At 46.3% G+C, this 138,682-nt stretch overlaps 4 protein-coding genes, 1 long non-coding RNA gene and 2 other non-coding genes across 10 annotated transcripts in view; 4 read left to right on the forward strand and 3 right to left on the reverse strand.

The window, feature by feature from the left end:
• Positions 1-14,013: 14,013 nt before the first annotated feature.
• Positions 14,014-36,959, reverse strand: SNRNP40 (small nuclear ribonucleoprotein U5 subunit 40). The gene is made up of 10 exons (XM_070404579.1): positions 36,747-36,959; positions 34,053-34,182; positions 32,475-32,568; positions 31,118-31,283; positions 25,100-25,222; positions 22,200-22,320; positions 20,078-20,160; positions 19,015-19,076; positions 15,376-15,479; positions 14,014-14,488 (listed from the first exon to the last, which is right to left on the reverse strand). Exons 1-10 carry the CDS (start codon positions 36,888-36,890, stop codon positions 14,439-14,441), a joined length of 1,077 nt encoding a protein of 358 aa, XP_070260680.1. The 5' UTR covers positions 36,891-36,959; the 3' UTR covers positions 14,014-14,438.
• Positions 34,842-34,970, reverse strand: LOC139004769 (small nucleolar RNA SNORA11). The gene has a single exon (XR_011470585.1). It is a non-coding gene; the product is annotated as a small nucleolar RNA SNORA11 (small nucleolar RNA).
• A 179-nt stretch (positions 36,960-37,138) lies between the features above and the next one.
• ZCCHC17 (zinc finger CCHC-type containing 17) lies at positions 37,139-89,901 on the forward strand. 4 transcript variants are annotated; one of them, XM_070404582.1, is made up of 8 exons: positions 37,139-37,209; positions 42,872-42,992; positions 50,579-50,636; positions 62,303-62,403; positions 63,701-63,792; positions 68,157-68,257; positions 70,062-70,204; positions 89,009-89,901. In XM_070404582.1, the coding sequence occupies exons 2-8, from the start codon at positions 42,927-42,929 to the stop codon at positions 89,168-89,170; spliced, it is 723 nt and encodes a 240-aa protein (XP_070260683.1). In that variant the 5' UTR covers positions 37,139-37,209; positions 42,872-42,926; the 3' UTR covers positions 89,171-89,901. The 4 variants fall into 4 exon arrangements, with proteins under 4 accessions (XP_070260683.1, XP_070260685.1, XP_070260681.1 ...); XM_070404580.1 differs by lacking the exon at positions 37,139-37,209 and adding an exon at positions 42,594-42,675; XM_070404584.1 differs by lacking the exons at positions 42,872-42,992; positions 50,579-50,636 and having other exon boundaries at positions 37,163-37,209.
• Positions 89,902-90,590: 689 nt separating this feature from the next.
• FABP3 (fatty acid binding protein 3) lies at positions 90,591-97,638 on the reverse strand. Its single transcript, XM_070404585.1, has 4 exons — positions 97,489-97,638; positions 94,371-94,543; positions 92,241-92,342; positions 90,591-90,876 (listed from the first exon to the last, which is right to left on the reverse strand). The coding sequence occupies exons 1-4, from the start codon at positions 97,559-97,561 to the stop codon at positions 90,823-90,825; spliced, it is 402 nt and encodes a 133-aa protein (XP_070260686.1). The 5' UTR covers positions 97,562-97,638; the 3' UTR covers positions 90,591-90,822.
• On the forward strand, positions 94,372-99,675 carry LOC139003102 (uncharacterized). The gene is made up of 2 exons (XR_011470213.1): positions 94,372-98,111; positions 99,254-99,675. It is a non-coding gene; the product is annotated as an uncharacterized lncRNA (long non-coding RNA).
• A 12,190-nt stretch (positions 99,676-111,865) lies between these two features.
• Positions 111,866-111,938, forward strand: TRNAV-CAC (transfer RNA valine (anticodon CAC)). The gene has a single exon. It is a non-coding gene; the product is annotated as a tRNA-Val (tRNA).
• Positions 111,939-124,287: 12,349 nt separating this feature from the next.
• Positions 124,288-138,682, forward strand: part of SERINC2 (serine incorporator 2) — an 18,971-nt gene continuing 4,576 nt past the window's right edge. The window contains exons 1-7 of the mRNA XM_070404586.1: positions 124,288-124,420; positions 133,173-133,334; positions 134,333-134,523; positions 134,946-135,025; positions 135,496-135,633; positions 136,590-136,759; positions 138,396-138,486. Coding sequence (XP_070260687.1) covers positions 124,382-124,420; positions 133,173-133,334; positions 134,333-134,523; positions 134,946-135,025; positions 135,496-135,633; positions 136,590-136,759; positions 138,396-138,486 — 871 coding nt within the window. The 5' untranslated portion in view covers positions 124,288-124,381. The remainder of the gene's footprint in view (positions 124,421-133,172; positions 133,335-134,332; positions 134,524-134,945; positions 135,026-135,495; positions 135,634-136,589; positions 136,760-138,395; positions 138,487-138,682) is intronic.

The following is a 138,682-nucleotide window of genomic DNA, read 5'->3' on the forward strand; positions in this document are numbered from 1 at the left end:
GCGCCCGGCGCGCCTCCTGCCCCGGGGCGGCCGGCGGGGAGCGCGGAGCGGGGAGCGCAGACACCGAGCGCGGCGCGGCGCGGAGCAGCACTGCCCAGCTGGGGCAGCCGCCCGGGCGCTCGGCGGCCACGGCTTCCCGGCCCCACCACGTGGCTCCGCCGTTGCCGCCGCCGCCACCGAGAGGGAGGGAGGGAGGAAGGAGAGAGGTGGGGCGGGGCGGCCGCGGGAGGCGAGAGGAGGTGGGAAGGGGTAGGGCAGTGGAGAGTTGGGGGAGAGAGGCGGGGAGTGAAGTGGGAAAAGCGCAGGCTTGGGGGCTGACAGCCCTGGGTCAAACCCGGACTTCAGGGCTTGCTCACTCTGTGTGACCTTGGGCAAATCACATCACCTCCCTGGGTCTCAGTTTTCTTAAACAAAGTAGGAATAATAATGTCGCTTCAGTGTTGCCATGAAGAGGAAATGTATTTATGTGAACAAAGCACTTAGCCCTGTGCCTGACCTCCCGAGGGCGCTGGACACCCCTCTGTCCAGCCTGTTTTTAGGGTCTTGGGGTTCAAACTTTGGCCCTCCATTTCCCACTCCAGTTCCCAGATCTGCTCCTCATCCCAGCTTTCCTCCTGAAGGCCTGGTCACATTTTCTTCCTTCCCTTTTCTTCTACTGGCATTTATTGAGCCCTGACTGCATACACATCCCCGGGAGCCCTGGGGTCCAGAAACTAGCCCTGCTGTTCCAGAACCCACTGATGGAGCATCCCAGTCAGGCTCCCAGGGGCAGGTGTGCCTAGGGGGCAGTGGGGAAGGGAATGGGAAAGGGCTTGCCCTAGAAGACTGCCTTCTCCTAGACGCCCCCCAAAAGCTCTCAACTCTGAAACACATCCCAAATCCATTGAACCATCCCTGCCCCACAGCTAAGTTTGTTTGTTTTTTAAATCCTCACCTGAGGATATATATATATTTTTTAATTTTAGAGATAGAGGGAAAGAGAGACATCAATCAGTTGCCTATTTATGCACCCCAATCCTGCAACCTAGGTATGTCTCCTGACCAGGAATCGAACCCACAACCTTTTGGAGTATGGAAGGCCAGGGCCACACCTAACTTCTCATAGTCATCTTGATGATTAGCATCACTCAGGTGGGAATCCCTCATCCTCCCTCCAGGCTTCTCTATCCCTTCTGGCCTGTGCACTGTACCTTCCAGCTAGTATCTATGAAATACCTACTATGTGCCAGGCTCTCCACTGGGGAGAAGGCGGTGCGCCAGCCTCTGCACTCACTGAGAGAACAGTTTAGTGAGGAAATGTCATTAAAACAAGAAGCCCTGGCAGAACGTTCCTTGTTCTTGCCCTTCCTCTCCACTCTCACCAGCCCTCTTGACTCAGAAGGCGGTATGATATAGATTAAGACCATGGTTTGGACCCGAACAGCCTGGGCTCCAGGCCCAGCACTGCCACTTGTAAGCTGCTTACACAGTGAGCACTCAAATGCGTGCTGATCTACTCCTAGGACTGGCTACACGGTTTGTGGGGTCCAGTGCAAAATGCAAATGTAAGGCTCCTTGTTAAAGAATTAAGAATGATGACACAGCAGAGCATGAAACCAAGCCCAGGTAGGGCCTTGCATGTCGAAAGCCAGTCCTCTTCTCCCTGGACTATTAAAACGGTCTCTTCACTGGTCTCCCTCCTCCACTCATTCCTTCTCGTTGCCACCTGGTATTTTAAAGTACACAGGATACTCGTAGAATTGCAACAACATGTGTTGAGGTTTTCACTTGGTGTAACAAGCTGAGATAATAGTGGGAACTTTTCTCAGCCCTGCTCCGGGGAGTAACAGCTGGGTCCCGCCAGGTTCCATGACTAGACAGCCTTCCCGGAGTCTGTGAAGTCCCTGAAACAATATGCAAAGCCTCACATGAGCAGATGTGCTTTTTTTCTGGGAACAGGGTCCACAGCTTTCATCAGATTCCCCAAAGAGTTCATTTCCCACAAAAGAATAACAAATCAGCCCACGAAGGATCAGCCCAGATGTAACAGTTCTCTTCCAGACCCCAGTCTCTGCCAGTTGCTTCTGTGACGCTATCAATGCAACTCAATAATAATAACAATAATAGCTGCCATGTATTGGGTCCTCTCTCTAAGCCAGGCACTGGACATAGATTATCTCATTTAATCCTTATAGACTCCACTGGGGCTGTGACCAGCCCTTGCAAAGTTTTTGGCTCTATCCTGCCTGTGACACCTGTTCCAAGGCCTGGCTGACTCCCTCTTTTTTAAAAAAAAATATATATATTTTATTGATTTTTTACAAAGAGGAAGGGAGAGGGATAGAGAGCCAGAAACATCGATGAGAGAGAAACATCGATCAGCTGCCTCCTGCACACTCCCCACTGGGGATGTGCCCGCAACCAAGGTACATGCCCTTGAACCTGGGACCTTTCAGTCCAAAGGCCAATGCTCTATCCACTGAGCCAAACCAGTTAGGGCATCACTCTTTTTTTTTTTTATGTTTTATTTTTATTGATTTCAGAGAGGAAGGGAGAGAGGTAGAAACATCAATGATGAGAGAGAATCATTGATCCGCTGCCTCCTGCACAGCCCCTACTGGGGACAGAGCCCACAACCTGGGCATGTGCCCTGACCGGAAATCGAACCGTGACCTCCTGGTTCATAGGTCAATACTCAACCGCTGAGCCGAATCAGCCAGGCTAGCTGACTCACTCTTAAGCCTGTCCTGTGGGAACAGGGATGGCCTGACTGAGCTCAGCAGAACTAGCCTCACCCTCTGGGTCATTCCCACCTCTTACAAGTCTTATCCGGATGAACCACGCACATACCATGCTATCTCTCACTTCCGGGCTTTGCATTATGTTCTTTCTGTCCAGACTGCATCTCCCATCCAAATTCTTGCCTGAAGAATTTATATTTAAATTTCAAATCTCAACTTCCTCCTGGAGGCCTCCCTTAACCCTGTGATCTGGGGGAAGGGCTCTTCCTTTGAGCTCACAGGTAGTCTGTGATACCTTTATTACAGCTTTTACTGAGATTTTCTGTACTTGCCTGATTTTGTTTCATTCCCCCAATAGACTGTGAGCTGTACGAGGCCAGTGACTGTGTTATAAATTACCTCTATATCCCATAGGCCTCTGATGATATCAGCAGTCAGCAAATATGTGGAGAACGGACGGTCTTCCCAGCCTCAGGCCCTAGTGTAACTTGTGCCCTCTTTACCACCGGAGAGTCCAGAGTTCTAAGGGGGAGGGTGATCTCATTATAGGAACAAATGGAATTGTCTTAGGCAAGAAGTTGGAGGGGGTTCAGAGCTGGGGATGACGTCAGGAGGGGCTTGGAGTAGTCGACACAGAGGATGACTAACCCCTCAACTAGGGAAAGTTTGTGGGGAAAATGAAGAATTTAGTCATACAGGAAGAGGCCCAGTAGGAGCTGCTGAAGCGCTGAGATTCCTGGGGAGGTAAAAGTGCCTCCCTTGGCTTAAACCAGGGCGAGGCAGTGGTTGAATCTCAGTTCCTCCGGGGGTTAAAACGCTGAAAGCTTCTGAGAAAGTTCCCTCATCAGATAGCCAAAATGTCAAACCTGTATCTCCTTCGTCCAGGTGAGAGGACTGAACGCGCTCAATAAGTACAGTTTCTGGGGGTGTTTTCTGCTACCAACGAATTCTCCACCACCAGCTGGTTGTCCAACAATTTAATTCAGTTCTGGCACTAACTGCCTGGAGTTAGCGTAGGGCCGCAGCGTCAGGGTTCAGTGCCACAGACTGCCTCCTCTTCCCATGCTGGTCTCCGGCCACCCCTACTTCTGATCAGCCAGCCAGAAACCGGGGGTTCCCACCACCACCTCCTCAGCTTCCATAATTTGCTTGTACACAGTTCGCAGAACTCAGGAAGTTAGTTTACTTACCTTCACTGTTTATTATAAACACTACAAATGGGCCAGCTGGCGTGGCTCAGTGGCTGAGCGTGGATCTATGAACCAGGAGGTCACCTTCAATTCCTGGTCAGGCCATATGCCCTGGTTGCAGGCTCCATCCCTAGTGTGGGGCGTGCAGGAGACAGCTGATCAACGATCTCTCTCAGCATTAATGTTTCTCTCTCCCTCTCCCTTCCTCTCTGAAATCAATAATAATAATAATTATTATTATTATTATAATTGTAATAATTATTATATATATATATATATTTAAAGCTACAAATTAGCGGCCAGATGAAGAGGTACATAGGGCAATGTCTGGGAGGGTCCTGGGTGCTTCTGTCCCTGTGGAGTTGGGACGCGCCACCCTCCTAGAGGGCTCACCAACCCAGAAGCAGCTCTGGCTCTCACTGTTCAGGTGTTTTCATAGAGCTCAGTCTCCAGGCTGACAGTTTCCACTCTCCAATCACTTGGTCTTCCTGGTGATCAGCAGCATCCTGAGTCTATCCTGGGGGTCCCCTCACGGCAACCCTTTGAGGAAGGGATTATCAAAAGGGACTCCCGAGGGACAAGAGGCACTCCTATCACTGAGGACACACCAAGAGTTTTAGGAACTCTGGGCCAGGAATGGAGATACAGACCAAATATCTTTTTGTATTATATCACACATATTCTGGTTTCTCCCCGGATGGCATAAATCCTTTGCCTTTTGTATTATATCACAAACACCTATTAAGCATTCTGTGCCAGGCACTGTTCTGAGCAATTTCAACGCATTAATTCATTAAACCTCACAGCAGCCCTTTGAGGAAGATATTATCCTCACCCCCATTTTCTAGATGAGGAAACTGAGGCTCGGAGAGGTTAGCTCACTTGTCCACGGTCACACCACAAGGAAGTGGCAGGATCAGGATTTGAACCTAGGCAAAAGGATAGTTCTTTACAACTCCTATTCCATTCTTTACAGATTTCAAACTTGTCTTTCTTAGCATCAGACCCCTTTCTTCAAAAGAAATAATAATTTCTAAAACTGAAAAGAGTAGAATGAGCCCTAGCCAGTTTTGCTCAGTGGATAGAGCACTGGCCTGCGGACTGAAGGGTCCCGGGTTCGATTCCGGTCAAGGACACATGCCTGGGTTTCCCCAGTGGGGGCGTGCAGGAGGCAGCCAATCAATGATTCCCTCTCATCATTGATGTTTCTATCTCTCTCTTCCTCCCCCTTCCTCTCTGAAATCAAAAAGCAAACAAAAAACACAAACCCCCCTCCCCCCAAAAAAAGAAATTAGTAGAATGCTCAGGTTGTGTGGGGAGGGACTCGCACCCTGCTCAGTCTGCACTCACCTGTGAAGGCCCCCAAGTCGGCACCGCAATCCAAGGTCTCTGGGGAAAAAGTGGAAAAACCACTGGCTTCCATGATCTCCAACCCCCCTGTTTTGAAGAGAGGAGAGACAAAGAGAGGGCAAGCAGAGGGCAGAGAGGATCGGTGGGTTCTGTAAAGTCACACAGCACGTTCAGGGCAGAGCTGGATCCCAAGTTCTCCAGGTGAGTTCCAGGACTGTGCCTGGCACTGAGCTAGGAGCTTTGCAAGCAAAGATGAATCGAATAAGCTCCCCTGAGAATCCTTGGGATAAAGGCCTGGGGGCTAGCGCACTGGCCACCAGCGTGACATTGTCCACTGCTTCTATTCTTAAACACAGCAGTTTCACGCATTTGCCTTTCCACTCACCCCTGGTGGCATCAGAGTTTGTGACGCTTGAGTCTGTGGGAGAGGAAGAATAGATAGACAGTTACAAGCAATGCAGAGAATGGCATAGCTTCTATGAGGTACAGAACCAGAATGGTTAGCTTTGCTTGGGAATAGGTAGTGATGGAAAACTTTAGGGAAAAGGTGATGCCTCATATACAGGTTGCCAGACAGAAAAACAAGTGCAGACACAAAAAATACCTAACCGCAAGGTGCATTTCAGGCACTGGGACCCCTTAATTTAACTTCTGTACATACTTTTTCCTTCCTATTGCCTCCTTGTCGCCAACGCCCCTCTTCAATCAACTTTCTTTAAAATCTCAGTTCCAGAGCAAATCTTAAAAGAAAAAACAAATCTCTGTTAAGAACGGATGGTGGAGAAATAAAGGAAGACAGAACAGGGTGTATATGAATGGGCAGGGTCCAGACCAGAACAGCTTTTTTTAAATTTTTAATTAATTTTTTTTTATTGATTCCAGAGAGGAAGGGAGAGGGAGAGAGAGAGACGGAAACATCAATGATGAGAGAAAATCATTGATCGGCCGCCTTCTGCCCACCCCACACTGGGATCGAGCCCACAACCCAGACATGTGCCTCGACCGGGAGTCGAACTGTGACCTCCTGGTTCATAGGTCAATGCTTAACCACTGAGCCACACCAGCCGGGCAGATTAGAACAGCATTGATGGCAGTAAAGCTTGTAGAACGTTGACTCCCCTTCTCTGGGCTTGTGGGGTCCAGAATCCCTAGCACAGAACTTTCTGACACCAAGACAAATCTCCCTTTGCACTAGTTCTTGGCTTTCAAATAAAGTCTGCCCCCAGGCCAGCTGAGCTGGGGACATTGAGAGATGGCAAGCGGTCCTCTCCAATTGGCCCCACACTCCGCTGGGCCTTTATTAGGCAGCGCCGGGCGGGCGTGGCCAAGGGCCAGCTGGGGATAGGAAGGCAGCTCAGGCCCTGTCCCTCCAGCAGGTTCCAAATGCCCCCACAGGATTCTCAGCTCCCTGCTGGCTCCCCACCCCTTATCATTTCCCCTAAGTCCTTACCCAGGCGTCCTCTCACAGCCAAACAATTCATCGAATCCTAAAATTACCATCTTAGAGTCTGGAAAAGACCACAGAGGTCCTCTAATTGCGTGGCTCCCAAATGTTAGTGTACAGACCTGCATCTGCATCAGGGCCCCACACCAGCCAGACTCCAGCAAAATCTCTAGAGGTGGGACCTGATTATGGGGATTTAAAAAAATATGCTCCTCAGGGATTCTGATGAGCAGCTCCAGCCCTCATTCAATACAGCTCAAGCATTCCTGTCAGTGGGCACCCAGCTCTGCCTGCACACCAGCGCGGAGGAACGCGGGGCCGTTCTGAGTGGACGGCGCCGATTCAGTGGCTTTCTCTGCTGAGTGTAAATCTGCCTTCTTACACTTTGTCTCGGCTCTGCACTTTGAGGCCTCCCAGAACGAGTGTTTTCTTTTCCAATGTAGCCTTTTGATGTTTGAAGACCGTGATCTCATTGACCGTCCCTAGTTCCCACAACTGTTCCCCACAATGACCTTCTCAGCGCGAACCCGGAACCAAAGTGTCCTCAGGTGAGGTCCTCCGACCACAACCAAGAAACTCTGCTGGCTCCCTTTCTATAAGACAAAACCCACGGCTGCCAATTTGGCTTTCAAGACACTTTGTACTCAGGCTCCTTTTAACTTTTCAAGGTTCCTGCTCACCTGTCGCTTCCAACATGCTATCACCACTGCATGCTGTGTCAGTTTTGAATACACCAGATTTGATCTGTGCTCATCCATGTTTCTCATCCATGTTTTTTCCACTCTGAGACTGTACTTGTCCCCCTCTCAGTTCCCTCCCTTCTCCCCAATATCCGATCTTCCTGTGGGATTCACTTTAAGTGTCATTTCCTTAGTAAAGTTTTCTCTAATTGCTCCTTAGGCACTGCCTCCTACTTTGTAGGGATCTCTGACAGTTTGTATTAGATTGCATTTGAGTTGCTTATTTATTTGTTACTAAAACATGTACATGACAAGACACAAAGCACAAATAAATGTGGCAACATTTTTCTGGAGTGTCATTCTACTTGGTGCCCCGTGATTTAAAACATTTATTAATGTAAAACAAGCACAACTATTTTTATGAAGCAGCACATGAAACCACATATATTTAAATAGTCCATTTCACTGGGAAAAAAAGGTAGGGGGGACTACTTCAGATTAAGAGACACTGGAGAGATAGAATAGCCAAATGCATGACTTGGTTGATTCCAGATGGAAAGCTACGAGGACATTTTTGATACTGAGGACATTTTAATATGATCGTTAGATGGTACAATGGAATCACTGTTAATTTTATAGGTGTGGTAATGGTATTGTGGTTATAAAAGAGAATTTCCTTAGGAGATACCTGCTGGAGTATTTAGGAATATTTGGGAATAAAGAATTATGTCACCATCTTACCTGCAACGGTCATTAAAAATGATGTATATGTATGCATGTGAGACAAGAGATTGTTGAATCCAGGCGAACGTACAGATGCTCAACCTTTGATGGGGTGATAGCCCGTTGTAAGTGGAAAATATCCTAAGTAAAAAATGCATTTAATAACGACACTGTGGAACATCAGTTGTTTACCTTCGTAATCTCTCGGCTATCTGGGAGCTGCGGCTCGCTGCCGCTGCCCAGCATCACAAGACAGTATCCTTCTGCATATCGCTAGCCCAGGAAAAGATCAAAATTCCAAATCTGAAGCATAGTTGCTATTGAATGCGTATTGCTTTTGTACCCTTGTAATGTGGAAAACGTTAGTTGAACCATTATATGTCAGGGACTGTCTGTAAATATTTCTCTCTTTTCCGTGTCCAGCACGGCTAGAGAGCAGTCCGGTTCCTGAGTAAGGGCTGCTGGGGATTGAGAAAATGAAAGGAAGAGACAGACACAGAGATGGAAGGAAAAAGCTGGGGCCGGGTGGGACCACTGTCCTCTGATGGAGGGACAGGGACCCAGAGCCAATACAGTGTTTATATTTTATACAGCAAAAACCAGGAAGTTTTACTAAAGGTCAAGACAAAAGAGATTATATGCATTCTTGGGTGGGCCCGAGTTGTATTCATTCCTGGTGCTTGGCTGGATCTAGGTAATGAAACCCACTCCCTGGCACCTGGGCTGAAGGTCAAGCTGACAACACTCCTGCCTCTGGTAAGGCGTGTTTCCAGGATGGGGCTCTGCCAACGCCACTGGATTCAGCTGACCATAATTAAAGAAATGCTCATGTGCCTTCCCAGGCGCTCTCTACAACTGTACAGTTACGTTTGGAAATTTTCAAAATAAAAAGTTGGGGGGGGGGTAAATCATACATTTTACAAATTCATGCTGCAATTTCAAAAATTAATTTCAGGAGTCCCTCTTTCTGCTCCAGTTCATTCTCTCTGGCCAGTAAAAACACTTCATGGAGAAGCTTGAGAAGCCCAAATTTTTGTTTTTCTCCCACCATTCTGCCCCAAAGAGGGGAGGACTGTCATTTCTGTATTCTCAGAGCCAGGTATGGCCTGCCACAGAGGGACGTTGAATAAATGCTCCCTAAATAGGCAAAACCACTAACCTTGGGAAACTGTATGTATGCTCAGGCTCCCCTTCTATAAAAGAGGTTGGACTGGACGACCTAAGGTCTTTCCCAGCCCTAGCACCTTGGATGCTATACTCAGGGCATTGAAGGCAGGTCAGCGGCCTTTTCTACACAAAACCCCACAGTCTCACCAGGCAGAGATGATCACAGTGAATTCGCCTCTGCTCTCTGGTCAAGCTCCTATGTTTCAGCTGAGCCATGGGCTTTGGGAGAAGTGTTCTTAAAATCCACAGGACATGTGATAGAGCAGTGTTTTCCCTGAGAGCCAGAGGGTGGCAGGGGAAGTCAACTGAGCTTTATACTGCCCTCTTGGCTATAGTCATAACATTGGCTAACACCAGTGTCCTCAACCTTGATTGCACATTGCAATCCCTTAAGGAAGCTTTAAAATATACTGATTTTCACCCTAGGGACTCTGATTTAATGGGCCTGGGGAATGATCTAAGCATCTGGATTTTAAAAGGCTACATAGGTGATTCTATGTGCATTCTAAGGCCAACATCATGATGATGGGGTAAGAGCTCTAGTTGGATTTACTTCCTGGCTTTGCTATTTCCAAGTTGGTTGGGGTGTTACTTCTCTTTGAACCTGTTGACTCGTATGTGACAATCAAGTGAGATAATGCATAAAACATGGAGCCAGAAAGAACAGCTAAATAGTTAAGGACAACTATTTATTTTTTTAAAAATATATTTTATTGATTTTTTACAGAGAGGAAGGGAGAGAGATAGATAGTTAGAAACATCAATGGGAGAGAAACATCGATCAGCTGCCTCCTGCACATCTCCCACTGGGGATGTGCCCGCAACCCAGGTACACGCCCTTGACCGGAATTGAACCCGGGACCCCTCAATCCGCAGGCCGACGCTCTATCCACTGAGCCAAACCGGTCTCGGCAGGACAACTATTTAAAAAAATATGTATTTTTATTGATTTCAGAGAGGAAGAGAGAGGGAGAGAGAGATAGAAACATCAATGATGAGAGAGAATCATTGACTGGCTGCCTCTTGCACGCCCCCACTGGGGCTCAAGCTCACAACTTGGGCATGTGCCCTGACTGGGAATCGAACAGTGACCTCCTGGTTCATAGGTCATTACTCAATCCCTGACCCATGCTGGCTGGGCCAGGACAATTATTAATGAGTAAACATGAAAAGCCTCTGTGGCTCTCCTAGGAAAGATGAAAATTTTTTGAGTTTGAAGAGCAATGGTTCTCAAACTTGCATCAAAATCACCTGGAGGACTTGTTAAAAGGTGGCTGAATACTTCCTTTCCCCAAAGTTTCTGATTCAACAGGTCTCAGGTGGGCCTCTAAAATTTGCATTTCTATCAAGTTCCCAGGTGATGCTGCTGCTGTTGTTCCAGAGACTACACCTTGAGAATCACTGTTCTTGAACAGGGTTTCTCCATAGCACCACTGCGACATTTTGGAGCACCCAATTCTTTGAGCACTTTTGGCCTCTACCCATAGATGTGCATAGCATCGCTCCAGTGGTGACAATCAAACATGTCTCCAGGTACTAACAAATGTCCCTTGGAAGGCAAAATTGCCCAGTTAAGATCTACTGCTCTAGAGGACACAAGTTAAAGAAGAGTCTAAGAATCTAGGTGGGTTTCAGAGGCAGGTGAGAAAAAGGAGTTGAAGCCTAGAAGAAAGGAGTAGCGTTGGGACAGCTCAGGGATTCATGCAGAGGGTGGGCGCCCACTCAGAGCTTTTTTGGAGAGAGATCATTATGGGTCTGGGGTACGGAGACAGTTGACCAAATTTGGCTTCATTTGGTCCCACAGGAAGAGGCTGTAAGCCTGGCCCCTCCCTCTGTCCTGGGACACAGCTGTCAAGCCCTAAAATCCCTTGGAAGGCGCAATCCTGTCCTAACTCAGTTGGCCTGACAGCTTTTCCCTCAGGCTTAACTGCCTGCAGCCCCCAATTGCCCAGAGCTCTCACACCTCAGGTTCCCAGCCACACACCTTGAGATTATTAACAAGCAGCAGACTCTAGTCTATCTGTGAGAACAAATAACTTTGCAGGTTCACTCTGACAAGAGCCCTGACCTGTCCAAATCCACCTCCCTGACAATTCAGTCTACAAAACTCAACCACCCAGTGGGGGGGTGGGGGTGGGTGGGGGGAATCTGGCTCTTTTAAGTGCCAACAGTATTAAGTGTTAGAGGCTGTGGAAGTCATAAAGGGAAATTAACTGAAAACCAGAGATGCCATTACTCATTCGGGAGCAATCTCTCTCTCCCAAAGTGAGAATACAATTTGCACTCTCTGGGGATGTTTTATACTCAAATCTTTATTCCCCAGGCGAGGGCCTCTATTTCCTTCAAATTCTAAGTGGTGCAGCTCTTTCCTACTCATAGCCTCTACCCAGCCTTTGAAGGCATTTGGCAGGAGTGAAGAGGCTAAGGTTAGAGGAAAGCCCTTGCAGTCTGCAGGGCCCTCGTTCTACCCAATCACTGCCAACTTCTCAAGGGATTATTAGGCTTTTAAAAGTGCAATGTCAAGGTTGAAGCCTTAGTTTACCCCAAGCCAAGAAAGATGGGTGAGCGGAGGGCACTGGACTAATTATGAGGCATGTGGACTTTAAAAAGGGATTAGGGGTAACCTGTGACAGGGGGAGGTGTGAAGAGCAGCTTGCAAAACATCTTCAGCCAAACCTCTCCTGGTTAAAGGCATAACCATATATATAATTATTGCTCAGGCCTGAAATGAGTCACCATTCCCTTTGAAGATCCCACTATAATTTGTACACTAAAGGCTCTAAACCAGTGGTTCTCAACCTTCTGGCCCTTTAAATACAGTTCCTCATGTTGCGACCCAACCATAAAATTATTTTCATTGCTATTTCATAACTGTAATGTTGCTACTGTTATGAATCGTAATGTAAATATCTGATATGCAGGATGGTCTTAGGCGACCCCTGTGAAAGGGTCGTTCGACCGCCAAAGGGGTCTTGACCCACAAATTGAGAACCACTGCTAAGCAGTCCTGCAGTTAAAAAAAAGTTTCATTTTATTTAACCCAGGTTTTTTCAAATGTACTTGAGCCTGGAATCTTTATGCCCAATGTTTCTAACGTACCTGGGAAACAGTGTTCTGTGGAATATACTTTAGGAAACCTCAACCTATAGGATCAGGTTCATGAAGTACAAGCTCTCCAGGATTTGGTTATTACCTGCTGTTCCCCACCTATAACAACAGTGAAGTTCAATGCATATGTTCTTGGTCCACCTGGCAAAAGCCCCACTCATTTTTTAAATCCCAATCTAAGCATAATCACATAATGTGTTAAACTTCCTTAACTCTCCCAGGTACAGTAAGTTGCTGTTTCCAGTGGTCTTTATTAAAATTTCATTCACTGTATTAAAAGAAATTGACTTGATAGCTTTGCCATCCTGCTAGTTCCTTCATTAATGAGTTAAATATTGGACGTGTGCTCACTTAAAACCATCCCCTCTCTCTTTTAAGATACACAGATGATTCAGGTTTGTGAACTAAAGTATAAAACCGAACATGTTAGAATAGGTTGGAGGCGTGAAGACCTGTGTGCGATACGAGATTCAGAAAAGATAAACTTCACTTTCCCATGTTAGATGGAATCCATGAGTGCTGGTTTGGGTGCTTGGCAATCATAAATGATCTAGGAAGGCAGTAACCTGTCTTGGGGGTAGGAGACAACTACTAGCATTTCTTTAAAAAATATATATATATTTTTACTGATTTCAGAGAGGAAAGGAGATAGAGAGATAGAAACATTAATGAGAGAATCATTGATCAGCTGCCTCCTGCATGCTCTACATTGGAGATCTAGCCTGCAACCTGGGCATGTGCCCTGACTGGGAATCGAATTGTGACATCAACCACTGAGCTACACCAACCGGGTCTAGCATTTTTATGTTATTGTTGTTAATCCTCACCCGAGGATAATTTTTCCACTGATTTTTAGGGAGAGTAGAAGAGAGGGAAAGACAGAGAGAAACATAGATGTGAGAGAAACACATCAACTTGTTGCCTCCTGCACCAGCCCTGACCAGGCCGGGGAGGAGCCTGCAATAAAGGTCCATGTCCTTGACCGGAATTGAACCCGGGACCGTTTTATCCACAGGCCAACATTCTAGCCACTAAGTCAAACCAGCTAAGGCCAGACCTAGCATTTCTTTCTTTTTTTTAAAAAAATATATCTTTATTGATTTCAGAAGGGAAGGGAGAGGGAGAGATAGAAACGTCAATCATGGTTGCCTCCTGCACGTCCCCGACTGGGGATCAAGCTCACAACCCAGGCATGTGCCCTTGACCGGAATCGAACCTGGGACCCTTCAGTTCCCAGGCTGACGCTCTATCCACTCAGCCAAACCAGCTAGGGCCGGACCTAGCATTTCTTAATACCACTCTCAATTTAGGGAAAAGAGACAATAGGTAGAATCATAAGTCTCAATGTCATGACCCAGTTACACTAAAACTTTCTCATATTCCTTCGAATTGAGTTTGATGCTATGTTCCTAATAGGAGAGCAGTACTTGTTACTGATATTCTGTCATTTACATGGGAATGAGTATGGTAAACCAAAAAACACATAAAAGGGGGAAAAGTCCAAAACATCCCAGTAAACAGCTTCCTGGAAGTTTAACTGGAATGTCACCTGTCCATATCATGTCCTGCTCAGATTTACTGCTCAGGTCAAGTATCAAAGAAAAGACAGCAATAAATTCAATCTACATGGCTCTTGTAAAAAGGCATCTATTTGGCTTTTAATACAAAATGACTCAGAGAAACACAAATAAAATATACAAGCCAATAATTAAAATAAACCCCCAATAAGCAAATTTCAGTCACATTCCCTGTCTTCAATCTGGATGAGAAAACAGGAAGCTACAAACCAACCAATGTCTGCCCTTTTGAAGAAATAAAAAGTAAAGAAGAAAAAAACAAACAGTCCCTGAAATGTGGCAGGTGGTTTTTAGAGGCCTCTGTAAGCTTTCTTTAATCATCCATCCTGGTGAAATGAGATGCATGTGGTTGTTGGAATACGGCCACCTCCTACTGGTTTCTAGATCTTCATCTGAAGGGAGGATGCTGGCTTGGGCACCACTTGATGCCACGATGCAGTCTGAGGTCAAGCAGCCCTGGAGTCTTCCATTTCTGATCTTCACTGGATCTCCCCCATATACAGTCTCTTGTCACTGGATGCTGAGAGAACTGAGGTAAAAGAATAGAGAATAACTGGAAATAACGAAGGCTCAAGGAGACTTGGTGCTCAAGGGCTCTTATTTCAAGAGCCAATTTTGGTATAAAAGAGCAATTGGATTTAGCTTAAACCCCCCTCCTCCTAAACACCATTCACAGGAAACTGCAGCCTGCTTTTCAATCCACATCCTCTCGAAATCACGAGGGTGGACTGTGCTATGGGAAATACATTACCAGGCTCTAAATCTCGATGTCTCTTGTCAGTAAAACCCTAAGAAAAAGACTTCCTCAGTCATTCTAGAACAGAAAAATCAATGTTGGTGCTTCCATTTTGTAAATGAGCTTAGCCCTAGAGAAAGTTACATTTCCTCCTTAAATTAAAGGCCTATTATTTACAAAATGATTGGCTAGCCAATAAAATGTGGGTTAAGTTATAAAGTGAAACATTGCTCTTACCCTCACCACTTAAAACAGTGGTGACTATTATTGATACCCATAAAGAATGTTTGCATGGACATTCACAGAAAACAGACATCCAACTTTGCCTCTGTACAGTGGGGCCTTGACTTACGAGTTTAATTCGTTCCGTGACGGAGCTCGTAACTCAAATTACTCGTATGTCAAATCTTAAAGTGAATGAGTGAGACACGTGATGCTGGGCTGATGTTGTGGCGTTCACTGTGATGTTCGCTGTGCCAACTAGCGGTGGAGTATCTGAAGCTGGCTCATAACCCGAATTTTAGCTCGCAACTCAAAGCAAAAAATCGGCCGAGAGATGGCTCGTATTTTGAAAAACTCGTTAGTCGGGACACTCGTAAGTCAAGGCCCCACTGTATTCTCAGGGCTCCTTTTGGGAGATTCCCATAGTTTCCTTTTCCCCAGAGTCAGGACAGACTTACTGATGGGCTCGTCAGGGTGGAAAGCCACTTCATTGATGGAGCCAGCGTGGCCCGGAAGCTTATACAAAATCCTCCTGCTTGTTGTATCCCACACATACACAAACCTGCAAGGCATCACAAAGAACAAAGCTAAGGCCTTTCAGGGCTGAGGGTAGGTTGGCTTTTTAAGGAAAATGGAAGCAACTATTTATTTATTAACCCATGTTTATTGAATTGTATTCTGACTTTTAGAAACTAAGAATACAGATTTTGAATTAGGCATGGACCTGTCCTTGAGCAACTGAGTGGAGAAATAGGAAGAGCCAAAAATATAGATAGGCCTTGTGTGGGCCTGAGTGGTATTCATTCCTGGTGCTTGGCTGGATTTAGGTAACGAAACCCACCCCCTGGCACCTGGGCTGAAGGTCAAGCTGACAACACTCCTGCCTCTGGCAAGGCGTGTTTCCAGGATGTGGCTCTGCCAACGCCACTGGATTCAGCTGACAATAATTAAAGAAATGCTCATGTGCCTTCCCAGGCGCTCTCTACATATAGGCCTTACTGGTATTTTTAAACATAAGAAATCTTCCTCAAAAAGCACCCATATAATTAGGCTATCATTAACATCACATGCATCCAGAAATGCCTTCAAGGTAACCCAATTCATGGTAGGTTGGAGCCTAGGTTGTAGAGGCACCTGAACTTCTAGTATTCACATCACATAGTCAGAGAAGGATAGGAAATTTGTGCTGCATAAACATAACCCAAAATACACTTGACCCAAATCTTGCACTGAATTCATGAGCAGAAAGAATACTAGTATGGGAAGGGGCCAACAGAAATCAGCTAGTCTGACCTCATTTAACAGATAAGAAAACTATGGTACAGTGACTTTTCCAAGCTGACACCGTCATCAGTGTCAAAACTAAAATCAGCACTCTTAATATATTCCAGTACTCTCCTTTTGCTTAAACCCCTCAAACACCTTGTCTCCCCACACCCCCCAATAAAGAAGTTCCTTTGACCCTCAACCTTGCTTGGATCATTTTAAGCTGAAGGTAAATGAAGAGATATTATCTTCATATTACCATGCAAAAAGAACCTGTTGGTACATTTAAAGGGCTCATGGTTTTCAAACAGGTTATACAAAGTTACACATTTGTCTTGTTCGGTCAACACTTAAAGGGAACACTCACCGGTACTTGATTATAAAATGCCTAGTTCTGATGTGACAGTAAACACTTTTAGTCTAAAATGCAAATAAACAGGAAGAGCTTCGGAATGATACTGTTTAGTTCTCAAGAGCTAGGCTCCACAGGAACTAAACAAAAGTTCCAAGCAAGATGGAAGAGAAGCAGGAACCCTCTCTGTCTACAGACTCCTTGGCTCTGATGCTCATGCTCTCCCTACTGTCTTTTTTCCTGCCAAGCACAAGTCACTGTCCTCACTAATCCAGCGGAGGACGAGGTGCCATGGTGAAAAAGTACGTGAGCTCTGGAGTCAGAAAGACCTGGGTTCAATTCTCAGTGCAACTATTTAATAGCTAAGTAATTTTAGAGAATTTATTTATTTAACTTCTCTGGCCCTTTAAATACAGTTCCTCATGGTGTGACCCAACCATAAAATTATTTTCGTTGCTACTTCATAACTGTAATGTTGCTACTGTTATGAATTGTCATGTAAATATCTGATATGCAGGATGTCTTAGGCGACCCCTGTGAAAGGGTTGTTCGACCACCAAAGGGGTCGCGACCCACAGGTTAAGAACTGCTGCCTTAGTTGTATGGAGATAATATTGGTCTCACATAATATTGGTTGAGAGAATAAGATAATGTATGCAAAATGCCTGGCACACAAAATGAATGATAGCTATTGCTATGACAAACACAATCGTTATCAATTATCAACATACAATCATATGAAATCAAGAGGTTAAATAAATCGCTCATAGTGGAAAGACTGGCCAGTCTTCCCGTAGTCTGTGATGGGAATTTTGAAGGGTTTCAAGTCTGAGCATGAGGAGGGAGGTGATTTGTAAGTAGAGAGGGGAAATTTGCCAAATCTAGGCCAAGCTGAAAAGCAGTTTTCTGAGGAAAGTTACATTTCCCAGGTACTTATAGGCCAGCAGAACCCCAGATCTCCAAAGGTTTACTTCAAGGCCTCACTCCCCATGGCTGCCAATTAGATGCTAAATTTAGAGGGGTTCCATGTCCTCTCATTGCTTTGGCATGGCAATGTTCGGCAGGAACCAGGCTCTTTATGTAACAGAGCTGCTTGCTGACTTCGGACTAATTGGCGAGGAGGCCTGTGAAATCCGGCCAACCCCAGCAGGTAGACAAACAGACTTTCCCCAGACCAGAGCCACGCTTCCACATGGAAGGTTTAAAGGAACAGTGGGGAGAGAGGACACTGAAAGTCAGGGCCAATGAATGTCAGAAACAAACCGATCAGAAGAAAAGCTTAGGCAAATATCATTTAAAAGCTTAAGTACAGAGGAAAGATCCAAAATCTCTGCTAAAAATAATGTAAAAATACTTAGAATGGTTCTTCCTCTGTCAGAATGCAAGATACATCTCATGTTGTAGATCTGTTTAAGATCTTTAGCAACCTGACAACTGAAAACCTCTTAGATTCTCTCTTTAAGGCAGTTCTCTAAACCACCAGGAGCCCTTCCCTCCCCAGAAAATAGCTGAATACTTGTTTGTTCATTTTTCCTGGCATTAAACTTGCCAGAAAAAAAAGAAGCAAACTCTGGAATCTTCAGGTATGTTCACAGATATAAAGGTGTAGGACAGACCAAAATGAGGTTTCTCTATGGCTGCGTTCGGGCCACAAACAGAAGACACTGGACATGTTGAAGACCCAATCTAGCCCAGGAAAGGCTTCGTGTTTATAGGATGGTGCCTGTTTCAGTAGGGTGGCAGGAAAATCCCTAAAGGGGAGAAAGATGGGAGCTAAACCCAGAGACTATCACCAGAGGGCTTCCCACATCTGTGGCCCAACAGCCTGGGCCCCTGGACATCCCGATTCAACCTCTGACTCCTTCCCAAGTATAGGTCACCATATGCAGGGTAAAATTTGACTGCCAACCTTAGGCTAGGAATTCATTCATATAATATTACTAATGCTTAGAATAGGTCAAACACTGCCCTGGGTTCAGAGATGACTAAGATTCATTCTCTGACCTCTAGGAGCAAATAATGTACTGGGGTGCCCTACTTACTATAAGATGCAATAAATGCTACTAAAGGTTAGGTGTATAAAGTATGGCAACAGCACAAAACAAAGAGGAATTTGTTATGCCCAAGAGGTAAGGGAGAGAGAGGACCAAGACAAGTTTATAGGCATAACAGAGAGAGGTGATTACATGTATTAAACATGTAAAGATACCAGCATCATTGTTTTCTTCTTTTTTATGTTTTTTATTGATTTTAGAGAGAGAGGAAGGGAGAGGGAGAGAAAGAAACATGGATAAGAGAGAAACATCAACATGGATTGGCTGCCTCCTGCACACCCCACACTGGGGATTGATCCTACAACCTAGGCATGTGCCCAAACCAGGAATCAGCCACCTCTTGGTGCACGGGTTGACACTCAACCACTGAGCCACACCAGCTGGGCAGCTCTATCATTCTTTGCCACATGCCCAGTAATCCTTACCTGTCGGCGGAGCCAGCTGCTATCTTGCTTCCATCAGGTGACCAAGAACATCTCAGAAGATTCTACAATAATGAATAAGCAGGAATCCAATGAATATAGTAATGTACCAAACCCCTCTTTGTTAGACTACAGAATCACTGAGAGACTTTAAAATTTCTTGAGTTTTAATTATTCTCCCCAGAAAGATGATCAGCAATTATTTTATACTCTGTGGCCCAAGACAGCATACTGGCATCATTTCATACCATATAAAAACCAACTTTAGAAAATGCTTAATTTATAGTAAATCAGAATGAACCTGGCAACAAAATTTTGTTCTACCTACAAATGGAGGCTCCTTTTGCTCCATTTACCTTGATCCTCATTAAAAACTTTATCTTGAAGGAAAAGAAAACCAAATCCAACAAAAAAATAAAATTCCATTCACAAAGTCAAACACTCTTAACGGGATCTCAAAAGAAAATCATTAGTCTCTATTATCAAATTATTTTGGGGAAAAGCTGCTTTCAAGAGCTGACCTGGACTTTGCGAGTTTAGAAAACATTTCTGTCTCTCAGAACTTGGGCCACAGTGCTTACTGCAGATAGAGATGTATTCTTAGGGCTCTAACAGCTGGTCACTGGGAAGTGACAGAGGTTGTCTGGGAAATAGCCATGGGAGCCTGGATCCCATTTGGAACACTAACCTAAGAGGGTTAAAGTTACCAAGGAATTAAAAGGATAGGAGTGTCTTGTTGAAGTTGGAAATCCTAAATTGGAGGGTTGGCGCCATCACCACTTATCTATGTGATTGCCTTCTACCCTATCCTTCTACTACTTGTATTTCCAGCAAGGACAGTTTCGATAGAGAACAGTGTTACTGGAATGCAGCCTCTTAGTAGAGCTACTGATCTCTAGCCTCAGCACCATCTCTCTTTTAAAATTTAAATTGAGATAAAACTGACATAACATTGTATTAGGTGTATAACATATTGATTTGATATATGTAGATACTACACCTTAGCGCAATCGTAAATGTTTCTTTGAATCAAAAGGACAGAACTCCTTTGCTATGCAGAACTCACCTTTTCAAAGTTGTGCACATTTCCTTGAAATATCTTGACACATCTCTCTTTGGGAGCAAATGGCCGGACATCCCAGACCCGCACTATAAATTCAAATAAACCAAGCAAAACAGTTGTCAGCCAAGTCTGAATCTATAAACCATTAAAATCTATAGTTACAAAGAAAAAAATATACTCAGGCCCCTCTTCATTCAGTGTCAAAAGTTATTTTTGCATTTTGCTTAAAAGCTGTTTTCGTATGAAAATAAAAGATAAAATAAAACACTTATCAGCCAGAGGCCCCCTGAGCACCCAGCTGAAATCGACAGACGCTATTTCCTGGGGGGAGGAGGTTAACATGGAACAATGCTACCTGGTAAGGCTCTTTCCTTTTGCTAAGAGGAATAAAATACATTCAAGTCCCATTAACTGGGCCTATGGGCACAGAGGAAAGCTGAGGGGGCAGGAAGGAGAAATGTCAAACACACTGCTGGGGATTTGCAACAGAGAATAGTTGGGTGTGACACTGATTCCAACAGAACATTTTGCAAATGATTCCTCTGCCAACCCAAAGAGTCACATTTAGCAAAGCTTTGATATGACAATCTAACCATCATTGACTACTGTGACATTCAATCTATAAAAATCAAACTCAGGACTAACCTTTTATAAATTTGCTCAGAGGGGCACCTGGCAGTCTAAACTTGAACAAGGTCAAATATATATATTAAAAGAGCACTGTACCAAGAATCAGAAAGTGAACTTTGATTCTAATTTTAGCTATACCATATATATGGGTGGTATCAGATAAATAGCAAGGTACTTTGTGTTTTGGTCTCTTCTGTAAAAAGGTATTAGCAAGAGTATTTTAAAGATCAAATATGATGATATATGTGAAAGGGCTCTAAAAGATTGGAGGCAATAAACAAAAATGAAGAATTTGTAATTTTATTATATAGCCATAACAAGAAATTCCTCTTAATTTAATAACCATTTAGGGAATCTCATCTTTCCTTACTGTAAACAATGCTAGATTCAGTCAATGGTAAATCCATTGAAACCAGAATATATGTATAAATACCCACAGTGAGCAGTGTGAAAAAAATAATCCTTCAAGTCAGAGAGGCATAAAAAGGCAAAGCTATGCATAAAAGTGTGTTACAGAGCTGACAATACAGTCAGAAGGTAAAGAATGTTCATGCACTCAACAAATATTTATTGAGCACACATTGAGTGCTAGGCACTGTTTTCATTACAAAATGTCAGTGAAAACACCACCTCCCAACAAGCCTATGAACTTGTGTACCAAAGGGGTATTTCCAAAAATATTAAGCATATAACCCAACAAGTCATCCTCCTTTTCTGCTACCCCATCCTCCGACCCAACAACTCAAAAACAAGCAAAGACAAGAGTGTGCGTAAACTCAGAATGTTGAGATGTTTTCATGAGGGTCTCTTGTCACAACAATGCTTTGGAGTGGGGAAGGAAGACAACGGCAGAAGGAGCACAACTGAGGTTCAATAGGTCTTTCGATCATCCGAGTTGGTGCTCTCTGAAAATGCCTGAGAACTCTCATCTTTTTCAAAAAACAAATCAAAAGTTTCTTGTATCTTGCTTGAACCCATATAGCCTTGGGTTCACAGCACACCACAGCTAAAATGGGCCTTAGAAGTAAAGTCCAGTCCTCTTCTTTATCAGTGTAGAAACTGATGCTGAGAGGAGAAGTGTTATGTGCAAAGTTGCTCAGGGATTAGGTGGCAGATTTGGGACTAGAATCCTTTTTCTATTATGTGTTCTCCTAATTGCTCTGGTGAAAGTCTGTGAGCCATCCTGACACTATCCTTGGATCCTTATTTATCCTAGCACACATTTAAAAAAAAATGTTTTTATTGATTTCAGAGAGGAAGAGAGAGGGAGAGATAAAAACATCAATGATGAGAGACAATCATGGATTGGCTGCCTCCTGCATGCCCCACACTGGGAATGGAGCCGCAACCCAGGCATGTGCCCTGACTGGGAACTGAACCTGGTTCATAGTTGACGCTCAACCACTGAACCACGCCAGCTGGGCCCAGCACACATTTCTAACACCCGGTGCCCACTTTCTGTAGGCATTTGAAATGCTTTCCTTTCCAAAGTTACCTGTATTGTCCATTGCATTGGACAGAAGGTAAGAGCCCTCAGAACTTAAACTCAGGCCAGTCACTGAATCTGCATGGCCTCTCATGGTGTAGGTCAGCTTGTTTTGACGCAGGTCCCAGACCTACAAAACAAAAAGGTGCTCTCAAAAATCAAGTTGAGAAATTGGTATTCCTTCTTAAACTGGCTCTAGAGCAAGAATTACTTTATCACAAAATATAGGATTTCTATCAAAGAGAAAAAACTCCTCTTCTTAAAAAGGGAGTCAAGCTACTATATTTGACTAGATAGATACAAACAAATAAATGTCAAATATTAATATAAACTAATAATCTATGAACCAGGAGGTCATGGTTCAATTCCCAGTCAGGGCACATGCCTGGATTGTGGGCTCAATCCCCAGTGTAGGGCATGCAGGAGGCAGCCGATCAATGATTCTCTCTCTTCATCAATGTTTCTATCCTGCCCTCTCCTTTCCTCTCTGAAATCAATAAAAACGTATTTTTAAAAATGCTTAAACTATGATTCTTAGCAATTAAAAATAAACTATATAAAAACAAGTAACCATGTTATATAAAAAAGACATTATGATTGCATATAAAATGTACAAAATAAGGTAGTAGGCAAAGATACAGAGACTTAAAATTTTTCATTTAATTTCATATATTACATATATGCACACACATATACATGATAGAAAAGCATATTTATTAAAAGAATAAATTGTGTAGGAAATATAAGAGAAACATTTCAGTTGGAAGAAACTTAATGTCAAACAGAAAAAAATATATGTTTATGGCTCATCAACACATTCCGGTCAAGGGCATGTACCTCGGATGCAGGTTTGATCCCTAGACTGGCCTTGGTGCATGCAGAAGGCAACCAATGGATGTGTCTCTCTCACATAGATGTTTCTCTCTGTCTTTCGACCTCCCTTCCACTATCTCTAAAAATCAATGGAAAAATATCCCCAGGTGAGGATTAAGAAAAACAAAACAACATAAAACAAAAAATGCTTAGCATATATATGCCTAGCATACAGAAGGCCCTCAGTAACTGGTAGGTATCATCAAGCTACTCCTAAAAATAACTCTGAAGACCAAATGTAAAAATGTGAGCTATTAAGCAAATATAAAGAATACAAAACAATATTTATATTTACATAGACTGTAATGATGTGAAAATATCTAAAAGAAAATAGAAATGGTCTGGAATGTCATACACGAAAAGAATTGTTGGTATTGTACAAAATTTCCTCTAAAATTGATTTAATATTGCCATGTAGTTTTTCTAAGTTAAAAAAAAATTCTGCTGTCCCTTTTAGCAGCTAAGGCATGTGCCTCATCTAGAAATGTCAAATATTAAGATAAACTAGAAATGAGTTTGGTGTTGTCAAAGCAATACACAAGGCAGACAACTCCACTTCCCCATCAATAGTTCATTCATGTGTGGAATCCAACATACTTTATATTCAATCATTTTTTTGTCAAGATGTGTGTTGGTTCAATAATCAAGAAAACTTAAAATGGCTGACACTTTTTTATTCAAGCTACTGTTCCTCTTCTTCAGAGAAGGCACTGCAGAAATCTTTAGCTTTATAACAACCAAGAGAGAATGCAATTCACCATTTCTCACAGCACTTGAGTGCTATTTCCAGACTTTCCCCCTTAGGGCCTGCACATGGTATTTGTGCAGGCCTAAATGTATTGGGATTTGCCACAGAAAGAGTGAGTAGGGCACTAATTTAAGACTTTAGAGAGAGAAGGGAGAGGTGGAGAGAGAGAGAGAGAGAGAGAGAGAGAGAGAGAAAGATAGAAACATCAATGATGAGAAAGAATCACTGATCAGCTGTCTCCTGCACACTCCCTACTGTTGGGGATCAAGCCCACAACCTGGGCATGTGCCCTGATTAGGATCCAAACTGTGACCTCCTGGTTCATGGGTCGACACTCAACCACTGAGCCACACCAACTGGGCTTAAGCAAAATATGTTGCATCTCATTAGTGGAAGGTAATTGATTAAGAAAAAAAAAAAAGACACAATCTCTGCTCCCAAACACTTGGGCAAGGTATGAAAGAAGAGATACAGTGGGGCCTTGACTTACGAGTGTCCCGACTAACGAGTTTTTCGAGATACGAGCTGTCTCTCGGCCGATTTTTTGCTTTAAGCTGCGAGCTAAAATTCGGGTTACGAGCCAGCTTCAGATACCCCACCGCTAGTTGGCGCAGCGAACGTCACAGTGAACGCCACATCAGCCCAGCATCTCGTGTCTCACTCGTTCACTTTAAGATTTGACATACGAGTAATTTGAGTTACGAGCTCCGTCACGGAACGAATTAAACTCGTAAGTCAAGGCCCCACTGTACTTTTTTTACTTCAACAAAGTAGAAGAGTATTCCTAGGCAAAAATAATGTGTGAAAACAGACAATTAAATGAATTAATAACATAAAGCACTAAGAGCAATGCCTGACACAAAGTAAGCACTACCAAAGTGTTAGATCAGCGGTTCTCAACCTGTGGGTCGCGACCCCATTGGTGGTCGAACGACCCTTTCACAGGGGTCGCCTAAGACCATCCTGCATATCAGATGTTTACATTACGATTCATAACAGTAGCAACATTACAGTTATGAAATAGCAATGAAAATAATTTTATGGTTGGGTCGCAACATGAGGAACTGTATTTAAAGGGCCAGAAGGTTGAGAACCACTGTGTTAGATGCATTTATAGGAGCAACCCTTGACTTAGGAATTCAATGAAGATAGGACAGAAAAAAAGATCTAAATTCATAAGTTCCTTCTCATTGTTATTAGGTGCAAGCTACCACAATCTCAGAAGTTTGAAAAGATTCTCCTCTGTAAAGATAGTGAAAGGGAAATGTAACATAAACACCAAACATACCTTGATATCATTGTCTATTCCACCCGAAATAATCTGATCGCTTGTGTCATTGAAGGTCACAGCTAACACCTGGTAGGTATTCTGAAATGTCTGGATGGCTGCTTTCTTCCGGATGTCCCAAAGCTGAAGCAGAACAGAAGAGTCTATAATAACAGCACTTTAAGAAGTAATTGCATAATACACCCTTTAGCCCAAGGACTTTGTAGAGGTGAATCCATCTCTATTAGGGGCCTGTTCAGAAACTTCTTTGGGTATCCTAGGAACACGGTGAGAAGTGACCACAATTTTGCCAGTGTATCTGAAGGTTTGTAAAACAAATCACTTTGGTTATATTTTCAGAATCCTTTGTTAAAATTTAAATAAACATAGTTAATCAATATGCCCTTGGAGTGGAAATCCTATACCTGCTTAGTTCATATATCCTTAGCACAGCAAGGATATTAACTAGACCAGTGTGTTTAAATGGTAGATCTTATCTTATTAGTAGGCTGCAACTCACATTAAAAAATATGTACATAGACAGAGGAAGTTACATCAGCAAAAACTGCAGAGTAGGGAATTCTAAAAGACTGTCCCTCCACAAAAGCAGAGAATTACCTAGCAAAAAAACTAGCAGAATCAACTTTATCAGAATTCTAGAAACTAATCAAAAATTTATAGCAACCAGGCAAACATTTAATGAAGGAAAAATAAACCCTGTGTCTTAGGAAGAGTTTTGTAGTGTTTTAACTTACCCTGGTTCCATCCCCTAACTCAACAATACCTCTGAAGACAACAGCCCATATTCCCAGTATAGGTTCCCAGGATAGAAAGGAACAAAATGGACCTTATTCCTTATTCTTAAAGAACGTGGTTGTTTTCACCTGTCTGGTGGCACCCTGAAGGATGAGCTCAAAGGCTTTTCCTTTATTTTGCCTAACCTGGAACTCTCCCAAGGCAGAGGTATTTTTCCAAAACATTTACAGGCAAATAATGCACTAGCCTCTGCTTGCTGAAGCAAGGACTAACAGTTTGGGCAAACAAAAGAGAGCCAAACAGCTGGAGACTGAAAGTGGGAGAATGAGACAACTTGGAACACAGGAGAGGCTTTGAAAAGCTGTAACACATTCCCGGGACTCTAAAGGTCATGTGCATGCCCATGGCTGCGAACACGCTCAGAAAATAACTGCGAAGGCCTCACACTCTCACCTGTAGGCTCTGTACAAGCAGGAAATGAAGGCTAATGCAGAGTTGGAACTGCCTGGCTGAGAGGTGAAGGCAGGCCCCTTCACATATACACAACCCATCTGCAAAGACTAGGAGAGTCTCCCCTCTCTGCCTTTCTCCCCCCGCCCCCATTAAGGAAATCTTTGCCCAACCATTGGCAAACTACTAAATTAATGAAATAAGAGACTTCAGTGGCTATAAGCAAATTTATAAAATTACACCAGAAAATTCACTAAATAAATAATAGCTACAACAAGCAGCAACAACAATCCCTGAGGAGAATCTAATTTCCCGAATTGCCATCCTATCTAATAATAGACAAACATGGTAATTGACCATACCTTCACTATGTCTCCCACTGGCTAATCAGTGCGATATGCAAATTAACCACCAACAAAGATGGCGGCTAATTTGCATACCGCAGGCAGGGCGGGACAGCGCCATCCTGCCTGCCCTGCTGCCATCCGGGCCTGCTATCTGCAACCCGGGGAGCGGGCCTAAGCCAGCAGCAGGTGGTTATCTCCTGAGGGGTCCCAGACTGTGAGAGGGCACAAGTGGGGCTGAGGGACACACCCTCAATCCCCCCGCCAGTGCACAAATTTTTGTGCACCGGGCCTCTAGTCTCTATTATAAAAACCCATGGTCATGATGCCATCAGCCATCACAACCAAACACCAAAAGGCACCTGCTGAATGTCATATGATTTCTTCATGGGAACAAGTAAGTGTTGCTCTGTTCAATTCTTATCTTCCAACGAAGGTCAATTTAAGTGCTCCTGAGAAGGAAAGGTTAGGGCAGGAAACTATTCTTATCTCTGTCCACAACTGTCTTAAAGGTGGACGGGGCTGCATGCGTGGGTGGGTGGGGACTTGACACTGGGTCCTGCGTGATTTCGTGCAGTGGGCCTCTAGTATTACAATATTCAAATGTCTAGTTTTCAACAAAAAAGTTATGAGGCAAAGAAGCAGCAAAAAGTATAGCCCATACAGACGAAAGAAATTAATAGTTTCTTCACAAGTGGCCCTGGGACAACTGGATAATCAGTTCAAGTTAGACCCTTACCTCACACATGTCAAATTTAACTTGACATAAATCAAAGACTTAAATGTAAAAGCTAAAACTATAGCCCTAGCCGGCTTGGCTCAGTGGATAAAGCGTCAGCCTGCGGACTGAAGGGTCCCAAGTTCGATTCTGGCCAAGGGCACATGCCTTGATCCCCAGTAGGGGGTGTGTAGGAGGCAGCCGATCAATGATTCTCTCTCATCATTGATGTTTCTCTCTCTCTCTCTCTCCTTCTCCCTTCCTCTCTGAAATCAATAAAGAAATATATTTTTTTAAAAAAGAAGCTAAAACTATAAAATTCTTAGAAGAGAACAAAAGGGTAAATCTTCATGACCATGGATATGGCAATGAATTATTAGATATGACAACAAAAGTACAAGTGACAAAAGAAGAAATAGATAAATTAGACTTAATAAAAACAGAAAACTGTTGTACATCAAAGGAGAGTATCATGAAAATGAAATAACTGCCAATGGGAGAAAATATTTGCAAATCACATTATCTCAGAAAGGTCTAGTATCCAGCCAAAGAACTATTATACCTCAATGACAAAAATACAACAAGCCCAATTAAGAAATGGGCAAGGACTTGAATAACTATTTCTCTTCAGGTCCAGCTGGTGTGGCTCAGTGGTTGAACATCAACCTATGAACCAGGAGGTCACAATTCAACTCCCAGTCAGGGCACATGCCCGGATTGTGGGCTTGATCCTCAAAGGGAGTGCAGAAGGCAGCCAATCAATGATTTTCTCATCAGTGATGTTCCTAACTCTCCCTCTACCTTCCCCTCTAAAATATATAAAAACATTAAAAAAAATTTATCTTCAGGAAATATAACAAGGGCCAATAAGCACATGAAAAGATCTCAACATCATGAATAAAAATCAAAACAATAATTGGGTACCAGTTCACACTCATTAAGATGTAACAATATCAATAACAGTAACAAATCCACACAGAAAATAACAAGTGTTGGTGAGGATGTAAAAAAATTGGGGATTCTTACATTGAAAAAATCTCATACATTGCTGATGAGAATGTAAAATGATGAGGCTGCTACAGAAAACTTTGGGTGTCCCTCAAAAATGTAAACATAGAATTACCATATGTCCCAGCAACCAGACTCCTAGATATATGGCCAAGGGAAATGAAAATAGGTGTTCAAACACGTGACCATGAATGTTTGTAGCAGCATTAATCAAAAATTTTTTTAAAAAGATGGATAATTTCATGCACTGGCCTCTAGTTACTAATAAAGTCCAATTTGATAATTTGATTAAGATGTTCTTTGACAAGCTTTCTTGCATAAGATGTTCAAGGCTCATCTAGTACTTTCCCTGCCCAGTCCTAAAAGGAGCCCCGGTTCCTTTTAGTGGAAAATGGTACTTTAAAGGCCACGACCTGAGCAGATGTGCTTATTGCTGTTGGGGTGTTATTATTCCTAAATCCTCTCAGTGGTCAGTTAGAAAATATATGTATACATAGGTATACACACACACATCTACATTCATTTTTTTTCTATATCTATTTGTTTGTAAATTGAATGTCTTAAATTCACACTGATAATTCCAATTTGATACCAACAACACACGATGCATTTTAGTTTTCTCTACTTCAGTATTGGTAACTCCTCTCTCTGATGGTGAGTAGTCTGTCTTCCATTATACTTATTTGATCAAACTTCCTGTATAACCAACCTCCCATATCCTCTTCCACCCTTCCCCTGAATAGATACCCTTTTTACCTGAACTGTGATTCCCATTCTCAGCTAACTCTATGTGCACCCCTTTCTCATCCCATTTGGGTCATCCCTCTGTGTGAACAAACACCCTCTTCACTCTGCTTGGGCTTTAATGCCCCTCTCTAGGCTGCCCTTCCCTAGGGATGCCATCTTCATCCTGCTCAGCCTCAGACACCTGCCCCGTTTGGGCACCCTCAGCTCAGGTTCTGACACTATATTATCTCCTTCACCAACGTGTAGATGATCCTTTTACCCCACTAGGGCACTGACTCTCCATTCTGGGCAGCGCCTCCTTCCTCATCCTCCAATTCCCCAGGCTGCCAACCCTGTCCTGTGTGGATGCCCTCCTCACCTCACTTGGGCTCTGACATGCTACTCTGGGCCCACTAAAACGTACTTTTTTTTTTTAAGCCCTCACCCGAGGACACACTTTTATTGATTTTAGAGAGAGAGGAAGGGAGAGAGACATCAATATGAGAGAACATTGATCGGTTGCCTCCCACACTGGGGATTGAACCCACAACCTGGGTATGTGCCCTGACTAGGAATTGAACCTGCGACCTTTGGGTGTATGGGATGTTGCTCCAACCGAGCCACCCCAGTCAGGGCTAAACATACGCTTATGATACGTTCCAGCAATTGCACTCCTTGACAGTTACCCACAGGAGCTGAAAATGTAGGTTCACACAACCTGCACATGAATGTTTACAGCAGCTTTATTCATAATTGCCAACTCTTGGAAGCAACCAAGATGTCCTTCAGTAGGTAAATACATAAATAATGGAATATTTTTCAGCACTAAAAAGAAATGAGCTATCAAGCCATGAAAAGACATAGAGGAATCTTAAATGCATATTACTAAGAGAAAGAAGCTAATCTGAAAAAGCTATATATTGTATAATTCTAACTATATGACATTCTGGGAAAGGCAAAATTATGGAAATAGTAAAATGATCAATGGTTGCCAGGGCTTGGAAGGGATGAATAGGCAGAGCAAAGAGAATTTTTAGGGCAGTGAAAATACTCTGTATAATACCATAGTGATGAATACATGTCCATTATACATCTGTCCAAACCCATTGAATGTACAACACTAAAAGTGAACCCTAATGTAAACTATGGACTTTGGGTAATTATGATGTGTCAATGTTGGTTCATCAATCGTAACAAATGTGCCACTCTGGGGGAGGCTGTGCATATGTGGGACAGTGGATATATGGGAAATCTCTATATCTTTCCCTCGATTTTGCTGTGAACCTACAACTGCTTTAAAAATAGTCTTAATTTAAAAAAAAAAGGTCTCACTTCAGACCTCTACCGAATCAGAATCTGATATGCACACAGGTTGGGAATCAGTGGACCAAATGACCTTTAAGATCCCATCCTGTGGCCGAAACTGGTTTGGCTCGGAGGATAGAGCGTCGGCCTGCGGACTGAAAGGTCCCAGGTTCGATTCCGGTCAAGGGCATGTACCTGGGTTGTGGGCACATCCCCAGTGGGAGATGTGCAGGAGGCAGCTGATCAATGTTTCTCTCTCATTGATGTTTCTGACTCTCTATCTCTCTCCCTTCCTCTCTGTAAAAAAATCAATAAAATATATTAAAAAAAATAAAAAACAAACAAACAAAAAAAGATCCCATCCTGTGTTACTAAACCATGTACTGACCTTTCTATATGCTGACTACTTTCACAATAGAATTGTAAGACATGATACTACTATCACCATCATAAAGATTGAGAAATTGAGGATAAGAAAAACTGCCTAAGACCACACAATTAAGTAAACAGCTGAGCCAAGAATCCAATTCAGGCGGTCCATTTTAATCCAAGTCACAATGGTTTGATTTGGTTCTAATATTATTCTGTTAGATACTTAAAGCATCTGTTTTGGGAAATGACTGCTAAAACAAAGTTGTGGCGAGGAGGGTACAACACAGAGGGTAAGGCAAGATAAAGTTCACATTATGTCACCTCAGAAATTGCAACACTCAGAGAGACAGTATCACCCACCTTAACTGTACCATCATCACTGCCAGTGCAGACAAGCTGGGGGCCCCTCCTGGCCGGATAACAGGAATTCACAAAGGAAGTATGTCCTTTCAGCCTTTTAACCCTCTCACCTGTTTCACTATCCCACACTGCCACAGTTTTATCTGTGGATGCTGAGAAGAGCATACTAGAAGGTAAGAGGAAGAACAAAAAAGAAGTAAGTGAATAGGAACTCCAGCAATCTATCTTCCCCACTTACCAAAATGTGCCCAACCCTTTAAGATCATTGACATGTCCTCTGACAGTCTGGCACATGATGCTGGAATGCCTGTCTCGCCCTATCTACCAAAATCCTATTGGTGCTTTAGATCCGTTATAAGGTCTACCCTAGCAAAAAGGATTTCCTTCTATCAGTCCCCATAATAGAGTAAACATTTAATACAGCAGTTTTCTTAATCTTTTCCTTCTTTGTGATAGGTAAGACTTTATACATAAGACATCCTCCCACTTGGAAATATTTAATCACTCCTTGCTGCAGAAGTAAGAGAGATTAGCAATTCTTAACCCAATGGTTCAGCAACTCCAACCTTTTCCCTAAAAATCAAAGTTTTTATTTTGTCTCTGAGGACAATTCGTAAGTTATAATTATTATAAGGCTTTCTTTACTCAAATAATAAGAAAATGTATATAAGGCTATGTACCAGTTGATTCAGGGAACCCTAGGTTTTACAGATCAGAGGTTTAAAAAATGACTATTTACTGAAATACCCAATGGGATTAATGCCTTTTATAAACACATTTCTATATTATTTGTAATTATTCTACAATTATGCAATCATTAAAATATTTATGATAAATAGCATGTTAGGTGAATAATGTTAAGGGAAAAAAGCAGCAGACAAGATCGTAAACGTAGTTCTAACATATAAGTAAAACCAAACAGTTTAGAGTAAGAAAAAGGCTTGAGAAAAATGTATCATAATATTAAGTTATTCTCTTTGGACTGGCAGGAATATGGGCTATTTTTTCCTTGTTCTGTTTTTTTGTCTTAGTTTCTCAAAATAATATTTTATTACTTTCATAAAAAAATAGCTAATTTATACATATAAAAATTACTTTGTTTTATGTCTTAAGAAAGAATAAATTTGTCTGAGATGTTGACATATTAAATGACAGAGATGATGTATTTTTAAATGCCTACAAGGAGCAATAAACACCTTACTTGGCGTGACAGTGATAGAATAAAGCAATTGCCCAAATGCAGCAGTTTTTGATAGCATGGTCTCCTGAGAGAGAAAACTCAAGGATAAAATGTGAAAGAATGCCAAGAAGAATTAGTGTAAGTAGCAGCCGCCATTCTACTATGCAGAATACTCACCTGCCATCTGTGTTATAATGCAGTTCCATCACTGCTCCACTGTGCCCCTTCAATGTTGCATAGTTATCACAGTCACCATAGACATTCCACAACACTGTTAGGAAGACAGGAATTCTATGAGCACTGCTAGGCAAAAGGAAATTTATTACTGGGCATGGAAAGGGTACCTATGAATTTACCAGAACAATAGTGCTTAGAACACTATTGGTTCTACCAACTGTGCCAATTTTCCTGACACTGTAACAAAAATAATGCAACATTTTCACATTTTATAAGGTAAAAAAGTTAATGGGTACAATTTTTTAAGCCTTAATTTCCTACATTAAAAAAGATGAGATTCACTATTGCTCATCTCCTATGAATATAAATAGACTGCACAATGGCAGCACTTATGGAAAACCGAGGAAGCCGCAAATGACTTGAAGGTCACATGCAATGATTTTATCCGACATTTACTTAATCCACATGTAGTAAGTACCTATAACATGCCAGGTCCTGGGATAAAACGAGGTAAATGAATAGACACAGTTGCTATCCACAGTGAGCTTGTTCTAGTGAGGAGTAAAATTAACGAGAATTATTAAGGAACACCTCTATACATTATAAGGTACATATAGGTAGTTACGGATGTTCTACAAAGATGCCTAAGCCTTCCAGATGCTTGGCCACCAGAAAGTTTAAGGATCATAGAACTAGAACACCTACATCAAAACAGACAATTATCATTCACCCTGAGGTACAGAGTTATAAGCAAAGAGTTAATTTCATCTCACAATGCAGCAAATGATGGCAGAAGAAATAAAGTCAGAGGCTTCTGTTATCTTCTTTTTCACTTTTTCTCATGACTTCCCCAAAGTGATTTTCTCTACCTATTTCTTAAAAAATGGGTTTTCCTGACTAGGAGTTGAGAATCTGGTAGCAGATCCTAATGTTGTATAGATAATCTAAGTGAGTTGCCACTTTAAGAGTCCCCCTTCCTTCCCATATGCTAAGATTCTGAGAGTGAACCAAGAGGAGGGCCTCTTGCCTTTGGAGAAAAGAAATGGTCTCTTTTTCTTTATTACGCCCATTAATCTTTAAGCCTAGAATTCTTATCTGGCTAAATCAGCTCAAGATTCACCTCCATGAGGAAGATATTCTCAAACTAGAGCAACTCACTTTCCAACCAGTAACATAATTCCTTCCGTATTTACCACATGGACTCTGAGTTCTCCAATCAAGATCATTCAGCATTTTCACGACCATGTAGTTTGTTATGTGACCAAATCAGACTGATACCTTCTGTGGCACCAAAGGTTTTAAAAAAATAATCACTGCCGAAACCGGTTTGGCTCAGTGGATAGAGCGTCGGCCTGTGGACTGAAAGGTCCCGGGTTTGATTCCGGACAAGGGCATGTACCTGGGTTGCGGGCACATCCCCAGTGGGAGATGTGAAGGAGGCAGCTGATCGATGTTTCTAACTCTCTATCTCTCTCCCTTCCTCTCTGTAAAAAATCAATAAAATATATTAAAATAAAAATCACTATTTGGCAGATAGCGATTATCCCAGATTCAAACACTATGAACACTATGCCTTACATATCAGTCGGTCGAATCCTGCAGATGCTAAGGTGGATCCATTGGGGTGAAACTTGCAGCAGTACACTTCCCCTTCATGTCCTGAGAGAAGCATGATTGGGGCTTGAAGGGAGGAACATCTTGGAGGCCCCTAAACAAAAAAGAGAAATACAGGATAGTCATTGCATATTGGCAAAGGAAGCTGAAAATTACGGGAGCGGATGTAGGGAAAAGGCAAGGGAAACAATGAGTGGATTTCTCCTGATCTAGAGAATTGCAACTCTTCTCACAACTTATGCCTCCAATTTGATACTTTCCTGCTGAAATTACCAGTGTCTGCCTGCTTTACCAACTTTCCTACCCCTCATCCTGCTCCTGTCTCATAGCCAACTTCTAATTGCTCAAACATGTTAAACTCATTTCTACCTCGGGATCTTTACCCGTGTTGCCCCTGACAGGAATCCCCTTGCCCTAGATTTTCCTGTTTGGCTCTTTTCAAACGTTTTCCGTTTAGAAAGTCTTTCCTTGATCATTCGAACTCAAGCAGCGCCCGATCTCCCCTCTGTATTCCACTAACCCTACTGTATCCCCTCACTGCACTGATCATCACCTGAAATTCCCTCCTGGTGTATTGGTTTACTTATGTTGCCTTTTTCCTCACTAGACAAGAAGCTTTGTGAATGCAGGGATCCTGCCTGTGTCATTCAACATTCTTTTCCCAATCCCTAGCTCATTTAATGAATGAGTGAATGATGGAACTGAGCAACAGTTCAGGGTACAGATTATTGGGGATAGGCCTTTTTTTTTCCCATGTAGAGGGCATAATGTCACAGGAAGGTCATAGTATCCTGCCACCTGTGAGGAGTAAGCCCAAGTTGCTGTTGGATGTGTTAATCACAGAGGAGTCACTCTTCAGGCACTCTGCTCTCTCCACATCGGGAAAGGACTTTTGATTATGATCTTGACATTAAGTCTAGGCTTGGGTAATATGCTGGAACCTGGGCTGATATTCATATTTGTTAGGTAGATGAACAAGTACATTATTAATAATCCCCAAATCTCTTCAGTAGTTTCCAGCTTACTCATTTATTTAAAAAAAAAAAATACTATGTGCCAGGCACTGTTGTAGGCATTAGGAAAATAAACGGAGTTTGCTTTTGAGTGAAAAGCAGAAAGAGGGACAGAGTGTGGGAAGCCGCCCATTGTCTTCACTAGCAGAGAGGTGTGGACAAGGAGCCCGGAATGCTGGTGACCCCTGAGCCCTGACAAAGGTCAGAGCTATGCACCGTGCACCCGCCCAATTTCCAAATTATTATTTCTTGTCTCATCTCTGTCATTTGCGTGCGGCCCCTTCTCCAGAGCCCAAACCCTGAACCACGCAGGACGTGGGTCAATCACAATAGAGAGAAAACAAGTAAAATATACAGATGGTTGTAGGTGCTTTGAGGAAAAACACAGCAATGTGGGTTACTAAGTACTGGGCATTGCAATTTAAAGGGGACCAGGAAAGCCTGCACTAAAAAAGTGATATTTGAGGAAAGATCTGGAAGAGCTGCGTATATAAGCCAGATGAACATTTGGAAGAGGACTCCAGTAGAGGAAGCAGCAAATGCAAACACTTTCAGGCAGGAGCATGGAAACCAGTGTGACTGGAGCAAGTGTGAGCCATGGACAATTGGTAGATCAGAGAGATAAAGAGGCAAAAAGGGCAAAAGGTTGTAAGGATTTTGGTTTTACAGTGAGTGAAATGGAAAGCCACCAAAAGTTTTCAGCAAAGAGAATCTGACCTTTAGAAGGAGTCCTCTGGCTGCTGGTTCGAGAATAGACTGATGGCCCAGGAGCAGAAACAGGAATACCAGTTAGGACTCTACTGCAATGCCAGGTGAGATAATAATAGCTCAGATCAGGAGCTAGGGATGGAGGTGGCACAAGTGGTAGCAGTGTGTAGGTCTATTTTGAAACGGGGCCAGCCGGATTGGCTAACCCACTGCTTGAGGAGTTGAGAGGACTCGTGCTTCTTTATCTGAGGCTAATAGAAGGAGAGGTATGATCACTACCTCTATCTTACAAGAAATGTGAAAAAAAACAAAACATAGGGTCTGGGTTTAAGATGTTTCTATCACTATCAGGTAAGAGTTTGTCTTCCCATCTACAAAATGGAATAACAGTCCCTAACTCTTAGGCTGTTACCAAGATTAATGGAGTTTTCATTTAAAATAAAATAACTCAGTACAAGGGCTCAATGAATGTTAACTATTCTTGGGTTGTTAACAGTGTAGAGAAATAAAGAGAAAAACAACTTGGCCAAAGTGAGCCAGATCATTAATTTCATTTATTCATTCATTCATTCATTCATTCTCCATCCTCGCACTCGTGCAACTTTTCTGAATGTTTACTCTATGCTGAATCCCTTTAAGATTTAGGATACGAAAACCTCGGTCTTGATTTTGAGGTCAAAATAAGGATCCTTAACTTTAATTCTAACGCCATCTCACAGGGAGATCGAGACGCTGAAAACGGCTGTCAAACAGGGAAACATTATGGAGTATCCGCAGGGCGTCGGCCGCTTTTACAGTGTTTTCCTGCCTTAACTCCAGATAGAAATTTTCGTGCAGCCCCGCAGTAGGCGGGAAGGGCCGATGCGGGACCACCCGGTGTAGCTCTCAGAGCAGGCAGATGAGCCGAGGGCCGAAGGCCGCCTGCTCCTTCACTCACCGCTTGCAGCAGAGCTCCCGGCGCCGGGGGCTGCTGTCCCGCTCCAGGGCCCGACCCCGCCGCTCCCAACATGAGCTCATGCCGCTGCCTCTTGACGGGAACCAGCGGCAACTCCGGACCCTTACGCTTCTGTTGTTCAATCATGGCGGTAGCCGCTCTCCTCTGCACCGCCACGGACCGACCGCGCCGACACCCTCAGCCTCCGCGCGACTGGTTCCGACTTAGTCCTTCCCTAGCACATCCGGCTTGGAGAGGCCAATCGGCTTCCAATACTCGCCTCAGCGCCCGAGGATGAGCTCCTCTTATTGGTCAGGTTCTTCTGACGTCACGAGAGTCCGATTCCAGGATTGGCGGGTGGAGCTGGCGCCCGCCTCGGCACGCTGTGTCTTGTGGGTGGGAGCGCGCCGTCTGGGTTTTGGCGTTTCGCGCAATGCAGCGGCGCGGAGGCCGGAGCGGACGCCGAGTAAGTGTGAGGGAGGTCGGGGGCGGCGGCTGCGGAATCTGGAGGCGGTGCCTCGGGTGTGCGGTGTGAGCCTGGCCCTTCTCGCCCGAAGTTTTGATTGCGAGGGGCAGGGGCGGGCCCAGCTCGGGCAGCGGTAGCCTGGGTTCCCTCTCTCGGCTGGAGCGGCGCTTTGGGGTCTGTGCGGCTCCCCGGGGCCCTCGACGGCAGCCTTCAGCGAGCGCCTGCTGTGTCCGTTCCCAGGGAGGAAAGGCCGGCCTCCCAGCCTCCACTCGGGTCCCGACCGAGGAGGCCGGCTTGTGTCTGCCGGCCTTTTGCTAGGGCCTGCTCTGTGCTCCGGTGAGGGCCGGCGGTGAAGGGAATGCCCGACTCCTGCCGGTCCAACTGGGATTTTTTGTGCAAAGCATGGAGGGTACCTTGTGAACCGAACATGGCCCCTGACCTCTCAGGGGCTTGAGGCTGGTGAGGAGAACAGATGCTAAAGTGTCTCACTGAGAAATGTGAAATAGTGCGACCTAGGAGAGAGGCACCCGATGTTCCGAGTGCCTGAAAGAAGCCGGGGAGCTTCTCCGAGGAAGAGGTGCCTGAAGGGAGGGTTCTCCTGAGGCGGGTGAAGAGAGGCGGGCAGACTCTTCCCCGGAGAGAACAGCGTGTCCAGGGCCCGGTGACTAGGGGAGGAGAATGAATAAAAAGCGGAGAGGCCAGCGTGGCCAGGAGGGAGGGGATGCGGGGCGGGTGCAGGGGAGCGTGGCACGGGATGAAGCTGGAGGCGGGTCGAGGGCAGGCCTGGCAGGACTTGGTAGCTTTTGCTGGAAGACCGATGAGATTTTTGTTGTTGGTGGTGGTTTATTTTTGATGGGGAGCGGGGCGTGCGGTGGGGGAGAGGCTCCATAGTGTGCACAGATGGAGGACGGATGGACACACGGTTGGGAATGAGGACTGAGGTGTTGGTGGAAACGCAGAGTTGGACGGATCCGAAAGGCGTATAGAGGAGGTGAAATCAGTAGGACTCGATGATGGACTGGATTCAGGGAGGGGAAAAAGAGGACTTCAGTGTAACTCCGAGTTTTCTGGCTTATGGCAACTGGGTAGGTTTGTGTGTGTTTTTTTGGCGAGGGGTAGGGAGAAATCATCCCTGACACCCAGGAGGCAGTTTGAAATACGGGTTTGGAACGCAGAAAAGAGATTTTTGTTGGAAATATAAATCTGAGAGTAATTGGTATTTGGCGGTGATTGAGCCATTCATGTGGGTAAGATCACCTAAGTCGGACCTTTAGTCGTCGCGCTCACACTGCCAGGCACTAGAAATTCGAAGGGTATGCGAACGTGGAAGAATACTCAGAAGAATTTCATAATTTAAAAAGGGAAGAAAAAATGTTTGTAAACAGGGTTTGAATCTCATCAGTATCATTCATAGGTCTGTGATTTTGAGCAAGTTACTTAGCCTCTCTGTGTCTTAGTCTCTTCATCTTCTTGAATGTGTGAGCAGAGCCTTACTATGTGCTGGGCAGATCAGAAGATGGGAGACTCAAATGCCAACTAGTGGTCCAACCTCCCTCCTTCCCATCCAATTTCTAGAATAACTGTCTTAGAAGGACGCTACTTCTTTTTTGAGTTCTAGTTATGAATCTCTTGAGAAAACAGGTCCAACACAGGAAAAAGAAAAAATAGTAAAAAGCAAAGTAAAACACAAAAAGTGAACTCAAAATATGAAAGCTGAAAGAAATTATGGATGCCGAAACCGGTTTGGCTCAGTGGATAGAGCGTCGGCCTGCGGACTGAAAGGTCCCAGGTTCGATTCCGGTCAAGGGCATGTACCTGGGTTGCGGGCATATCCCCAGTAGGAGATGTGCAGGAGGCAGCTGATCGATGTTTCTCTCTCATCGATGTTTCTAGCTCTCTATCTCTCTCCCTTCCTCTCTGTGAAAAATCAATAAAATATATTTAAAAAAAAAAAAAAGAAATTATGGAGAGCATTTAGCCCATTACTCCTATTTAACTGAAAACAAACCAACAGAGATTAAGTGACTTGATACAGGCTGGTCAGTTAGCCTTGCGGGGACTCAAGGCCAGTACTTACTCTTCTGCCTGCAGGCCCTTCACTGTTCTTTCAGTCAGTAATCCGGAAGGTCCCTTCCAACTCCTCTAATAATAATTGCTAATATTTGAGTACTTCCTATTTGCCATGTGTTAACCCAAAAGCTTTACTTGTCTAAACCAATTTAATTCCCTTTTTGACGACCCTAGGAGATAGGCAACCTTTCTGTGCATGGGATGGCACCCAACCGATTGAGCGACACGGGCCGGGGCTGTGAATTCCTTTTGAGGCAGCGTAGAATAGTGGTTGAGAATGCAGGCTCTGTAGTCGTTCTGCCTCTGCTCATAGCTCAGTATTTTTACTTAACTTCGTAAACATAGGTTAAAGATGAGTCATTCTTCTTTGCAGATTTCTTCCTCACCTAACATAGGCTTTGACCTCACTCTGGGCCGCCATTCCCCTGCTATACCACCTACTCACACATTATTCTCCCTTTGCTTTCGGAAGGGAGTGCCCAGTAATCGGCTCCCTATTGCTTCCCTACATACTATTGTTGTTTAAAATATTCAAGTGAAATGAAGTACCTAAGGAAGATTTTCTGTTTCCCCAAACTATTGCAAAGTAACTCCAAATGGTGTATCTCAATCCTTGTCAATTTACTTGCTCTTTTTTTTTAAAGCAGAACTCCCCCCTCCCCCCCCCCAAAAATTGAAATCTTACATAGAAGCTTAATAGATAAGCTGGATCAAAGCAAAATACACTGCTAAAATAGTTCCTCCTGCCCTGGCCAGTTTTGCTCAGTGGATAGAGCATCAGCCTGCAGACTGAAGGGTCCCAGGTTTGATTCCAGCCAAGGGCGCGTGCCTGGGTTGTGGGCTTGATCCCCAGTGGGGGGTGTGCAGGAGGCAGCCCATCAATGATTCTCTCTCATCATTGATGTTTCTCTCTCTCCCTCTCCCTTCCTCTCTGAAATCGATAAAAATATATTTTAAAAAAATAGTTCCTCCTCCTGTAACTTCCACTTCTCCTTGCTTCCATGACCCACCCAAGGCTGGGAGGGCAAGTGGGAATCAGCAGTAATTTTTGAGGAGGGGCTTCTAGCTTTCCAAATGCTCTGAGTGGGACTTCCCTCAATTCTGGTTTCTTTGGGGTTCTGCTCTGTACATCTTTAATATAGAGGCTATCTTCCAGTTGGTTGGCCTAGAGTCCTACTTCTTTGGCTTTCTTGACACCTATGATCCCTAGATATTTCAGAATCGATTTTTTAAAAATAAACTTGACCCAGCTGGTATTGCTCAGTGGTTGAGCATTGACCCATGAACCAAGAGGTGGCTAATTCGATTCCCAGTCAGGGCACATGTCCAGGTTGCAGGCTCGATCCCTAGTAGGGGGCATCCAGGAGATAGCCAACCAGTGATGTTCCTATCTCTCTGTCCTTCTCCGTTCCTCTCTAAAATAAACTTGAAATACCTAAGGAGCTTCTGAATAAAACATCATAGAACCCTACATCTCTACAGAGCATAATATGAAAAAAATTTTAAATACCATTTTAAAAAATGGCAACCTTCTACTCTCCTGAATTGTAAACTTATATTTTTACATTTCAGACTTTCCCTCAAAAATGCTGTTAGTTTTCTAAAAGAATTGCATAGGATTTCTCAGGCTATTGTTCTACAGAAGGAACAAACTGGAGAGCTTTAAACTTGGCTGTTCATATTGTTGTCACAGCAAAAATCAGCAAAGAAACAACTTCAGATTGTTTCCACTTACTTCTCTTGCTCTTTCCACAACCTTTCTGTAGGGAGGAACAGGTGAGACTAAAATATTTGAGCTTAATTTAGATGTCCTACCTGCTGATGCCTCTATGGATTCTTTACCTCACTAATGCTATAGGAGTTGGAGGGATAATTAAGGTTTTTTGATAGAGCCATTGACCTCAGGTTAATTTCTGTTCTAGGATGTGTTGTGAGGGATACTGGGCAGAGGGAAGGGAAGGACTAGAGTTGAGACTACATAGCTAGGAAGTGAAAGGAAGGATCCAACTAGGCTATGATACTTGGATTTAACCTGTTTATCAGCCATTTCTTAAGAACTGACAAATCTGCTTGCATTCTCTCTATGTGCTGTTAGTAAAGTAATAACCCTGGCCTGTGTTGCTCAGTGGTTAGTGTGTTGTCCTGGGCACCAAAGGGTAGTGGGTTTGATTCCTGGCCCCAGTCCGGGCGCGTGTAGGAGGTAACTAATCATTATGTTTCTCATGTTGATGTTTCTCTCCCTCTCTCTCTCTCTCTCTCTTCTCCCCTCTCCTCCCCTCCCCTCTCCTCTCTGCTTCCTGTCCTCCTTCCCTCCTCCCTCCCTTTCACTTTCTCCCTAAAGATCAATGGAAAAAATATCCTCAAGTGAGGATTGAAAATAAATAAATAAATAAGATGTGTGTGTATGTATGTAAGAATTGCTAAAATATATTAAAACTAGAGGCCCGGTGCATGAATTAGTGCATGGGTGGGGTCAGTCGACCTGGCCAGTGATGGGGGGCCGGCTGGAGGGGGGGGATACGTGGGAGGTTGGCTGTGGGAGCGCACTGACCACCAGGGGGCAATCTACCTACCTACCTACTAGTGTGTGTGTGTGTGTGTGTGTGTGTATATATATGCTGTTAATAATGATTTCCTGATTCCATTTAAAAAAACACTGTACATATACAAAAGTCTAAAAGGATATAAACCCATTGAATAATAAATGATTTTATTTTCTTCATTATTAATGTATTGTCTGAACTTTAATTAATTAATATTTTTAAAATATATTTTTATTGGTTTCAGAGAGGAAGAAAGAGGGAGAGACAGAAAAACCAATGATGAGAGAGAATAATTGATTGGCTGCCTCCTACACGTCCCCTATTTGGGAATTGAACTGGCAACCTGGGCATGTGCCTTGGCTGGGAATGGCACCCTGACCTCCTGGTTCATAGGTCGAAGCTCAGCCACTGAGCCACACTGGCTGGGCGTATTATGTGAACTTTTAAAATGAACTTGTGTGTTTTCAATTTATCAGGAGAAAAGTAAGCATAGTGGTTAAAAGCGTGGACTCTGGTGTCAGCCAGATTTTGACTCTACCATTTCTTGGCTTTTTGACATAGGCATAGTAATTGGACCTCCAGAATCCTTGGTTTTCTCATCTATATACTTTGATAATAATAGAACCTATATCTTGAGACTTTTGAGGGTTAAATGAGATATTGGATGTCCAGTGTTGAGCATAGTGCCTGGACATAGTAAGTGGTTGATAAATGTTAGCTCTTATTACTATTACTGTTTCCTTTCTTTTAAAGATCCACTTACCCCCCACCCCCCAAAACCTTCCCTTGGCAAAAGAATACCAATGATAGCAATTAAAAAACAAGAAACAAAGCAGCAGACTGATGGCCTTGGGTAAGTATCACAATGAAAAGAAATAAGATCAATGTTCCCAAAACTCCCCACAATTAAAGTAGACAAAAGAGTTTTGGATAAAAGTACATGGTGTTAAATCTGTGTTATTATTCTGTAGAGAACAGCTGTGGATTGTCTGTACTTCTTTAATGCAGATGTCTCTCAAATTGTTGTCTATGTTATTTCTTTGTGACAGTACACTTGAATTAGCTTTAGCAGAAGAGATATGGAGGAGCCATAGAACATTAAGGATGAATTCAGGAAGACCCGAGACCATGGAGAACTTGCCTGCTCTCTACACTATTTTCCAAGGAGAGGTATATTATTTGGGCTTTGAAAACTTACCATTTATGTTAAGCATAGATTGAGGGTGAAAAGCAGCTGGGTTTGGAGCTCCTGTCATTTGAGAATATCTTGAGCATTACAGTTTAAACGGGAAGGGCTAGTGGAGCATCTGGCCATCACCTGTACCCCTTCTAAGCTCCAGACTTCCAGCTGCATACTTGACATCATCTTTTTTTTTTTGACATCATCTTTTGGATATCTCACAGCATCTCTGACTTACGTCTTATTTATTTATTTATTTTAATATGTTTCATTGATTTTTTTTAGAGAGAGAGGTGGGAGAGGGATAGATAGAAACATTGATGAGATGAGAGAGAAACATCGTTGATCGGCTGTCTCATACACGCTCCCTACTGGAGATCAAGCCTGCAACCCGGGCATGTGCCCTGACCCGGAATTAAACCAGTAACCTCTTGTTTCCTGGGTCAGTGCTCAAGCACTGAGCCACACCAGCTGGGCTGATTTATGTTTTGAAAAGTATTTTTAATTTTCTCACAAAATCTATTCTAGTCTTTCCCATATCAGCAGATGGAACCACTGTCTATTCTTCTACCCACACTGGAAATCTGGGCATTATCCTTGATTTTTCCTCTTAATTTGATTTTGATTTTCCCTTCCGCTCCAGTCCATTAGTCCTATAATTTCTTCCTCTCAGATATATCTCTGGTCTTTGTACTTCTTTATCATGTTAACCCATTAGTTCAAGCTCTCCATCTCTTCCCTGGCCCTTACTGGGATCTTTACTTCTATTGTAGCCTCTTTCCAATCTGTTCTTTACATCATAGCCAGAATAGCATTTTAAAAGCAGATTGGACCATACTGCTTTCTCACAGCTTTTCTAGGTTTCTCATTACACTGAATACATTCAAACTTGTTTTTGTGACCCTTATATGACTTCACTTCTATCTAATCTGACAGTGTTGTTTTGTCTACTTATCCCCCAGCCACTCTGTTGCTCTTACAGCTCTGAATATTATAAGCTTGCTTCTTTCTCTGGACTTTTACATATACCGCTGCTTCTAACTCCACTTTCCCCACCAACTTCTCTCTATTTTTTAGGTCTTAGACTTAATGTCATTTCCATAGAGATCTTTTTCCACTATAAGTACACAGACTTATCCTGCATTTATTTGTGTACTTGTTTAATGTCTTTCTTCCTCACATGATACTAAGCTCCATGAGGGCAGAACCCTGTCTGTTTTGTTCAATGTTGTCTATCTTAATCCCAGATTGTATTTGTTTTCAGAGTAGAGGCTTTTGAACAGGACAAAGCCTGGATTCCAGTCCTAGTTCTTTTATTTACTACTGGAGGCCTGGTGCACGAAATTTGTGCACTGGAGGTGGGGGGGGGGGGGGGCAGCGGGGAAGTCCCTCAGCCCGGCCTGCACCCTAGGCTGACAGTTGGACATCCTTAGCGCTGCCACAGAGGCAGGAGAGGCTCCCACCACCACAGCTGCGCTCGCCAGCCGTGAGTCCGGCTTTTGGCTCACTGACCACCAGGCGCACTGACCACCAGGGAGCAGCTCCTGCGTTGAGCATCTGCCCCCTGGTGGTCAGTGTGCATCATAGTGACCGGTTGTGCTGCTGTTTGGTTGATTTGCATATTGGCCTTTTATTATATAGCATAGGATAGGATGTCATCCTTGGAACCATCACTTGATCACTTGAACCTCAGATTTCTTTTTTATTAAATTGAGAGAACAACTTCATGGAATTGCCATGATGGTTAAATAAGCTGTCATCTAAAACACAATGCCTAAGACATGGCAGGAATTCATTATCATTATCTCTCTTCTCTTGAAGCAAAAGTAAAGGCAAAAAATTGTTTTCAGTGACTTATGAGTGCCTGTAGTATTTTAACTATATAATTTTTATGGCATTTATACTTGCTTTGTGGTTGATAAAAGTCCTACCTCCTCATAATGTTAGGCCTTTGAAGACACACTTTGTGACTTTCAGTTGATTATAGATAATTGTGGCTCTTGGTTTTTGTTAAGTTTATCCCAACCTGTAATATAACAGTCAAGATATAAAGGGTGATAAATTTTAAAAAATAGCAAACAACTTTGCTGTTAGAGCCTTTGACCTTTAAGACCCATAGTACCCAGGGTTGGAGAGGGCATTGGGGGGAAAAAGGGACATATGTAATACTTTCAACAATAAATATTTATTAAAAAAATAAAATAAAATAAACCCCATAGTACCCCTAAAGGTCAAGTTACCAGGACTCAGGAAAAGGAAGTGGTAGCATTGGAGATGAAATTGATTTTTCTGGCAAGCCTTGACTTGTCAGGTGTTGCACAGAAGAAAGAGAAGAGTTCTCTGCCCTCCACAGACTGACTCAGATTTTTAGTAAAGTGGCTCCTGATCTTCAGCTTTTTCTTATATGAGCTGGGGCTTGTATTAGTGTAGGTTTTATATTTTACTATCAGGATGGATGGGCTAGAGCAGCGGTCGCCAACATTTTGAACCTCAAAGACTACCCGTGGTCCGCGGACCACCGGTTGGTGACCACGGGGCTAGAGTAATGTTCAGAGAGAACTTTACAGTTCTAGCTTAGAATTTCAGGAGCACATTTTGAAAATTGATGGTTTAGAAGTAACTGGAATTAAGGATAGAGAAATTTCATGATAAATTGGAAATAAGAAACTTTTTCAGAATATTCATCCAACAAATATTTTAATGAGTGCCTAATATTTACAAAGAAGACCTGGTTACATTAAAATTCAAAAACAGCACTTTCACACATTCTGTCATTCACTTTCTCCCAAGAAATTGTTGATCCCATTTTATGGGTAAGGAAACTCTTCTCAGAAGTTAAGTAGTGTTCAGATGGTTAACAAGTGGCAAAGCTGGGATCCTAAAGTTCTCTCTCCGAGTCTGCTTTCTGCTACTCTGCAGTTGGGACTGTACATAAGTGCATGGAGGAACTGAAAGACCCATAAGAGAACTCTTGACTGAATTGAGGTAGAGGAGGAAGGTAAATGGTAAATCTGGTTGTTCCATGGTCATTTGTTTGTACCTCTATTATGGTGTTAAATATAGTCTGTCTTGTGTTGTTTTTACTTGTACATGTATATGTCTCCTTCACTGGATTTTGAATTAGTGGAGAGCAGAGGCCATGGCTGTCTCATGTATCTTGGCAACTACTTCAAATTCATTTTAAAACAGGCTAGGCATTCCTTTTTTAAAGTTGTTTTTATTTTAAAGTACCCTACATGGCCTCCTGCATATAGGTGCTCAGTAAATGTTTGATTTAAATTAATCCCAAGTTTCTTAGGTCCTATTCTTGAAGAAACTGGTGGTGCAGTCCATTTCCCAGAAGTTCTCTTCAGTAGGCTGAGCAGGACTGAGGGGCCCAGTGATCAAATAGCTGAGAAGCCAGTATTCATCCTTTTCTTGTCCATTAAGTATGATAGGGGATACAAGCATAGCAGTGGGAATTGGGGTTTGGCTTAGCCTAGCCATAGTTAAAGAAATACTGAGGGGGGGGGCTCCTTCTAGAGCTTGCATGCACACATCTTACCTCTTCCTCTTCCCTCAAGAACCACACTGCTCTCTCTCCTAAGCTCCAAGGGCTCTTTTTGCCTCTATCTTGTTCCTGAGGCCACACAGCCTAGCTGGCTCACCTTTTCTACCTCTGTGAACTTTCTAAATAAACTTTCCTTGTATTTGAAAAACAAAAATGCTGAGGGAGATTGGTGTTAGTAAGGTGGACTAGAAGTTAAAATACTTCTGTTCTCTACCTGGTCATACTACTTTCTAATTTTGTGAGTTTGCACAAGTAACAATGTCTCTAAGCTTAAATTCCTCATTTACATGATAGAGATAACTAGTTTCAAGGCCAATGCAACCTCTAATCTGAAGATGGTAAATTCATTACCCAAGTCCTGAGTTTAGTTGAGATAATTACTGAATTCCACCCCCACATCCCCCACCCCCCCGTGCTATTTGACTAATTATTCTGGGACACCAGAGCAGACTGTGTGATCATTTACAGTAGGTGCCATTCTGTTAATTTCAACTCTGCATCCTAGGAGACACAGTGATGAAACACCTGGTGCTGGAAATAGGCATGAATGCCTTTTCCTAACTGAACAGTTGAGTGCATCAATTCTGGAGCACATTAACCTTCCCTTTTGGGAGAGGCCAAATTAAGGTCTGTTATAATATTTCTTCAGAAGATCATAATATGACACTTGGAGCTTCAGGACTGAAAAGTGAAATTGTCTTAATTAACAACAGCAAAGTGATTTGGGTTCCAACTTCCAGATGCTACTTTTAAGTTTGTTGGAGTGTTGTGCCCTTTTAATAATGTTACACAATATGACACATCTGAGCTCTCTTTCTAGAACTTGGAGCAAAAGCTCAAGTGCCTTTGGTTGGTTCAGAAAGAAGGGGGTTGCTTTTATTTTAATTAAAATTTAAAGTCACCTTTTTTATCCACATGGTCCTGTTTTATAGATGACCATGTGAACTTAGGTAAGCACTTCATGTCTCTGATCTTCACTCTTCTCATTTGAAAAATGATGGGATTGAACTAGCTAATCTTTAAGATCCTTCCTCTATTTCAGGGGTGGGCAAACTTTTTGACTCGAGGGCCACAATGGGTTCTTAAACTGGACCGGAGGGCTGGAACAAAAGCATGGATGGAGTGTTTGTGTGAAGTAATAGAAATTCAAAGTAAACATCATTACATAAAAGGGTATGGTCTTTTTTTTTTTAGTTTTATTCATTTCAAACGGGCCGGATCCGGCCCGCAGGCCGTAGTTTGCCCACGGCTGCTCTAATTCCACCTTGTTTTGATTTTAAATGCTAGTACCTGCCTGATTGTACTGTTTTCTTGGGGGGACTGTCTGGTTCCTACCCCAACATAGGATGTTCATTGTAAAACAGGAGTTTCAGACTTTTGGTTCTTAACCCATTCTTTTAGTTAAAAAAAAATGTTTTTATTGATTTTAGAGAGAGAGAAAGGGAGAGAGAGAGGGAGAAACATTGATTGACTGCCTCCTGCACAACCCCTACTGGGAATCGAATCCACAACCTAGGCGTGCATCCTGACTGGAGATTGAACCAGTGACCTCTCGGTGCATGCGACAATGCTCAACCAAGTGAGCCACATTGGCCAGGGCTTAACTCATTCTTAATGCTCTATCTTAGAGAATTGGTTCAAGTGCTTTGTCCCAATATCCCCATTAACAAAAGAGGGGAATGGAAATTTTTTTTAAGACTTTTTAAAAATATATATTTTATTGATTTTTTTACAGAGAGGAAGGGAGAGAGATAGAGAGTCAGAAACATCAATGAGAGAGAAACATCGATCACCTGCCTCCTGCACACACCCCAACTGGGAATGTGGCCACAACCAAGGTACATACCCTTCACCAGAATTGAACCTGGGACCTTTCAGTCCGCAGGCCGACGCTCTATCCACTCAGCCAAACCGGTTAGGGCGGGAATGGAAATTTTAATCTATTTTTATCCTAACATTGAAGTGGGTAGTAATGCTATTTGGTAAAGTTGGAGGCACTGGACCAGGAGTCAAAGGACCTAGGATCTGTGCCTATCTTGTATCTAAATTAGTTGTATGCCTTTCTCTGCTTCAGTGTCTTGGACTGTAAATTCTTAAAAAGTTAAAGTTTATTGAATGTACTAGTATATTGGCCACCAGATACCAGTGCTCGATGCTTTATGTACATCTGTTACCTGCAGCAACAAAGTGAGTACAAGGGGAACTTAGACCCTGAAAGGCAAGTTGTGCTCAGATCCCATGGGTAAGAAGTGGGAGAGCTGGGATTAGAGGCCACATCTTTCACTCCAAAGCCTGTGCTCTTTCTACACCTCTGCTATTTCACCTTATCTGTAACATAGGAACCTACCATTTACGCTTCCTAAGATTGTTGCCTGGAGCAGATAAGATGTCAACTGTCACATTGCTTTTGGCTGCTAGGATTTTATAGTTAAAGAGAACCCAGGGGCAGTTTTAGTGTAGTTAAGACTCCCTGGGTTCAGATCCCAGTACTGTTATTTACTAGATTTGAACACTGGTCAGGTAACTTAGTCTCTCCACATGTCAGTTTTGTCATCTATCAGATGAGCATTATAACCGTACCAACAACATCTGGTGTCATGAGGACTCAGTAAAGCACTTTAGATAGTGTTTTACATGTAGTGAGTATTCCTATATAAAAAGGTAATATGCAAATTGACCCTAACAGCAGAATGACCAGTTGCTATGACGCACACTGATCACCAGGGGGCAGACGCTCAACGCAGGACCTGCCCCCTGGTGGTCAGTGCCCTCCCACAGGGGGAGCTCTGCTTAGCCACAAGCTAGACTGATGGCTGTGAGTGCAGGGGTGGTGGTGGGAGCCTCTCCCACCTCCTCAGTAGCACTAAGGATGTCTGACTGTGGCTTAGGCCCACAGGAGCGGGCCTAAGCCACAGTTGGACATCCCTTGAGGGCTCCCAGGCAGCCAGGGGGATGTCTGACTGCCAGCTTAGGCCCGATCCCCTGGGGAGCAGGCCTAAGCTGGCAGGTGGACATACCCAAGGGGTTCCAGACTGCGAGAGGGTGCAGGCCAGGCTGAGGGACCCCCTGAGTGCACCGGGCCTCTAGTTAATTATATATTAGTGAATAGCAGTACAGCAGATGTTGTCTTATTCTATCCCCTTATAGTTGTGAAGCTGAAACAGTGAACAACTAATTAAAGTCACTGAAAAGAGTAAAGTTTATATGTATAAGATTGTATTGGATATTTTATAAAAATAATAATGAATTTAAGATAAATATAGTATGTAGTTACAACTTTAATCCCAATCCACATGTGAGAAGGGTGGGCTAGAAGAAAGAGGGGAGGAGAGAGGTAGTCTGGAATAATGAATTACCTGGCAAGGGATCTGGGTTGTTCATTACTATTACATACTATACAGTACATAGACTGATCAAACCTCTAACCCCTCCATCCATCTTAGGTCAACTCTGTATAAGAATTGAGGACAACTCTTTTTCTCTCTGATTATATCTTTTCTGTTTCAAAAATTGGCTTTTTCTCTAATTATCTTGATAAAACTCAAGACTCTGGTTTGAAGTGAACTAACCATACAACTATAGGCTGTTTGGTCTGGTTTGATTTGAAGTAGGAAAAAGGAGTGTCCTACATGATCTGTCCCATATTGTTAGAGTTCTCTGAATTGGGATTGGAGCTGTCAGTTCCAGCTAGTAGAAAGTGTAACTTTATTACCTGATTTTCTGCTGTTTGTTCCTTTTGTTCACATACTTTGGAGATTTTAATTGGTGTGGGATTCGGGCATTCCTGGGTACTGTCATAGCATCTGACAATAGTCCAATCTCACCAATGTTTTTAATGAGTTCACACATACTTGTCAGTCTAAATTTTTTACAGAATAAAAATGTTTGACAGAACATTACTGTTAGGCAGTTTTGCAGCAGGCAGACAGGCAGTCAATATCAAGTAGAAATTCAGGGAGACTAGGTTAAATGCTCCAGAAGAGAGACTCATTTGTGAGACATTGATTTTCTTTTTTGTCTTTATAGGTTGCTATGGTGACAGACTATGGAGCCTTTATCAAAATCCCAGGCTGTCGGAAGCAAGGTGGGAGCCTATAACTTGAAATTTAGCCTTCCCACCGCATTGCCTTTGCTGTCACCCCCACCACATCCTAATTATAGGCTCTACATTTTTAGGTAGTTTTGTTTTTGTGTAGAGATATGAATACAGACAAGTGATGACAGTTAATTTTTAGCTTATCATAACTCAGAAGAATGGTGCTCTCTGACTTGGAGGGAGGGTTGGCGTATAGCTACTTTGGTTCACTTCTGGAACCAGCTCTTCCCCAAATTTAACCTGTGACCCCAGGCAAGTCACTTGACCTCTTTGGTCTTGGGATTTGGGAGAGGGCAAGATACTTACTCCCTAAGGCTAACATCGTGAGTTTTCCATTTATGCACACGGAAAGGAAATAGTATTATAACCAATACAAATATATATGTTAAATGCTTTAAATTTTTTTTACATATTCATAGGTTCAAATGTTTGTGGAACATTTTTGGAGAATCTGTTTTACGTGTATAATCTTATTTGTTTCTCAAAACACTTGTAAGCAGAAAAAGCAAGTTTTATAGACTGGTAACCTGCTCAGAGTGATTTAGCTAGGTAATAGCACAGGCAGTACCAGAACCCAAGTCTCCTGATTTCTAGCCTCATGGGCTTTCTACTGCATCACACTGCTAGTGGATCCAAAGACTCAACTTGTTAATTTCTTGTGCTAAAATAAATTAAAGATTGTAATGGAAAAATGCCACCATAAGATATTATTAGAAGAAAATGTAGAATAATACTGCATAAACGTAAAAAGCTGTATTGCAAAAATTATCATAAGCGAAGTTGAGACAAAGAATTCGTCATATGACAAAGGACTCATAAAAGAACGGTGAAGTAGGAAAAGGAGCCAAGGCTATGAAAAGAATTCACAGGGGAAAAAATAGCAGTTGATTAATAAATAGCTTAAAAGATGCTCATTTTCATCCAATATTGATTTAAAAAATAACGTAAACAGTGGTACGTCCATACAATGGAATACTGCTCAGCAATGAAAATGAAGTATTAATATGCGCAACAATCTGGATCAATCTCCAGAGAATTCGTGTGATTGAAAAAGTTATTCCCAAAAGATTATACACTTTGCTATTCCATTTATATAACATTTTTATTTTTAAATAATTTTTTATTGATTTCATAGAGGAAGGGAAAGGGAGAGAGAGATAGAAACATTAATGATGAGAGAATATCATTGATCGGCTGCCTCCTGCATGCCCCCTGGGATCGAGCCCGCAACCCGGGCATCTGCCCTTGATTGGAATCGACCCCGGGACCCTTCAATCCGCAGGTCGACGCTCTATCCACTGAGCAAAACAGCTAGGGCTATAACATTCTTTTTAAAAACAGTTCTGTTGAGCATGGCAGGTGTTGCTCAGTGGTTGAGTGTCAACCTATGAACCAGGAGGTCATATTTCGATTCCTGGTCAGGGCACATGCCCAGTTTGCTGGCTTGATCCCCAGTAAGGGCTATGCAGGAGGCAGCTGATCAATGATTCTCTCTCATCATTGATGTTTCTATCTCTCCCTTTCCCTTCCTCTCTGAAATCAATAAAAGTATATTTAAAAAACAGTTTTATTGAAATAGGACTCACATACCATACATTTTACCCAAAGTGTACAATTCAGTGGGTTTTAGTATGTTCACAGAGTTTTGCAACAATCTCCACAGTCTAATTCGAGAACATTTTTGTTACCCCCCAAAAGAAATTCTTTACCTATTAACAGTCACTCTAAACTTCCTCCTTAGCCTTAGGCAACCAGTAGTCTACTGTCTGTGTTTATGTGATTGCACATGTGATCTTTTGTGATTGTCTTCTTTAACTTAGCCTGTTTTCAGGGTTTATCCATTTTGTAGCATGCATTAGTACTTCATTTCTTTCTTTTGCCATTCCAAAATGTGGTATGGAATCAACAACCAGTTCTCTGATTCTCTGATACCAATGAGGTATCCTACAATTCAATTCTGACACTAACTACCTGAAGATGGCATCGGCCTCCACAGGTTTAAGGGCTTAGTCCACAAGACTCAATCAGACACTAGTTGCAAGTATCGAGTCCCCAACATTACCCACACATCTGACTAACTTGGCTATAAATTTAAAGGTTCCCATACTACCATTCCAAGTTTTAGTAACTTGCTAGAACAACTCAAAGAACTCAAGAAAATGCTATGGCTACTATCAGTTTATTATAAAGGACACCAATGAATAGCTAAATGAGGATGCATAAAGGGTAAGGTCTATAAAAGGGTCCCATGTGCAAGAACCTCTGTTTCTGTGGAGGTAAGGTGCATCATCCTTTCAGCACGTGAATGTATTCGCCAACTCGGAAGCTCTCCAGACTTTATTGTTTAGGGATTTTTATGGAGGCTCCACCATGGAGGCACAAGTGATTAGATCATTGACTGGGTGATTTGGTTCAATCTCCAGCCCCTCTTTTCTCCCTGGAAGTCAGAATGAGGCTGAACATTCTAACCTTCTAATCACATGATTAGTTCCTCTTGAGATTACCAGCCTCCATTTTCAAGTTTTTTAGGGGCCCACCAATAGTCACTTCATAGCATAAACTTGGATAAGGTTAAGAGGTGCTTGTTACAAATAAGGCATTCCAATCACTCAGGAAATTCTAAGAATTGGACAAAGATCAAATGTGGATATTCTGGTTGTGATAGTGTACTGTAGTTTTGCAAAATGTTTATCATTAGCCCTAGCCGGTTTAGCTTAGTGGATAGAGCGTCAGCCTGCAGACTAAAAGGTCCTGGGTTGCGGGCTCGATCCCCAGTAGGGGACGTGTAGGAAGCAGCTGGTCAACAATTCTCTCTCATCTTTGATGTTTCTCTCCCTTTTCCTTCCTCTCTGAAATCATTAAAAATATGTTTTTTAAAAATGTTTATCGCCCTAGCCGGTTTGGCTCAGTGGATAGAGCGTTGGCCTGTGGACTAAAAGTTCCCCGGTTTGATTCTGGTCAAGGGCACATGCCCAGGTTGTGGGTTCAATCCCCAGTGGGGGGCATGCAGGAGGCAGCCGATCAATGATTCTCTCTCATCTTTGATGTTTCTATCTCTCTCTCCCTTTCCCTTTCTCTCTGAAATCAATAAAAATATATTTTAAAAAAATGTTTATCATTAGAGGAAACTGGGTAAAGGGAACATAGGATCGCTCTAGTATTTCTTTCAACAACAGGTGAATCTAAAATTATCCTAAAATATTTTTAAAAAGTGATTTAAAACATTCAAGCTTTTTGAGATTAATGAATATATATATATTTTTAAATATATTTTATTGATTTTTTACAGAGAGGAAGGGAGAGAGAGAGTTAGAAACACCGATGAGAGAGAAACATCGATCAGCTGCCTCCTGCACATCTACTGGGGATGTGCCCGCAACCAAGGTACATGCCCTTGACTGGAATCAAACCTGGGACCCTTCAGTCCGCAGGCTGATGCTCCATCCACTGAGCCAAACCGGTTTTGGCGATTAATGGATATTTTTAAATATTATTATGTTATTAATACCCAGTATTGGAAATGGCTATTTCCAGTAATAGTTTTACATTTTTAATGTGCTTAACCTTTAATTTAGCAATTCTGCAGGGAATTTAGTTTGTGATATAGCATTAGATAAATTATATACATCTATGAGTGGACAATGCAGATGAATGTTAACTGTACTATTCTTAGATACTTGGATGCTGGTGCCTTGCTCATTTTACCAGAAAAGATAAAATGGAAAGTTTTCACACAATTCTACCACACTGCTACCTGGCTGATGGCAGTTGTAAGACACCATTGATTATAAGAAACATTCTGATTTCAGAAATGTTAATAGTGTGTGTGTTTTTGGGAAGTGCTTCTTAGAATCGATGAAACAGGGTGAATCTCAGTGTACTGAAATGGAAAGATATCCAAGATAATAAAATGAAAGAGCATATTGCAGAAGAGTTTGTATGGCACGGCTCCCTTCCTCCCCCCTTTAAAGCATATGTGCATATGCTTGTGTATTTTAAAAATTATTGCATACAGGGGTGGATAAAAGTAGGCTTACAGTTTTAATACAAATAAATAATACAATATTTAATAAATAATATAAAAATTCTCATACACTGTAAACCTACTTTTGCCAGCCCCTATATGTTTAGTAGTGTCTAGAAGAATATCCAACAAATTGTTAATAATAATTACCTCTGAGCAGTTCAGTTTGCTAAAGAAAAGAAGAGATGTACATGGAAGAGGGATTTACACCTTTTGCAGTTTTTGAAACAAAATTATTTTAATACAGTTCAACAGCTGGTCTTTGGATATTAAAGCCATGCTCTACCCTTGGAGACTACTAGGCTGCAAATTGCATTTTGGCATTATAAACGGCTTACCAGTAGTTTCCAAGCTAACAGTAAGCAATCTGTAATAAAGTTTTTCATTTTATGTTGACTGGGATTTAATGAAATGGAAACTCATCCCCATGCCTATAGAGCATGCGCCTCTTTTGGTCTGAAGACAGATTTTCTTACTTTGTGTACTTGCCATAGCTGCCAGTATCTGAAAGTCCCATCCCTACTGGAGTATTTATGTGACACTTTGGGGACTATGTGAGTATTAAAGGCCTGCCGCCTTCCAGCAGTCAGTCTTCAACTCACTTGTGTGCATGCCCTGTCAGATGATGGCTCTTATTGTGGTTGCCAGTTTTTATTGTGAATCTCAGTTTGACTGCTGTGCTGAGTGAGACCAGCCTGGGAGGGAGAGTTCAGGGAGTCACATAATTCGGTGGAAACTGTGAGTTCTAATCCTGGGCTTTTCTGTAGGTGTATTGGATAACTTGAGCAGTTGACTTTCCCACAGTGTGCGTATTTTAGATTCTCCTCTCTTAAAGGGGAAGATTATTAAATCCCACCCTGAAAGGACTGAGCATAAAGTAACGTCTCCAGATTTTAACATTTTTGGTTCAGGAAGGTAGACTGTAATTTGAATTATTTTTCTCAGACTTCCATTCTCAGAATTCTTTACTACTGCGTTGAAGGTCCTTTCCCAGTATTCAGCTCTAAATTAGATTTTCTTTTCCCCTCTCCTGATATTTTCCAATAGAACTTTCTGCGATAATGGAAATGTTCTGTTTCTGTTCTGATGTGTATTCTGACGCAACCAATCAATGCTCCAGACACCAACTGGGTATCTTAACAATACAATTAAATTCTGACACTCTCTACCTAGAGTTAGTGTCAGATCCCACAAGTTAAAGGGGGTCATTCCCACAAATGCCAGTTGCAAGTTCTAAGCCACCTGTACTTCTGACTGGTTATGAATCAGAGGGTCCCGTGACACTCTCCACAAGTTTAATAATTTGCTACAACAGCTCACAGAATTCAGGAAAACAGTTTTCTTATGTTTTCTGGTTTATAATAAAGTATACAATCAGGAGCAGCTCAATGGAAGAGATGCATAGGGCAGGTTATGGAAGAGGAGCACACTGAGCTACCATGTCCTTTCTGGCACACCATCCTCCCAGCCATCTGACATGTTCTCTAACCTGAAGCTCTCTGACTTTCATTGCTCAAGAATTTTTGTAGAGTGCAGTCTCCAACCTCTCCCCCTTCTTTCCAGAGGACTATCGGCTGAAAGTTCCAACTCTGTAATCACTTGGTCATTCTGGTGCCTAGCCCCATCCCCATCCAGAGACTGTCTAGGAGCCCCACCCAGAAACATCCATTAGTATAAACTCTGGTGTGATCTGAAGGGGTTTATTATGAATAACAAAAGACACGCCTGTCACTCGGGAATTTTCAAGAGTTTAGGAGTTCTATGCAGGGACTAGGGACAAAGACCAAATATATTTGTGTTATATCACATCTGTACATTCAATACAGTAGCCACTGACTTTTAAACTGTTTATTTACATTTAAATTTTTTTTTTTTTAAATGTTTAATTCCACTTCTTTTTTTTTTTTTTTTTAATATATTTTATTGATTTTTTACAGAGAGGAAGGGAGAGAGATAGAGAGCTAGAAACATCGATGAGAGAGAAACATCGATCAGCTGCCTCCTGCACATCTCCCACTGGGGAGGTGCCCGCAACCCAGGTACATGCCCTTGACCGGAATCGAACCTGGGACCCTTCAGTCCGCAGGCCGACGCTCTATCCACTGAGCCAAACCGGTTTCGGCTTACATTTAAATTTAAAACAGTTATATGGCTAGTGATTACCAGACCAAAAATAATCTTTGAGATCAGGTGGGAGAAGGACAAATGGTCAATGCCATTGTTAGGGTTTTGGGCTGGTGACAGGGGCAGTGAAAGGATTCACAACTAAAAGAAGAGAGATACAGAGAGTTTATTTTATTTTCCACAAAGGGAAAGGGCTGGTGTATTGTTAATTAATTCAAAGGCAAGAAGTAAACCGTGGCCTGCTTTTTTAATTTATTTTATTTAAATTCTTTATTCTTGAAAGTATTACATATGTCTCCTTTTTCCCCAATTGACCTCTCCCCTTACCCAAGGATATTTTTTCATTGATTTTAAGAGAGAGTGGAAGAGAGAGGGAAAGACAGAGAGAACTATTGATCTATTGGTTGCCTCCTGCATGCGCCTGACCAGGGTCTGGACTGGGGAGGAGCCTGCAACCAAGGTATGTGCCCTTGACCAGAATCAAACCTCAGACCCTTTGGTCCGCAAGCCAACGCTCTATCCACTGAGCCAAACCGACTAGGGCAGTGGTTCTCAACCTTCTGGCCTTTAAATACAGTTCCTCATGTTGTGACCCAACCATAAAATTATTTTCATTGCTACTTCCTAACTGTAATGTTGCTACTGTTATGAATCGTAATGTAAATATCTGATATGCAGGATGGTCTTAAGCGACCCCTGTGAAAGGGTCGTTCGACTGTCAAAGGGGTCGCGACCCACAGGTTGAGAACCGCTGGACTAGGGCTTGCCCGCTCTTTTAAAAGGTGATGGCTGCTGTTGCTAGAAGGGAGGAGGATTTTTAGGCTGACATTGAGTAGACATCAGAGGGGTTGTCTTTGAAAAGTTTGTTTTAGTCAGGACAGATATCCTAGGGAGGTGTGTTTATTAGTATTTGTACAAGTCTGTAAGACATTCTTAGGGCAGAAGTTACAGAGTTTAAAACAGTGGTTCCCAAACTTATTTGGCCTACCGCCCCCTTTCCAGAAAAAATATTACTCAGCCCCTGGAAATTAATTTTTTTAAAATTTTAATAGCAGTTACTCATCGCTCCCAAACGCACCTGTGGCCATCACCGCCCCCCTGGATCGCTGCAGCGCCCACCGGGGGGCGGTAGCGCCCACTTTGGGAATCACTGGTTTAAAAGGTGGGCAGATTGGGTTTACAAGGAAGGAAGTAGAGCCCTTCTATTAACTAGAAACATTCTGGCCCTTTCTATTAATTAGAAACTTTCCCCAGGATCATTAGAACCCCAGGGATGGGTATACAAGAATGTAGCCTTGAAAGTAGCTTATTTTGTCTTGTAGTTTGAACAAAGGGGCTGTTGGAGTCAGAGGAGCTAACAGTCTTGTGGTTTAATTACCTGGTGTTTCTCATAAATTGTGGAAGGCTATACCAAAGAAAAAGAAAGGCTTTTTTTTTTCCTGTCCTTACAGCCATTATTTATTTGGTTTTTGGTACTCCAATAAATAGACTTTCTGTAAAGAAAAAGAATGTTTCAGTAAAGAAAAAGAATGTTCTCTCAAATACATTAATTAGGTTCAACATTAATTTTCCTTTCCTCTAGGGCAGTGGTTCTTAACCTTCCTAATGCCTCGACCCTGTAATATAGTTCCTCATGTTGTGACCCCCAACCATAAAATTATTTTCGTTGCTACTTCATAACTGTAATTTTGCTACTGTTATGAATCGTAATGTAAATATCTGATAGGTAGGATGTATTTTCATTGTTACAAATTGAACATAATTAAAGCATAGTGATTAATCACAAAAATAATATGTAATTATATATGTGTTTTCCGATGGTCTTAGGCGACCCCTGTGAAAAGGTCGTTCAACCCCCAAATGGGTCTCGACCCACAGGTTGAGAACCACTGCTCTAGGGCATCTGAGTTTCCTCTCCTGACTTTCCCGTTAGGCTGCTCTGCTCATTACATCATTGTAGGGAAAAAAAAACCCAACTCCTTGAAATATATCCAATTTGGAGATTATGTAATGGTCTAAAATGAAAAGTGTAGGGTATATAAAACACTTTGAGGACCCAGAGTTATTCAGAGTTAGGCTATCACCTCTAAAGTCAGCTGAAGTAGGTTTGTGAGGCCCAGTGACCCTGGTCGGAGAAAGCAGGGGCTTCAATAGGAGCTCCAAACAGAGAGGGCCGATACTCTGAGTTATAGGTGTGTGCCCACATCTGTGTGAATGCTCGCGTGTGTGAGAGAGAGATGGAGAGAAAGAGAATAAAGGTTAATAATTTTCCCAAAAACTTTAGGGAGGGCAGTTATTTTAGATATAAATCTTTGATCTATCAGTTTTTTTCTTTTGTTTGATTCCTGGTTTATAGTCATTCAAGATAATTGTTAATTATGTTTATTTTCCTCAGAATAGAAATAGTTTTCTCTATGATTAAAACATTTGAAAACAAAACAAACCCTGTAATTCTGTACCCTATTTTGACCATTGTGGTAGCATTTTTATAACAGTTCTTTGTCATTTTTAAAATCTAGTTTAAGCATTCATAATCACATACAATTTTACATTGTATTTCTTTGTTTACATGGAAAATGCTAGTTATAATGCTTGGCACATAGTAGGCACTTAAATATTCACTAAAAATGAATTGACATTTTTATATAATCTTTGAACATCATTTTAAAAAATATATTTTTATTGATTTCAGAGAGAAAGGGAGAAGGAGAGAGAAAGATAGAAACATCAATGATGAGAGATAATCATTGATCGGCTGTCTCCTGTATGCCCTCTCTATTAGAGATTGAGCCTGCAACCTGGGCATGTGCCCTGATCGACTGGGAATCGAACCATGACCTCCTGGTTCATAGGTTGATGCTCAACCACTGAGCCACGCTGACTGGGCTTGAACATCATTTTTAATGGGCCATCTAGTGGCTATCTATACTATAGGTCATTTTCCATTACCCTACTGTTGGATATTAAGTTATTTCTAATTTTTTTCCGTTTTAAAAATACATTGCATATTTTGATGTAGATTGCTTTCCCAGATGCATATAGCCTTTTCTATGTATAAGATCATTTTCTTAGGATAGAGTCCCAGAAATGATTACGTGCCAATTAATTATTAGTCAGGGGCAGACTAATAATTATGCAAGGAACAGAATACAATTGAGAAACATTTTGTTAATTTTGCTGGGGAGTACAGGATAAATCTGGCTCCACCAGGGCTGTATCAAGTTGCTCAGTTTACACAGGCAGGGCTTTGTCTCTTTGCTTTCCTCTGGCTGACTCTTGCCACCTGGTGGTAAAAATGGGCATTGATAACTTTTTGTAGTTTATAATCCTGACAAAAATCTTAAGAAAGATTATTTGATTTGGATGATTTAACTATTGTCTTGTGTCTGACCCTCAACCAATGAATTGCAATGGCCAAAGATGTGAAGTACCTTTTTTTTTTTTTTTTTTTTTTAGAGAGAGAGAGGAAGGGACAGAGAGAAACATCAATTTGTTGTTCCACTTATTTATGCATTCATTGGTTGATTCTATGTGCCCTGACCCGGGATTGAACCTACAACCTTGGCATATTGGAATGATGCTGTAACCAACTGAGCTACTCAGCTGGGGCATAAAGTGCCTTGATTGACGAAGCCTGGGTTAATGTGCCCACAATTGGGGGTTAGCTTAGCTCCAACCAAATTACATGGACTGACCAGATTACTTTAGAATATAATAAAGATGTTTTCTCAGGAAAGGACCTTGGCAGACAGGAAAAGGATATCTGTTGTAAATGTTTTATTAAGTATCAGTAATTTAATAATTATTGCAGATTTTAATTATTTTAAAATTAATTTTATTAAATGCTTTATCACTCTTGATAGCCATTGCTAAATGATTTCTAAAAATTCATACTAATCCTAGCATTATTTATTATTTTAATATACTCTAATCAACTTTGGGTACTGTTATTATCTAAATATTTTGCTAATTTAATAGATTAAAAATTGTACTTTATATTTCCTTTTTTCACTTAACATCTGTGATAATTATATTTTACTAGAGGCCCAGTGCACGAAATTCATGCACGGAGGGGTTCCTCAGCCCGGCCTGCATCCTCTCCAATCCAGGACCCCTTGGGGGATGTTCGACTGTCTCTTGTGATCTGGGACTGCTGGCTCCTAACTGCTCACCTGCCTGATCACCCCTAACCACCTCTGCCTGCCTGCCTGATCGCCCCTAACTGCTCCCCTATCAGCCTGATCGCCCCTAACTGCTCCCCTGCTGGCCTGATCGCCCCTAACTGCCTCTGCCTTGCCCTGCACCCAGGACCCAGGATTCCCTCCTCTGGCCGGTCACAGGCACCCTGGACCTGGGCTTCCCTCCCTTTGGCCAGCCGCAGGCACCCAGGACCTGGGCCGGCTTCACCCAGGCCGCAGCTGCAGGCACCCGGGACCGTGGGGCAGGTGGCTAGTCCCTCTCCTGGGCCGCAGCTGCAGGCGCTGGTGTCCGGGACTGTGGGGCGGGTGGCTTATCCCCCTCCCGGGCCACAGGCGCAGCCACTGGCACCCAGGACCGCCAGGCAGGCGGCTTTTCCCTCTCCCAGGCCGAAACCTGGCTGGTCCCCATTCCTCTCTCGAAAGCTCATTTGTGCCTGGCTGGTCCCCATTCCTCTCTCCCCAGTGTTGAGTGTCTGAATGGTTAAGGCATGATGGCATGAGGACGTGATGGCCATTTCATATTAGTTCTTTATTATATAGGACAACTATAATTTAAATAGCTGCTTACTCTTGCTTTTGATAGATTTACCATTACCAAGCTATTTTTCAATTCTTGAACATTTAGGTTATTTTTTTAAATATATTTTATTGATTTTTTACAGAGAGGAAGGGAGAAGGATAGAGAGTTAGAAACATCAATGAGAGAGAAACATCGATCAGCTGCCTCCTGCACAACCCCAACTGGGGATGTGCCTGCAACCAAGGTACATGCCCTTGACCAGAATCAAACCTGGGACCTTTCAGTCCGCAGGCCGACGCTCTATCCACTGAGCCAAACTGGTCAGGGCGACATTTGGGTTATTTAAAAATTTTTATTTTTAACCTTTGTAGGTAATAATACTGCAAGTATTTTTTTTTTCCTGCTAGTATTTTTATATGCCCATAGATTTTTGCCTCTATGAGGTTTTTCTTTTGGAAAAATTTCAGTGATATTTTTGCATCAAAGGTATAAACATCTTTATGCCCTTTGCTTTAAAGAATTTTACCAACTTGTATTTTTATTGTATAGTTACTGTATCATATTTTACCAACATTGAATACTATTTTAAAGAATATCTGTAAGTTGATTAGATATAAAAAGTGATCTCAAATAGTTTTAATTTGCAATTTTAAATTGAGGACTTTTTTTTAGTGAATTCCCAACTTCCATCTTCTTGTTACTTGTTATTTAGAGTATAAATACCAGACATAGAGCATCACATCAGACATAACATGTGCTTTATTTTATTTCTTTTTCTTGTGCCCAGGTCTGGTCCATCGAACTCACATGTCATCCTGTCGTGTGGATAAGCCTTCTGAGATAGTAGATGTTGGAGACAAAGTATGGGTGAAGCTTATTGGCCGAGAGGTAAAGTTCTGTGTTAATTTCATCTGGTTAGAAAGGATTAGGAAAAGCCAAGAAAAAATACCTTTCTTGGTATTTTTTGATGGTGAGTGTGTATATGCTGTTAATTGTGACTGAGAATCTTATTTTGAATCCTGCCCCATAATCTGTCCTGAATATAAACCTTCTGGCTGGTTCTCCTCTCAAACTGAGAAGGAATGGTGTGAACTACTATAAGTGTAGCACAAAAAGACATAGAGTTTACAGTCACTTTTCTTAATACCTGGCACCATGCGACATGAGGAAAGTGAGAAAGCTCTGAAGAACCCTGTTACAGCTCACTTTAGGGTAAGTGGGCTGTGGGTCATTCATTCATACATAATTTTATAATTTTTATTTTTAACCTTTGTAGGTAATAATACTGCAAGTATTTTTATATGCCCATAGGTTTATGGGAAGACCACAGGAGAAATATGAACATGTACTGAGGCCTGCTCTGCTACCAGGGGAGACAGCCTGAAAGAGATACTGTTCAACAGTATTTGAGTGCTTAATGTGCATTAGGTCTGAGAGATATAAGAGTGAACTAGACATAGACGACCCCAGCTATTATAGAGCTTATATAGAATATAACTGGAGGAGAGAAAGAAAAAGTAAACAAATTAAAATAATTAAAAATTATGGTAAGTGCTATAATGGGTTCAAACAGTATCAGAAGTAGGTTTAGATAAAGTCGTCAGGAATGGGCTTTCTGAGGAGATGGAGTGTGAGCTGGGAAGGAAGTAGTCATGAAAAGTTGGGATAAGGATATTCTAGGTAGAGAATAGCTGGTCAAAGACCCTGAAGTGAAGAAGGACTTCAGATGCTGGAGGAAGCAAAAGACGACCAATGTGGTTAACAATTGTCCTCATGTTTGTAGAGGTTCTAGACCAGGTCCAAAAGGAGATCTAGCCTATTGGAATGTTCTGAAACTCATTCTGGGCTCATGGATCTCTGCATTGATCATTATGCTGAATTTACCTGAAGAAACAGCTTTTCTTTTCTGCTGGGTTACTTCGACAGACCTTGGATTTGGGGACAACCATTTTTGTCTTTCCCCTCAAGAGGGGCAAAAAGAGATGAAAACCATTTCCTAAAATCCTATCACAGAGCCTGCCTATTATGCTTGTTAGCACCACCAGTGCTCTTAGCACAGGACCTTGGCTATTAGAGGAGTACTGTTTGTTATGATGACAAAAATTTCTATTCTTAGATTATTCTAGATCAGCAGTCTAAATGATGTACTTTGAGCTTTTGATGACTTTGTTTTCATCTTTTTCAGATGAAAAATGATAGGATAAAAGTATCTCTCTCCATGAAAGTTGTCAACCAAGGGACTGGGAAGGACCTTGACCCCAACAACGTTATCATTGAGTAGGTAAAAGGTTTGGAAAGGCTAACATTCTACCTCGCAAACCATGGAGTGCTGTAGTGAATCAGGCTGACGGGAAACCCTGCCATTTATAGACTGTGTATTGATGAGCTCTATAACCTTTGTGTCCTTGGTGTTTAGAGGTATAGTGTTATATAAAACACTTGTAACATGCAAAGTTCCCAGCACAGAAGTGCTCCGTTGTGGGTTTTGTTTCTTTTCCCTTACTCTTTTTCTGCTTCTGCTCTTTAGCAAGTCAGCAAGCAATTATTCATGAAGTGCCTGTTATTTGCCACTCTCCTAGCACTGGAACTGAAAAAGCAAGATACCAAATGGGAGGGGAGGGGAATCTAGAAGCAACTCCAATAGGGTTTAGATGCCTGTGTCTTGGGATGCATTGTATTCTGAACACTACATCTTACTTTCATTGGCTCTTCTTTTTTTTTTTTTTTTTTTTTTTTAATTTTATTGATTTCAGAGAGGAAGGGAGAGGGAAAGAGAGATAGAGACATCAATGATGAGAGAGAATCATTGATCAGCTGCCTCTTGCATGCCCCCCCCACTGGGGATCGAGCCCACAACCCGGGCATGTGCCCTTGACCAGAATTGAACCCGGGACCCTGTAGTCCACAGGCCAATCCTCTATACATTGAGCCAAATCAGGTAGGGCTCATTGGCTCTTCTGACCTTTAATTTGGCAGTGGAAGATTTTCTATTTATGTAGGATAATGTTCGGTGATGCAGGGAATTTACCATATGTATTTCTTGACTATATGCCAGTGATTTCTAACCAGGGGCTCCTAGGTCCTTTTTTGTTGTTGTTCTTTTTTATTTTCTACTAGAGGCCCGGTGCACAAAATTCATGCGGGGGGGTGGGGTGTCCCCTCAGCCCAGCCTGCACCCTCTCCAATCCGGGACCCCTCGGGGGATGACCGACTGCCGGTTTAGGCCCGATCCCTCGGGGGGATTGAGTCTAAACTGGCAGTCAGACATCCCTCTCACAGTGCTGGACCGCTGGCTCCTAATCACTCACCTGACTGCCTGCTGCCTGCCAAGTCACCCCTAACTGCCTCTGTGTGCCGGCCTGGTTGTCCCTAACTGCCCCCTCGCTGCCGGCCAGGTCGCCCCCAGCTGCCCCCACCCTGCTGGCCTGGTCACTTCTAACTGCCCCTCCCCTCCAGCCTGATCACCCCTTACTGCCCCCCCCCGCTGACCTGGTCGCCCCTCACGGCCCCCCCACCAGCCTCGTCGTCCCATGCAGCATGCTTGTTCAGTCATTTGGTCGTCCCTTACTAACCCTTACTAACCCTCCTGCTGGTCTGGTCGTAGGCAGCCATCTTGTGAGGGTGTGATGGTCAATTTACATATTGCCTCTTTATTATATAGGGTTCCCCCCCTAGGTTCTTAAAACCTCTTCAAAAGGAGTCTTGGGGATTTATGAACTGTTTCCAGTGTTTCAGAAAGCCAACCAAAATCATACATTTATCCTCATGTTAACCATGACATTATGTTGTTGCTTTTGATGATAAAGTATAATATTTACCTCATACTAATCAGGTGCTCTCAGTGATAGTTATGATATCAATTTTTAGAAAACAGCCCTGATGGGTTTGGCTCAGTGGATAGAGTGTTGGCCTGAGGACTGAAAGGTCCCAGGTTCAATTCCAGTCAAGAGCATGTACCTTGGTTGCAGGCACATCCCCAATTGGGGGGCGGGGGGGTTGTGCACGAGGCAGCTGATTGATGTTTCTCTCATCAATGTTTCTAACTCTCTATCCCTCTCCCTTCCTCTCTGTAAAAAGTCAATAAAATATATTTAATAAAAAAAAAAAAGAAAGAAAGAAAGAAAAAGAAAACAAGAACAAAAAAGTTGCATGAGTGATATCTTGGTGGTGAAAAGTTTGGAAACCCTACGTTTATTGTACTCAGTGAAATCACCTTGGATATGAAGGTATTTTACCTAAAAGGAAGGGAAGTGGTATTTATTGAATACATAATATATGCTAGGTATTGTGCAAGGCAGTTTATGTATATTAGTGCATCTGATTCTCATAACAACCTGCAAAGTAGATATTCTCTCCATTTTACTTTATCTCTCTAGTCTCTAACTTGATGTTTGGTAATAACTTGCTTAGGGTTTTATAGCAAATCATAGTGGGTTAGGATTTTTAATCTCAGTCTCCCTGACATTAAGGATAAGCCCCTTTATATTACATGATGCTTCTAGCAGTTGCATGCAACTTACAGAGTTTTTCATATATCTCTAAATATTGACATGTTTGTAGGGCTGATTATTGACAAAACACTTTCCATTTACGGTAGGAATCTTTTATAACTCTGCTCAGAAATGTTATCTAATTCTGGCATTTATCAAAATTGCATTATAATAAATTGCTTCTGTTCCAAATAATTTTATGCTATGCAGCCTCATTAAAAAGCAGTGAAATTTCCCAAAGCCACCCTTGTAAGGGTAAAATATGAAAATAAGTAAGATAAAAGAGCTACCTCTCTTTATCAAAACAAGAGTAGAGAAGGGAAAGGGCTCCCTGGGTTTATGCTGGATGTGTTTCCATGTATAGACTGTTTCTAGTAATAACCAAGTGGAAACAGTACTTTGTTGTAAACTGTTTGTATAGCTGCATCCAGGAAAGAAGCATGGCTTGGTGAAATGATGACAGGTTTTAGAGTTAGACTTGAATCAGAAAGAGTTCTAGTTCTGCCCCAAAGTAGTATGACTTTGAGCAGATTACCTAGCCTCCCTGGACCATAACTTCTTCACTATAAAATGACACCTACCTCTCAGAAATGATAGAATGATTTAAATAAAATCTTGTTTGTAAAGAGCCTAGCTTATTGTCTGGTCTATCATAGAAACTTAATTTATAATCGCTAATTGTGGTTACTGTTTTAAAATGTCTCTTTGTTTTTCTTCTAATATCTGAAATTATCATATCTTTTCTTTTGAAAGAATCGATAAGACCCATGAGAAAATGGGCTACATCATAACCTTATCTCCCATAGTACCTGATGTATAGCAGTCAGTTAGGTAGTACATCCACTTATTCCTTTATTCAACAAGTGTTTGTTGGGGTCATATTCTGTTTGAGGTACAATGGCAATACCAAGATTTCTGCCCAAGGACCTAACTGCCTAGTATAATGAAATAATTATGCAAATAACTTTAATATAAGGCAACATGTAATAAGTGCTAAAAGAGTGGTTGAAAGAAAGGATTCTAGTCCTGGCCCAGTGTCGCTCAGTAGGTTGGAGCATCTTCCTGTACACTGAAAGGTCAGGGGTTTGATTCCCAGTCAGGGCACATATCTACGTTGTGAGTTCAATCCCTGTTTGGGGCATGGAAGGCAACCAATGTTTCTCTCTCCCTCTCCTTCCCTCACTCCCTTCCCTTTCTCTAAAATATCAATGAGCATGTCCTCGGGTGAAGATTAAAAAGAAAGAAAGAAAGAAAGTATTCTAGGAATTAGCTTGAAGAGAAAGAGTTGATTTAAGGCCCTGGTGATCAGAGAAGAAGTGGCATTTGAGCTAGGTCTTGAGGAATGGATAAGATTTTGTCAGGCAGCAGGGGAAGGAATTGCATTCAAGGCAGTAGAAATGGGTTTGAGGAGCCTGGCCATTGTGGTTCAGTGGTTGAGCATCAACCCATGAATCAAGAGGTGTCCATCTGGAGAAAGTAAAGTAGTCTGTTTTGGCTAGAGCAGTGGTTCTCAACCTTCTGGCCCTTTAAATACAGTTCCTCATGTTGTGACCCAACCATAAAATTATTTTCGTTGCTACTTCGTAACAGTAATGTTGCTACTGTTATGAATCATAATGTAAATATCTGATGTGCAGGATGGTCTTAGGCGACCCCTGTGAAAGGGTCGTTCGACCGCCAAAGGGGTCGCAACCCACAGGTTGAGAACCGCTGGGCTAGAGCATATTGTACAAGTAAAGATGAAGCTGGAAAAGTAGACTTGACGGTAAAAGGATTTGAATGCCAAAGTAAAGAGTTTGGACTTGATTTTCCAGGAAGTCTTTGAAGGTCTTTTAAATCCAGGAGTGACCTTGTAAGGGTTGTAGGGGACTTAGCAAGGTGCATAATTATCTCTTTATCCTCTGTGCATCAATGAGATGAAGTGTAGTTTTATTCATAATTATTAATTCAGACCCTTGTCCTGAATGAAAAAAAATGTTCTATTTCACGCCATTGCTTTTATTGCCCATCTCCTTATGCCCAACACTTTTCCTTCTTTCTCCCTTCTACCTGCCAAAGCAAAAGAAAAAACCAACATACAGCATTACCTTGTAGTATCTCTGGCCACATCTCTTCATCAGGCCAACAGTCACAGTATCCTTTTCATTACAGGCAAGAAGAGAGGCGGAGGCGGTCCTTCCAGGATTACACTGGGCAGAAAATCACCCTTGAGGCTGTCCTGAACACTACCTGCAAGAAGTGTGGCTGTAAAGGTAAGGTGAAGCCTCTGCCATTTCAGTTTGTCTCTCCTTGTGGGCGGACCCTGTACTGGAAGAGCAGCCTAGTGAGTTTAGTTCACCCTGTTTTTAAGCCAGGTGATGGCTTGACCTGTTCATGCTGTTATTCCTACTAGACTTACATCAGAGTTCATGGCTTGCTACCTTTTCTGTTTCCTTTTCTGAATGCTAGCCCTGCTGCTGGCTCTGGTGGTGACACTGTTAAACTGTCACCACCTCTTCTCACCTCTCTGCAGCTAATGCCCTACCTGGGCAAGGCCCCAGATACTCTGCCAGGAAGGTAAGAGTGTTGGATTATGATTAACTCTCTATATTTTATCTCCAAAGGATCATTATTGTTCTGCTGCAAGAATTAAGAAACTTAGAAATATATTCCTTAAGGAATCAAGTTAAACCCTTTCTTGCTCATCTCTTTAACTTCAGAGTTCTGAATGCAGTATCCTCTCAGTAATAAAGAACACACTCTAGTCATTTTCTTTTAGCTCTGCTTCCTCAGGTTTCCTCTAGTCTTACTCAAATATTAAAGAGCTCTTTCAGCCTGACTTCCTTGTTGGAGCTGTAATGAGAGGGGTTGCCAACTTCTCATTTCAGAGTGGCCTCAATTTGTTACCACTTCTCCCGAGCCTTCCATCTACCTAGCCTTGTTGATTTTTCTACAGTGACTGGTAACATATTTGTGCCCTGGTTGAGGTTGTGGGGTTTAAGCCCCTATTTATCATTAATGTAGAGGGAAGAAGGAAAAGTAAAATGGAGAGAAAGAATACCTCCTCGGGGGAATTGTGGGAGCATTCCAAATATTTGGAAAACTAGGCTGTATTCTTCTTCCAGGCACCATCCAGCTTCTGGGTTCAGAGTTACAAAGTCGTTGACATGTTGCTTTTGATGGTTTTATCCAATTCTGTGTGCCCCTGAGATAGGGTCTACAGTAAGCACAGGCAAAACCAGCTCTATAGCCTCTGTTAAAGGGGCCCTTGATAGCACTGTAGGCTCAGGGAAGGTGGGGTCTGCTTACCTTCAACTTGTGTCCACCAAGTATAACATGAGACAGAGAAGAATAATGAGAGATGGAATTTGGCGCAGTCAGCAAAGGCTGGGCCACAGGTGGTTGGTTTTGGTGCAGCAGAAAGAGTACAGGGCAGGGGGGCACAAGACCCTAGGTAAGTTTTACTTCTGCTGCTCTCTGTGTGACCTTACACTACTTCTCTACTCTGGGCCTTCATATCCTCTGCAAATGCAATGTTGTATTTGATTATCTCTAAGGCCCTTGCCAGACCTGACAGTCTGTGCATGTCAAGTGCCCTAGGTGACCATGCCTGTCTCTCTGTGTGTTAGCTTGGATGCTGCCTTCCTGCCAGCTGCCTGAGAGCTATCTTTCTTCAGGACCTTGGTCTGCCACTTGGCTCACTCTGCTAAACATTCTGCTCTCTGGAACAGCCTTTTGTTGTCAGGAATAAGTTCCAAATAGATCTTTAAAAATTGCTAAGCTTCATTGATAATAGAGAGCAGTACCAGCCTGCATGCTCATCTGTATCTTCTGCCATTTCCAAAGCAGTGCCAGTGTTTCCCACAGCTTTAGGACCAGCTGCAAGGCTGGCTCTGGTTGAGTGAGCAATGCCATCTTGAGGTGACAGAAAATCTGTTCTGAATCCAATAGCTGCTCTGAATGAACTCGGTAATACCTCCTGAACCAGCTAGCCTTTCCAGGAGCCTCTGGGGAAGATCCACCTGCTGAGAGGAACGACTGCTTTCTCCTCCCAACTTTTCTACTTCTCTTCTGCAGGCCACTTTGCAAAGGATTGTTTCATGCAACCAGGTGGGACCAAATACTCTCTGATACCTGATGAGGATGAGGAGAAGGTAGAGGCAAAGGCAACAGATTTTGATAAGCCTGACCCTACGAAGAATTCTAGGAAAAGAAAGAAGGTGAGTGCTATCTTGCTTTATTTATCATATAAATAGATATGTTTTAGAATGTAAATGTACTTTGCACAGAAATGTAAAAAAATGCTGAAAAACATAAAGAATATTAGGATCTCCTGTAATCTTTCTACCCAGGGAAACTCTTATAGTATTTTTGGTATGTTCTAATGTTTTTTATAGGTAATAATTAATATATACACACACTCTTATACATATATACACAAAATTATGGTCATCCTAGGCATAACTTATATCCTACTTATTTTATTATACTTACTAAAAGCATTTTCTGGTGTCCTTATTTGTTCTTCAAAAACTTGATTTAAGAGCCGCTGTGTGATTTTTTTTTTTTTTTTGGTGTCAGGAGTGGAATGATGTTTTATTTAATAACTAGAGGCCCGATGCATGAAATTTGTGCAAGGGTAGGCCCTCGCAGCCACCCTGGCTGCTGCCTTGGCCCTCGCAGCCCCGGATTCATCTGGAAGGTTGTCCGGGTGGTTGTTTGCTGTTTGGTCTAATTAGCATATTAGCTCTTTATTATATAGGATTTTTCTATTGGATATTTTTTATTATTTCCAACCTAAATTTGCCACATATCTTATTGTTTCCTTTGGTTACATTCTTAAAAAGATTACTGAATTAGGGCTTTAAGGCTCTAGATACATTTTGTCAAACTGTTATTCCAGAAAGTGGTGGATGAGAGTGTCTGTCTCAGTGAGTTCTGTCTCTTACTATTTACAGCAGAAGAATTCATAAAACAGACATTGTGGTGCACAAAAACTGCATTTGTAATTTGTCACATGATACACAGAGAAAATGAAAAACTATGCAATGGTTTGGTCAGGATATAGTGGTTCTCATATTGTGCAGTATTTTTCTAATTGTGGCCAGTTATTAAGTTTGGGGGTTTTGTTTTGTTTTGTTTAAAGCTTTAGCAAACTTTTGTTGTGGTCAACTTGTTTCAGGCATTGCAAACGTAGGAATACAAAAACTGTGATCAAATCCTTGCTCTCGTGTGCATTATCTACAAATTAAGTATTATCTTCACCCTGGCTGGCATGGCTCAGTGGTTAGAGTGTCGGCCTGCCAACCAAAGGGTCTCGGGTTCGATACCATCAAAGGCGCATACCTGGGTTGCAGGTTCCCTGCCCAGGTTGGGTTGCGTGTGAGAGGCAATCAGTTGATACGGCTCTCTCTCCTCTCTCTGTCCCCCGCTTCCACTTTCTCTAAAAATCAATGGAAAAAATATCCTCGTGTGAGGATCAACAAAAATAAACAAACAAATAAATAAGTGTCCTCCAGTGAGGATTAACCAAAAAAAAGTCTTTTTTATATAGGTGAGGAAAAGGGTGTATTTTAACATTATAAGAATTAGCCAAATATATTAATAATAATTTATTGATCTGTATTTCCTCTCCCTGGGTGATAACATCCTTTCTAAGACTTTGTGTCCATGACTTCCACATACCTAACTAGTATCTCAAACTTTGGCTTGGAGTCCATCAGATGTAAATTTGAGACCCATACCAGCTATGTAATTTTGGGCTCTTTAACTTCCATTAATTTTCAAAGTGGGATTGTTCTGGTCTTTGATAAGAGTGTTCCTTGCAGAGGGATACCCAGCTCCCAAAAATAGATATAAAGTACTGACAAATAAGTGCTTAATTAATGTTGGCCATTATATCTTCTTTAGCCCTCCTTCCTACACACACACACACACACACACACACTCACCCCCATCACCATAAAAACAACAACCCAAACTCTGGTTTCTGTCCTTCTGTCTTGCATTACTTGTTTTAATGATACCTCAATTATATTTTTTCCACTCCCACTGCTACTCTGCATTTCATCCCCTCACAACTCTCCCATTTAGACTGTTGAATAGCTTAGGGAGATTTTAAAAATGTATATTTTGTTGCCAACCTCTTAGTATCAAGGTCACAGTCCCTGGCCTCTGACTTTGTTTTAAAAGCACCTTCTTTATCTCATTGCTTGATTCTCTTCATTATCATGACTTTTCACCCTCTGCTTTAACTCTGAATGTTGGAGTGCACCAAGGCTGTCTCATTACTCCCTTCTCTTCTCTGGCTACCTTCTCCCTAGGTAATCTCTTCCCGTCCTGTGGTTTTAAGTACTATTTTATGCAAATAATCCCCAAATTAAGTGTTTGTATCCTTTTAAAAAAATCCAAATCTATAATTCTATGCCTCACTTTTTCTCTGGAACCTTAGATTTAGATATTCAACTGCCCACTTCACATCTTTGATTGCCAAGTTGGCATCAAACTTAACACACCCCAAATTTTAAAAATTTCCTACCCAAAGCTTCTCCTTCTACATTCTGCTCTATCTCAGTGAATAGATCACCTTTCACCCAGTTGCTTAAGCCAAAATCTGCAGCCTTTGGGTATATTTGTTTTTTAATTGTGGTAAAATATAGATAACATAAATTTTATCATCTTAACCATTTTGAAAGTGTACATTCTTTGACATGAAGTAAATTCATATTGTTGTGCAATCAATACTGCTATTTATTTCCAGAACTCTTTTTATCTTGCAAAACTGATAGTCTATACATTAAACAATAATTCCTCATTTCCCCTTCCCCAACCCCTGATAACCACTATTATGCTTTCTGTCTCCATGATTTAGACTTCCCTAGAAACCTCTTTAAGTGGAATCATACAGTATTTGTCTTTCTGTGACTGTCTTTTTGACGTAGTATAATGTCCTCAGGGTGTAGCATGTGTCAGAATCTCCTTTCTTAATATTTCATGTATGTATATGCCATATTTTACTAGTACTTATTCATTCATTCATTGCTTTCACTTGGGTTGCTTCCACCTTTTGACTGTTGTGAATAATGCTGCTATGAATATAGTTGTACAATTATTTCTTCCAGACCCTGCTTTCAATTCCTTTGGGGATTTACCCAGAAGTAGAGCTGCTGGATCATATATGGTGATCCTATTTTGAAAATTTTTTTTATTTTTAAGGAATCACCATACTGTTTTTCAAAGTTTTATAATTGTCACTTAGGTAAAAGTGGTTGTTGGTGGTGTTCAGTTCTTTTATGTCTTTTCTCATTTAATTTTTTAATTCCCCAAAGAGGGTTGTTAAAATATCCAATCAGACCATATCTCTTCCTATTTAAAATTCTTCAATGATGACCTAGCCAGTGGTCGGCAAACTGCGGCTCGCGAGCCACATGCGGCTCTTTGGCCCCTTGAGTGTGGCTCTTCCACAAAATACCACATGCGGGCGCACACGTACAGTGTGATTGAAACTTTGTGGCCCATGCACAGAAGTCGGTATTTTGTGGAAGAGTCACACTCAAGGGGCCAAAGAGCCGCATGTGGCTCACGAGCCGCAGTTTGCCGACCACTGCCCTAGCCAGTTTGGCTCAGTGGATATAGCGTCGGCCCGTGGCCCTGGTCAGAGCTTGTGCAAGAGGCAAGTAATTGGTGTGTTTCTCTCACATTGATGTTTCTCTCTGTCTTTCCCTCTCTCTTCCACTCTCCCTAAAAATCAATGGAAAAGTATCCTCTGGTAAGGATTAACAACAGCAAGAAAAAATCTTTAGTGATTTTTCTATTATACTTAAAATCCAGAATGCCTCCTGTGAAAACAAACTGTCTAACCCTATTCCTCTTCAGCTACAACCTGTAGCAGGTAGTAACTTATATCTAGCTAAAACATTGTTTTGTCTTTTTTATGTGTTTATTTTATTATTTTTTAAATATATTTTTATTGATTTCAGAGAAGAAGGGAGAGGGAGATAGAGATAGGAACATTAATCATGTGAATCATTGATTGGCTGCCTCCTGCATGCCCCCCAAAAGGGATTGAGCTCGGGCATGTGCCCTTAACTGGAATCAAACCCGGGACCCTTCATTCCACAGGCTGACACTGTCCACTGAGCCAAACAAGCTAGGGCTATGTGTTTATTTTTATAGTTAATCTTCTACATATGGCAAGGGATGTAAGATTTCTATTTACAGTTGTCTTATAAAGTTTCCCTTTTATAAAAAACTTTTTAAAGTAAAAAGTAATAAAATTTTAAGTAAACAAATAGCAGGTTGTAAACACATGGAATAAAAATTGTGGCAATATTGCCCTAACCTGTTTGGCTCAGTGGATAGAGCGTCAGCCTGTGGACTGAAGGGTCCCAGGTTCGATTCTGGTCAAGGGCATGTACCTTGGCTGCAGGCATATCCCCAGTAAGGGGTGTGCAGGAGGCAGCTGATCGATGTTTCTCTCTCATCGATGTTTCTAACTCTCTATCCCTCTCCCTTCCTCTCTGTAAAAAATCAATAAAATATATGTTTTTTAAAATGTGGCAATATTATAGCAATAACTGACACTTGGAAAACATTGATTTAGAGCAGTGGCGGTATTATTTTAGTTTGGTAATATTCTGTGAATCAAAGAAATAGAAATTAGCAAAAGCCCCTGCTTCAAGTAGTGCCTTCCAGAAGCCTTCTGCAAACCTTTAGCATTGCCAGATTTAGCTTAGTTCCTTCACAGAGGCAACCCTGGATCTACCCAGCCTGCAGTATTGCTTTATTTTGAACATAGGACTTGGCTTTACATACCTTTATTTCTTGAAGTTTTTGAAGCTTCCTTGTAGAGATCTGAGGACTTGATTTAAAGAGGGAAAAGGGAAGTTACCACTACATACTTTTGTTATCCTATACTAGAGGCCTGGTGCACGAAATTCATGCAAGAGTAGGCCTTCCTTCCCCCAGCTGCCGGCACCGGCTTCCCTCCAGCACCCGGGACCCAGGCTTCCCTCACAGCCCTGGCTTTTGTCTGGAAGGTCGTCCAGAAGGATGCCTGGTCTAATTAGCATATTATGCTTTTATTATTATCCTATATAATAATAGAGGAATATGCAAATTATCCAGAATGCTATCACATCACAACCATTCAACAGGGTGGGCGGGGCTGTGGGGCCACGGGACGGGACTCCGGGTCTGGTGCAATTTTGTCCGGCCCAGGCAAACTCCCCCGTGACCCTGTGGCCAAATCCCAATGTGGACCTGGGGTTTACTAAACTTTACTGGAGCTGCTCCCCACACCCCCACCCCGGCCCCAGGACCACACTGCCTGCAGCAGGGTGCCCTGGCAGCCTCCTGACAGGCAGGCGGCCAGCGAGAACCGAGGGACAGGGCAGCAGGGAGCCAAGTTCCTGGGGGTCTGAGGAGAGCGCCTGACAGGAGCCCAGACTGCAAAGAAGGAAGAGGAAGCGGCCATGGGGAGCTCTTCCAATCCCCCTACACAGACACCCTACCCCAGCCCCTGCACCCCTGGGAGGACGGGGAGGTTTACCGGACGGGGAGAAGACCCAGCCTCAGGGGTAGCCATAGCCCGCACCTCCGACTCCCAATCTCTTCCCCTGCCATCCCCGCCAGGGGCACTCACAACAATAGCGCACTGTCAGCGCCCCTGGAGCACCCGGGGCCCGCTGCTGCGGGGCCCCATCCACTGGGGCCAGGCACGCCTCTCCTCCCTACAACTCCAGACCCAGGTGGAGGCAGGCCCGAGCAGCCCCCAGGGTCAGACCCATTCCCCGCTGACAGCAGCAGCACCATCTCTGCAGCAGAAGTGCACCGAACCTCGCTGGGGGCCACGGCTAAACCCGCCCTCCTAGCCCACCTGGCCCCACCCTGGCCCAGCCCCCACCCCGCTCCAGAAGATTGGAGCCCTGCCCTGAGCACATACAGCTGCGAAAGGGCCACATACAAATTAAAGAATGGTGCCATGCAGGGAGGTTTGACAGTTACTCCCTCTTCGGCCTCGCTGCCCCCTAGTGCCCCACCGACCAGTGCCTCCAGGGACGACCACCGCTACAGGGCTGCTGGCCAGAGCTCGCCCCTCCGAGGCCTGAGGAACCCTCTGCAAAGGTTCGATAGCTACAGTCCCATGAAACAATCATGCCCTCCTCTTCTAATCAGCACCTGCTACCTGCAAGGGTACCCGTGGGCTTAAAAATAACAATCCCTTCCCGTTTAGACATCACTTACTTGATGAAACATTTCTAAGTTTATTAGCTCAGAACCTCCTCATGACAACTCAGTGAGGTAGGCGGAGAAGAGATTACAATTCCCACGGTATATGTGTATGTATTCAGAAATGAAGCTCAGAGAGGAAAAGTGTCAAGCCCAGTGGTTCCCAAGGTGCAGCACACGCCCCACAGGGCGGGCAATTTGATTTTAAGTGGGGGAAATTCGAGAATGAGTTAACAGTGACTTTTTTGCATTTCTTATGGTTCTAGAGGGCCTCATCTACAGTGTATCCTATATAATAAAAGGCTAATATGCAAATGACCGAATGGTGGAATGACCGGTCACTATGATGCACACTGACCACCAGGGGCAGACACTCAACGCAGGAGCTGCCCCCTGGTGGTCAGTGTGCTCCCACAGGGGGAGTGCTGTTCAGCCAGAAGCAGGGCTCACGCTGGCAAGCACAGCGGCAGTGGTGGGAGCCTCTCCCGCCTCCTTGGCAATGTTAAGGATGTCTGGCTAATGGCTTAGTGGGCTTAAACCATCAGTCGGACATCCCCCCAGGGCTCCTGGACTGCGAGAGGGTGCAGGCCAGGCTGAGGGACCACACACACACACACACACACACACACACACACAAGTGCACGAATTTCGTGCACTGGGCCTCTAGTACATAATAAAAGGCTAATATGCAAATTGACCGACCTGCAGAATGACCATTTGCTATGACGTGCACTGACCACCAGGGGGCAGATGCTCAACACAGGAGCTGCCCCCTGGTAGTGCACTCCCACAGGGGGAGCACTGCTCAATTGGAAGCCAGGCTCATGGCCCGCTAAGCCTAAGCCATCAGGCGGACATCTCCTGAGGGCTCCCGAACTGCGAGAGGGCACAGGCCCAGGCTGAGGGACCTGCCCCCCCCCCCTCCCCCGAGTGCATGAATCTTGTGCACCAGGCCTCTAGTTAAAATATAAAACAAAAGAAAGGCAGTTCATAATCTGACTATTTTACCAGAATTACATTATTGTGGCACATATTTTCTGCCAGCTGTTTTCCAAATGTTTTATCTAGGTGTAATAAAAATGTATGTACAGTTTTGTTTTCTGCTTTTTTACTTTGTCATAAGTATATTTCCGTTTTTATCACATAGTCTCAATTCCACTTATTTGAAATGGCTGTACCATATTATATCAGGTAGGTGCTGGGGAATTGCATTTTTGGAGGCAGTTGAGGGTGGTACTTAAGAACCTGGGCAGAGGAAACAGACTGCGCATGTTTCATCACAGCTCTGTCCTCTCCTCATTGTAGAAGTTAGGCTAATTACTGAATTTCTTTGTTTCCTTATTTGTGAAATAGGAATAATGAGCATCAACTTCATAAAGTTATTAGGATGCATGTAAAACTCTGAGTACAGTGCCAGGCATACAGCAAAGCTCAATATAAGTCAGCTACTAGTAGCTGTTGCTTAAAGACAGAGACTTTGTGGTCAGAGACTGGGTTTAAGTACAGACCTTGGGTTCAGGGTGCTCTTTATATATTCTAGATATCAATCCCTTATCAGTTATATGACTTGCAAATATTTTCTCCCATTCTTGGATTGCCTTTTTACTCTGTTGCTAGAATGTTGTCCCCATACACCAAGGTTGGGGGTTCAATCTCTAGTCAGGGCACATACAAGAAGCCACCAATGAATGCATAAATAAGTGGAACAACAACTCGGATGTTTCTCAAAAAAAAAAAAGTTGCCAAATCATGTCATGAAGCTTAAGAGTTTTATAGTTTTAACTCTTTTTCATAATTTTTTCCCTTATTGATTGATTTGAGAGAAAGAAAGAGGGAGAGAGAAAGAAATAAAGAAACATCGATATTTGTTGCTCTACTTATTTATGCATTCATTGGTTGCTTCCTGTATGTGCCCTGACTGGAGATTAAACCTGCAACCTTGGCATATCAGGACAACACTCTAACCAGTTGAGCCTGGCTATGACTATAGTTTTAACTTTACATTTAGGTTTTTTATCCGTTTTGAGGTTTATTTATTTTTTTTGTGTTTTTTTTTTTGTGGGGGGGGGGCGTTTGTATATAGTGTAAAGTAAGGGTCCAACTTCATTATTTTTACATGAGGCTATCCAGTTTTCCTATCACCTTTTGTTGAAAAGACTGTGCTTTCCCTATTGAATGGTCTTGGCATCCTTGTTGAAAAATCATTTATATACCTGAGGGTTTATTTCTTACTCTCTGATCTATTCCATTGGTCTAGATGTCTGTCTTTATGCTAGTGCAACACTGTGTTGACTATTCTTTGTAGTAAGTTTTGAAATCAGGAAATATAAGTTTTCTAACTTTATTCTTCTTTTTCAAGATTATTTTGTGTATATGGGGTTCCTTGAGATTCTGTATGAATTTTAATATGTATTTTCTATTTCTACAAAAATGTCATTGAGATCTTGATAGACATATCAAATGTATAGATTGCTTTGTGCGTTATTGACATCTTAATCCATGAACACAGATATGTGTTTTTTTTCATTTACTTGTATTGTCTTTCGATTTCTTTCAGCAGTGTTTTATAGTTTTCAGAGTACCAGTCCTTTTGCCTCCTTAGTTTATTCCTAAATATGTTATTCTTTTAAAAAAGAATATATTTTTTTTTATTGATTTTTTACAGAGAGGAAGGGAGAGGGATAGAGAGTTAGAAACATCAATGAGAGAGAAACATCGATCAGCTGCCTCCTGCACACCTCCTACTGGGGCTGTGCCAGCAACCAAGGTACATGCCCTTGGCTGGAATCGAACCTGGGACCTTTCAGTCTGCAGGCCAACGCTCCATCCACTCAGCCAAACCGGTTAGGGCTATGTTATTCTTTTTGATGTTACTGTAAATGGAATTGTTTTCTTAATTTTGTTTTTGGATTGCTCATTGTTAATGTCTAGAAATGCAACTGATTTGGGAGTGTTGATTTTTGTATTCTGCAACTTTGTTGAATTCACTTATTAGTTCTAACAGGGTTTTTTTGGTGTGGGATCTTTAGGACTTTTTGCTTATGAGATCATGTCTACAAACAGGTAATTTTCGTTAGTAGAGCTAGATTTTTTAACTCTGATTTTATTTATATGTTCCAGGAATTTTTCTTTCTCTTTTAACCTTTTAGGTTCTAAATGGTATTTGCCAGAATCCTAAAGTGGTCCTATGGATATCATTTCTGTGGATCTTTGGTTAAGTTGTTTTTGCATTGCTTAATACACCTGGTGCAATTAGTTATTGCTTTGCTTCTAAGGCTTCTTTGAGATACGTATTTCAGTTTTCTAAAACAGTTACCTAGCATCTGCTAGATACGAAGCTCTATGTGACCTGCTTAGTGATTATCCTACCCTCCATCACTCTTCACTTATTAGGGGAATGGTCTATGAACAATGGCAGTAATAATCATCATAACGTAAGTTAAAATACCTTTGTGTATATGAACTTTTAACTCATGAGTCCACTTTGTTTAAAAAGTGTTCTAAGGATTTGAAACCATTAAAACTTCCCCCTTGATGTCTACTGTTTTTCCCAAGATATCATCTAGTATCATCTTTTCATCTCATTGTTAATCCCTTCATTATCTTTTATGCCTTACATAAAATACTTATATATTTTTATTTTGTTTTATGCTTATACAATTCTATTATAGAATTCTATAATTCTATTATTATGCCACAGTTTTAGATATTAGGAAAATGGAGATTAAACAAAGTGTCTCTCTGACCTGAAGTCACACAACTATAAGAGACAGTGCTGAAATATGAACCCAGGTCTTCAGATTACTAACCCAATATTCTTTTTTTGTATACCACACTTCAACCATTAATTCATTTAGCTCTTCAATTATTTATTTACTCAACAAATATGTATTGAGTGTCTCACATGGATCTGTTTTGTATTGTGTTAGGTGCTCGAGATATCGGGACTCAAAGGGCACTTCTTTGCTAGTTTTTGCCCTGTCACTAACTACTCTTAGCAACCGTTTGATGTTATCTTTTGTTCACAACCGTAAATCAAGATTCTAGGCCTCCTGTCTGTTTTCTTTTACCCTCTAAAGAGGTTGGTTTTTGTATCAATAAAATCTTCTAACTCAGCTGGATGTTTTGGAGTGTATAAGAATGTTAGATTCGGATACCTGTTCTAACACGAGTTGACTCTGGGAGCCAAATGTGGAACTGAGTAGGTTCATCTGAAGAGGAATGCCTTCCACAGTCCATGTTGCCAAATAAGATTGTGGGTAGCAGGAATGCCTAGTGTGTGGAAGACATATATGGTGGACAACTCACTTACAGTGAAATAAAGGTCATACAAAGCACCTACACTCAAGCAGCTAAGCGCATAAGGAGAACGATAAGCAGCCAAAGTATATCTGGTGGCAAAGGACAGACACTCACTACAAGGGGATTATTGGATCTCATAGAAACCCAGCGATAGGCAGTGAAGTATAGCTGGGCCACCCAGAACTGAAATCAGAAAGGAACGGGCTAGTGGGCTCTCATCTCTGCTTCTTCACATGACTGCTTCATTGTCCCACTTTCTGCAGTCTGGTGGAAGGGAATGCTTAATGTAAAACCTCTAAGGCAGGAGAAGGTGCTAGGCATGTTGGGGAACCAGGAAATGGCCCAGGATAAAGAAAGGATGTCACCTGTTCCAAATAATGGCTGGCACATAATAGGCATGCCCTAGCTACCTTTGAATAGTCTCCATGATCTCTGCTATCTGTATAGCTCCTCCGGTTCCATTGCTCAGTGAAACCTGCCCTCAGTTTGGAGAGTAATGGGGACTGACTCCTACTGCTGCTTGTAGGTAGTAATGAAGGGAGCGGGGGCAGGAGTAAGAATATCTTCTAGTCCTGAGCCCCCAACTCTTTATCCTCCAACTCTTTTTTAAAAGGTGAAAGATTTGTGGGATCCGAAGAGAAACCAGATTATCCCCCCAAACTCTTTTTATCAAGTATGCATGTATTGAATGTATACCCTTGTCCAAAAATCTAGTATGCATCGGTTTAGTTCTACATACCGATTTGGTACCACGACAATTTTTGTTCCAGTGTCTGAAAACTGTAAGTGATTTTTGTTGGGCATAATTAGGACAAGAGGAAACTGTTTTTCAAATGGAAATGGGATATGAAGTGGTTGGCAAAATTCGAATAGAGGTTTTTGTAATGAAGCACTGAAAATTTTTCCATGAACCTGTGCTCAGGGCTTTGCTGGCCTCTTTTACTTGTCATATGCCATCATGAGTCTTTCTGAATCAGTGCTATATTTTGAGAAAGCATGTGCCTTGGGTATCAGGCTTTCCACTGATTATAGTGAATTTTAGCTATGTTTGATCCAGAATATAATTTTATTCTTTTGATGTGGCTACTATAATTACTTTCTGCTGAATTATATATGGAAGAACAGAAATAGGAATGTCATCCTTTGGCTGCAATGCTGGCTCTGTCCTGTTGTCCAGAGAACTTCTGGTGGCCATCTGAGAGAGAGATTGCCAGTCCTGGGTCCATTTTGCTTGAGCACCGAGTCATCCAGTACAGTCTGAATTCCTTTAAGACTCTTCACAATCTGTCCAATTTTCCAGCATCATCTCTCACAGTCCCTTCCCATACACTGTATTCCAACCCGATTCATTAAAAGAGCATCTGCTGCTCTGGCTGGTGTGGCTCAGTTGGTTGAGCATCGCCCCATGCACCAAGAAGGTCATTGGTTCGATTCCCGGTTGGGGTACATGCCTGGGTTGTGGACTTGATCCCCGATGATGTTTCTCTTTCACATCGATGTTTCTCTCTCCCCTTCTCCCTTCTTTCTCTAAAATCAATAAAGAAAAAAAAAGCATATTAAAAGAGCATCTGCTATGTGCCTAGCTCTGTTCTGGTCACTGCAAGTACAATAGTGAATGAAACAGGTAAAGTCCCTGTTTTCATGTACCTACCTACCTTCTGACATGGTCACAGACAATAAATTGCTAAACCAAATACAAAATATTACTAATATGTCAAGTAGTGATAGGTTTTATGGAGAAAAATTAATTTGGTTATGAGAGCTAGGGAGTACTAGAATGGGGGCAGGTGGGATAGGTGACTTGACATTTAGATAGGGTGGTAAGGGCAGGCCTTTCTCATAAAGCATCATTTGAGTGGATGTTTGAAGAAAGTGAGAAAGCAAGCTACTCATAAGTTGAGACAGAGCTTTTCAGTAAGGACAATAGCCAGCTGTTGGCATGTTTGGGGAATAGTAAAGAGGCCGGTGTAGCTGGAGTGAAGTGAATGAGAAGAGAGGAAGTTAGAGGAAGCCCAGGGCTGTCTAGAACAGTGATGGCGAACCTTTTGAGCTCGGCGTGTCAGCATTTTGAAAAACCCTAACTTAACTCTGGTGCCGTGTCACATATAGAAATTTTTTGATATTTGCAACCATAGTAAAACAAAGGCTTATATTTTTTATATTTATTTTATATATTTAAATGCCATTTAACAAAGAAAAAAACAAAAAAATGAGTTCGCATGTCACCTCTGACACGTATGTCATAGGTTCGCCATCACTGGTCTAGAAGAATATGAAGACTTCACCTTTCACTTGGAGTAAGATGAATGTCATTAGAGGTTTTGACTAGAGGGATGGATGACATGTTCTAACTTAGCTTTTAAGAGAATTATTTTGGCTGTTAGGCGTAAACTAAATGGTCAGAAAGCAAGAGTGGGAGCAATTAATGGCCATTGTTAATAATCCAGGTGAGATGATGGTGGCTTAGACTAGAATGAAGGTGGGGGTGGTGAGAAGGGAATTGAAGTGTGGCTCAATTTTGAAGGTAGAGCTGACAGAACTTGTTGAGTAATTGGTTATGAGTTAGGAAAGAGAACAGTTAAAGATGATTAACTGGAAGATTTGAGTTAAGAGAGGAAGGAATGCAGAAGTAAGAATGGGAGTGGGGTTTAGTTTGAGTTGCTATATATGAATATGGGAAAGAAAGCTGGGAGTAGGTTTGGGCGCAGGCAAGGCATGTGAGTTGGGATGCCCATCAGATATACACATGGATGTGTAGAGTAGGCAGTTGGGTGTATAGTTCAGAGTTAAAGGAGAGGCTCAGGTAAGAGATACACATTTAGAGAGAATATAGTCAGTAGTGTAACAACTTTGTAGGATGACAGAAGGTAACTGGACTTATTGTGGGTTTCACTTTGTAATGTACATAAATATTGAATCACCACATTGTATATCTGAAACTAATATAAGTCAATTATATTTCATTTTTTAAAAAGAGACATGAATTTGGGATACATATAGATGGTATGTAAATTCATATATGAGATCATCTGGATAGTAAATATAGGGGAGAGAAGGGGTTTGAGGACTTGAGCCCCAGAGTGCTCCAACTTTTATAGATATTATGGAGATGAGTATGTATCAGCAAAGAAGACTGAAAAGGAACAGCCAGGGAAGTTGGTGGAAAAATAAGAGAATGTGGTAGAAGTGAAATGAGGAATGTGTTGTAAGGAAATGTTCTGTGTTGAATGCAACTGATCAAGTAAATGAGGCCCAAGAATTGACCATGGATTTGGCTATGGGAAGGTCATGGGTAGCTTTGACAAGAGCTGTTTCAGTAAAATGGCGAGGTAACAACCTGGTTAAAATTGTTCAGAAGGTTTTTATTTGTTTGTTTATTGTTGGGAATGAGCCAGTAAAGAGGAAAAATTGATGCAAAAGAGAGGAGACAATCCCTGGGCCAATGTTGAGTAGGAGAGAAGGGATGGGATCCAGTGCATAGTTAATAATCCACACAGGATACTTTGTTACTTCGAAAGATCTTGCAAGCATTTGCCTCATTCTATCTTCCCTTTGGCTGGAAGGCCCTTGCTCCCCTTCCTCTGTCAACACTACCACCACCATGCCACCTGCCAAAACTAGTTCTTCAAGAGCACAATACATACATATCCTTCATGAAGCCATCCTCAAATTCGTCGGGCATGATTGATTTCTCTCCCTTGCGTGTCCATGGCATGTTTTTTGTACTTTTCTTACATCACTTCTATGGACTGCCTACTATCTTAATTAGTCTTTCTCCTTAATTAGATAATTTGTTCCTTGAAGGCTTCTGGTTCCTAATTTCTGACCTCATTCAACTATTATAAAAGACTAATCAATAGATATTTCTGGCTCATAGAAGGTACTCAGTAAATATTTGATGAATAAATGTACTATATGATTAAAAGGAGTTATTATTTCCCTTGTTTGATGAGGTTGGCTTAGGTTTGGAGGAATGGTGCCAGGCTCCACTCAATGAGTGTGTTTAGTTTGCATCTACTATTAGTGCAAATAGTACTCTCTATTTGTCTGAATTCTATTAAAAAATTTTGTGTTCTCATTGCCTAAGCAACACTGTATGTAACCATGGGTCTTTAAAGAACTTAATAGATAGTAAAATTCAGTAAATATTTGTGAGTTGATTAATAAAACTTCTTCTGGTCTTACCTTTTCTAATATATGATAAACTGGTGCCTTAGAGGCAACTTCTAGCCAGGAATCACCGTCTATCCCAGCGATTTTCAGCCTTTTTCATCTCATGGCACACATAAACAAATTACTAAAATTCTGCAGCACACCAGGAAATACAGTGTTTTTTTGTTTTGTTTTGTTTTTGCCATTCTGACAAAAAGTGTAGGTGTACTTTTGATCATTCACACCGGACGGCTATTGTTGTGTTGGCTGTTGTCATTTTTTTATTTGAAAATCTAAGGGAAAAGAGGTCAGTGCCCCTGGCTAAATAGTCAGGTATTGCATGTTTTAAAAATTCTTGCAGCACACCGGTTAGAAAAGCACTATTCTTATTTCCCAAAAGTAAAGTGCTTGTTTGTTTGATTTCTGGCCAAATCAGTGCCTTTTAGTTGGGAAGTACTAAGTTAGTTATTGCCTATAATCTAGACAGGGCTCAAAAGAACATCCACGCCGTAACCGGTTTGGCTCAGTGGATAGAGCGTCGGCCTGCGGACTGAAGGGTCCCAGGTTCAATTCCGGTCAAGGGCATATACCTTGGTTGTGGGCACATCCCCAGTAGGGGGTGTGCAGGAGGCAATCGATCGATGTTTCTCTCTCATCGATGTTTCTAACTCTATCCCTCTCCCTTCCTCTCTGTAAAAAAAAAAAAAAGAACATCCACATAGGGACCTCCAGCCTGAGTCAAATACAGGTTCTACCACTTGGGCAAGTCATTTTATCTCAGTCAATATCTCTGAAGTTATAAGTCTTGCCTAAAAATATAGGGAAAGTTATGCCCACTTAATAGATTTGCTGTGAAGGTTAAAGAATGTGTGGAATTGCCTAGCTCAGCATCTAGAAAAGTAAGTATTCAGTAGATGTTAGCTGCTGTTACTCCCCTCTCACAGCTGTTCCCATTTCAGCTTTTGCTTTGCTTTTTCTCTTACTCTGGCTGCTGCTATACTGTTCCAGAACTGTAGAGAAAATGGGTGGGCTAGCTGCTGTGGCATGGGACAAGTGATTTTCCTAGAGAGCAGTTTTGAGCAGTGGCTTCTTTCCCATGTCCCTCCTGGCCTGTTTGCCAAGGGCTTACACCCCTGGGTAATTTCTTTACCCTTTATCTTCTCCATTTCCCCCATGAATGCAGTTGAGGAACCAAAAGTTAGTTTCACTTTTGGTGGCTGTCCATCTTCTTCTGCCCTAACTCCCAACTTTTCCTTTTGAACTACTACTTGTGAAGTGATGGTTCTTCTCTAGCTCAAGATAAGACACACAATGAAAATGATGCCATCTGCTGGAGTACTAGATTTTCTTTGCTTGGGTTGCAAAAGACGGTTTGCATCAAGATTGAGGTCTGTTATTCCTCCTTGCTGAGTAGAGTACATGTGCTAGCATGCCGGAGTTCTCAAATGATTTGTTTTTCTCTTTGTTCCTTCTGAGCCTGCATCTTTGAAAGAGACCAAAGTGTAAATAATGCCAAACTCTGAGTAAGAAAGTACCACATTCTCATCACTATAGTATGGGTGAACTCATTGTACATCTCTACTTTGCAATTTTTCATTTCTAAAATGGGACTAATAATTCCTGAACTTTGACCTTACCAGATTGTTATTATAAGATAAGGGATGCAGCCCAACCTCTGTTGCTCAGTGGTAGAGCATTGACCCATGCACCGAGAGGTCGCCAGTTCATTCCTGGTCAGGGCATATGCCCAGGTTGTGGGCTCAATCCCCCATGAGCATGCAGGAAGCAGCCCATCTATGTTTCTCTTTCATTGATGCTTCTATCTCTCTACCTCTCCCTTCCTCTTTCTGAAATCAATAAAAATATATTTAATAAAAAAAAAAAGTAAAGGATGTAGTTGGTTGGAGCATTGTCCTGTACACCAGAAAGGTCGAGAGTTCTGTCTCCGGTCAGGCGCATCCAATGGATGTTTCTCTCATACATCGATGTCTCTCTCTCTCTCTCTCTCTCTCTCTCTCTCCCCTCTCCCTCTCTCCCCCCGCTCCTTCCCTCCCTTCCTCTCTTCCTCTCTTTCTAGAATCAATGGAAACATATCATCAGGTGGTGATTTTTTTTTTTTTTAAAAAGGCCTGGCTGGTGTGGCTCAGTGGTTGAGCGTTGACCTTTGAACCAGGAAGTCACAGTTCAATTCCTGGTCAGGGCACATGCTCAGGTTGCGGGCTCGATCCCCAGTGTGGGGCATGCAGGAGGCAGCCGATCAATGATTCTCTCTCATCATTGATGTTTCTATCTCTCCCTCTCCCTTCTTCTCTGAAATCAATAAAAATATATATTTTTTAAAAAAGATAAGGGATGCAGAGAGCTTGATAAACTAGTGCTACTTGGATGTAAGGAAGTATTATTACTCTCCGTCCTCATTTATTTTTCCAGGTTGGGCCAGGCTTTGAGGGAATGGGCACCAGACTCTGCATTTGCTCATTTACTTCCCCAGACCCCTGCCTTACCTAAGGGGCAGAGCCTGTGAGACTCCTAAGCCCATATAGTCTGTGATGGGCTTCCATGATCTTGGCACCCAGGAAGGTGCAGTACCATAAGCCAAACCTTTGATTTGCCAACTCTCCGCTCCTCCCAGTCATGGTTCCTATAGCTTGGTAATGTGGGCCTAGGAAGCTTCCCCTCTCTCTACGCTATTGGAGACTCCAAAATTTTTTTTTGTTTAATCTCCTCTCAAAACTTTGGCTTATCTGCCATAGATACATAGCCAAATTGTCAGAACATTCTGGGAGTTCTCTGAAATGAGAGGGTAATACAATACTTCTAGCTACCCCTGAGTGTCTACCATGTATCAGGTACTATAGTTAGAATTTGTCTTGTGTAATACTCATAGCATCCTTTGAAGTAGATATTTATTACTTGCAATTTACTAGAAGGAAAACTAAGGTTCAAAAAAATCTCCTGTTTCAAGTCACATCGTAGTAAGTGATCATCATGCCAGGAGGCCTCTAGCACTATATAGGAAGAGGGACTGTATGCTACAGAGGAAAATTCAGATTTCCAATCCCGTGATCTACATGCAGATCCCAACCCTGCCTGTGGGATCTGGGGCAAGTGGCTTTCAGCTTCTCTAGCCACAGATACTATCTCATTAAATCTTAACCACAGCCATGTGACCTTTCTCTTGCCTTTTTTTTTTTTTTTTTTTTTTTCTATTCTTATCTGTTTACATTTGAGGAAACTTGGTAAAGGTGAAATAATGTGCCCAAGGTTACAGAATAGTAAGTGGCAAAGCCAGAGCTCAAGTCTCTAACACCTGGTTTGGTGTCTTTTCTCTCTCTGTCTCTGTCTCTGTCTGTCTGTCTGTCTCTCTCTCTCATTTCTCACTGCCAGCTCCTAAGACCTGGTGCATCACTCAGGCAAACTCACAGCTTTCAGGATGCTGGTTGAAAGCCTATAGGAGCAGGAGCTTCGTGTTCTTCTACTCTGTTTCTTTCTCTTCCCATAATGTCTCCTTCTTAGAAACCTTACTAAGGCAATATAAACGTTTACAATTCAAGAAGGTTGATGCAAAGCTGAAAAACTGCCCAGCGCACCCCACAAAAGCCTAGGAACCTGCCTCCCATATTTTATGAGTTTGTGCTGTTACTCTGGCAGCAAGGTGTAGTGGGTAGTTTTGAGGAAGTTCTTCCTTAATTTTTTATCAACAAAATCTTATAAGATTGTTATGAAGGTTAGAGATGATAAATATTCAAGGGCAACAGGTAGAGCCTTACTAATTGATGGCAGTTATTTACCCTGGCAGCAGGAACTAATAGAAACCAGACTGGGAGTCAGGAGTCCTAAATCTATTACTCTCTTAGCCTGTGACCTTGGGCATGTGAGGCACTCTCTAGGTAGATTAGGTGGTCTCTAAGGACTCCTTTCAGCTTCAATATCTGCTTTTACAAATGAAAGTAATAAATGCTTGTTTTAAAAAAAATCAAATTGGACAATTATCTGAAGTAAAAAGTGAAAGACCCCAATACATTCCCAAGGTAATACTTGTTACTACTTTGTGTGCCTTCCACTGTTTTCTGTGTATTTTAAATATATACAGGCACATGTAAATATACATATACACATTGTATGGTATGTATGTTAAACACACTGGAATCTAGAATACATACTGTAGCAGGACTTGATCCTTTTACTTGCTTTGGGCATTTTTTCTTGTTAATACTTGAAGATATAATTTATTTTTAATTAATATTTTGTATATCAAGTGGTCCTCTAGTGATCACATGTCATGATTTTTAAAGGCAAATATACATGCACAATGTTGAATTTTTAAATTTTCTTTTTAGGAAAAGAAGAAAAAGAAACATAGAGACAGGAAGTCATCTGACTCTGACAGCTCAGACTCTGAGAGTGATACAGGCAAGAGGGCAAGGCACACATCAAAGGACAGCAAGGCGGCAAAGAAGAAGAAGAAGAAGAAGAAGCACAAGAAGAAGCACAAGGAGTGAGAGTGCAGAGTGAGGGGGTGGCTGAGAGAAGAGGGACCCAGGAGCCTTGTGCCTTGCAGCCCTGGCTCCTAGAAAGACTCAGTAGTGAGAATATGGCCTCCCACCCCGTGACTCTCCCACTGGGAGACGGCTTCCTCTCATGCTGCAGGGAGCCAGATGTCAAAAGCATCTGCCTGAATGAGTTGTTGTTTCCTTGTCACTCCTGGTCCATTTGCAAGTGACCCCTGCAGCTCACCCATCCATTCACCCAACTTCCTTCATTCAGCAGGAGGTCCTTTTACCCTCTCCAGCTGTCACTGCCAGAGCCTGATTCCTGTGGGAGTCCAGGCTAGAGTCAGTTACTGCTGTGGGAGTATGGCTGTAGTTGAAGTGTGTCTGGCCCCTCCCTGTTGGTTCACCCTGGGCTGACTGGTGGGTGATTTCTGCTGTATCCAACACAGGGGCATGGAGGGAGCCTGGCAGTCTGAGGGAGAACATAAGAAGTGGTGCTCACTCTTTCCATCCCCCTAACATGATTCTGCTATGCTAGAAGTGACAGCCAGTGTTCCGCAGCCAGAAACCATTGTAGTGACTGAGCTTGTGTGTGACATTCTGCCAGACCACCAAACCAGACAGCTCGAGCTAAGATCATTGCTTTACTTTGTGTTTAATACTAGGAGTCAATGGATTCCACTTCAGGTTCCTGCTTAAATGCCTGGCACTAAATGGAAGTGTGTTTGGTTTTAAACTTACTGCAAGTTCTTATTGCTGTTATACCTCTTCCCAGGAGAAGTCACTGGGTCTACAAGTTGACAGAAAAACATTTAATATGTAACTTTAGACTGTGGAGAAAGGTCTGCTGAGGTTCAGAGCCAGATGTACTAGCAGGTCACAGCCTTCTTATCACTAATAAGCCCTCCCTTTTGTAATCAGATGACCTCTTCCCTCTGAGCTGATTAGAGAACCAGTGAGAATTTACAACTGGGATAATGGCCTGGGCATTGGTGGGAGCTCAGCAGTCATCTTGGCCAGTGGGCATTTTTTCCCACCAAAATGGCACAAGCCTGGATCCGTTGTCCTGAGCCTACATTCTGGAAAAAGGGAGACCACAGCATTGCAGAGAAGGACAACTGTCCAGACCCAAGGGCATTCAGTGCCGGTGGCCCAAGGTGATAGTCCAGTAGCCAAGCTTGGGGAAGCCCTGCCACTGAGTCCAGGTTGGACTAGCTCATTTGGCCATGGGGAGGAAGTGAAGGCAGGGTGTAGGTACAGCTGTTCTATTGTATGTGTAAGGTGGTCAGCTACCACCGTCCCAGAGACTGTCCATTTCAGTGTCATCCAGTGCTTCTTCCTGAGTGACCCTCAGGCAGGCGTTTCTGCCCACTTTCAGACACAGGGAAACAGACTCATGGAGTCATGTCACCAAAGGCAAGAAGGCAACTGGGTGGCCTTGGCTCTGCTTTATTGACCTCAGAGCACTCTTTGGATGCAGTTAAGACAGACAAACACAATGAGAACTGGAACTGTATCCAGGATGGTGCACCTGACCCCAGAAGAATTTCCCCCCCAAGGTGGATTTATACAAAAATGCCAGAGGAAAAGACGAGGCAATCTGGTGCTAAGTCCAGGGGTAGCCAGCTGGCTGCAGAGCAGTCAGTGAAGCAGTGGGCTGGTCATGCCTCCTTCTCGTAAGTGCGCGTACACACTACATTGTTGTGGGTGAGTGTCTGGAAGGAAAGAGAGAGTCCGATTAGGGCAGGGGTGAGGGAACAAACATTAGAAGCACTCCATTTATTGACGGCCTACTATATGCCCAGCACTTGACATACATATTTTTTCTAATACTTACACCAGGTCTCTAAGTTACACATGTGATCTCTCTTTTAGAGATTTGGGAAAAATGAGTTTTGAGAGGAAGTTGGTCAAGATCTAGAGTGTTTCTCTTTCCCTTGCACCATTCTTCTCCCTTCATCCTTAAAGCCTAAGATGGCGCCTAGCATGTTGTGTCTACACAATAGGTGGATGCAAATATTCAGAGACTCTTAGGGAAGGGCTGTGCTAGGCCAACCTCCTTTCCTTCCCTAACTTGGGTAATCCCAGGACCAGAGTCCTAAACCACCACCATCCAGCCTGGCATAAAGCCAGGCCCATGGTCTCACCATAGCTGATTGCCCAGGGAGTATTTGGTCCTGCATATTACATCTCTGCCAGAGGTAGGCACCTCATTCTTAACTCTGCAAGGACCCTGCTCTGTGTGAGTGCAGGAATGCACTGACCCGCGAAGATCTGCCATGAAGTGCAGAGTGAAATCTGAGGCCCCATGGAATTAGGACATAGAGACCAAGGCTGGCTGCTGTCTCTGTCCCCAGGCCTAAGGGTGTTCATTCAAGTCTACATTCTTCACTGAGACCCCCAGATTTGTCCCTGAACAGACAGATCTGCCAGCCTGACTGTCACTTCCTGCCCAGTCCGTATTCAGGTACTTGCAGTAGGCCAGGCGTGAAAAGCACTGAGAGGAGGTGGGGCTGGAATGAGGTGTGCAGTCAGTCAGTGCCCCACAGGTCACCAGCCTGTTATTGCCCAAAGGCTTTACATGTGGCAGCACAGTCCTAGGGAGGAGAGGGACCACTGTGATAGAAGGCGGGAGCCTTTCCTAGGGACTTGGGGTCAGATCTGGCCCTGCTTTCTATCTCTGGGGCAAGGCAAAGCAGCAACACAGGAAACTAAGGCTATGGAGCATCTGCTGTCTCCCTCCCATGTCAGTGACGCTTTGTGCTCTGCATCCACGGTCTTATTCAGACTTCCCAGCAGCCCTTCAGGGTTGGTGTTGCTATTGTTGCAGTTGGACTTGAAGGTGACTTGTCCAAAGCCATAACAGCCTGTAAGTTGAGATTTGAACCTAGGCCTGAGATGTGAGTCCAAAGCACTACACAGAAAATTCCCACCCACTATCACCCCAGCAGGTTCTCCACCCTCCATCGTCCCAGCTTCCAGTGCTGCCAGGGGGAGACCTTGACTTTTTACGACATGCTTGGCTGAAGGGGCAGCAGTGGTAACCAACTGGGAAAGGCTCCAGAGCTGTCCATCTTACCAGGATGAGTTTGCCATCCACGAGTTCCCGCACAAGTGTTGTTTCTTGCCCGTCCCATTTCTGCACATGGACAAGTTTGCCTCCATCCAGCGTCACTGTGGACTGTGGAAACAGGGTAGAGGCCTGAGCTGTATGTAATCTGAGTGATTGAGGGACAGCATGGGGTCTGGTCCCTCGGTCACAGAGGACTTAACCTCTGGCCCAACTAATGATGGTGCTAGGCCCAGAGCTCAGGCAGCCCCCCTCCAGTCAGCCCTGCAGGATATCCAGCTCACCTCCAGCCTCTGCTCCAGTACTGCTGGCTGGGAAGGGGCCTTTAGTGCTGGACAAGTAGAGAGGCAGGCAGTGTGGCCGAGCCAGACAGCCTGGCTCTGAAAAGCGCCATCAGTGTTCTGACGGGCATTTGTCCTGTATTCTAGGTGATGCCACAGCCCCAGTGTCCCTAAGACAGGGTCATGTACCAACCCATATCCCCGGGAGAGACTGGCAAGGAGAGTCCTCAGACTCCAGCCTAGTGATCACATATAACATCTAAAAGACCCTTGGGGTTGGGGGGTATTAGAAAATTAGGCCCCTGCTCTGTATTCCCACCCTTCTTCTTGGTCCACATCATGTGACCCCTTCAGCTGACAAGTGGGCAGCAACTGCCAGGGCCTGGGACTGGGTGCCCTTGTAGTGTCCCACAGCCCTGGCCAAACGCCCACTTAGTCTTCCGGGTACTACCAGCCTGCATCAGCTGGTTCTCACTTGGCAGCTCTCCCATTCTCTCCTCTAGGAATTTGGGGAGGTCTAGGCCAGGCTAAGGGACCCTGACTGAGCAGAGTTCAGTAGAAGAATCTGAGAAGGTTGTGCACATATGTTGGGGGATGGGAGTGCTGGTGATACATCCTCATTGCTAGTTTTCTTCGTTTTTGCCCACTCAGCAAATTATTTTTAGCCAGGTATCCCAGGGAACTACTGTTGTCTTTAGTTGGGGTTCTTGCCCCTCAAGGTGGGCTAGTTCAAGGAAGTACAGGCATGTGGTAGGGACAGCCACTTCCCAGATAGGCTGCATCTTTGGGCACCATCCGAATTCTGCTGTCAGCATCCCCTGCAATTCTGGGCTGAGCTCCATCTTCCTCCACAGGGAAGAGACCAGATCCTTCCCGGGGCAGCTGTGAGCAAGGGAAACGGCTGAGGGCTGAATGTGAGTCTGTAGAGGTCAAAGGCCCTTAGTCCTCTCTCCCATGCCTAGCCCAGGGGAGGCCTGAGGCAAGCTGCCAAGAAAGAGCCACTGCAGCCCTAGCTGGTTTGGCTCAGTGGATAGAGCGTCAGCCTGCAGACTGAAAGGTTCCGGGTTCGATTCCGGTCAAGGGCACATGCCTCAGTTGTGGGCTTGACCCCCAATAGGGGGCGTGCAGGAGGCAGCCAATCAATGATTCTCATTGATTTTTCTATCGCTCCTTCTCCCTTCCTCTCTGAAATCAATAATATATAAAAAGAAAAGAAAGAGCCACTGCAGGGTGACAGCCCTGAGGATGTGGACTAAGGCTTGGTCAGAAGACACTACAAACACATCCAGGACAATGCCCTGTCCAGATCATAACTTGTCCTGCCTGTGGACTGGCAGCATGGGAAATACTTCCTCAGGGTCACTGGCCAAGCCCTGGAGGTGGGAGTTGGGGAAGAGGAAGCATCTGAGTAGGTCTCACTCCTTGTCCCCAGCTTCCTCCCTTGCTGCTGGAGGCCAGGATGACCTGTTAACTCAGTGGAGGGCCTGATTTCTGGGCATCATTCCTAAAGCACTTGAGGTAACAGCCATGGCCACACCACTCCCCCATCTGGGAAGAGGAAAGGAACCCAGAGTAACTGCATGTCATTCACAAGGTCACCCAGCTGGAGCGGGAGTAGACACTGAGGTCAGAACTGGCTCTGCTGCCCACTCCCAGAGGCAGCTGGCGGATGCTTCCCAAAAATGGAGGAAAACGAGAGCAGGACTCATGCACTTAGCACTGGAACATTCCGGCACTGTAGAGGCTTTAAGGCTGTCTATTTCAATCCCCCACTGCAATAATAGCCTCCAAGACTACCAGCTCACTCCCCTTCAGGGTCTCAGGGTCGTGCGTTCCCCATGCCCCCTCCTTGACTCACCTTGACCTTCCTGTCATCTGCCGTTGTCTCGTCAAACTCCACCCCCAGCTTGAAGCTGATCTCTGTGTTCTTGAAGGTGCTTTGTGTTTTTAGGATGATCGTGTCCCCATTTATTTCGATGATTGTGGTAGGCTTGGTCATACTGGCCACCTGCCTGGTAGCAAAACCCACACCTGAGAGCAGAGGGAAGGTTATGAGTATAAGCCGGAGGAGAGAGGCGGGGTACAAGGAACTCGATGAACAACTCAGGCTGGATGTGGGAAAGAGGGAAGAAGAGGATGAGAACCTTCCAAGACTTTGTATGGTCTTTTTAAAAAATTATTCAGTCTTATGTGGTGAAGAGACACAGTTGATCTCATTAGACAGATCAGAACTTAAGGCATTATGCAGCAAGTTGGTGGCAGAGCTGAGATTAGAATAAGTTAAGTGCTTTCTGTGTGGTAAGAACTGCATATGTGTTCTCATTCAATCCTGCAGTCTTCCTGAAGGGTTGATTTATTATCCCCAATTCACAGATGCAAACACAGAGAAGCCCAGGGTCACACATCTGAACTGTGACTGCAGAGCTCACGTACCTGCTCTGCGATAGTGCCTCTCGGGCCGGAGCACGGGGCTCCCTGCTGGGCACCTGAGCAGCTTTCAAGCCACAGGCTAGGGAAGAAATGTGGACTTTTCCTTCCAAGGCCATGTGATAAGTGTTCCACCTTTGGGAGTTTCTACCTTGAGACGCACCGGTGCCTTTGTCCCCCGTATACAGCAACAAGACAATTTCAAAGTCTCTTATCCCAGATCGAGGAAGTAGGCGAAGGGTTTGTCTGTCTCATTGTACAGGTTTAGCAGAGGCCTAAAGTGGTAGTGCAGTCAGGACTTGGATCCAGGTCTCCTGGCTCCTGGTCTAAGGCCCGATGGAGACCCCCTCCTGACCTAAGCATAGCTTCCCTGGGTCTGGGCAAAGCCCAAAGTGTCCTGCAAGAGAGTGCGGAACAAAGAGCCCGTAGGCAAAGTCTAAGGTGTGATCCTGTGATCTGTACTTTAGAGTCCCCAAACGTGCCTGGCTACATAGAGCTTGTTGGCAGCGAGGAACTTATCCCATGCCCTCCCTGGGTTATTGTACTATAAATGCTCATAACAGCCCTGAACGGTGGGTTTTATTATTTATTTGACTTGACCCAGATTTGATCTAGGCTCCAAAACTGTTTGCTATTCCTGGGCCATTCTGCCTCCTGCGATGTGTGTCTGTGATCACTGGTACTACCTTTGCCCCCTGAGAACCCTTGGTCTAAAACAATGGGCACGGGCTACCTCTGTAGCTACCTGCAGCTGGCCCACCCAGCCTGGTCGGTGAGGGACTTTGGCCTCACCCCCGGCTGTCTGAGTCAGGAGAGCTGGGCCTTATCTCTGCACAGGGAGCGAGTTCTGTTTGCCTAAGACCTACCTGGAGGAGCGGAGTGTTTGAGGAAGGGATCCTCTGGAGAGGGAAGGAAGAACTAAACCAGGAGGAACTGAGAATGAAACTGGGCTGACAATTCGGGGGACTTGGAAAGAGGTGGGCTCTACTTATAAATGAAGCTGAAGCTATTTACTGAGAGCTGAGGAGGCGCTTTTCTCCCCCATGGGTCTCAGCCTTTCTACCAGTGTAAAAAGAAAAGCCGACGGGGTGGGCTCTCAGTCCCCGAGCCCAAGCTGGGGCAAAATAAGGAAGCAGTGGTGGGAAGGATGTTGCCACCCCTTTCAGGGACCAGGTCTTCAGTTGGAATCTGCTGTGGGAGGCTTGGGAGGAGGAACAAACCCTGGGCATTCCGACTTCCCCAACAGCTCAGGAGTCAGTGGGCATAGTGCCCGGCATAGGTAGGCCTCAAGAGCCAAGTGTGGTCCCTATTTCAGAAAAAGGTTAGGAACAGAGGTGAGAGGTGCCTGGAGTGGATCTTTTCCCCTTTGGGGATCTGCTGAAATCCAGCCCGCCTTCCCTGGGAGGAAGGCATGGAACGTAGCTTGACCATGATCAACATTCCAGTTTTCCCTGTCCCAGCCTGGAGATAGATCTTCTAGGATAACCTCATGGCTGGGGATTTCAGGAAGGGCTGAGGTCAATCATTAGATAAGCATTTCCAGCCACTCCCGCGCCCACAGGGCCCGTATGGGAACTGATCGGGGTTGCAGATCTATAAATCCAGGTTTTCTGATCTGCTGTGGAATTTTTATGACAAGTTCCTACTTTCTCTGAGTCTCAGTTTCCCTATCTGTTGAACTAAGCAAGGTATGAGAATCTCCAAGGACCTCACCTATAAGATTATTTGAATTTTTACCCTTCTGCACCCAGCACCGCACCTGCCTAGAGCAAAGACCACTCCCCTCATCACCCCTCCTCCCCCGTGGTTAGCAGGCGTTGGTCTTGCTGCATCCCAGAAGTCCAATGGCTTTCTCCCCTGAACCTCTCCCCACTGAGTGGCTAGGCCTTGGGTTGTCACTGATGCGGGGGCCTCTTGCCCCATCTCACCACTAGGCTCAGACCCCGATTAAATTAGCCTGGTTACACACCCTGCAGGCAAGGTCAGAGCCTGGCTGGTGAGAAAGGGCATCCACCTAACCCAACATGGTGAAGCAGGGGTTGTTGCTAACTGTGGGTTCCTAGCTCACCTCCCCATATCCCATTGCTGGGGTTACCCACTCTTCCATCTCCCTCCTCCAGGGAATCCCCTGCTTCTGTAGGCCATAGTACACTCCCTGCCGGCACGATTCCCTTCCTGTGTTCACGGTTACAATTCCTAAACCGCCCGTGCTCCTGTTCTTTTCCTCCCCTAGCTAGCCTCCCACCTTTTTAGCCAAACCCTCCAGAACATATACCCCTCTTCCCGAAAAGCACCCCTCAACTCCCACATCACCGGCATATCTGCTTCCTTGAGCCTTCCCACGTGGGAATCCGCCAGGTTCAGACCACGAAAGCCCCCTCCCCACAGGCCCTAGCCCAGGTTGCCACCTTTTTCCGGGTCCCCTTACCCCCCAACCTTGACCAGGAGGGATGTAGCAGGCTTGCAGGGTACCAGCGAGGGCGGGAGCGCTGCGCGGGCTGGGCACGCGGCCAGACCCTCCCCAGCCCAGCATCCCGAGCCCGGCTCACCGATGGACTTCATGTAGTCATCGAAGTTCTTGCTGTCCACCAGCTTCCAGGTGCCTGCGAAGGCGTCCGCCATGGTGAGGATGGGCTAGGCTGTTAACGAAACGACAAAGCAGGCGTGGAAGGACTCCGGGACCCCGGCTCGCAGCCCGCGCTGCCGCTTTAAATAACCCCCGTGTCACGTGATGAGGCGTGGCCCGCCCCCACCCCCATCCCGCTCCCGAAATAGGAAGCCCGGGCTGGCGCTCGCCCTCCGGGGGCTGGCCGCCCATCCCCCAGCGCGCCGGGCGAAGTGGGCACCCGGCGGTGCCAGGCCAGCCTGCGTCAGCGCGGGCGCCTGGCCGCCGAGTCCCTGTCGGAGCTGCGCGCTGACAGCACCGGCTTTCTTCCTTCCCGGCCGCTACATCTTCTTTGGAATCTGAGAAGGAAGCAGTGGGGGGCGCGGTGCCCGCGAGCTGGGGCGCACGCCCCAGACGTCATTCATTCCCATCCCTCCCTAGCGTGGAGTCCGGGCAGAGATGAGAGATTAGAGGAGCAAGGACAGGCGCCCTTGGGCTGATGCCCACGTCGGGGAAGCTCTGGCTGACTCTTCTCGGCGCAGGCCTCTTGGTCCGCGCCTTTTACAGGTGAGGAGACGGCGGGGACCTGACAAGGTCGCAGGAAAGGAAGGGTGGATTAGAGCCCTAGTGCCAGCCGGCTCTAGCTGGCTCCTGAATCCGCCTCTCCGACCACTCCCCACGGCCTGGTGGCGGGGAGAGGAACCAGGGCACCGTCAGGGCTCAGCCGGCCCTGTGCCCTCCGACTGCTCCGGGAAAGCGTGCCCCTACCGCCATGCCCGCCCCGCACGTGCTCGCCCCTCCCTGCGGAATGTCTGCTGTGCGCGCGCCTTTCCGCCCAGCACTCCAGCTCCCCGTCCACCTGCCAGAGCCCCAGGTCTCTCTGACCTCTGCGCACAGCTCTGGGCATTTGCTGCTGTGCTTCCCCCCTCGTCCTCCTTCAGGAATTCTGCCCCTCACCTGCTGCCCTTTCTCTAATCTTTGTCCACCTCCTTTAAGGAGGCTGCTGCGTGGTTGACAGTTTACAGTTCATAAAGCACCGTTCATAATAATAAGAACCTGTCCGGCTGGCGTGGCTCAGTGGTTGAGCATCGACCTATTAACCAGGAGGTCACGGTTTGTTCCCGGTCAGGGCACATGCCTGGATTGTGGCTCAATCCCCAGTAGGGGACGTGCAGGAGGCAGCCCATCAATGATTCATCATTGATGTTTCTATTTCCCTTTCTCTCTGAAATCAATAAAAATATACTTTAAAAAATAATAAGATCCACGTTGTATTGATGTTTGCTGCATGCTGAGGGCATTAAGTACATGGTCTCATTGACCTTTTAAAGCAGACCATGATGTAGGTGTTATTATTATCTCTGTTTTACAGATGAGCAAACCAAAGCTTAGAGGAGCCATTCATTTCAGTTATTAAAGCACCTACCATGTGCCAGGCCCTGGGCTAGGCTCTGGAGAGACAACCATGAATAAGACACACATAACTCACCTTTGGGTGGGCAGACGCAAAACTACCGTGGTGGCTTTCAGGGGAGGCCTGGCCTGATCTAGTGGCTCAGGGGAGACTTCCCAGAGGAAGTGAGGTATAAGCACATTCCTGATAGGAGGCCCTGCATTTGTTAGGGGCAGAAATAGAATCCTGGGGACCAGCTACAATGTTAAGAAATAGTAATCATGCTCTGTAACTGTGATTGTTCTTTCCTGATTAGAGAAAGCATATTCTCACCCTGCTGAGAGCTATAGACCCTGGGACATGGGAGCTAACATCGGAATGCTGTCCATCCTCCTGTCCTGAGAACTGCCTATCATTATGGAAAGATTTACAGCCTCCTGGCTGCAACAATCTAGTCCCAGAGGCACCCGCCCTTTACAACCCCAGCCCCTATTGCCCTCCCTCTGCACCCCCAACCGCCCCACCCGCCTCCAGCCCACATGACTTGTAACCTGTAATGATTATCCTGTACCTACGTTCGTTCCCATACCTGTGATTCCTACTTTCCCACGTAGTCTTTGTCCTTTTACCCAATATAAGCAGCTGGCTTATGGGGAGAGGCAGAGCAGATGTTTGTGGATGACCTGCTGCTCTCCATAGTGCCAGCCGTATTGGAATAAACGCTCATATATGATTCAACCCTGTCTCTACTTAATTGGCTCAAGTAGTGACAGGCAGCCCAGACCCCTTGGTTGTCCAGTTACACATTGGTGCCCAACCGAACAGCCAGCAGAGGACCCCCCAGGGGGACATGCAGGACTGTAGGCCCAGTGGCCCTGGGCTCCTGGCAGCTCTGCCTCACATTTACAGTGTGGCCGACGCCCCTTGCTGGGCCTCTGTTTCTCCATGTGGCCGTGGAGAACATCTGCCCCTACCTCTGTTTCCCTGACTGTCTGGGAAGGGGGCCAGGGAGGAAGAGCCCTCTCTCCCCCAAGGTCTCGGTTCTTTTGGATAGATCCACTTGCCAGAAGGCTGAGGGGCCTATTTTCTGCCAAAGCTACAGGGACAGGCCTCAGGGCTGGGCATGGAGCCCTGGTGACCTCACTGCAGGAGCAGGTGCCCGGGGAGGAGGGGAGTGGGAGGATTTCTAACTCAAGGTCACAGCCTTTAGACACAGGGCCTCCTCTCTCAAGGACTGAGTGGCTGGAGACTCAGGGACCAGAGCTGTCTCCCTACAAGGCCTTTTTAATGCAGTGCTGGAGATCTGGGGCGGCAGATAGATATGAGTTCCAATTCTGATTGCACTGGGTTCCAGCTATGTGGCTGTTCACTTAAGCCACTCTAAGTCTCCATTGGATCTTGAAAATGGAGGTAATGCCAGTATTTACCCCATAGAGGTGTTTGGGGATCAAATGAGAGAATGCATTTAAAATGCCATCCAGCCGAAACCGGTTTGGCTCAGTGGATAGAGCGTCGGCCTGCGGACTGAAAGGTCCCAGGTTCGATTCCGGTCAAGGGCATGTACCTGGGTTGCGGGCACATCTCCAGTGGGAGATGTGCAGGAGGCAGCTGGTCGATGTTTCTCTCTCATCGATGTTTCTAACTCTCTATCTCTCTCCCTTCCTCTCTGTGAAAAAATCAATAAAATATATTTTTAAAAAATAAAATAAAATAAAATGCCGTCCAAATCTCAGCTCTCCTCCTGCCAAAGTATCCTGTCTCGTGTAGACTTAATAAATTACGTTCACTCCTGCTGCTGCTGCTGCTGCTGCTGCTGCTGCTGCTGTTGTTATTATTGTTATTATTATTATTATTATATCCATGGATAGTACAGGAGTCCTAAGACCTGATCACAGCACTGCCCCTCACCTGCTGGGCCATCCAAGGCAGATAGCTTTGCTTCTCTAATCCTCAGTTTTCTTTCTTCTGAGACAGGACTAGAAACTGCTGCAGTTGTGAGGAAGGAGTGATGGAGATATTTAGGACAGGTTGAGGGGGATACTGCCAGAAAGTCCTTTTGGACCCTGCCTGTGTTGAATAGCATGGTGCTTTGAGACACACCTGAGACCCACTAGTCTTGCTGCCCTGCCCCCATCTCCCACCAGGCTCAGACCTGAGTCACCAAAGTTGACTCCTAGTCCGCACCTTATCTCCTGTCTGCCTGGTTCTCACATTTCTTTCTATTTATGTACAGTTTCCCCTCATCCCTCCGATTACCTGCATCCCCCCTTGCCCTGCTAAGCTCACTACAATTTTGGAGAGAGGGGCAAGGGGAGGAAATATGAGCCCTGTCCCTTTCCTGCCCCTCTTTCTTGCCCTCGGAAGGTCCAAAGTGGATATAACATCTGGCAAGCGGCAGGACCAATCCCTGCGGAGCGCATCATCTCCCCAGCCCTTGCCCTATAGTGATATCACTGTTCTCTGTTTCCATGGCAACCACAGGCTGGGAAGATAGAGAAGGAGATGAGTAACCAGGAGAGAGCCAATGAGATGGGCCGGCCGCACCGGGTGATCCATGGGGCCACAGGGAGGAGGGAGAGGGAGGCCTACTCAGCATCTTCAGCTGTTCCCTCCACTGGGGGATTTACTGTTGGCACAGGGAGAGATGCCAGAAGTAGATGCCAAAGAAGCTGAGCTGGAGGCTCCACTGACCCAGGGACATGGAGACTCCCTTTGCCCCTTTAGGGCCTAAGTCTGTGAATGCTGACCGCCCCCACCTCACCCTCCCCACGTACCTGAAACTGGGAATTTTTCTTTTTTGACTGCTAAGGGTGGTGGGGCTCTGTTTCTCTGCCTGCCACGGATTCTCAGGTTTCTCCACACCCTCCAAATCCTCCCTTGGTGCGTGGTGTCGTCAGAAGCACTATAGCTGGAGACCCAAGCAAGTCCCTTCCCCCTTCTTTTTCTAAACATCCAAACCTGTAGAGAATTTGTCTCAAATTTATTTGAGCTAAATAGAAGATGTGCCTGGAAGCAAGATTTCAACAGACTGGGATAAACGCTTCCAAGACTAAGTTTGCAGTTTCTTTTGTGCCTTTGAAATTAAGAAGGGGGCATAAGGAAGATTACATGAAGGTAGGAGAAAGCCAGGTGGGGCTGGGATTACAAAATGGTTAAGATTATGTGCTTTCTTGAGAGTTGTCATGCTCTAGATTCTAGAAGTAGGGGCCTGAGAGCGTGGTCATGCGTTAGGGCAGCGGTCCCCAACCCTCCACGGACCACCGGTTGGCGACCGCCACATTAGAATGAGGGCCCAAAAGGGGGCATTTCAAAGAGGCATTACCCTAGATGCATTGCAGCAATGTGCAGGGTCCGCTTAAGGTAAAGATAAGCCTTTTACTAAAGATATAGGCTTGACCTGCCCAGCTTGGAATTTATGATCAGATCGCCTTGTGAGGTTCCTTTTCAGAGAACTGCTTTTCTGTCCACTCCTCCCTGAGCTCACAATGCAAAGGGACTGCAGTCACTGTGGGTGGAATGGAGTGTTCCTTCTGCCACTAGGAATCCACTTCCTTCTTCCTCAGGAGTTCTGGATACTGTGGGTCTGAGAGAACAAAAGATGGCAAAGGTAGAGGTGTACTCAACACCAGTTTGCTTCCCAGAAGCTGTTGCCTGAGGCAGAATGCTCCCTGAAAGAAAAACAATGGCTCTCCTGCTCCCCCCACCCCCCAAGAGGGGGTGCAGCTCAGAGTGGAGGGGCTGTCACCTCTGCCTTTGGAAACCAGCTGTCTTACCTGTTGCTTACAGAATAAAGCCCATATTCGTTGTCCTTGCCTGATCTGTTTCATTGGTCTAGTTCAGTGGTCGGCAAACCGCGGCTCACGAGCCACATGCGGCTCTTTGGCCCCTTGAGTGTGGCTCCTCCACAAAATACCACGTGCGGGCGCGCACGTACAGTGCGATTGAAACTTCGTGGCCCATGTGCAGAAGTCGGTTTTCAGAAAGGAAAGAGACGAAACAAGTATACAAGACGAGTGTGGATGGGAGAGTTGGAAGGGGTCAACCTCAGCAAACGTACCTCAATCAGATTGAGGACGTTTTTAGCAAAGGCCAGCTTAGGAGTACCCTAATTAAGTTAATAACAATGTACCTACCTATATAGTGTAAGTTTAAAAAATTTGGCTCTTAGAAGAAATTTCAATCGTTGTACTGTTGATATTTGGCTCTGTTGACCAATGAGTTTGCCGACCACTGGTCTAGTTTATTACTGAAGTACTGCTCCAAGAAGAGTACCAGGCATGAATGAATGTTGAATGAATGAATGAATGAATAAATGAATGAGGGAATCCAGCCACCTCTCTAGCTCAGGGCCTCTGGAGTGAGGCTCACTTGGGTTCCAATCCTGCCTCTGTTACTTACACACCAACTGTGTCTTTGGGCAAGTCACCATCTCTCTGGGTCTCCATTTCTTTATCTGCAAAAAACCCAGCCGGCCTTCCAAGGACTCTGGGAAGAAGATAAGGTAGCATAAGCCTGGGACTGATGTACAAAGATTAATTGTTTCTCTCCTCAGCCTCCTCCTCTGGCTGCTCATGGCCCTCAGCACAACCCCGCCATCCCTTGCCCCATGGCCCTCTGGCTCCGACCCCTGCCCACCTCTCTAAGCTCCACACTGCAGTCGCTCCGCCCTTTTCGTACCTTGAAGGGGCGCCACGTTTCTCACTTGCCGTTTGCCTAGAATAGTCTTCCTCCCTGGCCACTACTCCTCTAGTTAACTCCTAGTCACCTTTTAGCTTTCTCCTTCACTGTCCCTTCCTCCGGGAAGCCCCACCGTCCTTATCATCGCACTAATCCTGCTTTCTTGGGTCCTTTTGTTTCAGAGTCTCTTTCCTATTGTACCAGGACCGGGCCCACGTGGCCCTGTGCTGTGTCCACAGGGCCTAGTACAGGGCCTGGCACGGTCTGTGGAGTAGACAGTCTCTCTGGAGCAAAGGAAGCAGTGTTCTCTCTGTTTGAGAATTCTGCTGCTATTCTCAGCTTTCCTCCCGCCAAAGTATCCTGTCTCGTGTCCTCTTTTTCACTCCCTCCCCGCGGGCCACGAGACTGGGCTGTTTCCCTTGTGTAGTGGGGCCCCAAGCAGTCCTGTTACTCGAAAGGGGACCGGCCCCACAGGCTGGGCCGGAGCGGGTGGGTTCTGGACTTCGTGGAAGAAAGATTTCACAACATGAGTCCGGGTGATTTTGAGAGTACGTTTGTTAAAGCTGGGACGCTGAAACAAGGGAGGGTTTACAACAGAGGAAGAACAGGAGAGAAGTTAGGCAGGGCTGCCGTCAGCTCACTGGAGCGTCAGAGGCGAAGGGGCCTTGGGGTCAGGTTCTGGAGGTTAACCTGGGGTGAGCTGCCACTGCCCATTGCTCCCTCTGGTTGCAAATCTCTTGGGAGGTTAGGATACATGCCTGTGGGGGAGGATGAGGAGACAGGGAAGGAGCAGAGGGGGAAGGGAAAGGACGCAGTCTCTTCCTCTCAGTGTTCCGGAGAGCCGTAGCTGGAGTCTTCATTTGAGGGTTTTTTTTAAATCTGGGAGTTTAAGAGACTTCTAAGGGTTATGGTCTCCACTGTTCAGCCAGGGCAGGAGGTCATTGGTTATTGCAGCCGGTCTTGGCTTTGCCTGTCTAGTTTTGCTGCTTTCTGGGCCTGGAGCTGAAATACAAGTGAGACGTAGATGCTATCTCTAGGGAGGAAAGGTCAGGGAAGGGCCCAACCACAAGACCAGTGATAAGCCAGGGGCGGAAAGGCCACCCTGGGGGTGAGGTCTGGCGCCAGGTTTGCCCCTCGCTAGGCACCCGGGGCTTTCTGCCCTCATGACTTCAGTATCTGGCTGTAAATGGTTCGGTTAGTTTGTTCGGCTGTCGGCTATCTATCTCAGTTTCCCCATTCCACTTGCCAAGGAAATTTTCTAGTTTCTTACTATCTTGCCTCCGTCCCAGGCGAGAACTGCCTTTCTGGGCACATAGGTACAGCCTGAGTCTCAATGGTAGCTCTCGGAATGTGAGGGTGATCTGGCTGCGACACCTGTCACCCCATTAATGTAGGGTTTATTCCGCTGATATGGCTGGCAAGGTGGGTGTCCCCTTCCTCCCTGTCCATGTGGGAAGAGATGACCTTCCCCGCCAGAGGAAGGAGAGGACCACTCTGTGGTCAAGGGTATGTGAGTCGCTGTGCTCCCCTGGCTAGAACCTCCCAGCGAGTTCCCAGTGGTAGCTCTCTTTGGGGATAGGGCTGTTTCCAGGAAGTAATCAAACCCTATCCCAGACTTGGGGCCGCCCGCCTCTGGCTCACTCCCCAACTACTGCTCTAGCAAAGGGCCATGGTGCCTGTGCAAAAGCACAAATACTACTAGGCCAAGTCAAGTATAATTAGACCCAGTGGTTCAGTGTCACTCCCCAGAGGTCGCTTCATTCAGGAGCAGCCTGCTCAAGATCCTGGAAAGATGCGGGCATTTCCAGGAGGCCAGCTGAGGCCGGTTGGTGTGGACCGGTGAGCACTGTGTGAGGAGAATTGGCAGCCACGGCAGGGGGCCTGGCAGGGAGCAGCCTGGGCCTCAGGAGTCCGGGCCAGGTGGACCCAGGAAGCAGGTACAGGGCCAAAGCTGTTTGCGTGGCTTGAGCTGTCTCGGGGGCTGGAGTTGTGAGGAGAAGCCTCCCTGGGCTCTGTAGTCCACAGAGACACTAGATAGGAGAAGGAAGGAGTCATCTGCGGGAAGGACGGGCAGGCTGAGGGGGCCACCAGGACTGGAGCCGATGCTGAGAGATTTCCCCCTTTAGGGGTGGGAGGTGGGAAGACCAAGAGCTAAGAAGGACGGGATCAGCCTCCTGAGGGGATGATGTCACATGGGTAAGGTTGTCCTGCCGGCAGCGGGATCATCACTGTAGGGCAAGAAGAGCTCAGGGCGGCATCAGGACCCAAGGGCTCTCTGGCCCCGTCTCCATGGGATGAGTTAGTGGCCAGGACGAGGAGGAGGGGGAGAGGCCCCGGGCAGGGCAGTTGAGATACCAGCTGTGTGAACGTGGCCTGTCAACCTCTGTATGCCTGTCTCCTCCTCGTGTGCAGGGGATAGTGATGTTCACCTCTTAGGGTTGTCAGAAGGGACAAAGGGGGTTGCAGGAGTTGAGAAGTTTTTATGCTGCAAAGCGAAGGACAGAAAATGATTGCTGACCCCGATACGGCACTTGCCAGCTCTCTGTCTGTAACTCCTATAACCCTGATAATAACAGTGAGGTAAGTACTATCGTCCCCACCCCCAATTTATAGATGAGAGCCAGGGTTGAGACCAGGAAGACTGGCTCTAGATCTTGTACGGCTTACCACTGTCTCACATCGCCTTTCCCTGTGACAGTCTTTGACCCTCGACCTTGACCCCATCTCTTCCTTTCAGTGTTCCCATCTCCACGGCAGGGGCTCGGGCCAGATGGTCTCTAATCCTTCAGCATTTGGTGGTTCAGGGAGACAACGTCCAAATGGGGAAGGGGGTGAGGCGGGGCCAGAATGGAAACGAATAAACTTTCCCAATGCCCCTGCCCCTCCTCGGAGGGTAGACTGGCAGCCTCCCCTTTGCCCTACAAGCTGTGTGGCCAACGGAGCAGGTGACATTCAGCCCCAGCCTGAAATACTCACTGGTCACTGAGGTCACTGAGGTTTGAGTGCCAGGACTGCCCGCCAACAGTCAGGCAGGGCCCATCTGCCTTGGCTAGCAGACCCCAGAGGGCAGCAGGGTCACAGCCTGCTTGAGCCACACCTCTTAGTCTCTACCCGCCCATCCTGGGCTCCCACCTCCCTCACTCAGGGTCAGTTTATCTGGGCAGCAAGCCTCGACTAGGGCCCGGGGATGAGGCTATTTCTAGACGTCCTCCCTGTCTCCTTGGCCTGGACCTCCAGCCAACTCAGGACACACGCACACACAGGCACATGCACATGCACATGCACACACACTCTCCTTCTATCACTCACTGAGCTTGCCTGCCCCTGGCTTGGTACCTGGCAGGGTACTGACAACCAACAGATGACCCAGACATGGTGACCCAGAGGCGGATGCAGCTACAGACCTACAGAAAGGCTATCACTCTCCCAGACCATGGAAGACAGAGGGAGCTGCTCAGTCTGCCAGGAGGGTCAGGAAGCTATCTCTCTGGGCTGGGTCTTGAAGGATAGTTAGGCGTCTGCCAGGTGTGGGGTGAGGAATTGGGAAGGCAGAGGAAGGAAGGGTGGCTAAGGAAGGAGGAGATTTTCCCCTTGATTGGTCTGGGAGGAGGGCAGAGGATAACAGTGGCAAGCGATGAGGCTGAGGAGATAGTTTAAGATCAGACAGGAAGAGACCTTGCCCGTCTTCTGGAGGCAGTGTGGAGTCGCTGAGGTTCGGGGCAGGCTTCATGATCTCACCCGGACTGTGGTAAGATTCTCTGGCTGTTGCGTGGAGGCCGGACTGGAGGCCGGTGAGGAGGCTGTGGCGCTGTCCCAGTCTGCTCGCCCGGTCCTGCGGCCAGCAGGAAGCGGACGGGGAGGGGCACACCTGTCCTCATGAGAGCCGAGACCTGGCAGCTGCACACATCTCTCTCTTGGCCAGAAATTAGGCCCATGGCCACATCCAGCTGCAAGTGAGATGGAGAAACATGGCCATTATTCTGGACTGCCTGTGAGTCTACATTCTAACTCTTGAAAGAAGGAGATAATGGAGTAAAGTATGGTAGCCATCATCTCAGGTAGAAACTATAGTTTAACTTTAACCCTGCTGTTTGGTTTCTGTACTTATTTGTTTGCTAAAATAATAGAAAAGTTATTTTGATATTCTGAATTATATAAATCACCCCATTCGATTGAATACCCTATTGATTGTAATGTGAATATCCCATGGGTTGTGGTCATACTGGTCTTAGAAAGCACATTTTCCTTTACCTGGGAAGGACAGCACAATTATCCCAAGGTCAGAGGGCTCCAGTTAACGTGTCCCTGTTGACTCAGTGTTCCGGAGACCCCAAAACTGTAATTTAGATCAAACCAGGTTCCTCATTCCAGACCTGAGGGCTCTAGATAATGTGTTTCTGTCAATTCAGTGATCCGGAGACCCAAAACTATAATTTAGATAACATGCTGCTTCTGCTTCTGTAAACTGCTTTTTTTGCAAACCAGGTTCCTCATTCTAAACCTTGGGATGTAATCAATACCTTTGTGATCTTTGCCTGTATAAATCTGGTGTTGGGGCTGGGGCGGGCACTATGAGATCTGGGAGAGCGAAATGCCCCCTCATAGTCCCGGATTTGCAATAAATGTGACTCTTTAGCCTGACTGGTTTGGCTCAGTGGATAGAGCATCGGCCTGTGGATTCAAGGGTCCCGGGTTCGATTCCAGTCAAGGGCATGTACCTTGGTTGCAGGCACATCCCCAGTGGGGAGTGTGCAGGAGGCAGCTGATCGATGTTTCTAACTCTCTATCCCTCTCCCTTCCTCTCTGTAAAAAATCAATAAAATATATTTTTAAAAAATAAATAAAAAGCTCTATTATCTTTAAAAAAAAATGTGACTCTTTAATTCGACTTCTTGAGGCATCCTTGTGTGATTCGAGGAGGGCCTTGTTAGGTCTGATCGAATAATTGAATAGATACCCCTGCCCCTGGGAACTGACCTTTAGACCACTTCATAACGGACACTCCCTTTCGCTTAGACCACATTCCACTTGCTCAGACCATTATCCTTCCCCTCTGGACCTTCCCAGGATCCGGACCCGCCCAGAGAATTCTCCACCCCGAAAAAGCCTGCCTGGAGTCCTTTACATCTCTGACTCCCCATCCCAAAATGGGTGCTGGCGCCATTTGGGGGCTCAGCCCATCTGGCCTCCAGATGATCGAATAACTTTATAATCCCTTAGCACTTTTGGCCTCATGGGTTCCTCCTTCGGCGACCCTAACAGAATACAGTGGTTAAAACCTGTCTCTGAAATCAGATTTCCCGAGTTTAAGTCCTGCCCTCGTACTTACCGACTGTGTGGCCTCCTCTGAGGGTACAGGGAGCTAACACGCCAAGTCTTAGGGTACAGCCTGGCATATATGAGGCCCAGGGCTGCCTTTAGTTTCTGAGAGAAGGGGGTGTCCTGGGGTCCCTGGCAGAGCTGAGGTGCCCATATGAGGGCTGGTGTGTGGCCCGGGCAGCCAGGACTATTTAGCCCTCCTTCCTTAAAACAAGGCAAAGGATGCTGGGAGCAGGATATGGGGGCTAGGAAAAGGGTGGACGGTTTTGGAGGGAATTCAAGAATAAGGGACCCAAGAAAAGCTACCCCTGGGCCTAGTAGTTTCAGAGGCAGCCCAGCCTGTAGCCCCTTCTTCTCACAGGACAGCAGATCTCCCCGGACCAGGGGGAGGAGGTGAGTTTTGAGTCAAGAGCACCTGAAGCCAGGCTCAGACTGGCTGGTGTGTGACTGCAGGTCTCTAGCCACCACTGCGCATCTCTGAACCCGCGTCTTCCTAGTTGGAAGCTGGGGTTCATTTATCCAGCCTGCCGCCACGTGACTACAAAGAATAGATGTTAGTCCTGGTTCTGGAATTGGGTTGCACTGCAGGGCTGAGCGGGAGGAAGGGATGGGTCACTGCAGGTGACAGCGCGCCCCCTCCTGGGAAGAGGGAGCATCGCAGTTCCGTCTAGCTAAGCCGCTTGACCGGCCCCATAGATTTTTAGAGAGAGTGGAAGGGAGCGGAGAGAGACACGTTTGTCTCTCTCACATCAATTGGTTGCCTCCCGCAAGCACTCCGACCAGTGCCCTTGACTGGAATCGAACCCGGGCCAAACTGGCTAGGGCTAGGGCTCTCTCTCTCACTTTTTAAATATATGTTTTATTGATTTTAGAGGGAGAGGGAGATAGAAACATCAGTGGTGAGAGATCGGCTGCCTCCTGCACACCCCACACTGGGAATCGAGCCTGCAACCTGGGCATGTGCTCCGACTGGGAATCGAACCCTGACCTCCTGGTTCATCAGTCAACGCTCAACTACTGAGCACACCGGCTGGTCATTTGTCTCTCTTAAATATATATTTTTATTGATGTCAGAGAGGAAGTGAGAGGGAGAGATAGAAACATCAACGATGAGAGAGAATCACTGATCAGCTGCCTCCTGCACGTCCCACACTGGGTCTCAAATCCACAACCCAGGCCTGTGCCCTGACGGGGAATCAAACCGTGACAGACACTCAACCACTGAGCTGCGCCAGCCAGGCTCCAGGCTCTATTTTTTTCCTTCATTTGGCCTTTTCCCAGGCTACCGGCTTTTAAACAGGGTGAGGTAAGAGAGCTAATGTGGGAAGGAGAGGAGAAGAACCCAGAGGACTAAGGTGGGAGGGAGTAGTGTGTGTGTGGGGAGATACAGCAACTTCAGAAAAATGGCCGAGGGCAGGGGCTGTGCCTTATTCACCCCTCCGTCCCCTTCCCAGGGCATGGCATCGCCCCAGGTTGGCTGACAGAGTTTGTTGGCTGAACCCTAGAGTGAGGCCCTGCTGGAGCCTGCATGAAGCCCACCCAGGCCCTGCTTCGGGGAGAATCTGAGAGGCAGCTTTGGGGCAAAGGCAATGCCTCTGGGCCGCAGGAGACGGGCCCAGGCAGGCCTCCCTCATCGCCTCGCTCTGTCACCGGCACAAACCACTTGCCTCTAGAGCGGGCTCCTCATCTAAGCACCTCGAGGGGCTGTTGTGGTTTGAGAACTATTTTCACACCAGAGAATCCTGTCATCAAACAGGCTCTTCAGTGAACATCCAGAAGATGGAACAAAAAAAGGGGAGCTATGCTCCTGGAAGCCGGGCCTGGGACCTACTGGGTGTGGTCCTGGGGCCTGAATGGACCTCCCCCTTGCCTGCTCTTTCTGAGCCTGGGGCCGGGGAGGTGTGGGGAGGGAGGGTAGAGGAAAGGGGGAGCAGGGGGAGGAGGAGGGGGGAGGGGGCGGGGGTGGGGAAATGCTATATCTCCCCCCACACACACTACTCCCTCCCACCTTAGTCCTCTGGGTTCTTCTCCTCTCCTTCCCACATTAGCTCTCTTACCTCACCCTGTTTAAAAGCCAGTAGCCTGGGAAAAGGCCAAATGAAGGAAAAAAATAGTGCCTGGAGCCTGGCTGGCGCAGCTCAGCAGCAAGCAGCTCTGGCAAAGGGCAGGCAGAGCCCCTCTGCAGTTGCCCTTCTATTCCTGGGAGCTGGTACCATCCATTGCCCATGAGGACACAGTGGTCCAGGGCCTCTGGGTGCTCAGCAGAGCGTGGAGTAGGAGGACGAGGAGAGGAGAAATGAGGGGGACCATGAGATTTGGAGTCAGCAGGCTCCTGGCGCCACCTGGTTATGTGATCTGGAGCTGCCCCGTATCTCTCTGAGTCTCAGTTTCCTCATCTGTGCAGTGAGGGGTGAATGCAATGACATCCCCGAACTCTCATTTGTCCCGGAGGGAAGATGGGGGAGGGGCGGGGAGGGGAGGGGAGCTTGTGCTTTGGCTGCTCAGAGGCAGTGGGCGGGCGCAGCATCAGGCCTGGGGGGTGGGGGAGGGAGAGGTTGGCGGGAAGATTTTGTTTGAGCCTGGGCTCTGCCACCAAGTTGGGGTGTGTTGTCCCTTCCCAGGACCACACTTTGCCCATCTGTCTAAGGGGACAAGATGCTCGCAGACCCAGGAGTCAGTGACTGTGCTTAGGATCAGAGACCGGAATGGGGACCGGGAGCTGGCTCAGGGCCGGGCCCGGGGTGCAGGGCGGCAAGGGGCCAACCGTTAGGTAGGATACAAGCGCCGGAGGGAACGGAGGTGTCATAACGTCCAGCTTTCTTGGTTTACAGATGAGGAAACTGAGACCCGAAGGAGCAACCAGGCACCCAGAGACGCCGGCGCTGCGCTGGAAGGGGAGGAACAGCCATCGCCAGCAGCCTGCCGCCGCCGAGTTTCCGTAGTGTAGTGGTTATCACGTTCGCCTCACACGCGAAAGGTCCCCGGTTCGAAACCGGGCGGAAACAGCTGTTTTTCTCATGAAATTAATTACTTAAAAACCCATTCTACTTAATTTTAAATTTTTCACGACCTCGGGGCGGGGGTGGGGGTGGGGTAGGGTGGGGGGTCGGGGTGGGGTTAGTTGTCCAATATCCTAGAATGGGTTGAGGACGGGGCCAGGATCAGAACCAGGACCCCTGACCGCCTGTTTCAGCTTTTCCTCGCAGAAAGTCGTGATGGGAGGTGCAGGGATAGCCTGGTCCAGGAAGCAGGAGCCTGACCCATCCCTAACCCCTAGGGGCAGGGGAGGACGGAGGTGACACCCGTGGAGATTGTGGGGCACAGCCTGAGCCCAGGAGCGCGGGGTCCCCGTTCTCTCCTCTCTCTGCGCGTCCTGCACTGAAGACTTTCTCACGGACGGGAATGAAGGAAACCTGCCCTCCCAACGAGTCCTGGGCGTCCAGCTGGCCTCATGCTGCCCCCCTTGAATGTCAGAGACCTGGGGATCCCTGCCCAGCTCCTGCCCGCGGTCCTCCTAGAGTTGCCCCTTCGCGCCGGGTGTGGCCCCGGAGACTCTGTGTTCTGTGACCCCGCCCCTTTCAACCCCCGGCTGTGACTGATTGGTCCAGGAATGCCTACCTGGTCCAAGCGGGCCAATCAGATCCTTGTCTGGGGATGGGCGCTAAGGCCAGGTAAACTTGTTGACTGTAAAGCCACTGCCTGCACTTTCACAGCTGTTTGTACAAAGGAAGAAGCGGGGAGCGGTGTAGGCGAGAGAAGAATGAAGTAGCCATGAAATGATACGCGAGGAGGGACAGGGGAGCTGTGCGTGCTCCCGGGGATGGCCACGATCGCTCTTCCTTCCAAACATGTATCCTTAGGACAAGTCCTGAATTTGTTTCAATTGGCCTGAGACATTGCTGCTTCGCACAGGCCAAAGGCCTTATTTAAGGCACTTACATTGAAAAACGTCAAAGGAAAGTGCCGCAGAGCCCCCAGGGTGTGTTGGTTTTATTGTCATTGTTGAAAGTGACATATCCCAAAGCACAGAGCTGTGTCCTGGGAGTGTCCCCAGTGGAAGCATAAGGTCATCTGTCACTCCGCCTGAAAACACTTTGCGTAGTGGAGAGGGCTTCTCAAAGAAAAAATTTGCTTTGAAAAGGACTTGATGAAACTTGGATTTGTGCGGTGGTGTGCAGACAAATGGGTCTTCAGAAATCCAAATGTATACGTTATAGATGTGCATATGTTTATTATAAATTAGATGTGTGTATGTTTATTATAAATTTTACTGACAAAAGGATGTGTAGCACACAATTTACAAATAACAGCACAATCTATAATAATAAAAGCGTAATATGCTAATTGGTCCAGATGTCCTTCCTGACCAAGCCTGGGGCTGTGAGGGAAGCCCAGGTCCCAGGTGCCAGAGGGAAGCCGGGTGCCGGCAGCCGGGGGAAGGGAGGTCTACTCTTGCAAGAATTTTGTGCATCGGACCTCTAGTGTATGAATTCTTGATTGTAAACCCCATATAACCAATTGGTTCTCACAGATCACTTTTGTTAATTTTTGCCAAATTCTTGTATCTGAAGTTAACTTATAGTTGTAATTCAACCAAACTTTGAAATGGAGTCACATTCCAGTCTAACTCTTTTCCCAAAACATTTATTGTCGTTAAATCTGATCCATGATCCATAATGTATTGTTATACAATTTCTCACTCTCCTATAAATATATTCATTAAACTAAAAGCTCTTTCAGCTTCAGCATTTGAGTTTAGTCTGCACTACGAACATTTTGCCCATCACTTTCTTTTTAGTCTAGAAAGTCAACAAAACAACAAATCAAGTTCTGAACACAGAGTTGGGAAGATATGTGCCGAAGCATAGCCTATGTCCAAGCCTCACTGTACAGATACAATAGATGTAGAAGAACCAAAGGAATAGGGAATAGTAACATGTAGTAAAATCTCTAGGAGGTGAGGAGTTTTGAGTACTATCTTTATTTTAATATAATGTATTTAATTGTAAATTTATGCAATTTAATTTTCCAAAAATTCTCACCTGAGGATATATTTTTATTGATTCAAGAGAGAGAAAGAGAGAGAAACATCAATCAGTTGCCCCCTGTACACCCCCTGACTGGGGATTGAACCTGCACCCTCGGTATATGCTTTCACTGGGAATCGAAATTGCCACCTTTTGGTTTATGGGATGACACTCCAACCAACTGAGCCCCCTGGCCAGGGCTGTGCAATTTAATTTAATAATGATTATGCAATAACTTGCGTGCCAAATTTCTGAACTTGTAGCAGTTGGCTTTTGCGAGCTGGCGTGAGCTAGCTTTGCTGCACTGCTGGATGTGTCTCCACCTGAGAGCATCCATGGGACATTGTCAACAAGAGTCTCCATGACCAGAGAGACTATGGTGAAGCCATGTGTTCTGGGAAAATGTGAGCTGGTTTGTGCCTGGGAGCAGAGGAAGAAACCAGAAGCAATGACTCTATCAAATTCTTGTGGGTGCCTCCTCAGTGCACTCAGGGTCAGGGACAATTCTGTGGGTCCTCCGTCTCAGAGCTGATGGAGGAATGCACCACTTTGTCCACCAGAGGGCGCAACAGAGTCCACATAGGAGCCTCCAGCCTTGGTTTATCTGTACTTGGGCCAGACAGAAAAAACCCAGTCGCTGGGAAGAGAGGGACCTGTCCAGGTCACCCTGAGAGCCAGGGACAGAGCTGGTACTTGACCCAAGCCTCCAGACACCAGTCGGGTAGGTGCAGTCCCCAGGTGGCTGAGTGTGGCCTGAGAGCTGGCTTCTCCATCGCTTCAGGATCTGCAGCCCTCAGCGAAGGCCTCTTGGGTTAGGCTGTGCTGAGCCACACCCCTGCCCAGCATGGCATCTCACCTCTCCCTGGGACACCCACCAGTGCTGAGCCACCCCGGCCACATCCCCGCTCTGTCCAGGGGCCGCCACCTTCCCTGCTGGCTCCTGTCATCAGCACAGGGTCTTTGTAGTTTAGGAAACACTTCTGTGCTCTCTGCTTACCTGCTTTGTTCGTGTGGAGAAGAGGGTGGGACTGGGGTCAGACGAGGTGGGCTCCAGTAAGCTACTCAACCTCAGACCAGGTTCATGCAGTGAGCAAAAGCACCGTATGCTCTCCGGGCCAAGGCTCACGGGTGTAACAGATAGAACTTTCTTCTTCTTCAGCCGGAATTGTCCATCTCTCTCCGCCTCTGGGTTATCCAGGAAGATGCAATATCGTTCTGCTGAGTTGGGGGTCACACTGTGGTTTGGGGTCATTCTGGGAGGTTCCTCTCTGGGCTCTGGCTGCCATCCACAGGGCTCTCACCACTCGCTCCATCCCTCTTCCCCCTCCAGCCTGGGGAGGTCTTTAATCTGCCTACAGGCCACCTGCTTGTTTTGGGAGGGGGGAGAGAAGGAAAAGGTCAAAATACGGGGAGAGACACAAACAGGTCAATTACATCAACACGGATTTCTGGGATGCCTTTTGTGTCCCAAGCGCTGTTCTAGGCCCGAGGCTGCTGCTATCAAGGCAGACACAGCCCCTGTGTCTCTCAAGGGGAGCTGGAGCGGGCAGGTGGGGATGGTCATAATGGCTACCATTTATGGAGCTCTACTCTGTGCCGGGTGCTGTGTCATTTCATTCACGTCTTGCAACAACATAATGACATGCCGCTATTACCCCCATTTTATAGGCGGGGAAATAGAGGCAGAGAGAGGTTCAGTGACTTGCCCAAGCTAGTAGATAATAGGGTTGGATTCTGACCCAGAGAGTCTGAAAATTAAACAAGGTCATGGGGTCGAGAAGGGCCGGTGCTGCGTCCAGCTGAGGACACAGTGCTTCCTGGATGAGGAGGTGGCGTGGGGGCTCAGATGTGCCCAGTGAGTAGCAGCCATCCTAGATCTGGGGAAGAGCAGTGCAGGCAGAGAGAGCAGCAGTGGCCCTGAGAGGAGAATGGACTTGACTTACCCAGGACTGAAGAGAAAGCTGCTGTGGGAGGAGCGTGGCAATGAAGGAGGGAGGGTGGTAGGAGGTGAGCGAGGGAGGAGAGGCACCAGATCGGCAATATGACTCCGGCCCTGGTCGCTGTGGCTCAGCTGGTTGGGTGTCATCCCATGCACTGAAAAATTGTGGGTTTGATCCCTGATCGCCATCAAGGCACATCAGGTTTTGGGGCTCATCCCTAGTGGGTGTAGGGAGTGCAGGGGGTGGTGGATCGATGTTTCATTCTCATGTCTATGTTTTTCTCTCTTCCTCTCCCTTCTTCTCTCTAGAGAAGTCAAGTAAAAATCTTTTTAAAACCATCCCCAAAACAACAAAAAAAGAAACTCCAAGGAGGGTTTGCAGACACCTGGGCCTCTTCCTTGCAGCTGGGCAGGGCCCAGCCATATTCCCATAAACCCCAAGAGGTCATTATTACTCTGCCCCTGCTGTGGCCTCTTCTAACCTCTCCTTGGTCTGGGGACCGTGATGACCAGCCAGCTTCCTGGTGGTGGTGGGGGCAATGGTGGGCTGGAGGGGAGGACCGGAAGTGCTGGCCCTGAGTCAGAGGCCCTGAGATCTGGCCCAGTGGTGGCAAAGCCACTTGGATTGGTGTCATTAAGGTCACCAATGACACCAATGCTCACCCTGAGCCATGCTGTCACATTGGCTCCCCTTAACTTCCTGGCCTAACCTCTCCGATCTCTACCTTGACCTGGGAGAGGCGCCTCTGAGGGTACTAATAAAGCTTTTTCCCTGAGTCCTCACACCTCCTCCTTCCTGAGACCAGGCATTGCCCCCATGCCCTCCTTCCCCCACATCCTAGGGGCTCAGCTGAGGTCAGTGCAGCCACATTTCCCAGGGCCTCCTGGCTCTGCCCATAAGGAATTGGCACAGATGGTGCCTTTGCCCACGTCACTCCCTCTGCTTGGACTGTCCTGTCAACTTTTGTTAATATTGGAAATTTCTCCTACCACGGTGCGTATAAAACGTCTAAAAGGATATAAACAAAATGGAATTATAAATGATTTTATTTTCTTCATTATTAATGTATCATCTGAACTTCCTTTGTTGTTGTTAAGCCCGAGGATATTTTTAAGATTGATTAAAATATATATATATATATAAATTTCAGAAAGGAAGGGAGAGGGAGAGAGAGCTTGAAACATCAATGATGAGAGATAGTCATTGATTGATTGGCTGCCTCCTGCATGCCCCCTATTGGGGATCAAGCACGCAACCCGGGCACGTGCCCTTGACCGGAATTGAACCCGGGACCCTTCAGTCCGTAGGCCGATGCTCTATCTGCTGACCCAAACCAGCTAGGCTTTATATTGATTTTTTGGAGAGAGTGGAAGGGAGGGAAGGGGCGGGGGCGGAAAGAGAGAAAGAGAGAGAGAGAGAGAGAGAGAGAGAGAGAGAGAGAGAGAAACATCCATGTGAGAGAGACACATTGATTGGTTGCCTTCTGCACACCCCCCGACTGGGGCCAAGGATCGAACCTACGACCCAGGTATGTGCCGTTGACCGAGAATTGAACCCGAGACCCTTCATTTCGGGGAATGACACTCTAACCACTGAGTCACACCGGGCAGGGCGCAGTGAGTGTGTGTGTTTGTTTTTAATAACTCCCCATTCCCCGTCCTCCCCAGGCCCTGGAACCCCCCTTCTACTTTCTGTCTCTGTGGGTTTTTCTGTAGGAACCTCATCTAAGTGAATCACACAGTATTTGTCCTTTTGTGTCTGGCTTATTTCACTGAGCATGTCTGTGAGGTTCATCCATGCGGTAGCATGTGTCAGAATCTCTTTCCTTTGTAAGAATGAATAATATTCCATTGTATGGACGTACACTAGGTGGTTTTGAGCTTCCTTCAGCTCCAGCATTGTAGAATTCTCAAGGCCAAGGTCTCTGTCCTCTTGGGCTGATTGCTGCCTGGTGGGGTACAGCACTGGCCGCCAGCAGATCCTCCCTTCTGTTTGTGTCACCCCGAACCCAGCAGCGCTGGGAATGAAAGACTTTGGCTGAACACCTGCTGCCTTCTGTCTGGGGCTTCAGCAGCCAGGCCAAGGCTGGGGGCAGGGCGTGGAGCTAATGATGGCCTGCTGGGGGCTTGGCTGCGGAGGCCTGCTCTGATTACAGGGAGCCCCGCGCTTCCCTCCCCAGGGCGCCGCCTGGCTGGAAGCAGCTTGCACACACCCAGCTGTTCCAGAGCAGCTGCGGAGATAGACCGACTGAGGAATCTGGGGTAGCAGCTGCCAAAAGCATTGGCTTTGGGGTCTGAAACAACAGATCCGGGTCATGGTGAAGCCAGCGGGCTTTCGTGTGGCTCTTCTGTGGGGTTCATTACTAATAACAGCCACTGTTCCTGAAAGTTTTAATATATTTATCGTGTGTCAAGCATTGGGCATGAATTCTCTCATTTAACCTCGCACAGCCATATGAGGTTAGTATCATTACACCCATTTTATAGGGGAGTAAACTGAGGCTTGGAGGGCCTTGCCTGGGGCCATGCAGTCAGACCTGGGCCCTGCTTCTGGGCTGAAGCCTGCACTTATCTGCTGGTCTGCGATCGGGTGGGGGTCTCTTTGGAGAGCTTCTTGGTGGAGGACAGATGAGGGGGCTGAGTGGACAGAGATGACCTGCCTCTTCCACATCGACCAGAGCAGCAACTCTTGTTATTTTATAGATGGAGAAACGGAGGCTCTGAGAGCGGCAGGGAGCTGACCAGGGTTTCTCTGACGGTCCAGGGCAGAGGTGGGCTTAGAAGTCAGGTCCTACCTCCCAGCCATGTTTCTGGTGCCCACATTGCCGGAGGATAGAACCTGGGCTGGATCTCGGTTCTAACTCTGCTGCTGACTCTGTGGCTTGGGCGGCTCCATTCTTTCTAGGCCTCGGTTTCCCCGTCTGTACCCTGTGGGCCCACAGGTACTGGGCAGGGGAGAGAAATGGCCAGATAGGTGGTCAGGCATGTATGGGGAGGAAGGGAGGAGCTGCAGGGCTGCAGGGGGGCTGTGGCACCCTGCCCTCGCCTTACCCTCTTCCAGGAAACACCTCCATTTCAGCCGCCTACACTCCCGCTCTGACCCAGGGACGCCGCTTGGCCTGAGCGTGTCCAAGCCTCAGATAACAGAGCTCTCGCTCCCAAGGCTGCCCTGGGGCTAGCGGCTGCCCATTCTCAGCCCCAAGACATCCTCTCATTCCCCGAATGGTGCTGACCATACCTGGCTGGGAGGAGGCTGAGCTCCTGGGTGGGCTCACACCTGGGTGCCAGCCCCCGCCCCCCCACATGTGCACACATCCCTACTTGTGCACATGTGTGCATCCACACACATACCCAAGGCATTCTGTTTTTTTCAGGCTCCCAGTAGTGAAAAATGAAGAAATGTCACAATTGTGGTATTTTTTCATGTTTTTATTTTAAAAAATTAACATCTTTAACACACACTCACTCACAAACGAAAGCAGGGATGATTACAGAAATGATAAAGAACATGAGCTCACCCTGCATGTGGTCGGTGATGGGATATACATTTAAAATCGCATGAGAGCCTTCTGGTCTTTCCTTCCAGGGCATGATTCTTTGGGTCTACACACCCAGCCTCTTTGCGTTTCCATTGTTTATTCACATTTCACTATGGAAAAGTTCCATCACCCGGAAAAGCTGAAGGAATTGTACAGCGAACACCCACATCCTCACTGCCTGGAATCTACAATGAACGTGTTGCAATATTTGCTTTATTACATATCCGTCCCTCTATCTGTCCTGTTTTCCTTTTATCCATCAATCCATCCAAATCCATCCACCCGTCTATTCATCAATCTATCCCTCCATCCATCCATCTCGTCTTTTAAAAATATATTTTATTGATTTCAGAGAGGAAGGGAGAGGGAGAGATAGAAACATCCATGATGAGAGAGAATGATTAATCGGCTGCCTCCTGCACGCCCCCCACTGGGGATCAAGCCTGCAACCCGGGCATGTGCTCTGACTGGGAATTGAACCGTGTCATCCTGGTTCATAGGTTGACACTCAACCATTGAGCCACGCCAACTGGGCTCCATCTCATTTTTTGATACGTTTTTTAGGCTTATGAATGTGAGGCCTGGGCCAAATGACACTCTCTTCTCTCAACCTTCTCCCATACGTTAACAAGCCCTGACACACACACACACACACACACACACACACACCACACCTACATGCAAAAACCTATATGCACACACTACATATGACTTACCCATTCACACATGTCCACTCCACACACATATCCACATGGATCCACATACGCAAACACCACACCTAATCACTCATGCACACACACATAAAGTTACACACACACACAGTGCCCACATGTGCATTCACGGCAGCCCCTTGATGTCTGTGAGGAAAGCACCCAAAGTCCCCATAGAATCCTCAGACCTGTGACCCCCGTGGAACCCGTGCCAGGTCCTGACTTACTCTGCACCCCTCATTTCTGGCCAAGCATCAGGGGCTCCCCTGCAGCTCCCTACCTGACCTGTCCCACTTTAAAAAAAATTTTCCACCACAGTCTCCTCACCTCCTAGCACATGCCACCAAGAAAACCTCTCACAAAGATTCCTTGTAGAGTGTTAACCGCGTGTGGGCACAAAGTCCACCAAACTGCCGCACCAGGAGGGCACAGACTGTTGGCCTCGTTCACACCACATCCCCGCACCTGGCACACAGGGGGCCTCCTGAGTGTTGGTTGTAACAGGAACAAAAGCAGCACAGCGGTGCATATACCAGGCAGCCTCAGGACACCACTGTCACACATGCTTACATCCATGTGCATACACACTGTGCGTGCACCTATGCTCACACATGCATCCGCTGTGTGTCCGCACACGTGTGAACACGCACTGTTTGCACACACTGTCTGCCTGTCTCCTTCTCTGGAGATGAAGTGAATTCCAGGACCCAGGTCCTTTCCCAAAGCCCTGGTCACCTAAGACCACGGTGAGCTCCTCTGCTGGATTGTGAGGTTGAGGGGTGGCTCCAGGTGAGCCCCCGGGCACCTGGGCAGCAGGGGTTCAGAGCCCCAGCTCTGGAGTCTGACAACACCTGGGTTCCATCCTCGCTCTGCACATAGCCACTGTGCACCCTCCACATGTGATGTATGTGTAAGTTACTTCACTTCATGGAGCATCAATTTTCTTCTCTGTTCAGTGGGGAAAATAGTTCCCACCTTAGAAGCACCTTACAGGAGATGCTCTTAGCAGGAGGCCTGGCTGGTTGTAAGCACTTAACAATGGTTGCTGTGGGTATTCTTTGCCCCAGACTCCCATGCACCCTTTGGGAGGGAGGGCAGCCTTGGTGGGGGCTGTGTATGGAGAGAGCCAGTGGGCATGGATGGTGCCTCTGTGAACGCCTCTCCCAGATGCTCCCCCAATCCCAAGCCCTCATTATCCCACATGCATATTCATAAGGGATAGTTCCAGCCCTGCTCTGTAAATGCCTCAGAAGCGGGAAGTGGAGGCCAGTGAAGAGAGTGAGGCCCAGGGGACAGGAGGCTCAAAGCCAGAGTGCATCTGAGTCCCCATGGACGGGAGGATGGTGAGAAGGGATGGGGCAAGAATGAGTGGGAGTTATTGGGGGTCCCTGGGGACTTGAGCAGGGGCTTGTTCCTATATTGCAGATTTGGAAACTGAGGCCCAATGAGAGTAGATTAAGGAACGCTTGGAGCGACTGGCTGGAGAAGCCAGAGCCTGCTTCCGCTGGGTCCTGGAGAGCTGAGCATCTGTCTGGGCTGGGTGATGGGCACAGGGGGATGGACAAAGGACCTCTGTGTGTTTCTCGTGATGGACACAGTCAGCATGGCAATGTGTGGTTGCTGTGGTGGTCCTGAATCTCAGCCTCAGGGAGGCTCAGAGAGGTTGGGTGACTTCCCAAGAACACACAGTAATGACTGTGATCTTGCCTTTGGCGGTGTGAGAGGCAGTGATTCTGGCCTCATGCAGGAGGTCAAGGCTGGGAGCAAGGCTGGTCAGGACATAGAGAAATGAAGCTTCTTTATCTACCTCCTCATTTCATCTCTCGAAAGTCCCCTGAGATACTGGGAGCCAAAAGGATTCTCTCCCTTTTACAGATGAGAAGCATGAGGCTGAACGAGGATGATTCGCCGGGACAGGACACAGTGAGTACCTGCAGAGTAGGCTGGCCCCTCCATGCAGGGTGATACAGGGTGGGGGGACGGGAGAGCCCACGTCACCTCGGTCTCGGGCAGGGTGAGTCCAGGACAATGCAGTCCATCACCCTGTTCTGGAAAATTTCTATCTGAAACCAGAGGGGGCTTTCTTCTTTACACTTGCAGTCCAGCTCCTCTCACTCCTCTCAGATAACTGCCCATCTCTGTGAGTGCTTTCTCAGTGCTCACACCTGCTCTGTGAGGCTAAGCAGAACCACCCCCATTGCAGGAGAGGGGACGGAGGGGTAGAGAGGCGACGTGGCCCCCGCAGAGGAGAGGCTGTGAGGGGCAAGCGTCTCTGGTGTGGCTCGCCTGGCCTTTCTACCGGATCAGCTCATGGGAAAGGGAGGGGCTGAGGAGTGGAAATTCGGCCCTCGGAGCACAAGTGTCAAAAGCAGCTGACTCAGGTGGGAGGCCGAGAGAAGGCTGCTTGGTGGCATTCCAGGGGCAGAAGACTGTATCGGCTGTTTTGGGGTCAGCCAGTCACAGAGGAATGAGGAAACGGCTTGCGTTAAAAGCTCAGACACCCATTCATTCCGCAAGCATTTACTGCCGTCCTGTCAGAGGTGAATCAGGCAGTCCCTGGGCCGCTCAGCGTCTCCTAAGGGCCTGGGACTCGGGAAGGACTGAACATATTATTGCACCAAAACAAGGGGGGCTGGATATTGTCACCTCCACTTTCCAAGACAGGCAGTGAGGTGTCAGGGACAGGCCTTGGGTTTGAGATCAAGGCCAGGTGGGGTGGTCTTCTAGCTCTGCCCTTCTGAGCGGTGTGACCTTGAGCCACAATAACAACAACCGCATAGGCACAGGCAATGTTTATCTTGTGCTCAGTTTGCACATAGGACAGCACTTGACTTCTTTGAGTCTCAGTTTCCTCATCTGTACATTGGGGTGAGGTGAGGAATGAATCTACTTCCAGGGTTATTGTGGGGCTTGAATGGCACCATGTAGGCGAAAGAGCTTCCAGCTTTGTGGTAACTCGAGTTATTTGTGAGGCCAACACGGAGGCTCACGTTGTAGAAACACAGGGAAGTTGGACCATTCATTCCTCACAGGACCAGGCAGAGGTTTGGGGGGAGGGGATGGTTCTCTTCACAGAGAGGATATGGGATGCGAACAAGGCTTCAAAGGGCAGAAGCTGGGGTGAGGAGGAAGAGAACTTTCGCAGAGAAGGACACGGCGGGGGCACCAGCATGGAGGAGGGAGAGTGAAGGGAATATTTGTGGGGCCCTGGCCCGTGAATCACCCAGCGATGCAGTCAGGCGGCATCTTTAGCCCTGGGGCCATCTGTGCGGCTCTAGATTTCCTTTCCTAACATGATCCTGTCTAGGGTTGAGTGAGGAGAGGGCTGGAGGGTGAACCTGGAGTAATTACAGAGCTCGTTTCTGCGTCCCTCCCACCTACCCCTTTGGGACTGGACAGTCTGCCAGGAATGTGACACCCCCCCCCCCCCCCACACACACACCCTCTCTGACCTCCTTAGCTGGGGGCCAGGGTTTGGGCATCTTTCGGAGGGAGGAGCCGCCGAACAGGGAGGCTCTGGGGGCCTGTTGTCGAGTGGCGTCAAGGGCTCAGTAGAGATTGAGGGACAGGTGGCTAGAGGGAAGGGCAGCTGACAGGGTGCAAGGCCAGGGTCTTAGATGGGACAGGGAGCGCACATCTGTCAAGCATCTAGCATGGGTTGTAACAGCCCCGTGAGGTAGGCGTCCTGACTTCACAGATGGAAAAAGTGAGGCTCGGAGAGGTGATGTGACTCGTCTGTTTCTCTATCCGATCACTCATCCTTCCACACCTACGTACTGGGCTGGGAGGCTCTGCGCCAAGCGCGGAGGCATCAGGGGTGACCACCTCTTGGCCTCTGACCCCTGCAGGGGGCCAGTGCTGTGAGGTCACACTGTGGCCTCGACCGAATTCGAACCCAGGTCTCAGTATTTCCAAAGCCTCACTTCGGACCAGGACACGAGCTCCCGCCTGAGCCCGGTCCGGTTGCCCGGCTCGCGCAGCCGCGGGCGGCACCGCTCCACCCACTCTCTCCCCGGGGTTCCGCCGGGCGCACCTGCCGAGGTGAGTCCCGGGAGGCTGGAGCGCACCGGAAAGCCGTGAGCAGCTTTGCCAGGTGGGGCGGGGCGGGGCCGGGGCGGGACCATTGGGCGCGGGGCGGGGCCAGGCCGGGGCACCCGGAGCCCGACCGGATCCCGCGGCCCGCGCCCCTTCGCGCCCCTCCGCGCCCCGCGCCCCCGACCCGCCGCCGCCGTCATGGGCGCCTGCCTGGGCGCCTGCTCCCTGCTCAGCTGCGTGAGTCCCACCCCAGCGCCCGGCGCGCGCCGCCTGCTCACTCTTGTCCTGTTTTCTTTCTCCGAACAGTTTCTTCGTGTGCCTTCCTCCGAACTTGTCTCTCTGGGTCCGCACGCCGCCTCCGCGCCCCGGGCCCCCTGTCACTCGGTGTCCCTCGCCCCACTCCCGCCCCAGCCCTGGCCCCGGGCGACGGAGACAGCTGCAGTCCGGGCCTCGGGTTACCGCGGGGGAGGGGTGGGGCGCGCCGGGGCGGGGGAGGGAGTGCTCTCCGCCGGCTCCTCCCGGGAACTGGGGAGACTGAGGCCCGGGCTGGGGTGGGGTGGGTGTTGCGGCCCCACCGCGCCCCGCTTGGAGACGTCCTCCAGGCGCGCGTTTCGTGGTCTGTCTCCCGGACGCTCCGACTCTTTGTGTGGCCGGCCCGGCCCCTGGCCCTCTCTGCCCTGGGTCCGCTGTCCCTTTGCCATCTCTCCCTCGGTCTGTCCGCCCCCGCCCGTCGGCCTCCGTTTGTTCATTAGTATTTATCTGCTGTCTGTCTCGGCCCGTTCGTTTGTCCGACTGTCTTTGTCCGTCTGCGGCTTCTCCATCTGTCATTGTCTACAGTTCAGGGTCTGTCCGTCTGTCCGCCCGTCCAATGTGTCCTTGTCTCCGCACATTCAGTCTGGCTCAGGCTAACTCCTGGCACTTCTCCAAGGAGCCCCAGACCCGCCCCTCTGGGCCCCCGGGCAGAGTGGGGAGTGGGCAGGAAACCCGTCTGCCGTTCTAAAACACTGGGTGAGGTCTGTTCGGGTTGCCTCCCCCGGCCCAACTCTGGGCTAGAAGACCCAAGAACTGAGGGAGCGGAGGGTGTGTGTGTGGGGTGGGGTGGGGTGGGGGGGAAGGAGTACCCGGTCGCCTGGGCTCAGGGCCTGGGAGCCAGCCCGCCTCAGTTTTGGGGCTGCAGCCAGCATAGGGGAGGAGCTTCAGCCAGACCCCAGCTGAGAGGCCCCTGCCCCTTTTCCTTTTCCTAGCTCCCTCCTTTCCTTTTCCCCTCATTAAATCCGAGGTTCATTCAGGCATGCCCCTCCCCCTCTGCCCCACACAAAGAGGAGCAGAGAGGAATGGGGGGGTGAGGGGTCTGGTGGCTGCTGAATCCCAGGACTTGCCTTCCTTTGTCCCAGATGTGTGTGTGTGCGCGCGCATGTGTGTGCATGTGTGTGCGTGCATATGTGTGTGTTAGGATGGGGGTGGAGGGGCAGGAGCTGGAGGATCTAGAGATTTACTTTATGGCCATTTTTTTGAGAATGATAGCTGTCCCATGGGTCCCTGGACAGTCTCTTGTCCTCTCTGGGCCTCCATTTCCCCATCTGTGAAGTGTGCGCCTGTGCACACACAGGAGGAGGAATCTAGAGCTGGTCCCTGAAATCCCTCCCCTTCTTATGAAATCAAGGTTTGGGCTGGGTCCTGGCCAGGAAGAGTTTGCTTCCTGATGGGGGCGGGAGCGTCTCCTAGGAGTTGAGCAGGTTTCCATCTGGCTGGGGGTAGGGGATGTGGAGGGGAGACCTGCCAGTCTCCTGTGCCTTTCCCTCCTAAGGCTGTTGGAAAGATTGGAAAGCGCCCCGCCCAATCCTGCGTTTAGTGTGCGCTCAAAATGGGAGCTCTGGTTACTATCTTCTTGGAAAGGTGGGTGGAGATTTCCTCTGGAGCTGAGTGCTGGTCCTGAGTCATGGAATTCTACTGTGTCGAGACCGGAGGGCACCTGACAGGCTCCTCCAGAGGAAATGAAGCACAGAGTGGGTAGCTGACTTGCCTAAGGTTGCACAGTGAAAGGATGGGGAACTGCAGGGAGGATTAAAGTCTGTTTTGTGATCCAGACTTCTTCTCATGTCCTAGCTGCCTGAGGGACAGGGCTGCCCAGGTAGACTAGAGAGTGTCACTAAGTGAGCATCAGATATCTGCAAGGAACCGCCTTTCAGTGGCCTCCCTTGGGGGGGTCTGAACTCTGACATTTACTGCACACCTACTGCGTGCCAGGCACTGTGCTGCGCTCCTCACTCATGCCATTTCATTGGTTCCCCCTCAGCCCTGTGACATAGTTATTCTGTTTGACAAATAAGGATACCAACAGCAGCTACCGTTTACCGCATCCTACCCCAGGCCCAGCACTCACTGCCCAGAGCTGTCCGGTGGTGGCACAGGCCCAGCACTGTAGTGAGCACTTGATATATATATCCTTTCGTTCTTTCATTCTTTCTTTCTGTCTTTTATTGATTTTAGAGAGATGGAAGAAGGGGGAGATAGAGAGAGAAAGAGAGAGAGAGAGTGAGAGAGAGAGAGAGAGAGAGAAACATCAATGTGAGAGAGAAACACCGATAGGTTGCCTCCCCTGCCTGCCCTGACAAGGGATCAAATCTGCAACCTAGCTAAGCGCCCTGACTGGGAATGGAACTGATAACTTTTTGGTGCATGGGATGACACCCCAACCAACTGGGCCACACCAGCCAGGGCTGATACATGTCCTTTCATGTGATACTCACAATGATCCCAGGGAGGCAGTTCATAGCATTCCCATTTCACAGAGGAGGAAACTGGATCAGAGAGGGAAGATGAATCCAGAGAACGGACACCGAGGAAGAGTCAGATTCAAGAATTCTCATTGTGTGCTTTAGCCAATATTTATTCCTTCTGACAATACCACTCATTGATTGACATCATTAGGGTTGTATTTGTTAGATATCCATTTTAATATCTATCCCGATTCTTAAGGTAAATTACCAGCTCGATGAAGACAAAAAGCATTAAAATAGTAAAGTTTATGCTGCGTCTGTTCTGCCCACGGTATTACATTGTGCAGTGGTTACTACTGGAACCAGTAACAACCTGTTTCCATGGAGATTTGCCCGACAGCAGTGAAGTTCCCGCACCCTTAGCGGGACAGGTTGGTGGGGAAGACTTCTCTGCCCTTCCATCGTGAGGCGTTTGCAGCTGCCCCTCATGGTTCTCTCTCGCCTGGAGCTGAGTCCTGGCCTGCAGGAAGTGAGATGGGCCCACAGAGGGTGGGAACCACCAGGCAAGCCAGCGCAGGATAGATGGGTGGTGAGCAAATATGTGTTTAGGGAGCGCCTTCTATGTGCGAGGGCGTGGGAAAGGCCCTTGGGTAAGACTGGTTGGACTGAGATCCTGGCTTGGCCTCTTCTCAGCTGCTGGACCGTGGGCAGTCACTTCCTCTCTCTCCTTGTCTGTAAAGTGGGAGAACAGTGGTACCTGCCTCTCACACTTTGTATTAAATGGGGCTGAGGTACACAGGCCAACACCTTTAGCATGAAGCTGGCTTGTAGTGGCCACTCTGTAAACACCCCAGGGTGGTAACTTGCTTTAGGCCACATGCAAGGAAGTGGTGAGGCGGGTAGAACCCAGGGCTGTCTGACCATAGGGCCTGGGCTCTGAGCCACTTTCCTACCCTGCCCAGGAGCCCATTTTATGAATGAAGAAACTGAGTCCCATGGAGGGGAAAAGAGACTTGTCTAAGGTCATTCTGCAAGTTGGTGGCAGAGCCCTCTGTTCTCAGCACTGCACGGGGGGAGTAATTGTGCTTGAGTAGTTTGGAGCTGACCTCTCCTCCCTGTGTTCTGTCTAGTTCTAGGCTGGCTCATTCACATCTCCAAAGTGGATCCCATCCTTGCTGGGACCAGTTTTTTTATCTAATTATGGTAAAATAGATAATGTAAATTTTACTATTTAATACTGTTTTAGTCTTCAAGGAGCTTGTCATTTATTTTAAGAAACATGGTAAGTATTAAAATGGGCATTTGCTAAATACAAGCCTAATGGTATCAATGAGTGGTATTGTAGGAGTAAATATTATTGGCTAACGCACACAGTGGGAATTCTAGAGTCTGACTTTTCCTTGGTCGCAGTTCTCTGCATTATTGAGAACCACCCCTCTGTTCCCAAAGACACTGCACTCCACTCCCTTGATCTGTCTTCCACTCTGTGGCCAAGTGTCAGCTCTAAAGTGCAAATCTGGCCCTAGCCAGTTTGGCTCAGTGGATATTGTGTTGACCCGTGGACCAAAAGGTCCCAGGTTCGATTCCGATCAAGGGCAAGGGCGCGTATCTGGATTGCAGGCTCAATCCCTGGCCCTTGTCGGGGCACAGGCGGGAGGCAACCAATCCATGTGTCTCTCTCTGTTTCTCTCCCTCCCTTCCACTCTCTCTAAAAATCAAAGGAAAAATATCCTCAGGTGAGGATTAACCACAACACCAACAAAAACAAACCCCAAAACTAAAATGCAAATCTGATGTTGATCTGTTCTTTAGCAATGGTTCCCCTTTGCCTGCAGGATACAACCCAGACTCCTGGGCATGGCCTGCGGGACCCTGGCCATCACCTCTATCACCATTTTAGCTTCTTTTATTGCCCAGCTACCCTGAAAACACAGCGTTCCTCTTAGCTTTGTACATGTGATTCCCTGTGTAGGAATACCCTCTCCTTCCTCACTTAGCTGACTTACTACTGTTCCTTGAAAACTCTCTGTCCCCTCCTTTTTTTTTTTTTTACTATAGTAAAATATACATAGCGTGAAATGTACCATTTTAACCATTTTAAGTATACAGTTCCGTGACATTAAGTACCCTTCACATAGTGCAAGCATCACCACCATCCATCTTCAGAACTTTTTCATGTTCCCCCAAACTGAAACCCCTTACCCATTAAACACTAATTCCTCACTCCCCTACCCCCAGTTCCTGGTAAGCACCATCCTACTTTCTGTCTCTATGCATTTGACTTCTCTAGGTACCTCATGTGAGTGGGATCCTAGGTGTTTATATTTTTGGGCTGGTTTACTTGACTTAGCATAACGTCCTTAAGGTTCATCCATGTTGAAACATGTATGAGAATTCTATTCCTTTTAAAGGCTGAATAATGTTCCATTGTATGTGTCTACCACATTCACAGTCGAAGGGTTGCTTCCGCCCTTTGGCTGTTGTGAGTAATGCTGCTGTGAGCACGGGTGTACGGATATCTGTCCGAGTCCCTGCTCTCAGTTCTTTGAATAATACCCAGAAGTGGCGGGGGGACCAGTTTGTTTTAAACAAAACAGCTTTCAACTGTGGCCCCTGCCCTCTGCTACCTACTCTACCCACCCAGTGCCCCAGGAATGGTTCTAAGAATCTATGTCCCTGGCTCTAGCGACAGCCAGGAGAGTGTGAATGCCTTGGTGACAGCCTCTTTCCGCCATGCCAAACCACTGACAGCTCCAGGGCTGTCTAGCTTGCCTGGGGAGGTAGTGAGCTTCTTGTCAGTGACAGTGTGCAAGCAGCAGGGGATGTACCCAGCTGCCTTACTGGTGATTCTGCGTCAGAGGCTGGATTGGTTGAATGCCAAGCAACCTCCAACTGGAAGACTCTAAGACCAGGGCTCCGGATGCTCCGCTCGGAGAACCTGCCTGGTGCTAAGGCTGCCGTTGCCTTGAGCGCGCTTGGTGGGGGTGGGAGCTGTAATCTTCGCGGGGGAAGGTTTGTAGTCGCCGGGGCCTCTCACATTGCATCATAACCCTTAGCTCAGGCTGCTCTGAGGCCTGGTGACTTTCACCTTTCCTGTCTCTCTAACGTCCATGCAGTAAGTGGGCCACCACTGGCCCCTGGGCATTGAGGTCATTTGCAATCTCTCCGGATTCTAATAACCTCATAAAACCTAAAGCTTTGCGCCTATTTTAGTCCCCCCCCTCAATTAAACATTTTTATTTTTAAATAATAAAACCAACTTTATTGAGGTGTAATTTAATTATATTTAGTTACGTGGACCCATTTAAGTAGCACCTGCCCATCTGCTCCCTTTCGCAGAGATAGCCAGCCGTCTTAGGGAGTGCCATGACGTACTGCTGGGCATTTATTTTCAGTTTCCCCCTGTTATTTTCCTGGCGTGAACAAGTGCCACAGTGGACTTCCGAGTGTGCGGGGGTGGGCGTCTGCCCTTCCTCCCTCGGCTGGTACTTCTGTAGGAAGAGGTTCTTGTAGGAGAGATCCCCACAGGGGGCAGGACTGTCAGAGAGCATGAATGTTTCAAGGCTGCTTCTGAAGCAGCTGGGGGGGCGGAGCAGGGGGGCGGGGCGGTTGCGGCTGGCGTGAATTTTTCTCTCCTGACTTGGTCTCTCTGGCCACTGGCTGGCTCCGGGAATCCTGAGGTTTCAGGTATCAGTTACACCTGGATTTTGATCTCCAAAAAACAGTGAATGGCAAGGCCAGGCTCCCTGACTGCATCGGGGCGGCTTTTCTTACATCTCAAATGTTTTAGGTTGAAATGGCAACAAGACGGAGCTGGGCCCTGCCCTGGGCACCGGGCACCGGTCCCTGAGGTCAGTTGGTGCTGACCTCCCTTGGTTTTCTCTGGCACCGGCGGGATTGTGGTCATCACTGGAGCCTTTGAAATTAAGCCAGGCTGCCATCATACAATCATACATTCCTGAGTCCTTGGTGCAGATAAACCGGAGCCGAATCCCAGCTCCTGAGCTCACTTGCTCTGTGACCTTGGTCTTGTTTCCTCTCTGAATCCCCGTTTCCCCATTTACACATACATGATAGTGTCGGTGGGTTCAGTGCGGATACGATGCTTCCCACAGTGCCTGGGACTGAGTAACTCTTCATCAGGGGAAGCTGGCACTATTATGACTCGAAGCTCAGCACTGCTGTCCACTTACTGTATGACTTCTGTCAAGCTTTTTTTTTTTAAAAAAAATATAGTTTACTGATTTCAGAGAGGAAGGGAGAAGGAGAGAGAGAGAGAGAAACATCAATGACAAGAGAGAATCATTAATTGGCTGCCTCCTGCACTCCTCCGACTGGGGATCAAGCCCGCAACCCGGGCATGTGTTCTTGACCAGAATTGAACCTGGGACCCGGCAGTCCACAGGCCGACACTCTATCCACTGAGCCAAACCAGCTAGGGCATGTTTTTTAACGTCTCTGAGCACAGTTTCCTCATGTGTAAAACGGGAACTAATAACCAGCTTTGCCTGATGGCCAGAATGCTCTTGTGGTTGGTTTACAAAACATTTTCCTGGCACTTGCTTGCCTCCTGAGACCCAAAAGGTGGCCATGGATAGGAGCCGGGGCTTGAAGTGGGGGCTGTGGGATACAACTCCAAGCTGTGGGCTGAGCGAACTGTTATGCTTAGGACATGGGGGAGAATTCACTCTGCAAGCATTTCATTTAGCATTCCTGTCCTTGGCTTTGCAGGTGGGAGTTGGGTGAGAAGGAGCAGCTCAAGTCTGGGGGAGGGGGGGCAGACAGGAAGGCAGGCACTTCAAGCAGAGCGTGCCTTACGCCCAGGACCAGTTCAGAGATCAGGGTGCCAGGTCACAGAGGAGCAAGGTCCCCTTTTAGCCTGTTCTCCACAAAACCGATCATTCAGCATAAGGCTGTTCCAGTCCCTCCTGGCTTCAAACCCCTGAGTGGATGCCCACTGCTGCCCAGGCCCTGCCATCCTCATCGACCTCACCACTCACCGCTCGCTGCCAGTCACGAAGCTTTAGGCACAAGGTCCTTCTTTTCGTTCCTCTGTTGCCCAGCTCCTGCCTGCCCCAGAGCCACGCCGGGCTCTGTTCCCTGGAGCAGCCTTCTTCTCCGTGGTCAGGAGAAATTGTCACTTCTTCAGGGAAGTGATGCGCCACCCCCAACTAAACTAGGCCCCCATCTGTCGCTGAGGGCAGCACGCACGTTTTCTTCTTAGCACTCACGGTGTAATGATCTGTTGAGTGTCTTTCCTGCCCTTGGGAACTCCACGAAGGCGGGGCTCTGCCTTTCTGGACTCTGAAGTGCCTGGCTGAGGAGCTGGGGCTGTTGGGGGGAAGATAAACTTCCGCAGCAGCTTGGCAGGTGGGCCCAGCTCCCGGAGGGCTGAGGCTCTTTGGGGCGCCGCCTGTGAATGGCGTGGCATCACCAGACCCTGAACGGTTTCCCTCAGCCCCAGAGCAGGAACTCCCAGCTACTCACAGGTCTTCATTCCATTCATCCAGCAGGTGTTTACCATGTGCTTGCTGTTTCCTGAGGTCTTCATATGTGCCTGCTGCTACACCAGAACCATTACATTCTTTCACCAGGTGCTCAGTGAGCTCCTACTATGCGCCAGGCACTGTTCGCTTTCTGGGAATACCACAGCGAGCAACAAAGACAGAAATTCCTGCCGTGGGGGAGCGTGCATGCTAGACCTGGGAGGCAGACAAACATAAGTAAACTCTGAACCGTCACAGATGATAGTAAGTCCTATGGAGGAAAGTGAAACAAGGAAAGGAAACTTCTGTCTCATTCTGACAGCTGCCCTGTGAGAAGTAGGTGCCCTGATTCCGGTTTTGTAGAAGAGGACACTGCAGTTCAGAGAGGTTGAATGAGTTGCATAAGGTCACAGAGCTAATCAGTGATGGAGCTGGACTTCTGGATTTTTAAGCATTTGTTTTTTTACTACTCTGCCTCCCCCCAAGTAAGACACAGTGTGGCACAACTCTCTCTCTCCGAAGCCACGGAGGCACCTGAGGTTTGAATCTGGGTTCTTTTCCTTGCTGGGGGTGTGACCCTGTGTGACCTGGCCTCTTCCAAGCTTGGTTTCCTCAGCCTCCCCCTCAGGCTTGGAAGTTGTGTGGGATCACACTGGCCCGGGGTTGTACAGGCGGGCTCGGTGCAGATCTGGAGGCTTCGAAGGGGCAGTGGTGGGTGCTGCGTGCTCGGGCATGGCGGGGAGGGGAGGCAGAGATAAGGGTGCTGTCCTGCCCTCCCCGCAGGCCTCCTGCCTCTGTGGCTCTGCCCCCTGCATCCTGTGTGGCTGCTGCCCCTCCAGCCGCAACTCCACCATCAGCCGCCTCATGTTCACGTTCTTCCTCTTCCTGGGGGTGTTGGTGTCCCTCATCATGCTGAGCCCTGGCGTGGAGAGCCAGCTCCACAAGGTGAGCCGCCCGGGGGAGGGGGAGGGGCTGGGTGTGCCCAGGGAGCAGCCTGGGGGGCCTGCTGCTAAGGGACCAGGCTTGGGGTCCCAGCTGACCAAGAAGAGGTGGGCAGGTGTGTCCTGGGCGGTTGTTCAAGTGGGAAGGAGGGTTTGAGCCTCACCTGGGGATAGTTGGTTCTCGTAAGCCACGGTCTCCTGGGAAAATCATATTAATCGTTATTGCTCCTAAGACTCTGGCCCCAGCAAGCTCTCCCCTCTTTAATCTGCAAGCCCAGTTTGGGGGGCCCCAACTCTTCCCTTCATCCAAGTGTTTCATGGCCCGGCATGCACCCAGGGGGACCCTTACGCCAGTGGTGTGACACTTTAGTGTGTACACAGGTGTGAATCCCGGGGGAGCGGGAAATGCAGTCTCAGAGCCACCGCAGAGACGCCAGTCCTGTAGGAGACGGGCCTCAGAGTCTCGGCTTCCAGAAGAATCTCAGGGAATCTGGTGTAGGTGGTGGGTGGAGGGCATTTTGGGAAATCCTGCCTTAGACAGCGCCATGCGTACCTGAGGCTGTGGGCAGGATGACAGGGAAATAAACAGAGTAACAAGACGTAACTAGACCTAGACCAGTCTGTGTGTGTGGGTGGGTACACCTAGGACTTCAGCCCCAGGCGTGAGTAGCTATGGGGATGGAGTGGCAGGCTCAGCTCCTGTCCTGGCCCCACCCATGCTGGGAGGGCCTCCTCTTCCTCCTGGCCCCGCCCCTGCTGGGAGGGCCTCCTCTTCCTCCTGGCCTTGTCCCTGCTGGGAGAACCTCCTCCTAGCCCCGCCCCTGCTGGGAGGGCCTCCTCCTGGCCCCACCCCTGCTGGGAGGGCCTCCTCCTGGCCCCACCCCTGCTGGGAGGGCCTCCTCCTGGCCCCACCCCTGCTGGGAGAGCATCCTCTGGGCAGGCCTTGGCAGAATCAGGCCCAGGGAGGATGGGGCCAGCAAGCGGCAATGTCTGTCCCCACAGCTGCCATGGGTGTGTGATGAGGGGCCCGGGACCACCGTCATCCTGCAGAGCCACATCGATTGTGGCTCCCTGCTCGGCCACCGTGCAGTCTACCGCATGTGCTTCGCTACAGCAGCCTTTTTCTTCCTCTTCACCTTGCTCATGATCTACGTGCGCAGCAGCCAGGACCCCCGGGCTGCCTTCCAGAACGGGTGAGTGCTGGGGGCCCCCCTGCACTCCGTCTGGTCCCTCCGCAGTGGTGCCCCGTCCCCTGCCTGTCTCCAGATATCTCCAGACCCTACAGCACAGAAGGCAGCTCACTTAGTGTGTTCCGTTTCTCAGATGAGGAAATTAAGCTCAGAAAGCGCAGCAACATGCTAAGGCCACACAGCATTTAGTGACGCAGATGGGGCCAGAACTTGGGTGACCGACCACCCTCACCCCTACTTGGCCCTTCCCTCTGCCCCTTGGGGCTGTTTCTAGGGCCAGGACAGATTCTCTGTGCCCATCAGACCATGAGAAAGCCCCTCTTCGCCTCTCCCAGTACCTGTTTTGGGGGATGAGCTTTTGGGGGTCAGCCCTGTTCCTCTAACCCTGCTCCACTGTCCTATCTGTCCTAATCCCCACCCCATAGGTTTTGGTTCTTTAAGTTCCTGATCTTTGTGGGCATCACCGTGGGTGCCTTCTACATCCCCGATGGCTCCTTCTCCAACAGTAAGCGTCTTGGTGGGGAGGGTTGGAGGCCACCAGGAGGGGCGTGGGGTCCCCAGTGGGAGGAGCGCTGGTGAGGCTGCTCTGTGTCCTGGCACACAGACCACACAGGCTGCTGACTGGGGCCTCGGCTCCTAGTCAGCAGACAGCGCTCTGGTCTGTGGTCATATGGCCTTTGGGCAACTTTGGGGAGAGGGGGACGGAGGTACCCGCCCAACGCTGACCCATGCCCTGCCACACTGTCTCGGTGCATGACTGGGGGCTCTCTGAGAGCAGGGCCTTTGCTTTTCCTCAGTGTGCCAGTGCAGGGCTTGGCACAAATGATTGTTGAATGAATAAATATGTGTGAGAGGGAGCCCACGGGACTGTGCCTGCCCCAGGAATCCCAGGGAGCCAGGTGGGTCAGGGGCCCTGGCACCTAGGCTTCTGCCCAGGGCCAGACTGGCTCGCCTCACTCCCCTCTCCCCATCCAGTCTGGTTCTACTTCGGTGTCGTGGGCTCCTTCCTCTTCATCCTCATCCAGCTGGTGCTGCTCATCGACTTTGCACACTCCTGGAACCAGCAGTGGCTGGGCAAGGCCGAGGAGTGCGACTCCCGCGCCTGGTACGCAGGTCAGTGCCAAGGCCGGCCTCGGGGGGAACCCAGGGGTCTTTGAAGCTTGATAAGTGCCTGGAGGGCATCTCGAGCAGCCCCTGCCTCGGAGCAGGAATTGGACTGTGCAAGGCAGAGGGTGGGAAAGGTGTGTGTGTGGGCAGCCGATTCCAGGGCAACTTCAGCAGATCAGAGGGGAGAGGAACTGGGGAGGCCTCAGAGGGTCTAGTTCAGCGGTTCCTGAGGAAGGGGCCGTGCACAGCCAGCCCCGACCACACTTCAAGTGACACTCGGTCTTTGAAACCCAGTGGCAGAAAGGGTCCCAGTTCACTGAGGTGCTGGTTTGGTTTTTAGGCCTCTCTGAACTTGCTGTCTCTCTGGCAGCCAGAGCAGGCGTCAGCAGATCCCACACATACAGTTCACTTAAAAAGAAAAAATAGTTTTTATTGATTTCAGAGAGGAAGGGAGAGAGCGAGAGAGATAGATCATCAAAGAGAGTAATCGATTGGCTGCCTCCTGCACGCTCCCCACTGGGGACTGAGCCTGCAACCTGGGCATGTGCCCTGACCAGGAATGGAACCGTGACCTCCTGGTTCATGGGTCGATGCTCAACCACTGAACCACACTGGCTGGACCTAGTTCACTTTTTAAATAATCATTTTGTATTCATTGTACTTATTTATTTTATTATTATTGTTTAAAAAATCTTTAGTGTTGAGAGTATTACAGATATCCCCTTTATCCCCCTCCCCATTCATTATCTTTATTTTTATGATTATTTATGGAAAGTGAATCATTTTAGTTCAGGATGGGGCCCAAACTCACCAAGGTGTTGGTGAGTGATGGAAGTTTAAGAGACTTCCTAATGACTGTTGTCATTCCTTGGATGACGGAGTGGAGGCTGGCTCAACAAGCCCCCTGGAGGGAGTGGGGTCCCTGTGCCTCCTGACTCCCTGCTTGCTGCCCTCCTGCCCAGGCCTCTTCTTCTTCACCTTCCTCTTCTACTCGCTGTCTATTGTGGCCGTGGCCCTGCTCTTCGTTTACTACACCGAGCCCGATGCCTGCTACGAGGGCAAGGTCTTCATCAGCCTCAACCTCACCCTCTGTATCTGCATCTCCATCATCTCCGTCCTGCCCAAGGTCCAGGTGAGCTTGCCAGGCTCTGCCCGGCCGGAAGCCAGGCCCGCTGGTGGGGGGGGATGTCTTGTGGGAACCTTGGCATCCTGGGCAGGGCTGGTGGTCACAGAGCCTTGGGCTAAGAGTGGGGGCTCCCCAGTCAGTCTCCCTGGGTTAGAGTCTTGGCTCTCACATCTACATTTCAGGGGTCTTTGGGAAAGTGCCGGAACCTCTCTGTGCCTCTCTCTTCTCAAATATAAAACGAGGATAATAATACCTACTATTTGGAGGATTGAGATCATATTTGTGAACACGTAGAACAGTGCCTGGCATATAGACAAACATCAGGCCCTGGCTATTGTTATTATTGGTGCTGTCATTTTTTAAATGTAAATTGGGAGGACATCCCTGAGCTATGATTCGTAGGCACCTCAAGAGGTAGTGTTAGGAGGTGCAGTTCCAGTTTCTAATCCCAGACCGTCTGGGATAATGAATGGGGGTTCCCAAGTAATAGTTTGCTCTTCAGAAAAAAAGCCTCCTGAGTCCAGTGGTACTTCCCAATTTGGGACCTCAGCCCACCAGGGGATTCAGAGGTAGCTTAGGCAGTTTTTAGGGGCCTTTCGCAGAACGTTTGGGAACTTTCTGGTCAGAGCCTCCATTTCCCATTGAGAAAACTAAAGCCCAGGCAGGGTGATGCTGCTGCCCCAGGACACACAGCAATCAGTATTCATGCAGCAAACACCTCTTGAGTACTCACTGTGGATCAGGCGCCCGTCTAGATGTTGGGGATACGGCTGTGAGGAAGAGGAGGAAGAATAATTATAATAGCGAACAGTTAATGCCATCGATCATGTCATTTAGTCCTTGTACCATCATTGTCCCCACTTTACAGATGAAGAAACAGAGGCTTAGAGGAATAAAGAGACTTGCCTGAGGTCACATGGCTATAAGGGGTGAAGCTGGGATTTGAACCCAGGCAGACTGGCTCCAGAGCCTGTGCTGTTAGTTACAGAGTTTAGATTCATATTTTCAGGCGTGTGTGCGGTGAAGGGTGGGAAAGAATAAGCAATAGACCAGGCAAAGTAAGGTCGTTCTGGATGAGTGCTATGAGGGAAGTAAAAGGGTAGTGGGTTCAAAGGTAGGCGGGGCCAGGGTTGCTGTAGGCAGGATTTTCAGGGCCTTGATGTGGGTCCTGTTTGAGCTGAGGCCTGAAAGCTAAAGAGGGGCTGCCTGTGCAGAGATCCAGGAAGGGAGATGTCAGGGAGAGGGCACAGGGAGTACAAAGGCCCTGAGGTGGGAGAGGGCTCAGCACGTTCCACAGGCGGCGAGGAGGCCACAGTGGCTGGGGTGTAGTCAGCAGGAAGGAGCATGGGAGGGGGATCGGGTGGAAATGAAGGTGGGACCGACCAGGGAGGGCTTTGATTCACAGTGTGCAGGGACGCCACGCTGGAGGGGTTCTCAGCAGGGGAGCAAGGGTGTAATCTGTTAAGAGAAAGAATTAGGACTCCACCTTTGGGTGGGCTAGGTAAGTGGTGGGTGGCTTGGGTGGTGTGGGGTGGATGGCCCTAGGGTGGTGAGGGTTTCTGAGGTTCCCTGGTGGAGGGTGAGTGGGGGCGGGGTGTCCCCAGGTCTGGCAGGGCTCATACTGATGAGCTGCTCTTTCCAGGACGCCCAGCCCAACTCGGGTCTGCTGCAGGCTTCGGCCATCACGCTCTACACCATGTTCATCACCTGGTTGGCTCTGTCCAATGTCCCCGGTGAGTATGGACCTGGGTTTGAGGAGGCCTGGTCTTGTTCTTAGGCTAGTAATGGCCCTCTGGGGGCTGGGGACCCTTCCAGGTGACAGGGACATCCCAGCCCCAGTCCAGTCTGAGGCTCAGCCTTTCAGGAAAGTGGGAGGACCCCATCTGCTCCTGGAGCTGTTAGTCGTTTTGTCTGCTAAGTGCTGTCTGA

This window comes from Myotis yumanensis, unplaced genomic scaffold (genome assembly GCF_028538775.1).
Source record: "Myotis yumanensis isolate MYYU_CA2020_CCGP unplaced genomic scaffold, mMyoYum1.0.hap1 SCAF_2, whole genome shotgun sequence".
In the NCBI taxonomy this organism is placed as follows: Eukaryota; Metazoa; Chordata; class Mammalia; order Chiroptera; family Vespertilionidae; genus Myotis; species Myotis yumanensis.

Coding starts and splice junctions, on each gene's coding strand:
- SNRNP40 (XM_070404579.1), bottom strand. CDS start 36,890: ATGATTGAACAACAGAAGCGTAAGGGTCCGGAGTTGCCGCTGGTTCCC. Junction 34,183..36,746: donor CGGGAGCTCTGCTGCAAGCG/GTGAGTGAAGGA, acceptor TTTTTTGTTTAG/GGGCCTCCAAGATGTTCCTC. Junction 22,321..25,099: donor GAATAGACAATGATATCAAG/GTATGTTTGGTG, acceptor TTTGTTTTGTAG/GTCTGGGACCTGCGTCAAAA.
- FABP3 (XM_070404585.1), bottom strand. CDS start 97,561: ATGGCGGACGCCTTCGCAGGCACCTGGAAGCTGGTGGACAGCAAGAAC. Junction 92,343..94,370: donor CAGATGACAGGAAGGTCAAG/GTGAGTCAAGGA, acceptor CTGTTTCCACAG/TCCACAGTGACGCTGGATGG. Junction 90,877..92,240: donor TGGATGGCAAACTCATCCTG/GTAAGATGGACA, acceptor CTTTCCTTCCAG/ACACTCACCCACAACAATGT.
- ZCCHC17 (XM_070404580.1), top strand. CDS start 42,626: ATGATAGCAATTAAAAAACAAGAAACAAAGCAGCAGACTGATGGCCTT. Junction 42,676..42,871: donor CAGCAGACTGATGGCCTTGG/GTAAGTATCACA, acceptor TCTTTGTGACAG/TACACTTGAATTAGCTTTAG. Junction 70,205..89,008: donor ATTCTAGGAAAAGAAAGAAG/GTGAGTGCTATC, acceptor TTTTCTTTTTAG/GAAAAGAAGAAAAAGAAACA.